This window comes from Felis catus, chromosome B3 (genome assembly GCF_018350175.1).
Source record: "Felis catus isolate Fca126 chromosome B3, F.catus_Fca126_mat1.0, whole genome shotgun sequence".
Classification (NCBI taxonomy): domain Eukaryota; kingdom Metazoa; phylum Chordata; class Mammalia; order Carnivora; family Felidae; genus Felis; species Felis catus.
The window spans coordinates 44,884,321-45,028,499 of NC_058373.1; the positions used below are offsets into that span (position 1 = coordinate 44,884,321).

At 41.0% G+C, this 144,179-nt stretch overlaps 3 long non-coding RNA genes across 3 annotated transcripts in view; 2 read left to right on the plus strand and 1 right to left on the minus strand.

Moving 5' to 3' along the window:
- The first annotated feature begins 1,246 nt into the window (after nt 1-1,246).
- On the plus strand, nt 1,247-30,813 carry LOC123385914. Its single transcript, XR_006599181.1, has 3 exons — nt 1,247-1,464; nt 30,016-30,179; nt 30,622-30,813. It is a non-coding gene; the product is annotated as an uncharacterized LOC123385914 (long non-coding RNA).
- Nucleotides 30,814-35,993: 5,180 nt separating this feature from the next.
- Nucleotides 35,994-105,881, plus strand: LOC123385913. The gene is made up of 3 exons (XR_006599179.1): nt 35,994-36,277; nt 50,507-50,805; nt 104,316-105,881. It is a non-coding gene; the product is annotated as an uncharacterized LOC123385913 (long non-coding RNA).
- Nucleotides 105,882-122,632: 16,751 nt separating this feature from the next.
- LOC123385915 overlaps nt 122,633-144,179 on the minus strand; it is a 25,044-nt gene continuing 3,497 nt past the window's right edge. The window contains exons 2-4 of the long non-coding RNA XR_006599182.1: nt 137,342-137,483; nt 123,774-123,836; nt 122,633-123,193 (exon numbers count right to left, since the gene is read on the minus strand). This is a non-coding gene — a long non-coding RNA (uncharacterized LOC123385915). The remainder of the gene's footprint in view (nt 123,194-123,773; nt 123,837-137,341; nt 137,484-144,179) is intronic.

Genomic DNA, 144,179 nt, shown 5'->3' on the forward strand with positions numbered 1-144,179 from the left:
TTTAATTTAATAACTTACCTAATGTGCCTCTGTTGAAACCACACCCAGATGATTGGGGTCTTTATATATGACTGCCTGAAACAATGTCCTCAGCCCTGTCCTCCCTCCTGTTATTGCTAACTGGTAAGTGAAATTTCCAGGCCACATTCCTTCAGGTTCTACCACCATATGAGATGATACTCAATAACGCGTGCAGACCTCTGGAACAAGCCCAGGGCCGTGGTCAGTGCTGTGACTGGGCATTCCCACTCCCCTCCATCATGCAGCAAGCAGCCCTCGTGGTGTATGGCATTTCATGCAGAATATACATTTCTGCATGTTTCCTCCTGTAGTGTAACTGTCCCCACTAAATGTGAGTCATTCTAGTTCTCCGAACAGAGGGCACCACGTGAGGCCCAAGAAGCTGCCGTGACTTGCCAAAGGGCACCCCCGCAGTGAGGCTCAAGGCCAGATTCTGAACCCTGACTTTTAGATTCTCAGTTCACTGGGATTTCTATTGTAATGTGATGCTGTGAGGAGAAAAAGGAAGGGAAGGAGGAAAGGAGGAAGGAAGAGCAAAACAGAAAAGCTTAAAAAAAATAGAGGCTAAAAAAGATAGGCCCCGGTGTTCTGAGGGCATCCCCAGTCCATCCTGCATGCACCTCTCTTCCTGTCTCCCACCAGGATAACAGGAACAGAGATGAGCAGCTTTCTTGACATGGGCTTCAGACTCAAGGTCTCAAAAGACAAAGCCGTTTCTCCGCCTGCTTTTCCGGTCACCGAATAATCAACTGCAGCTGCTCATGGCGTCCTCCTTTGGCCTCCCTGCCCTGTCCTCGTCCTGTAGGGCAGGGAAGCGCCCTCTACAGGGGGACACCTGGCTCTGGGATAACAGCTGAAGACATTTGGCCTGAGGAGGGTGGACCCGAGCTCTGTCTTCACACATCAGAGGGGCCTGGCCTGAGCAAGAGACGTTACACCTGAGCTCCGAGGCCTCCTAGGGCCGACACATGGCCACAGGTGAAAGGTGTAAGGGCAGCAATTTCACCCATACTGTGGAGCCATTAGACTCGGCCCCTTGGCAAGCAGAAAGCGGGAAGCGCTCTGAGTTGGGAGTTCGTTTTCTTTTCTTTTCTTTTTTTTAATGTTTATTTATTTTTGAGAAGAAGAGAGAGAGAGAGAGAGAGAGAGAGAGAGAGAGAGAGAGAGAGAGAAAGCATGAGTGGGGGAAGGGCAGAGAGAGAAGGAGACACAGAATCTGAAGCAGGCTCCAGGCTCTGAGCTGTCAGCACAGAGCCTGACACCCAGCTCAGGAACCATGAGATACGACCTGAGCTGAAGTCGGATGCTTAACAGACTGAGTCACCCAGGCACCCCTGACTAGGGAGTTCGTACCCTCGCTCTCTTGTTAGCTGTGGGGCCTGTGAAAGTCACATGTGGTGTCTGACTTGTTTCCTCATCTGTAGAAAGGAGAGGGAAACCGAGGTAAGTCGTTATAGGGATACAAAATAATATGAACAGTGTGTATAGATGCATAAAATGCCAGGCGTTTATCAGAAAGTCCATAAATGTTGGCTTTCGTGTTCCCTGCAACTGGAGGTTCCATCAGAAGGTGTAGGAAAATCACACGGGTGGTCTGTTCACCTAAAACTGAGAGTCTGAGATACTGTGTGATTTTGTCTGCGATGACATTGCTTACGTGTGTGGGGTGGGGGAGATATGGTAATGAGGTAAACAGAGTCCCGAGGAAAATGCAGATACTTGGGATGATTTCTCTAAATCTCTTTGGCATGTGACTGTGGTAGATTGAGTGTCCCTAAAGCAGTGGCCACATGTTGGCTGGGAAGGCCTTACCGGCCCCTCCAGAGTCCCTTCGGTGTCTGCCAAGACAACCCAGATAAATACACGGTCTAAGCGCGAATTGTTTGCTTGTGGTGGAAATTCAGCATCAACACAAGTCACTTGCCTGCCCCTCACCTCAACCTCTCAGCTGCTCTCTGCTGGAAAAGTGGGAGCTGTTTTGCCCTATAATGTGGTGAATTCGTTTCATGTGGTAATACCTTAAAGATAAAAATGCGTGCTCTGTTCTTGTCTTGCCACTGGTTAATGATTCCTTGGCCAAGAGTCACAGGTTAAAAAACTATATAGAATCAGCTCACCTGCCACATCTCCTAATGTTGGATGTCCACAAGGAGAAGCAGGTACTTAGAACACATATCGTGGAGTAGCATGAGGAGAACCCAAAGCAAAGCATCCTTCCCATGAAATAATTTTTTGAAATGTTTATTTATTTAGAGAGAGACAGAGCAGGAGCAGGGGAGGGGCAGGGAGAAAGAGGGAGACAGAGAATCCCAAGCAGGCTTCATATTGTCAGCACAGAGCCCGAAGCAGAGCTTGAATTCATGAACTGTGAGATCAGGACCTGAACTGAAACTAAGAGTCAGATGCTTAACCGACTGAGCCACCCGGGCGCCCCTCCACCCCATGAAATTATTTTTGACCCTAGCGCAAGGGTTGGTAGTCCCTGCAAAACAATGAACTGTCAAACTACTTTTGTTTGGCATTTAACAAAATTTTATTTGCTCTTAAATGCTCTTAAATCCGTTTGCTCTTAAATCCGTTCAATTAATTGATACGTATTTGTTGAGCAGCTTGCTAGGCCCTGGAAATACAACATTGATTCACAGGGTTCCTGCCCTTAAGAAGTTTGGGGTTTAGTTAAAGAGTTGCTCTGAAGCTCAGGGACACAGGCTGTGGTCTGCCCAGCCATGGTGGGCTGTCACATCACTGTCACCAGACTGAGGTAAAAGTCTGGCTCTCTTGGGCATGGTGCTGTAGCGCCCTGGACCCCTGCTGAGCCAGGGGCCCACTGAGAAGGTAGGAAGATAGGGTCACACAGTGCATCAAAGATTAGAGAAGAGCAGGTGGTAAATCATTTCCAAGGCTTTATAAACTTCTGTAGGGTAATTCTGAAATAAGCCAAATGATACAGAACTTACTGATGACCTGAAACATTCATTTTTCTACTGCCTGTGCTTTCGTGCTAGTTTTGAAGCGTATACTCCCTACCCATTACCCTGAGTTAAAATATTTTGATCTTCTCTCGCCACTCCATCCTGAACAGTTTCTCATTTAAATTTTCCGTTTTATCCTGTTTTCTTTCAGTTATCTCACTCTCCTCTAAGCTCTGTCTATCCCCACGTTTGGTCCAAAACTTCAGGGTCTCTCTTGGGAGAGACTGTTACAGTCCTCAGGAATAAGACAGTGGGGAAAGAAGGGAGACAAGTTACAATCACGAAAGCGTCTATAACGTCAAGGGCAAGGTCATGATGACTGTGATGGCAAAATCACCACAACCCCAAATCTCTATTCCTAAAAAATTCAAAAGTCTGACAAACCAAGATGTTTCTGAAATTTGTAGCAAACTCCCTGGGTGGTAAAACTGTGCCTGAACTGACATGAGTCTATTTATAGCCTTGTATTTATCTTACTTAGTATGAATATTCATACATTTCATTAAAGAAATATTAATGTGTTTAATTATGAGATGCTGCCACACACCCTGTTGGGGGTGTTATGTAATTTATGGAAAATGCCCCATATTACCTTTCTAAAATTCAAAAGATTCTGAATTCTTAAACACATTGATCTCATGGATTTCTTTTAAGGGGTTGTAGAACTATATATTTTCTTCAGTCTGCCTTATGATCTACTTTTTATCTTTTGAGACAATTTTTCTGTAATTTTCTTGAGAGTACAAAGCAGAATCTTTTCTAAAACACTTTTTGCTTCCTAGTCACATATACTTTCTCCTTGCCACCCCCCTCCCCATTAGGTTAGCACCTTGGGCTTTTTTTGTAATTAAAGGAAATTAAATCCCTATGTATTTTTGTATTGTCTTTAAAAAAAACAGCTTTATTGAGGCATAATTTACATATTACAAAATTCACTTGTTTTGAACGTACAATTCAATGACTTTTAGTCAATTTACAGGGTGGTTGGATCATCACAGTCCAGTCCTGGAACATTTCCATCACCCCCAAAAGAAACCTCCCGTCCATGTGTAGTCCCTTCCATTCTGACCCACAGGCAAATACTAATCTACTTTCTGTTTGTATTGGGAGACCATGCTATACTCCAGCCACAGTGCAAACAGTCTTTTTGAGGAAACTGAGGCTCAAGTAACTAGTAAAGGATGAAGTTAGGATTTGATGCAGATCCTCCCGACTCTAGAGTCCATGATCTTTCCCAGGGCTGTCAGAGGACGTGAAGAGTGACAGAGGACGTGAAGAGTGACCGTTTGGTGGACAGGATCAGAAACAATGGTGGCCCAGGCATGGATGTCGGAGAGAGAAGTGACCACCAGCAGGTGGTGAACTGGATGACCTTTGGGTTCCAGTCAGTCCTGAGCTTCTGTGATCCTATAAATCCATAAAATGCTTCCAACTAAGCCAGGGACTTATTTTAATGAATAGATAAGAATGATGTGTCATGAACAGACTAATTGCATATAAAAGGAACGCTTCTGAAGTGCACAGTGTGTTCCCTTAAGCACTTTAAACGCCCCCCAGAGATGCTGTTTGCAGTGACAATTTGCATTATCAATGAAGAGGCAGTTTGCCAAGCAAAGGGGAGCATCAGCCCCACCATGATTCAAGTCACCACACATTCCAACATATTGATGTCCAAATTAATGAAACCTTTTGATTGATTTATTTTCCCAGCTTTTAAAATTTAAAAGTGGTACTTCTGATGTAATTGTAGTGGCATGGTGCTGTTGGAGGTCCATAAGACGAGTTGATACATGAAATACTTGGTAGTGTAATTGAGGAAACATCTATCACGTTGTTGTTGTTGTTACCACTACTATTATTATTAAGAATTAACTTCCTCTTTCCATTAATAGAAGTCCATTCTCAAAGCCAGCCAGCTCCAGCCCTCCTGGCCCACCTTTCCACACCATACCCCCTCCGTGATCCAGACTGTTACCTGCTCCTCCCACATCCCCCAGATTTCAGAGACTATGTGTTCTTTCTATACCTTCTACCTGATCAAAGCCTATGCCTAGGAAAACACTGATGATCCATTACGTATGCCTTGGTATGATATTTGGATCACTAAAATCTCCAAATAGAGATTCCAGGCCCATTGGTTTTAAACCCTGTGGCAGTTTTGGAGTAAAAGATAATTTGATCTCTGATAAAGATATTTCAGTGCACAGACAAGAATTTTGTAATCCATCAACTTTTCTGGGTACTTCTGAAACGTTACTGCACATTGTTGAAAGATAAACTTGTGGCATATTGAAATTGTTAAGGGTTTATTTGAGTAAAAATCAATTGGAATTGGACAGCATCCAATCTAGAAGATAGAAAAGAAGCTCTAAGGAACTATACTAAAAGACGCTTTGAGGCAGAAGGGAGTAGGAATAAGAAAGTATTAATGGGCCAAAAAAGCAGGTTGGTTATTGGAACCTTTGCTTTAGAGGATGGCAGAGGTCTATCAGGTAGATGACCTCACTAGTATTCAGTGATGGACTGGTTTAAGATTTCATTTCCGGGAGAGCTGAAACTGTAATTAAGTCAAGTCTTGGTTTGGTGACATGGGGCTTAGCATAAGCAACTCCACTCTGGGCCTGTTGTCTTGTTTTTAACAATTCTCTCTTTTGATTAGATTTTTAGCCTGAGAGATGTGATCAAAATTTAAGGCATTAGCACTACTCCCTGTTACCTCCCTGGAGCTCTTGCAGTGTTTTGCTTAATCTCTGTGTGATATTCACAGGACATGATGTCTTTTTGCTGAATCTCTTTGCAGCATTCACAGATGACGGCACCATGTTCACATTCTTTAAGTTGGTCATTCTCCTTGTTCCTTTTCTGATGTTCTAGTCTTAGGAAGACCATTTGCTTGGTGGTTAGTGGCTGCAACCATGCATTTGAAGCTTTTGAAGAGAATATAGTGTGCCAAGGAGACTACTATAATTATTATAAGCAGGATAATTCCCAATGTTTGGAGAGCACTTCAGAACCATGGCCCCCAAGACTCAATACAATCAGAATCAAATAAGTCAAAGAAAGACCCCATTGACAGAGTCACTTTCTTAAGCCAACTGGCTTATTTAGTGATCTAATATAAGTGGAGTCTCAACTTCCCCAGAAGTGTCAATCCAAGTGCAGCAAATGGTGTTGGCCATAGCGCGCACGCACACACACACACACACACACACACACACACACACACCACTCCGCTTAGGTAAAAAGTTGTCAAAGACTATACTATTATCAAAAACAACTCTGCCCTGAGAGTCAGGATTTTCGTCGGGCAGCTGTTACTTTAGCAGCAGCTTCTGCAGTACCTTCAAGAGTTAAGAAGAGGTTCCTGATCACAGCCTCATTTGTACATACTCCTATCCAGGGCAGTCGGGATCTGCCAAGGGAAGCAGATTTTGAATCATGAATGACTCCTGGTAATTCCCATTTGAGTCTGTGGCTCAGGAATGGAAAGGTGATAGGCAGGGAGGCCAGTAAAATTCAAGGGTCTTTAGACTGCATAGGTGGTTTTTATTCTGGTTATCCTTGCATTATGTCCCTTTCTTTGTGCAGAGTCTAGATACAAGGTTGTTAACCAGAGACAGGATTTTGAGTCCTCACACAATAGAAGGCTGAGTTTGGTCCAGAGACACTGCGGTATTAGAAATCAGGGAGACGTTTATGAAAGGAATAACTACAGGTTACCTAGCATGATAGCAAATCCAACAGTTGTTTGTAGGTTGGATTACTATGCCCCTTGCCATGGACTGAGATATGTGAACATTGGCATTATCTGTCCAGGCCAGAGCAAGACAAAAGATGAACAAAAGAATCATAAAGACTTTCATGGTATAAGAATGAAAAGGATGATCAGAGAGGGAAGGAGGAATGGAAAGAAATGTTCTTAATCTGACATTTTTGGAGGAAGCAGTCTACCTTGGTGTCAGATACTTTTGTTCCTAGTCAATTTGGTTTTAAGACCTCTCAAGCATTTGCATGGGACAGATGTTAAGTGGAGTCTTCTTTAGTAGTGAAATATACACCCAAGTTTTAGTGCCTTGTGATTTGGCCACTATGTCAGTGGTCAGGAGTACTTAATAGCATCCCTTCCATAAATCTCACTTTTGGCAAAAGCATTAGAGTAAAACAGTAACTGTCTGCAAAATGGCAAAGAGTTTTAAAAATGCCGGTAAAGACCTGCTGAGAGTTCGTTATAATAGAATTGACAAGGAAATTTGGTTATTCCTATGGCATACAACATTTTAAGATAATAAGAGGAATTATGACTGATAACATTATACCAAGACAGATTTTTAATAATTTCATGCAATTTTTAGAACACTAATATTAGTAACATGCATTCATACAAACCTAAGAAGGTTTATCATCACTTATTCACTAGGCTTCTCATAGAATTTAACATGCCAAATACACGTAATTAGTTTAATATCAGTCTTTTACAAGGTGAGAGACAAATCCTTTGCGATTTTCCAGGGACCCTCTGAGAAATCTCAGAGTTAGTTTGCAGTCAAAGAAACTCCATTGAGAATGTGTGGAGAAAATGTCAAAAGGTTTGAACATTTGACAGATGGGATCACAGATCATTATGAAATAATACTTTTATCTATTTAACCAAGGTGACAATAGAAGATGTTAAAGGCAGATACAGAAAATTACAGAGTTGTGAGCAAAACTTGACTCTTAAGATTGAGAAGACCAGGTTTTCTTGAGTAATGAAAGACCTGATAAAAACAACATGAAGAACAGTAAAGGGGCACCTGGGTGGCTCAGTTGGTTAAGCATCCAACTTCAGCTCTGGCATGATCTCAGGGCTTGTGAGTTCGAGCCCTGCATCGGGCTCTGGGGTGATAGCTCAGAGCCTGGAGCCTGTTTCGGATTCTGTGTCTCCCTTTCTCTGCCCCTCACCTGTTCACACTCTGTCTGTCTCTCTCTCAAAAATAAATGAACATTAAAAAAATTTTTAAAAAAACCAGTAAATTATTTTGGTAAGTTTTGGACACAAAATCTTTGCTGTCCAACCAAAGAAAAACTTTTGGTTACAATTTTGTATTAAGAGCAGACCAATAACTTAATTAAACTTTGTCTTTTTAAATTTTTTTTTTTCAACGTTTATTTATTTTGGGGACAGAGAGAGACAGAGCATGAACGGGGGAGGGGCAGAGAGAGAGGGAGACACAGAATCGGAAACAGGCTCCAGGCTCTGAGCCATCACCCCAGAGCCTGATGTGGGGCTCGAACTCACGGACCGTGAGATCGTGACCTGGTTGAAGTCGGACGCTTAACCGACTGCGCCACCCAGGTGCCCCTAAACTTTGTCTTTTTAATAGAAAACAAAATTCTAATTTTCTATCAATGTACTTCTGATATTAAACTCATTTTTTAAAAATGTAAATAAATTCATTCCAATCTTAGCCTGACCACACAAAATACTCTTTGCCCGAGATTCCTTTTCCACAAATATTCTATAACTTTTTAACCTTCATTCAGATTTTGTCCTATGTTTTCTTCTTTCTCATTCTGGAACAAGGAATCATTTTACTGTTCTTATCTACTTTTCATACGTAACTCTTTCCCTTCACTATTATTATACCTAGGTGGTTTAATTACATATATTGATTATAATTTTTTGCCATTAGATTCTTTAATTTCTAGTGAAAACTAAGAAGTAATGGGGGACTGTTACATTAGCATTCTGTGGATTGGCAAATTTATAAAACGAGTTTATAATTTCTAGAAGCATATTCTTCCTCATAGTAAATTTTACAGTGTGGTATAAATATGTTTATTAATAGGCCCAAGTACCTTTATTTCCTCTGTAAAAGAAAGCCAAAAGTGGATAGACCTATGTTCAGTAACTAATGTTCCAATATTTTATATTATTTGGAAATGACCTAGATACTCAATGAATATCCATCATTGAACTTATATCAGTATAACTTTAAGATTCAAGTTACCAAAAAGATTTTGGAAACTATTTGTCTGTAGACATCAAGTATAATTATTGTTGAAATGTTTACTTATAAACCTTTATCTTACATCTGTTTAAATCATTTTTTCTTAACAATTATTTTTACATGAGCATTTCTTAAGATATTAAACAACTAATCATCATCTCAAGTTATCTTTTTTTGATGACAGATTCTATAACAGAGGTAACATGAGCTTATTTGAATTTTAGTAAACCTAAGTAGAATAAAAATAAATTTATATTTAATGCTGATAATTATAAAGATGTGTGTTTTAATTAAACTAACAAACTTAAACTTGCTTTTATTTACCAAAGATTATCCTAAATGATGTGAACTTGAAAAACATTTGGATTAGTTTCTATATTTCGGAGAGTATACTTTATATAAACACTTGGTAGTCTTTAAATAGAGCTCTTTACAAATTAATTTTGACAATACTGACCAGTGTTAGAAAAATTCCACATTTATAACCTACAGATGTAGACATATATAAACATATGGACAGTTACAGATATAAAGAGAGATCTTATAGCTTTCATTTAAAATTTTAAGCTGCAAGACAGGCGTTATAATGCAAAACTCACTAGTTTCTAAAGAACAGTTGTATTCATGTGCGGCAGATGGCATAAGTTAAGGGGTTACCTTTTTAAACTTTTTACCTGTATTTGTGGAAGAAACTTTTAAGAGTTTTTGTAGGCTGAGTTTTTAAATAGCCTTTCCTCCCCCACCCCTCCCCAATAACAATTACTTGTTTCCTCGGGAAGACCAAGTAGAATACTTAACATCTCAAAAGGCACAGAGGAGGAATGCAAAATTTCCAAGAAGGACTTTTGTTTCCTAAATTCAGATATTTTGCAGTATCTGCAAGCCTTTTGAGATGAATAGAGAAGGTTGGGGATTGGTTAAAAGGATAGGTGGGCTTTGAATTATTTCTAGAGCCACATTTCTATTCTTATAAAGACTAAATTTGCAAGACAAGTACAATTGTCTTTAATTCCTCAAAGAGTTGGGTTGCAACCTGAATGTTATCAAGAGGCTGTCACAACCATCCAATTACATTATCTTCAATTTCCTTTTTATATCAGAGGGGAAATCTTTAATCAGAAGTTTGCTGTGTTCTAGATTTAAGGTTGTGTTTCTTTGGGGTGTTTCGTAAATCCCTCCACTAAAGGCTTCAGATGTTTTTCTTTCCTGCTAGATACATAGCTTAATTTTAGCTTAGGGGAGAAGGACTGAAAAAAAAAGTTCCTATCAGGCTCCTAATAACAGCTTCGAATTTGACCAACTTTGGACCATAGAGCTACTTAAAAAATAATAATAATCCTTTCAAATATCATCTCAGGTTAAAAAAGCAAAACAAAAGAAACATCTTGTCAGGTTACAGCCAGTACAAATAGTAAATAGTCCTGGCAGTAGTGAATGAACTTGTGGATTGAAGAGGTGTCCCCAAATAGGGTACAAAAGATACTGTCCTCCCAAGATCCAGAGTGACTCCCTAAGGCAGCCAAAAGAAAGACTTGGATAATTTCCCTGACAGCTGGCAAAAGTCAGTAGAATCCCAGCTGCAAGTGGAGTACAACCCACATTTCTCCCCCGCCATATTTTGGGGGCCCCAACCTGACACTTGCCAAACCAAGTTCTCAGGACACAAGAAGAGATGAACAAGAAAGCAATAACTGTCCCTAGGAGAGAAAGGATCAACCCAATGGGTAAAATGGCTTTTTAAATGACTTTTTTCCGATGGCATTTTTTAAAAAATTTAAATTCCAATTCCAAAATTGGAATTGTATATTCCAATTAATATACAGTGTAGTATTAGTTTTAGGTGTACAATATGGTGATTCAGTACTTCCATACATTGCTTAGTGCTCATTACAAGTGCTCTCCTTAAGCCACATCATCTATTTCACCCATCCTCCCACCCACCTCCCTTCTGGTAGCCATCATTGTGTTCTCTATAGTTAAGAGTTGGTCTCTTGGTTTGCCTTTTCCTTTTTTTCCCTTTTGCTCATTTGCTTTGTTTCTTCAGTTCCACCTAGGAGTGAAATCATACTGTATTTGTCTTTCTGTCAGTAACTTATTACACTTAGCATTATACTCTCTAGCTCCATCCATGTTGTTGCAAATGGCAAGATTTCATTATTTTTTATGGCTGAATAATATTCCACATCTTCTTTACCTGTTAAACAATGGATGCTTGGGCTGCTTCTGTATCTTGGCTATGGTAAATAATGCTGCCATAAACATAGGGATGGATGTATCACTTTGAATTGGTGTTGTTGTATTTATTTGGGCAAATACCCAGTAGTGCTATTGCTGGATCTTAAGGTGGTTCTATTTTTAACTTTTTGAGAAACCTCCATACTGTTCTTCAGAGTCACTGCACCAGTTTGCATTCCCACCAACAATGCAAAAGAGTTCCCCTTTCTCCCCATCCTCATCAACACTTGTTATTTCTTGTCTTTCTGATTTTAGCCTTTCTGACAGGTGTGAGATGATATGTCATTGTAGTTTTGATTTTCATTTCTCTGATGATAAGTAATGTTGAGTATTCAAAGATCTAAATCTTACAGGCATTTTTGCCTGCCAGTCTGAATTTGGAAAGGAAGAGATAGCATGAAATTTTATCTTTCTCTCTCAACCAAGCACTACAGATAGAGATCTGAGAGAACTGACTTTGGTAAGAATTCTTACCCTTTGCTGGCTCCTGCCAGTTTTCCCAGGATTTTGTCTGCAGGCTCTGGATCAAGTGGGGTATCCCAGTGGGTCTCTTCCTGGTCACCAGAAACTATAGAGGAGGAAGAATAGTTCTTCCTCTATCCTTTATGGTGAGTGGTTGGCTGAGACCCTTTTTCTCTAGGATACCTCATAAATGGGTAACTATATTTAGGTTAAAAGTTCTCCATTGTGGCCAGAGTTTTTCAACATTATCTTTGGCTAAGGTTAACCTGTTTGTTCAGCCTTAAAATAACATTTTATTCACCTGAGGCCTCACACTGGACTCCAGCTTAAGCCAGACCCATTCCAACTCCAGACCTGGTTCAGTTTCTTAGTCAGAACCAGTCTAACCCTGGAGCTAATCCTACTCCAGCTGGTTTCTGGACCCAGTCTGGAAAAAGAAATGCTCAGGTAAAGTCCCAAAGCTCATACTGCAAAAGCTGTGAAGCTAGGATCCTAGAGGGACTTGCAGGTGACCTCCAGAGACAGCAGAAAACAGTGGGCTCAAGGAGCCCATGTCTGTTGCTTGTTGTGCCTAGGGACCCCTAACGGTTTCCTTTGGTTCCCTTTTCTGATACTAGAACTATTAAAAGATAAACTGAGTCATGTTAAAAATTTTAAGTTTATTTGAGCAAAAACTGATTGGAATCAGGCAGCATCCAATCTCACAGATGAAAGGGGCCCCAAAGGAGCTATACAAAATGCAAGAGGTTTATAGGGAGACAGGAGTGGGAACGAGGAAGTTATACTAGGCCAAAGAGCAGGTAGGTTATTGCAGAATTCCTTTAGAGGATGGCAAGAGTCTGTTGGACAGATTACGTCACTCGTGCAGATATCAGGCGATTCCAGATTAACTAAGATTTCATTTCTGGGAGAGCTGAAACTGTGATTAAGTCTCCATTTGGTGACATGGGGCTGGGCTTAGCATAAGTGACTCCATTTGCAGTCTATTAAAAAAATTAAATTTTTTTAATGTTTATTTTTGAAGGAGAGAGAGACAGAGTGTGAGTGGGGGAAGGCCAGAGAGGTAGAGAGACAGAATCCAAAGCAGACTCCAGGCTCTGAGCTGTCAACACAGAGCCCGATGTGGGGCTTGAAGTCACAAACTGCGAGATCATGACGTGAGCCAAAGTTGGATGCTCAACCGATGAGCCACCCAGGCGCCCCAACAATATGCTATAATTAACATCTATGTATATCTTCTTGGTTGGCAAAGAGCTTTAGCCTATACTCTATCACTTAATCATGATGCTCCTGTGAAGATGGCATTGTCAGTTGTTATTAATTAACGTCGCAAATTATCAATGTTATCATTGTTAATGTAGATAAAATAGATAAAATAGATAATAAGTGAGATGAGGTTTATAACATATTTGGTATTGAGCTTTCTGACTAGCACATTGAATAAGTTGGCTTACAATGATCTTTAACGTCTTCACCCTTACTTTTAGAGACAAGGAAAATGAGGCCAAGAGATATTAAGGAACTTGGCCAAGGTTCACCCAGTTAGTTAAGAGTGGGGTGGGGATTGAAATTTTATGTCCGTTTTCTCTGGGACACACCCTCCATAACAGTTTAAGTAGCATAGTCTTGCCCAAGATAAGCTGTGTTATCCAACTATGGCACTACCAGTGAAATCCCAGACCTCAGAATCAAGGACCTGAGCTGAGCCCAAGATACGCTGTGTTATCCAACTATGGCACTACCAGTGAAATCCCAGACCTCAGAATCAAGGACCTGAGCTGAAGGCTTGGACTTGATAACAAATTTCCCAGACCATTGAATTCTTCGCCTCTTCCTGGTGAACCAGGGAGAAGACAGAGCTTCCTTTCACAAATGGTGGTAGAGTGGTTTCATTTAGTGGGTAGAGTGGGTATTTTACTGCTAGAATTTAATTTGTTGTATGGTAGTACCCAAAGATATTTAAAATATTAACAGCAGGGGGCGCCTGGATGGCTCAGTTGGTTAAGTGTCCAACTCTTGATTTTGGCTCATATCATGATCTCATGGTTGGTTGGATCAAGGCCTGCATCAGGCTTTGTGCTGACCCTGCAGAGCCTGCTTGGGATTCTCTCTCTCCCTCGCTCTCTCTGCCCCTTCTCGTGCACTCTCTCAAAAATAAATAAACTTTTAAAACAAATAAATAAAACATTAATGACAAACTAGTAACATAGGATTTTCCCAAATGTTAACTTGCATCTGTGATCTCATTGCAATTCATCCCCTCCAGTTCTCCACACAGCACTATGAGATGTCCCTACATCTGTATGTCTACGCAAGCAAAAAGTGCATTCAGACACTTCCATCTGGGCATATTTTTGTATAAGAGTGTTCATCCTGCTGGATAGTAGGGTTGTCTGAAGATGCACTTTGGGGTGCCTGAGCCATAATCCAGTGGTCAGGAGCACCAGATTGTTTCCCTTTCAACTCCCTCATTTGCAAGAGGAAGATTTTAGTAGTAAAATGCAGCTGAAATTGGTCTATGTCTGAATCAGTACCCTGAGAAACCAGGTGGTGATGAGGTGGAAAGGAAAGAGGTAGGGGAAAGGATGTGTGGTGGAAATGTGCTCCCTCTGAAAAACACAGTTTTCCAGGAAACCCTGTGATGAGTGTCTTGTTGGCAGTTGGAATGCGACTCCTGTTAAGCATTTCTTTGATGTGTCCTTTCTTTGTAGTTTTTCTGTTTTGCTAAACTGTAAAATCCTTCTCACCTCTTGCCCACTTTATTGACCATTGGTTTTGAAATTTATACATATTGTACAGAGAATTTGTGATGATTGTTTCCTTTTTCCAAATAATAATGTTAAAATGACAAACACTGCCTAAAATGAACAGTGCGTTCCTTCCCTGTGTGGTGGAAGCAGTTAAGCTGAGTCCGTTACCTGTGTCAGGCCTGCCCTGAAATCCCTCATATCTTATCATCTGTAGCACAGGTATATTATCTAGACCACAAGGTGCAAAGCAAAGGCAAGACCAGATAGATATGTTTTATTTGGTTCATACAACTGAAAAAAAAAATGTTTTAAATAGTTGCCAGTTTTAAAACAAATTGGGGGCGCCTGGGTGACTCAGTCGGTTGAGCGTCCAACTTCAGCTCAGGTCATCATCTCACACTCTGTGAGTTCGAGCCCCGCGTCAGGCTTCGTGCTGACAGTTCAGAGCCTGGAGCCCGCTTCAAATTCTGTGACTTCCCGTCTCTCTGCTCCTCCCCTGCTCATGCTCTGTCTCTCTCTGTCTCAAAAATAAATAAAAACATTTAAAAACAATCGGGATTGCTCACATAAAAATCCTTATTTCTGGCATTTTTAGAAAAACTCAGAGCTCTACATACTAGGTCCACAACTGCCCATAGTAAAATGAGGTACTGGTCATGTAGCTCTGTCCTTTTAGAAGATACATACGCCTTCTAGGGGGCTGTGGTCCTCATCTCTTCCTGATGTCTTAAAAAAAAAAAAAAAAGCTTGGCCCCTGTAGGCATTTGAAATTAGAATCCTAGAAAATTGGTCAATGGCTGCCACCCCCAACCCCCCCCCCCGAAAACCAACTACCAAACATGACCAGTTTCTCATGTTTGTTATAAGAGCAAACAATGATATGTTGATATTTGGAAGAAGGTGTGCACGATCAGTCCACATTTGCGCCTGTGCATATTAATTTCTGTGCTGTGTATCCACATTGTGCTACGGGGCCGTGCACTCTCCCGTCACCCTGCCCCCACAAATCCAGGGTGGGCAGAGCATAAGCTCTGATGTGAGGCCGACCAACCTTCGGATTCTGGTTGTGCCATTCACTCTTCACATGATGCTGGACAAATGATTTGACCTGTTCTAGTCCCAGGATCATCTTCTACAAGATAAGGATACTGTGAGGGTAAAATGAACCAATGTCTATTTGCACAGACCTGACCCACTTTAACACCAAACACATGTTCCGTGTTTCTGTTCTCCCCCTTAGAGCCAATCACTAGATTGTTGGCAAGCTCACTCACTGAATCGGCAGCCAAATGGGTCAAAACAATTGCTGGAAAACACAGAACCCTCCGTGTGGGCAAATGGTGTGATGTGGGATGCCATGTAATAGAGAAAGTCTCTTCTGGAGAAGCCTGGGCATTCTGAAGGTTCAGGTACCCCCAAGTCTGGAGGATATCTCAAGGTTGTATCTTCCGTCAGAATGGACTAGAAGAGTCCTTTGTCATAGTTGTTGATGAACTGCAACTGCTTCAAAAGGAAGTATGGTGAATTTGAGATCAGATTTTAGAGTGGAGCCCAAAGGCTTCCGGTTAAGTGTGAAGGCGTATGAGAAAGAACAAAAGGGAGTGAGATATGCCAAAAGTGTGATTCATGAATTTACATTCAATAAAAAACCCTTCCAGCCATAATTATCACATTTTTGCTAATATTGAGTTTCTAGATGTCAGACTTAATATTTGAGTAAACTAATTAAAGAATTTTTTTTTCGAGCCTTGACAAACAATCATTTTTATTGAAAGTTTTCAAATGTACTCCCCCCCCCCAAACTGACTGATCTACAGGGTCAGCACTTGGAGATAGAACCCCAGGAACCTGTCACTGCTGTTTTTCCTTTTCCCCATCCCTCCCCCCCACCCCCATTCCCAGCTCTGTTTTGTGTTCTTTTGTTAAGGGCACTGTTTTTCAAGACAGTGTTAATGTGACTTTTTTATGCATTTGCCAAATAGTTCTAGGTGGAATTGCCTCTTAAGATTTCCTCTTTGGCTGTGGCACATTCACACTCAAATTGTTGTACTCAATAGGGCCATTGTCACATTATAACAGGGAAAATGCTTCATCATGTGTTATAGAGCAAGATGGAATCTTTGCTAAGGAGCTCAGGGATCAAAGCGGAGGGAAAAGATTAATTTTTATGCATCAAGTCATTATAGAGGGAGAAGGAGACATTAAGATTGCCAGAGAGGAGATTTTCTCATCTAATATCGACATAGAGAATGTGTTGGGAGGACCGTTGGCTCTGTTCTCAGATTTGTTTTTACTTTTAAAGTGCTCAGATCTAGGTCATAAGCTTGTTTACACATATTTCAGCTTTTATAAAGGGCCTCCATTAAAAATAGAGATCATTTTCCCAGGATTTAGGTACATCTAAAAATATGGTGATTGTTTTTACCCCATTAAAATGCATAGCTACATTTCAGACAATTTTGAAAATAAAAGACAGGGAAAAAAAAGACAAAGAAATCACTCTTTACCCTACTATCCTAATCTGGCAACTCCGGCAAAGTGTTTCGTGTTCGTCTTGTAAACGATGCTACTGTTTAACATGCTTGCAGACACACACGCATGATTTTACGTTCTGCTTCTTTTGTTCTCCTAATATTCTCGTATACATGACTTTCCACATCCTCACAGGGATTCGCTCAAGCACAAGTGCCCAGCCTGTTAGGCTCTTCTTTTATTAGACAGTTGGGTAACCTCCTTTCTTGGTTCTACTCCAAAAAAATACATATTTGCACACCAGGATATTGTCATACTTTGATTTATATTCTTAGAGTGAATTCTCAAAGTGGAATATCTGGATAAAGGTTATAAATATTAAGATTTTGATGCCAACTGCAAAATTGCTTTTAAAAGAATGATGCCAGTGGAGTGCCCTTTTACCACATCAAATGTACCTTTTGAATTTTCAGAAAAAGATTCTTGTTTTTATTTTTTGCTTAAATTTTTTGGTAAATCACAAAGCATCATATATGGTAGCAGTAGTTATCGTTACTAATAATTACTCTCAATGAAGAAACACTGCAACATTTAGTGACAAAACATTGCTATGGCAGCGTGTTTAAGAGCAGTACACAGTGGTGAAGAGTATGGGCTGGGGGATCAGGACACCTGGGCTCAAAGCTGGACTCTGTCTTACTGGCTAAGTGATCTTGGTCAGGATTTCTCAGCCCTCAGCAGTATTGACATTTGGGGCTGATGGTTTTTGGCTGTGGGTGCTGTCTTGTGCAACGTAGGATGTTTAACAACATCCTTGACCTCTGCCTCCCCCGTCCCCAGGGTGACAACCAAAAATGTCTCACAACATTGCCAAATGTTCCTGGGGGTCCTTGCCTTCCCCACTTAAGAATCATTGCTTTGGGTGGATTACCAAACCTCTCAGTGCTCCATTTCTGTGAGTGTAAATAATACCTCAAGAGATTAGTGGGAGGGCTAAGTAGACTTGCTCCTGGAGAACATGAAGAGGGGCTGTCACATGCCAGGTGTATAACCAATGCTAGCCGTTACTGATATCAAATACCTGATGACTATACTTCAGCAAAACTTCTTGCTTGTTATTTTTACTATAAAAATTATATAATTTGAAAATTTTAGAAGAATATTAGAAACTAATAAGGATTTCCTAGAACTCTAGCAGCCAGGGGCCACCTTATTAACATTCAGGTGTATTTCCTTTTTTTAATGCAGGTAGAAGAGTTTGTGGCACATTATAGTTGCTCATTAAGTATGTTCAATGTCTATAAAAAGTGAGATCAAGCCATATACCACATATAAAGTCTTGCCTCCTGTCTATCTCCCTTACTACTGCACTGGAACTATTTGCCTATGTGTTTAGAAATTCTTTGAAAAGGTATTTGATAAGTGTATAATATCAACCGTATGGATGTACCCTAATTTCATTAACATCATAATTTTGAGTTGTATGATGAGTCCTGTAGCTCAGTTTTGAGTTGTATGATAATATGCAATTTTGAGTTGTATATGATGCCATTTTTTACGATGTTTTTTCTAATTTTTTGTTACAAAAATTTTCAAACATATAAAAGTAGAAAGAATAGTACAATGCATACCCATATTTTAAATGGTTTTTAAATATTGTGCCATATTTTCTGTGTGTGTGTGTGTGTGTGTGTGTGTGTGTGTGTCTGTCTGTCTGTCTGTCTACAGGATACAGATATATGTAGGGAATTGTTTTAATTATTTTGTGGGACTGCTTAAAAGTAAATTGCAAACACCATAGGATTGCATTCTTTTTTTTTGAATTTTTTTTTCAACGTTTTTATTTATTTTTGGGACAGAGAGAGACAGAGCATGAACGGGGGAGGGGCAGAGAGAGAGGGAGACACAGAGTCGGAAACAGGCTCCAGGCTCCGAGCCATCAGCCCAGAGCCTGACGCGGGGCTCAAACTCACGGACCGCGAGATCGTGACCTGGCTGAAGTTGGACACTTAACCGACTGTGCCACCCAGGTGCCCCAGGATTGCATTCTTAAAGACAAGCATGCCTCTCCTGAAAAGAGGGACCTTGTCCTACATAATCACAGTACACTCGTCACACCTAAGAAAATTAGCAGTAGTTCCCTCATATGATGTAATATCTAGTCCGTATTCAGATTTTCCCAATTGTCCCTGATGTGTTTGCATAGCTCCCTTTTTCCTGCCAGAATCCCATGAAGGATTCCACACTGCATTTGGTTTTGATTCTTTAGTCTCTTTTAGTCTAGAATAGGGCACCCACTTTTTTTTTTAGTTTTATTTTATTAATGACTTTTTGAAGATACCAGACCAGTTGTTTTATAGAACATTCTGCCTTCTGAATTTGTCGGACTGTTCCCTTGTAATGTCATTTAACGTGTTCTTCCAGCCTCTAGGTTTCCTGTAAACTGGAAGTTAGGACTAAAGTCTTAATTAGATTTGGGTAGACAGTTTTGGCAAGGATGCTTCACAGGTGACTTCATCATCAGAAGGATACAACATAAGGTTGTCCCATGATCAATGGAGTGACGTTTGACTGCTTGATTAAGGTGATGAACACTAGATTTCTTTGCTTAGAGGTGTGTTCTTCCCTTTGCAATTAGTCCATAGTCTATGGGGTGCTTCTTTGGTATCATGACTATACTATTCCCTAACAATTCTTCACCTAATAGTTTTTTGCATCCTTAGTGATTCTTGCCCAGACTAGTTATTTTAGTGGGAGCTTCACATGGTGATTTTTCTAATTCTTCTCTTTCACCTACATTTAATAGCTGCTGGTCTTCTGGAAAGAAGAGTTTTCCCTCTTCAAAGGCAGGATGAATACTTCTCATGTTCTAAGTTTTAATTTAATGAGTAAGATAAAGGAGTTGTGTTTTTCTCTCTCTGTTTTATTTTACTATTCTTTTAGTATTGCCATGGACTCATGGATTTGTCTTGGTGTTTTGCAGTCAACTATAATAATGTTCTGATATTCAAATTTGAAGGACACCCCTTCAAGCTGACTTCCCTGTCTTTTGGCATCTCTCCATTAGTTTGTGTGTTTCCTTGCTTTTTGGCTCAGTGTGTTCCAGGCTTACGTCTACATTTTCTGCCTGTGCTCTGGAACCAGGTCTTTCTTCAAGGAGCCTTGGTTCCTTTTAGTCATGAGCAATATAAATAATCTGTTGATGAATACCTTTGTATATAAGATTGTCACCAAAATTGCTAGATTTGAAATTATTTTGACAAAGATTGTGAACTTTTTCATGCCTTTAATATACTTGCCGAATTGCTGTACAGAACGGTGGTAATAATAATATACATTCCTGCTGATATATGAGAATGTCTATCTTAATACATTCACACTGACATTGACCTTTTTATATAAGTAACTCTCCTTAATACAGTTTTATGGATGTTGATAGGTTTATTAGTTCTCATGCATTTTACCTTTATCCTACTGTGATATTTATTTGAAAGTTTAAAAATATATAAAGACTTGACTCCTCTGTCTACTGTACTTGTTGCAAATAATTTTTCTAGAGTGCTCTTGGTGTTTTATGACTGTTAAATGTCTATTTCTAAGTTTAAGATGGTTTAATATATTTACCTTTTCCTTGATGATTTCATACATTTTTCTAGTACTTAGGCATTCCTTGCCTGATCTAAGAAAAGTTAAATATTTCTCTGTATTTTCTTCCCTTATTTAAAAAGCTTAAATAAGACTAAGTTTTCAATATTTACACTTAGTTTTCAAACCACATAGGATATACTTATAGCCATAGTTTGAGATGAGGATCTAACTAATGTTTTTCCCAAAAGCCAACATTCCTCATAGTACAGGAGGGATAACTCATCACTTTTTCACTAATATGTGACTGTACCTTCATCATATGTGTAGTTCAGTATAGACATAGATATAGACAATTGTCTATCAATTCATATCTATCTGTCAGTTTTTGCACCAGTACCATACTGTTTTTACTGTTAAAGCTTTTTTAAGTACATTAAAAAAATTTTTTTAATGTTTGTTTATTTTTGAGAGAGAGAGAGAGAGAGAGACAGAATGTGAGTGGGGGAGGCACAGAGAGAGAGGGAGACACAGAATCCAAAGCAGGGTCCAGGCTCTGAGCTGTCAGCATAGAGCCTGATGCAGGGCTCGAACCCACGAACCATGAGATCATTACCTGAGCCGAAGTCGGACGCTTAACCAACTGAGCCACCCAGGCACCCCTTGAGTACACTTTAAAGTATAGGGCCTACTTTTGTTTCACATTTTTTTCCTCCAAGATGAACTTTGGAATAATTTTGACATTTTCAGAGAAGGGCCCATTGCACTTGAAACAGTTTCTCATTTTCCAGATAGAACTTGGGGATTTTGCAACAACACTAAACATTACTTGGGGATGAGTTAATATACAGTAACATGAAAACATTTGACGTGATGCGCCTCTGAGATGGAGCATGGTCAACGTCGGTTGAGCTTTGTAGCATTTAGGTCTTAAAAGACTCTCAAGGTAAAGACAAATGTCTCCTTTTCATGGCTTAAGACCAGTGTGGTTAGCCCAACCATAGTTTTCTAATGCAACAATTGAGACCTCTGGTATAATAATTGAGATGCTTTTTATGGGAATACAGGGAAACGATGCTATGAATTTGAGCTATCCTAGAAACTTTGAGATCTGTATGACTATTGGTCATGCAGTCACTAGATTGAGACATGTCATTTAGGGCTATGTGTTTCAATGCAAGTCCTGTTTCCTTTTAATATAGATTAAACTGTCCAAGATATATTCTACACAGAGAAAGCCATCATGGGTTAAGCTTATGAATACCAAGCTATGTAGTAGCTCAGATCCTCACAGTACAATAGAGTGGTGAAAAGCATGTTCTTTGGCATCAAACGTACTTTGGTTTGGATTTTCACTTTGCCTCTTCCTAGCAGAGTGACCTTGGATAACGATGGTATACCTGCCTTGTAGAGTTGAGAAGACCAAATGAGATCCAGCGTGTAAAGTACTCAGCAGTACCTGGCGCACATAGTCAATGCTTGATCATATCAGCTATATTATCCCTAAGGCCAATACAGTCGCTCCTGCTGCAGTTATTATTATTGTCGGATTGGTTATCGTGCAGGATGGAGATGCCTGAAAGTTCCTTGTGGACCCTTGCTCTTGGATTTCTATACAGAATCTATTATATCAGATAAAAGATTTTACCGACTGCCTTATCCCCCAATAGGCGGTGTGTTTCTGTAACAAAGAGTTGATACCAACCACCGGTGCCCTCTATGGGAAGAAGTGCAATGCCAGTATCTTCATAAAAAAGCCAAAGAAGGGAAAATGGCGTCACGTCAGAGTTCTAAAACTAAAGCAGTTAAAAACAAGAGTAAGAACAAGCATCCTCCTTCATTCTTAAACTCTTCTGAGAAGGCACTTTCAACCTAGGACTAAGGGTAACTGAAGTGAAAGCATTGACCTACGTATTTGCCTATTTTAAGTAGTACACTTTCTTGGCATTAAAAGATAATATTTCTATTCTTTCTCCTAAAAGGAAATTAGGTCTGATGACCATCCTGATAATATAGCCTTTACAACAGAGGACAGCCTTTTAAAGATTCAGCCTGTAATTTAAGTGTGACATTATAGAGATGTCTGGGCATTGGGATAATTCCTTCAGACATCTCAAAGTGGAACATAAAGGGTCATTAGTCAGCAGTTCCAATATTTTATTCATATACTGGCTGGGAAAAAACAGGAGCAAGACTGGGATTCAAGATGAGGAAGGAATCATTAGTAACATCATGCATAAAAATAATCAGGTTTTTAAGTGAACGAGGGAAGTTAAACCAAGAGTTAGTGTGGCCAAGACCTTAGGCTTTCTAAGAAAAACAAATTACAGGTCTAATTGGTGAAAAACACTAAGCTGTAATCCAAGTTACAGAGAGTTTCCTATTTCTAAATCAGGTTAAATCCACAAACCAATAACAGTAAGGTAGTTAGAGTCTCTATAATTCACCACAGGTAGCTCAAGACACCAAGTAGATTCTTCTTGAATGTCTCTGTTGCCTCCTTTCCCTACCCATTGCCAATACCTTTGTTCAAGTTGTAATCATTTCTTATTTCACTCCTAACAAACACCTCAACACTAGTCTTCCTTCATCTTGGCTTATTCACACCATTCCCCTTTCGTTAGCTGTAGGGACTTTCTTTCCAAAACTCAGGCCCTGCTTTCCAAAAAAGCAGGCCCTGTCATGGTCTTCTGTGCTTTTTCATTGTTTAGGATTTGTTAGTTTTTCTATACTTATGTTATACCTCAATGTACGAGAAGGAAGTAACCATGTTGAGAGGGTCTAGGGAGCATCCAAGTGGCCAGAACTGCAATCTCTAAGATTCTGAGAACTCGTGTGATTATGTTGAGGGGCAGGAAAAGACCATTGTTGTTGACCATAATGCATGAGAAGGACAGAGAAAAGAGCACAGAAGTAGGCAGGGTACGTGTGAGAGAGTTTGTACCTTATTCTAAGTGAAATGGAACCTCTTTGGATTAAGGCAGGGGGAAGAACTACAGGAGAACTGAGGCAGAAAGACTTTTCGGGGCTAGCATTGGAGCAGCAGAAATTGTACACATTCATTACAGTGTCTTTATCCATTGAATGACTGGTGGTCATTATGTTGTTCCCAGTTGGGAGTTATTGAAAGTCCTGCTCCTATACATGTTCTTGTACCTGCCATTTGGGGCACAGATATATGCATTTTTGTTGCATATATACCTCAGAGTGGAATTACTGGGTCAAAGGCTGTAGCAGACACTGACATTAACATTAACTTTGTACCTTTGTTAACTTCACACACTGGAAGTTGATTACTGAAAACACACTTCTCTCTACTGGGAGAGTTTTGTTTAGCTGTCGTTGCGTATGTGTCCCACATGAACCTTACGTGACAGAAAATTAATGCCCCCTGCTGTGGACTTACTGTTTGTATTTCCCCCAGACTTTGTATGTTGAAACCTACCCCTCAATGTGATGGTATTTGGAGGTGTGGCCTTTGGGAGGTAATTAGGTCTGAGGGTGGAGCTCCTGTGACTGGGATTACTGCCCTTATGAAAAACACACACACACACATGAGAGAAATGATCTCTTTCCTCTCAACCATGTTAGGATATGTGAGAAGGTGTCTGCTATAAACCAGGAAGAGGGCCCTCATCAGAATCCAGCCATGCTGGCATGCTGGTCTCAGGCTTCTAGCCTCTAGCACTGTGAGAAATAAATGCTTGGGATTTAAGCCACCCAGTCTGTGGTACCTTGTCATAGCAGTCCAACTAAGACACTCGTAAAAGCAGCTCTCAATAGATAGATGATGGACTCCTTGCTCCTTATTTGGGAAAACTCTAGGCTTGTTCTGCATGGGTCTGTCAAAGTTCCCCAGCAAAACTGATATCTAGCTAACCACTGTAGTAACTGATATAAGTCACCTTATTGACTTTATTACCTTCCCTGTTACCACTTTCAAATTCCCTGCTGGCTTTTCCATGTCCCTTCTAGTCCTGGCTGCCTTGGTTGCTCTTGATACTTTAAAATAACTGGTTTTGTTAGTTTCTCATTTTATCCAGCCTTCCTAAGGTACAAGGGTTGGTCTGGTGCACACTACTCAGGTAGGACCCCTGAACATTTCTTGTTAGCTGTTGGTATTATGTAATTCAGTTCGCTTGGGAATCTTCAGTCAACAACCTGGATTGTCTATTCCATCTAGAATTGTCAACAGTGAAGGCTGAGACAAGCTGGAAATGTAAGACAAGAATTTGTCATGGTGTACACCCAAAGGAAATTGATGAAGGCCAGCCCACTAAATATTCTATTAACACTTAAATGTGTGGACCTAGGGGCTACAGTGGCAAGCAATTAGACAACTTTTACCATAAGATGGAGTACTTTTTTCTCTACATTTTCTCTGAAGCATTGATAGGCTTTTATACCTAGTGCCTTGCATAAGTAAAAACACTGAATTTCAACATGCTGAAACCAGTTTGATTATATACATATCTTAGCTGGACAACACCGTTTTTTAAAGAATACTCTTCCAGATCCAAGTTTTTCCCCCGATACTCTATTTTCTTTCCATTGATCTTAAAGATTATATTTAATACACCATCACACTTACTTTAAACATGTCTTTCTTTCTTTCCTTTTACCTCCCTTTTCCTTCTCTTGAAATACTGGGAAACCAAACTGGGTAATTTATTATATTTCAATTTGAAATTTGGCCAAAAACAGACTGTAGTACAAAAAGAGGATCTTAAGAAGATGGTGATATTTCTTCATTTACTTGGTTCTTAAAAATAATTTTTACAAAATATATTAAAAAGATATTTATTTTTAAAGTTTATTTATTTATTTATTTTGAGAGAGACAGCATGAGCGGGGGAAGGGCAAGAGAGAGAATCTCAAGTATGCTGCACAGCATAAGCACAGAGCCCGATGCGGGGCTGGAAACCATGAAACCGTGAGATCCTGACCTGAGCCGAAACCAATAGTCAGACGCTCAACCAACTGAGCCACCCAGGCGCCCCTAAAAAGATACTTATTAAGCATCTCTGTGTTGGCAATTGGGAGCACAGTAGAGAACAAAGCAGACAAAAAAAATCCTACCCTCATGAGACTTCTATTTCAGTAGGAGGGGACAGAAAAGACAAGTAAAATCTATAGTATGTCAAATGAGTGTAAGTAGTTTCTTTCCACTAATCAGGCCAAGTCTTGCCGTAAGAGGTAGATCATCCCAGTGGGGTCAATTCCAGGAGAGTTCCAGTACCCAGACCAGGTGGGGTGTTGCTCCAAGGGGCCTTCAGTTATAGAGCTGAGGAGCCCTAGAATCATCTTTGGGTGGAGTTACAAAGAGTAAAGAGAGAATAAAACCAGGGAATGGGGAGCTGAGTTAGGAGCTGAGGACCCAGAGGCAGGACAGAGTCCGGTGTAAGGAATAAGTCTTGAGGGTGGATCTGAGCCACATTCAGGAAGGATGAGCGTGGGAACAGTGAGTTCCATGGTGCAAGCATAGGGCACTCCTGGTAGGCCAAACAAGTCATGTAGGCCTGGCGAGATTGATGACCAGTACTCGCTCCTAGACCATTGACTAAGAAAGACACTTGCTAGGAGTCCTCTTCACGACACATACTTCATCTCCTAACCTCACTTGCTACTATTTCCTCTCATGGGCGATGCCACAGAAATGACTTTAAAATGTCATTTGGATTTACATTTGAACATACAGTGGGTCTACTGCCCCAGAAGCCCAAGGACTATAGCAGGATGATAATCTGAAGCCCCGACTGAGGGCCCATTGAGTCTCCTGAGTCCCTCTGTGCCTGTTTAGCTCTTTCTACTCCATGCTGGGGCAGACAGCATCACTTCTGCCAACTTACAGGAACTCCCCTCTTTCAGACAAGCAGAGGAAGCCACAGAAGGATGTAATCTCAGGCAGAACCCTGCAGAATGTAGCTTCTGCCTGGCTCTGCTGGAGACATCTGGACCGTCTGTTGTCCCAGTCTGAGTCTGGGGAGAGGAAGTTTTCATACTCCTCTGTCTGTTAGTAGCTAAAAGGTCGCCTGAAACGGCCTCAATAACTGAACAGTGCTGGCTGTCAGATAAGAAGCAAAGCAGGCTGAGGGCGGTCTCCCCCAACTAGCTGAAGGTGCTGGCTATTGGAAGTGAAAACCTAACACCCAAAAAGGTGTAGGGGTGTGTGTGTGTGTGTGTGTGTGTGTGTGTGTGTGTGTGTGTGTGTGTGTATGTGTGTGTGTGTGTCTCATACATAGACACAGACTCACAGTAAAAAGGATTAGAGGCATTCTGGTCAGAGCTCCAGCATTTTCTACTTACATTAAGTTTCTGCTTAATAATTTGATTCAGGAAGTTCTGCTAAAACAAACACACAGTTGTTTTGGTTTAAATACTTCCCTGTCATCCTCTGCAAGGGAACATGTCATGTCTTTGAGTAGAGGGGGTGATCCTATTAATGGACAACTGGGATAAACAGGTTGGTCCCGGACAAGGAAAGGTTATTGTGGTATCATCCTCTGGAGATGGTTAAGCATTGGCAGTATAAATTAACAGATGAACCTGTATAAATTACCCCCAAAGTTATCCCCTCACCTTGTTTGGTAGCAGGGAAGCCCCACTTTGATTATTTCTAGTGGTACTTTTCACATATGCCTCTTTCCTTATCTCTTTCTGTTGGATTGAGGGAACAGAAGGTACTAGCAGAAATAAGTTATTTCTTCATAGATCAGGCAGGCTTTACCTTGGTGATAAACTCCCTGAATGTGAGGATAAGGGAACATTCCAAGTTCATTCTTTTTTTTTTAATTTCAGAGAGAGAGAGAGAGAGAGAGAGAGCGAGCGAGCAAGCAAGCACAGGGGAGAGGGGTAGAGGGAGAGAGAGAATGTTAAGCAAACTCCACGTTCAGCATGGAGCCCAACGCGGGGCTCGATCCCACAACCCTGGGATCAAGACCTGAGCTGAAATCAAGAGTCAGACGTTGAACAGATTGAGCCACCCAGGCATCCCAGTATTCCTAGTTCATTCTTGTTCCCATTATCTGCTATGTTAGATAGTTTCTACTAGTCATGAGTGTGCAAGCAAAAACAGAAACAACCCTATAGCTTACAAATATACATTTAACAAATGCACATAGTGAGGTCCAGCACATGCATAGCCAAAACTTTGCCCTGCAGACATTGACTCTAAAAAATTCTCCCCAGGAACATGTCTGTCTACATTAGCATCTGCTCTGCTCTGTTGGGTATTTGGATTTCATTTTGAACAGTGCCCATAAGTACCACTGCATTAGGTACTTTGTGATGGACAGAACAAGCACCCAGAGCTGGACAGTGCCAGTTGGCCGGACCTGAATACCTGAATAGCAGTCTCCACTCTTAGAATCCTAGTTCAGCTCTCACAGACCTCTTCCTTTGTTTTCATTTCCAACTAAGTTGCCTTTTTTTTTTTAACATCTGTAGAGTGATGGCCCTGCTATACAGACCTGTCCTTTAAACATGCACTATGAAATAGTGAATATCCATTTTATTTACAGATTTCCTGCTGAAATGTCTCTGTGGGGGCCAGGTGATTTAGCTGGCTGATGCATTCAGATCCTTTGCTAGAAGTGATTAGCAAACTGGATCTATGCTTTGACTGAGATTTCTCTTACTAGTAATTTGACATCAAAGCTAATTTTTACTTCCAATTCCTGAGCACACTGAACCTAATTTTGTAAAGGTGACCAGATACATCTGGGTGTCATGAGTTTAACCGGGAAGAGAAAATCACTTTATATGGGGATGTCAAAGTTTCCAAAAACAAGGAGAGAGGGAGATTAATTGAGATTCACATCTTGGAATGACAAAATGCAGCTGTTGTTGACATCTGCGGAGACAGCTGTTGGCACTCAACTAGACAACATCCCTTACTATGCATGGAGAGCCGTGTCTGTTCACTTCTGATGAAATAAGGGCACAGTCAGCATATGTGCTCCGTGAGCACTAAAGCATTGATTTGAGAGCCAGAGAAAAGTGACTAAACAATGTGCAAGTCCTCTTTTTCTCTCAAAACAAGACACAACTTAATGTATGCTATGACTGACCTACATCCAAAAGTATTTTGGAATCCTGCCTCATTTGCTCTTAAGATTACCCCTTACATGAAACAACCTCTCCTTCCCTCCCACCCCACCCCCGCTGTGTACTTTTGACAGATTCGTGCCCATGGCTGCAAACTCAAAGAGCATTTAATCCTTCATGAATCTGAGGATGACACCAGCTCTGGTGACCAGAGTGCTTTTTTTGTTTACAGTGTACCTTCACATGGATTTTCACATTGGACTCTCATAGTACCTCATGAGGCTCCTTGTGTTGTCATCCCCTCATGCAGATGAGGAAACTGAGACTCGGGGTGGGTATGACAAGTTAGGTGACTTGTCCTCAATCCCTGAGGAAGGTGGCAGAGCTGAGGTGAGGACTCAGGGCCCCAACAACCCAGACTGCCCTTTCCCCTAACACCTAAGTATTGCCTTTGCTTTTCTTACCTGGTATATCAGTATGTTGGTTTGTAATTGCCCCATGGACCTGTATGAACACATGGGAGTGATGAAATAAAAACAGGATATCTTGATACTTGCTTTACTCAGCACTACCTTATCATGTGGAGGATTGGTCTTGTAGTTCTGCCCAGAAGTGACTCCACTTATGCAAATTGGTGCAGCCACTCTGGAAAACAGTGTGGAGGTTCCTCAGAAAATTAAAAATAGACCTACCCTATGACCCAGCAATAGCACTGCTAGGAATTTACCCAAGGGATACCGGAGTGCTGATGCGTAGGGGCACTTGTACCCCAATGTTCATAGCAGCACTCTCAACAACAGCCAAATTATGGAAAGAGCCTAAATGTCCATCAACTGATGAATGGATAAAGAAATTGTGGTTTATATACACAATGGAATACTACGTGGCAATGAGAAAGAATGAAATATGGCCCTTTGTAGCAACGTGGATGGAACTGGAGAGTGTGATGCTAAGTGAAATAAGCCATACAGAGAAAGACAGATACCATATGGTTTCACTCTTATGTGGATCCTAAGAAACTTAACAGAAACCCATGGGGGAAGGGAAGGAAAAAAAAAAAGAGGTTAGAGTGGGAGAGAGCCAAAACATAAGAGACTGTTAAAAACTGAGAACAAACTGAGGGTTGATGGGGGGTGGGAGGGAGGGGAGGGTGGGTGATGGGTATTGAGGAGGGCACCTTTTGGGATGAGCACTGGGTGTTGTATGGAAACCAATTTGACAATAAATTTCATATATTTAAAAAAAAAGTGACTCCACTTAACATGGCAGAGAGACAGTTGCCTACATGGAAAGGTTTTACCCAGGCATCGGAAGGACCCCCCTGCTTGAAACTATCTCCCATCCACCACGCATTGCTTGGAAGTCCACCATTCTTTTGGGTGCCTCACTCTCCAGGTCTCTTCTAAAATGTGTGTGTCCCTGGGCAACGTGACACATTGGTTTAATTTGTGGTAAGGTGTTACTGATTCACTCAATTCCTAGGCAGAGAGACCTAGGACAGCCTGGGGAGACGTGAGCACTAACGTGCATGAAGGGGGACAGTGAAGAAGAGGAAATACGACTGTTTCTGAAAAGATTCCATTTGGCAGTTTTGGGAGCTGAGAACCCAAGAGCCTGCACTCTAGCACCTCTCCATGCTGAGAGTGGTGAGAACCTGGCCCTGCCTCTGAGGCTACTAGGAAGGGGGAGAGGGTGGGGCCACTGACAGGAGGTGACCTGGGATCCCTAGGGTTTGAGCTCCGCAGTCCCCTGGAGGCTGGCCTTGGGCTGCATAGCACGGGGCCAGGAGCAGGTGGACGGGACCAGAACAGTTCTGTATGCTAACCAGCACATGGAGGGTGACTTGCAGAGCCTTCAGCTGGAAGCCAGAGGCGGCAACATCCTTTTGCTGTCTGGCAAATCCCTGGGCTGCTCTTAGTACAATGACTGACAGGATCACTCTCAGTGATCAGGTGACTGAGTGTGAAAACAGGAACTTTCAGGGAACTTATCTTTCTTGTGCTAGGAAAGAAAAGGTCCTGGTAATCAGGAAGCATCTGAATTAAGGTTTAAATTGGGAATGGAGTCTTACCTTGCCTTTTTTTGTAGATTACCGCCCTGAGGTGGAGGAATCTGGAATGCCCTGCTTTAGGATTAAAGCTATGAAGCCTAGCAATGAGATGGTTCTTCTGGTTATTCTACATATGAAGTGACATATTCTGTATCTTCCATTTTTCCTTGAATTTTTTTTATTCACTGGCCAAGCCAGTAATGTTGTCTTGTGATGTTTCCAGTTGTAAAACAGAATAATTTTATTTTTTATTTATTTTTTTTTTCTGAAGGCATTAAAAAAATTTTTTTTTCAATATATGAAGTTTATTGTCAAATTGGTTTCCATACAACACCCAGTGCTCATCCCAAAAGGTGCCCTCCTCAATACCCATCACCCACCCTCCCCTCCCTCCCACCCCCCATCAACCCTCAGTTTGTTCTCAGTTTTTAACAGTCTCTTATGCTTTGGCTCTCTCCCACTCTAACCTCTTTTTTTTTTCCTTCCCCTCCCCCATGGGTTTCTGTTAAGTTTCTCAGGATCCACATAAGAGTGAAAAACATATGGTATCTGTCTTTCTCTGTATGGCTTATTTCACTTAGCATCACACTCTCCAGTTCCATCCACGTTGCTACAAAAGGCCATATTTCATTCTTTCTCATTCCCACGTAGTACTCCATTGTGTACATAAACCACAATTTTTTTATCCATTCATCATTTGATGGACATTTAGGCTCTTTCCATAATTTGGCTGTTGTTGAGAGTGCTGCTATAAACATTGGGGTACAAGTACCCCTATGCATCAGCACTCCTGTATCCCTTGGGTAAATTCCTAGCAGTGCTATTGCTGGGTCATAGGGTAGGTCTATTTTTAATTTTCTGAAGAACCTCCACACTGTTTTCCAGAGTGGCTGCACCAGTTTGCATCCCCACCAACAGTGCGAGAGGGTTCCCGTTTCTCCACATCCTCTGCAGCATCTACAGTCTCCTGATTTGTTCATTTTGGCCACTCTGGCTGGCGTGAGGTGATATCTGAGTGTGGTTTTGATTTGTATTTCCCCGATGAGGAGCGACGTTGAGCATCTTTTCATGTGCCTTAAAACAGAGTAATTTTAGTGCAAGGCAGTGTGTGTTAGAAGCAAATGGCTCCAAAATAAAAGGCGGGAGCCCCTGGGAACTTGCCTTTCATACTTGACATCCCACAGTGAGAGTGTTTCTGGCCTCCTGTCACCTGCAGTCAAGCTTGTACAGGTCAGTTCAGTTGACCTAACTTGCAGGCCTCGAGCAGTCCACTGGGTGGCCTATACGTTTCTGGCTGCCTTCCTTTTCTGCTATGAGTTTGCAGAGAGCCCTAGCTGTGCCTCCCTGGTGTTGATTTAGAAATTCTTCCCTCTGATGTTACATTCATTAGAGAGGGAGGGAAATCTTCCTGCATAAACAGCTGCTGACACTCTAGAAACAATGTAGCATCATTGTAGAGATACCAAACCTTCCTCCTCCAAACTGTAATTGCTCCTAACTGACCTACTTATCTTTGGTTTCCAAGTTAGAGAATGTCAAGCGTTCCAAGGCAATCGTCTCAATCCCCAAGCCCCAAACTATTCTGTTAAGAAAGTTGATCACAGAGGTAGGATCAGTAGTTTGGGCTCATTGTCATGGATATTTGAAAGTATATGCCTTGTGAAAATCCATACCTGTGGAATGTGATTCAGTGTGTGTGTGTGTGTGTGTGTGTGTGTGTGTGTGTGTGCGCGCGCGCGTGTGTGTAAATGTGTGTGTGTGTGCGTGCGCATACACTCAGTATCCATAGAGTTCAATGTACTAATCATCCTTTGAAATGCATTCTACGGATGTAATTCCATCCGTGATAATAGAACTTAACATGAAAAACAAATCTATTTTAGTCTGAGTTTGCAGTTTTGAAGTCTCTCATCCAAACCACCACGTCCACTCCAGTAGAAGGGAGAAGTTGGATGATAATGAAGGTATTAATAATAAACAGCTACTGTTGGTTGACTGTTTTCTGTGTGCTGGGGACTGTGCTCTGAGCTTTTCATGTATCATTTAGTCTTCAGAACAACCCTATATGTCTTAATTGTGAAAGATATCGAAGTGGGTTCATGGGTGAGGAAAATGGAGCTCGGGGACAGTAAAAAACTTACACATAGTGTCACAGCTAGTACATGGCAGCACCAGGATTCACTTGGGTCTCTCTAGATTGAGTCAAGCTGTCCAACCGCTAAACTCGGCCCTCTCAAAAAGAGCTTCTGGTGCAGTAAATAGGACAGAAGAAATGTATTTATCCCTTATGGGATGGGGCCCAAGGAGGGTGATGGTCTCCCGGTAGAATTTGACCAAGAATTTCATGGCCAGTATTAAAACAATGGCTGTGAAATTTGTTCAGTATTCCAACAGCTGGACTCCCAGTGACGTCATTGTTCAAATATCTTCTTCCAAATTAATTGAAAGCTCTCTGGAAGAAAGCCTTTTTGCTCCTACTGTTTCTTCTGACACAGCCCCAGGAGCATTGGCCAAGTGGATAGCCCATTGAGGAAACTGCACGGGACTGAGAACAGAATGTTTCTAGGATTCTCAAGGATGCCTATCTTGAATTAGGCAAAAATTATTTCACAGCTCAGCTTTATTTTTCTTAACATTCATTTTTGAGAGACAGACAAAGTGTGAGTGGGGGAAGGGCAGAGAAAGAGGGAGACCCAGAATCTGAAGCAGGTTCCAGGCTCTAACTCATGAACCAAGAGATCATGACCTGAGCCGAAGTCAGACACTCAACCAGCTGAGCCATACAGGGGCCCCCACAGCTCAGCTTTAAAACTGGCAAGTCTGAGGGAAGGCGGCCCCGCTAGGACTGACCGGAGCCCAAGGTTGGGCTGCCTGGAGGCAGCTGGGTAATGACATCTTTGTTAATCCCTGTCCTTTCTGGCCACGTCCCATGCCTGTTATCCTAGAGTGTATCATGAGCAAAACACTGAGTGAATTAATTTATCTCAGTGAATTAATTTGTCACTTATCCTGGCTAATGATGCACTTGGATGATGGGTGGGGTGCTCAGTGGAGTCTCCTTGGGTAGATTCCTGAATTTCTGCCTCCCTTCATTCTTGCAGAGTCAAACAGAGACCATCTCTAACCATCTCTCTCTCCTTTCCAATTTCCCCCCCCTGCTTTCCCTGCACACGTCTGCTGCTCATTGTTTTCACTGGATGAGAGAAAATTTTAATTTGAAATGTACAACGGAACGGATTTTACAGTTGATGCAAGGCTCATGGCTCCATGCCCAAAAGTGACCTGGGTGAGACTGTTGCATGTTCCAGCCAGAGATACTTGAATTTCTTTAGAAATGCCTTTGCGGACCACTGGGGCACCTGTTCGGGGATTTTTTCCGAGCTGTGCCTGAGGTGACTTGAAAGAAAGAATTCCTGTGTAACTCATGGGCTCAGTGTGAAGGTCAAATGACCTCATGCAGGCACAGATGAGGACAGTGCCAGGCACATAAGTGATCAGTCACTGTTAGCTGTCATCAATGTCACTGACCCTATTGTGTTGAGTTTACTGATAGAGAAACTGAGACCCAGAAATATAAAGTGACCTTCTCAAAAATCACGTAGAAAGCCAGTAGCAGGATTGGAACTGGAATCCCAGACTTACGGTTCCATTTACATGTTTTTCATAAATTCAACAACTGCTTATTACGTTCTTATTCTGTGCTAGACCCTGGTTAAAGATACAAAGTGTGAAAGAAACGAAAAGACAGTGGAAAAACCCAGCAGGAGCTTCTTGTTTATGCAAAAGGAAAATATGACCCACATATGTCATATAGGTGACAACCAGCTGGGGTCTAAAGGTGACTTTCAAGTTATCTAGGTAGTTTTGAAATTTCCACTGAGTAAAGTCAATAGTAGTGGCTCCTGATACCAACTTTTAAAAATTTATTTTTAAATATTAAAGATTTTCAATTATTTAAACTCTTGTTGCGTATTTACGTAATTCTCCTCATAGTCAAGTGCTGTTTTTTTTTTTAAGGGAGATTGCACATACTGGCAACATTCTGCCTGCCCACTCGTCACAGCAATGGTCTTTGTGGGAACTTCCCATATGTTCACCACAGCTCCCCTCATATGATCGATTTCCTTTCTCAAGATGCCCCCTGAGAGAACACTGGTGGCCAGCTTTGTGTTCTTAAAAATTTTTTTTTCAACATTTTTTATTTATTTTTGGGACAGAGAGAGACAGAGCATGAACGGGGGAGGGGCAGAGAGAGAGGGAGACACAGAATCGGAAACAGGCTCCAGGCTCCGAGCCATCAGCCCAGAGCCTGACGCGGGGCTCGAACTCACGGACCGCGAGATCGTGACCTGGTTGAAGTCGGACGCTTAACCGACTGCGCCACCCAGGCGCCCCCAGCTTTGTGTTCTTGAGTAAGCATTCTTTCCTCCATTCCTTCCTCCTTCTGTCCGTCCTTCCTTCCTGCCCTTCTTACCTTTTTTCTTTTCTTTCCTCCCTCTCCCCCTCCTTTCTCTCCTCCCTCCCTCTGTATCTCTGTTCCTCCCTTCCTTCCTTCCTTCCTTCCTTTCTTTCTTTCTGTGACTAAGAGCCCCATTTAATGAACCAGGACTTTGATTAATCAGAATCACCTTTGAAACAGGATTATACATTCCATCGAGCAAAACTAGCCAGATGTGGAACCAGAAATCTAAGTTTCCCTAAAATAGTAACCAGGGAACTTGGTGAGATACTGGAGAGCTTGGGGAGTTTGAATTCCACTGTCCTTTCTTTGGAGAGTGGCAGAAGTTTCCTGGCATGGGTCTCCTGTGGGGGCACCCTGTAGACAACTAGGAACGGTACCGTCTTGACATTTAGAATCTGAAATTAACATGAGAAAAACATTCCAGCCACAGATGGGGGAGGGAGACTGAATTTTATAGAGAGGGAGGCGGTTGCTAGGACAGGTTGTGCCTGACTACATTCAACGTGTTTCTCTGGCTTCCTTCATTCTCTGCTGCAAGCCTGCACAGGGCTTTAGCTCTGCCTGGATTTGGAAATCCTTTTCTCCAGAGTTTGTATCCATCAGGCTGTGCTGGGATAACTAGTTTTTTTTTTTATTTATTTTTGGGACAGAGAGAGACAGAGCATGAATGGGGGAGGGGCAGAGAGAGAGGGAGACACAGAATCAGAATCAGGCTCCAGGCTCCGAGCCATCAGCCCAGAGCCTGACGCGGGGCTCGAACTCACGGACCGTGAGATCGTGACCTGGCTGAAGTCGGACGCTTAACCGAGTGCGCCACCCAGGCGCCCCTGGGATAACTAGTTTAATGAGAAAGTATTTAAAGGGAGACCAGACTTCCTTCAGTCGTTCATTTGTATGTTAAGTACTTATTGGGTGTCATGAGTCAGCAGGTGTTAGAAGCAGCCCATGGCTCTCTTCAAGGGACTTCCTGAGAAGGGAACACAGGTGAAAGGGAGGCCATAACCCCACCAGCCTGTCTGACCAAGGGGGGGGGGGGTATTACATTGCTTACCTGTGACATCACAAGGACATCCAGCCACCCTTGGTCCTTGCTGCTAACAACCTGATCCACCCTCCTGAAACTTGCTTACCCTTACAGTGTTTTGGGTGACAGTCACATGAGCTGACATATGTGGAAGGTGCTTTGTAAGCTGGGAAGAGGCCTGTGCGTACAGGAAAGCATGCTCCGTTGTGTGAGTGATGGCGTCTCCCGGGTGGGAAATGGAGGGTATGATAATGACAACCTAAGGCATCCAAGCTCATTTCAGCTTCACCTGTTTATATATTTCAGGTGAAAGTGATAGATGGGTGGCTGTGTGCACTTGTGGGCAGAGTTCGCGAGAGTGCAGGGAACGGGAGCTTTCAACACGGCTGTGAAGAGAGTGCTCGCTCTCTTCCCCGGCCCCTCAACCGTGTCAGGTTGAACCCGTAAAAATCGCCTCCAGTTCTTGGAAGGAGTGGCGTTTGCTTCTTTCTATTCCTCTTGTATTTTTTAAATGGAATCTGTGTTTTTAGGAGTAGGTGTGTCTGTTTCTGCCGATCTGCCTGTCACTATTGAGAAAAGCTTGATGAGGAGAGGAAGGAGCTGGCAGTCCCCAGAACATGACACCTGCTCCCCCGGTTCCTCTGGCCCAGGTTCTCCTTCTGACAGAGGCTCTTCATGCCAGGGCACAAATGGCAGGAAAGGACTAGCGGCTCAGGGCCTGGAGACCTTTTAGTTCCCCCAACAGGCACTGAGTGCCGACTCTGTATCACCCATTGTGCTAAAGGCTGAGGGTACCAAGAAGCAGCTCTGAGGACAGACCCGGGGAGGTAAGGCACCTAAACTAACAATTTCAAAATAATGCAGAATCACTGGATTCCCTGGATCCTTCATGGGGTGTGGTTTCCTAAAAAGGTGACACCGGAACTGACTGTTAAGGGACAACCGGAGGAGCTGGTTGAAAGGAGCAGATGGTTAGTTTGGGTGGAGGTTCTGTGTGAACAAAGACACTAGGGAGGAAATGGGGGGTGGGGAGAGCAGAGGAAACCTACCTGGTTTGACATTTCTGCCAGCTTAAATTCAAAGCCTGGGGTGGTTGGTGAGAGACCAGGAAAGCTACCTAGAAGGGCAGGAGGAAAGTTGCAGACGCTAAGGGCTTTTAGCAAAAGGAAACGTTCACGTTGTGAACATCTAGGTGAGCGGGTTCCAGTGTCCAAGACAGCAGAAAGTTTGCAAGGGCAGCAGCATGGTAAGTGTTGTTGCCACTGACCAGCACGGTAAATGGCAAATGCTGTTGCTTTGTGCCCTTTTGTTTAATTTATTTTTTAAAAAATGTTTGTTTATTTATTTTGAGCCAGAGATCGTATGCAAGAGGGGTGGAGGCAGAGAGAGAGAAAGAGAGAGCGGAGAGAGGAGAGAGAGAGAATCCCAAGCAGGCTCCACACTGTCAGCAGAGAGCCAGATGTGGGGCTCAAACCCAAGAACTGTGAGATCATGACCTGAGGCAAAATCAAGAGTCGGATGCTTAACTGACAGAGCCACCCAGGCATCCCACTTTGTGCCCTTTTTACGTTACATGTGTAGCGTGGAATATACACAAGCAGCCTGAGAGTGAATGGTAGGGCCAGAGATTCTGGGCTAATCAGGCTCAAGACTGCTTGGCATGTCCTCCAGAACACTGCCCTTTAGAGATGAATGAATGTCCCTAAGCCCCTTTCAACCTTATGTGTATATTTGCATACTAATGAGTTTCATGTTTACTAACAGAATTCAGTAAAACTGTAATGAGTGAGAATCTTTTAAGGTAATCTTTTCTCCAGATAAAAATAAGATATATGATTACCTACAGAAAATTCAGATAATGCAGACAGGTCTGAAAAATAAATTTTAATTGTGTTATTAAATGGTAATCATTGGTAATATTTTACATAGAGCGTATATTTTTAGTTCCCATTTTTAAACTTGTCATTGTAGAGTGAATGTCTCCCACACGGAGAAGGTGGGTGTGCCAGTTGCCAACCCGTTACCTCTCAGCTTTGAATACACCTTTCTTTTCTGCTTGATGAACCTGAGAGCTAGACCCCGTGGACATTTCTCCTTTGCCAGCTGGCTGGGTGTTAGGCTCTGTGAATACAAGGTGCTGGTGTGCCACTTTGAAGCCGAAAAGGGGTAGGTATTTCCCTTCCTGGTGCTGGGGCCAGCAGGTCTGTGTGGAAGGACTGCGTGGTGTTCATCTCAGCATCCTGCGTGGATCAGCTCCACTAGCCTGCAGCCTCCGGCAGGTTTTCCCATTACCCAGAGACCGTTGCTATGGACCAGCTCCCCTCTGCAGCCTCTGGCAAGTTTCTCCACCACGTGACTGGCTGCTCCTACAGGCTGTTTCCAGCCCACACTTTTGGCAAGGATCTTTGCCATGAGCAGACCCATTCTTACCCTTACAGAGGATGAGTTATTAGTTCCTTCCTCTCACTGCTCTCTGGAAGTGCTACTTCTGAACTCCTTAAAGTTATCTTTTACCCCTTTTTAGAAATTAATCACCTTTACTAGTTAGGACGTCTTTACATTAAATGTTTCTGTCCAAGCTCTTGTTACTGTTTTTACTTACTGACTGGCCCCTAACTGATGCAGAGTGGGAAGAAGAGAGGTGTAATAAGTAATTGGGGAGAAAAGAATGGTTCCCTTTCTTTTGCCTGCAAAATTATAACACACACACACACACACACACACACACACACACACACACACCCTTACCCAAAAGCCATTGAGAATCACTAGTTTTGTAAAATTTTTTTGTGGGCCAGGTTTTCCAGAAAGCAGACTTGAGTTGGTCTTGTGCTGTTCTTTATTAATAAGTGCAATCATAGGGAGCAAGAGTAAGGGCAGAGTGGGTAACGTACGGAAGAAGAGAAACCCAATATGAAGACACATTAGGAAACTGGCCGCCTCTAAGTACAGCTGATGGCTCAGCCCTGCCACATTTCCAGGAAGTGCCATAGACTGCTTTCTGCTCTCCACCAGCTTCAGGTGCACACAAGGGGCTTGGTGCGCTTTTAAGTCATTCACTGTGCATAGATGTCTTTCCTACGATACGTAATGTGGCAGTCTCTGTGTACCTCTGGTTATTTTTCTTAGAGCAAATTATTTAAAATCTATTTATTGTGTCAAGATATAGAGAATGACGATTTTTAACCAGAATTTTCTTGGAAATTTCAGGCAACTAGAACTCCTTACTTCCTCAGTACTCTGCTTGGTAGAATTTTGTGTTTACTATATTTTCAATAGTCAGACCTCCTTGTTGTGACATAGATGGGCCATTCATGTAATAGCATGGTTTTTTGTGCATTGGGGGGGAGGGGTGAGACGAGGTGGAACCACCAAAGATATGCATTCAAACAGAATCTTTTGCAAATTAATATACATTGAATTACAAAATTATTTTTCAGTATCAAAGTTAGAGTCTATTTACCTTTGAATTCTCAAGGTTCTTCTGAATCACTGTTGGCTATGGAGATTATGCAAATTATGCCCTCTGAGCACCCCAACTTCACCAGATGGAATAGCCAGAAGAGAGCAGCTCAGTACCACTGTCCTTAAGCAAGTGCACACACTCGAAGTTGGTTAAAACTGGACCATGGGGCGCCTGGGTGGCTTAGTGGTTGAGCGGCCGACTTCGGCTCAGGTCATGATTTCAGGTCCGTGAGTTTGAGCCCCGAGTCGGGCTCTGTGCTGACAGCTCAGAGCCTGGAGCCTGTTTCAGATTCTGTGTTTCCCTCTCTCTGACCCTCCCCTGTTCATGCTCTGTCTCTCTCTGTCTCAAAAATAAATAAATGTTAAAAAAAAAAATTAAAACTGGACCAGCCAAATTAGTCCTCCTCTGTAAGAGGCAAGAGTGGAACCAGGAATGGGAAATGAAGCCCAAAGCTCAGAGCCGGGTAGGCCCAGGAAGTGAGGGATGAAGGCAGTGCAAGAGAGAGCCAGGCAGGAAGACTGGTGCTTTTCAGAGAAGGATAACACCTCAGTCTCCTTGTTAACAGTTTCTACAACCAATGTGGGCAGAAGACCCTGTCTTAAGGGCCTGGGGCAGGCAGACAGCTGACTGTGAACCACGCCCGTATTTTTTGTCTGCCAACTTTACCCCCACCTTGGGGGGTCCAAATTTCCTTCTGGAAAACTCTCCTAACCTTTAAGAGAAAATTAGAGTGTCTATCATATGGGGTATTGTATGGGGTATTTTTTCATCAAAAAATTGCCATGAATTTCTTTCCTTGATGCATAATTTATAAAAGAGGAGACGAGAGTACACCATAACTTGGATGATTCTCTTGACTCTGGAAACTGCTGAGGCAGCACAGCATGAGATGCAGGAACCCTAGAGGCCAGAGCCCTCTGTGTGCATGTGCTTTGGGTCAAGTATGCAAGACCACCCCACACAGACCTCAGTGGCCATTATTCTTTTAGGGTAGACACGCTTGCCTCCACTTCACTTGCTCAATATTGGATCCAACAATGTGGATCCAATATCTACATCAAGTTCAGCTGTTTGCTTGGCTGGCCCAGGTTTTTAGTTGATGGTACTTCACCCAAATGGATCATAAAAACTGGTAAGAAGGAGCTCTGAGCACTCCAGTTTTATTCCTAGTCAAAAGTTGGGTTTTCCCCCTCATAACTGAATGAGTATGAGAAATTGGCATTTGCTTGCTTTCTTGGCTTTTCAGCTCACTTGATGAATTTGAATTTTTGTACATTCAGCTTGACTGCTCTGTTGGAGAAGTGAATGGAGATTCTTGGAATCAAGGCAGTTCTTCCCAGGGTTTCTAGCAGCCAATGAGCTGAGAGTTTGTGTGTTGGAGTTACAGATCCCTTTGGAAATCTGTTGAAAGCGACAAACCCTCTCTCAGAAAAATGCTCATACACATAAAACTTTGCACATAATCCTCAATACTGGTGGCCCCCTTTTGGAAACCTGTCTCTGGACCCATGTTTTAAAAGTCTCAAACTTAGGTGAGACAGATAGAAAAACAGCACAAGGCAATGTTACGATTAGGAGATAAAATTGAATGGTATGTATATGACTGTGTCTAAACTGTGAATGTGAGAAGGACTTCCAAGAAAGTGGCAAACACTGCAAATAGGATCTAAAAATAGGGTCCAGGAGCTGGGTGGTCCAGATGGACATGTCCTTGATCTTTGATTATCAAGGGCTCCAAGAAATGGCTGTCTTGGTACGTGCTTCCTTCCCAAACTAACATTACACATTAGGTGTCTCAATAGGCATCCGGTAAATACTTACTTTGAGATGAATTGACCTGAATTCTTCATATGGGCACCGTGTCTTTACTGCCCTACAAAGCCTTACTGCCTGTGTGGCCATCATCTGGTTTGGTGAGAAACACACCAGGAAGCCAGTGAGTCAGCTTGGAGGTAGATACGGAGTTTTGTTTGTGAAATGACTCACAAGCTTCCAGAATGTACAGAAGAGCATCTATCTGAGTCCTGGATAGAGGAAAATTAAAAAAAAAACTTGAAACAATTGGGTATAGTTTTGTTTGTAACAGCAAATACAAGTTCAAAGTCCACTTGAACAATGCCATCGATTTAAAACCTAGAATCACAGCATTCTTAACAAACCCACTTAACAAATAGTCACGGAGAACCTGCTGTATTCTAGATATGTACTAGATCCTGCAGATCTAGATCTTTACAAAAGGGGGCACCACAGATCTGAGCTCTGTCCTTACAGAATTTAATCTAGAAGATGCAGAAACTACCACTCTAGTCATTCTGTAGATGAAGAGAGCAAGTCCCAGTAAGAGGGGGAATGATCTGTCCAGGATCACACAGCTAATTAGGAACTGAATTATGACCAGAGGCCAGGGCTTCTGGCTTTCCAAGAACATAATCCTGTAAGTAAGAATTCGATGGTGAAATTGAAGGGATTGTAATATTTTACAGTCAAGCATTTATTAAACTTCTGTATGCTGTACTGGTCCTTGGTTAAGGGCCAGAGACTCTGAAATGTATAATGAATAGTTTGACCTTCTGAGATATCGTTGCTAAAGTAAATTTGCTTGTAAAAGCCAATGATTTTAATAGGATGGATTTTTATATGGGCAAGGTACAAACAAACAAGAGCTTAGTTTAGGGGATCGCAGCCAATTCTTGGAAGGAAAAATAGGAAAAAGGAAAGCAGAAGAGGGAGGAGACAAATGGCAGCGATAGAAATGACAAGCAGAAATTGAAACATGTTCTGGTGATGGAAGTATTTTACTCAGAGGAGACTGAATTCCCCTTTGTAATGTTATAAACCACACTGGCAAAAAACCACCAGCACCCTGAGGACCCACACATGTGCACAGACAGAGCCGTCAGCATTGGAAGCTGGGAGAAACAGCATCAGGCAGTTCTGCTACTTGGAGAGGAAAGAATCCCTGACCATAAATACTTTGGTGAGATAGAATTTCTAGCACACACTGTGCCCGGGGCTTGCAGGTGGGCCTTTGAAGTCATTCCTGGGGTTTGGCAACAGTGTGGTGCCTCTCGGCAGCCTTTATTGATGTAACCATTAGAAAGTGACATGATTTGCTTACTAAGTTTCTGTGTAATTTGCATCTTAATGTCCTATCATTAGGATATAAGTACAGGCAAAGGGAATTGAGTAATTTAGAAATTCCCTCTGGGGATTTGGTCCCTCAGCACTGAACCGGGAAGGCTGCAGCCTGGAAGAGCAGGTATCTGAGCAGATTCACGCCTGGAGAAGTGCTTTGAGATGAACCCACTGCTGCATTGAATCTGCAAGTCTGAGGTGCGGGAGTGGGTCGTTAGTGGCACGTGTGACGTCTGAAGTTGGCGCTCACTGAGTTCTGTTCTCAGTGTCTCCAGGAGGCCCCTGGTGCTTTTAGTTTGGTTTTTGTCTTCCCTGTGTTTTGTGCCTGCCAATGACTGTAGACAGCGCACACCTATTGCCTCCTGGCATACGCAATTCTGCTTCGGAACCATCTATCTTTGTTTTGGCTCCTTAGCAGTGGAATAGTACAAGTAAAACCCTGGGAGTCAAACAGCCCTGAATTAATTTAAATCCTTTCCCGGGTTGGGTTAACATGTCTGAATCTCAGGGAGCTTTCATCTGGAGGGTGGGTAAATTGTTAATTTGAATAATTGTTGTGCGACCTAATTGAGAGAATATACTTAAAGTATCCAACAAAGTGCACGAGTCAGCAAGTGCCTAAAAACAACACTGTCCCCTGCTTTTCTGTGAGTGCCTCATTTGGTTTCTGCACCTCTCTGACTCTCAGATGAAGCGCTGTGACTACCTAAACATTGCATTTTCCTCTGGCTCACTCTCTAGAATGCAATTTGATTGCCTCGATTGGCTGCTTCTTGTAAATGGGCAAAAGCATCAAATGATTTGTCTGAATCTGTTCAGGAAAGAATTTGATCCAGCCCTCCTCTTTCCTCTTGCCAGAGCTGAAAGCCCCAGCTGTGTGTACATAACATGAGGGCTGAAAGCACCGCTCGAGAGCATCTAGTCCAACCCTCTCGGATTTAAGATGAAGAGATCAAGGGTGAGGGTGAAGGGATGTGCCCAAAGCTGTGTGGCCACTTAGCTGCAGAATAAGAACAACTGATGTCCCCCTGTTTTTATGGAGATTTCATCATTTTTCAAAATACTTTCAGGTATTTTGTTTGACCCTCTCTACAACTTTCAGAAGACAAGGTATTCTCCCCATTTTACAGATGTGCAAACTGAGAGTCAAAGAGCAAGCAGTTCAAAGTCTCAAACCCAGATCTCTGAATTCTTAGTCTGGTTATCTTTTACAGGCCCCCACCCAGCTGCTAACACTCCTCTGATTAGCTCTAAAGAGTGTTTACATTGTCCAAAGCTGGGATACTTTACGTGTCACTGGTCTCCCCTTTGTCAGAGAGGAAAATTCTCAGATAAATGCTTAAAGGCAAAGGGGCTCAAGGACAGAACATATAGAGAACACTGACCTCCCCCACCCCCACACACAGATATTTGCTCATTCATTCATATAGCAAGTATTTACTAAGCAGCCCGGTATTCAGGGAAACGTACTAGACAATACAGGAACATGGAACTGAATCAGATACCATCTCTGCCCTCCAGGAGCTTACAGTCTAGCTAAGCAGTTTACTGTCCTTGAGCATTTATCTAACCAAGAGCCCTTCTATTTTAAATAACAAAATAAAAATAAATAAAACTTCACTGTTTGAAATGTTTGGGCCCATTTTCCAGACTTAATAACTATAGTCTAGTGATCTTAAAAATTGATAACTGAGGGTCTTCCAAGTCCCAGGGCTGAAATTCAATCACTTATCACTAAGACGTAAGATTGCAGGTCAAGAAAAGCTGGGGAATTGCATTCAATGTGGACTGAAACCCTGAAGGTTAGTTTCTAAATATATATAGGTTTCATTGTTGTTCCACTTTCTGACTTGATTCTGGAAATGGGTAATCCATTTGGAGATTGTAATTAATTGAATGTTGGCTAATAGAGCTTCTGTTGCGTATCTTTCACAAAGCGAAATGTAGAACCCATATTCATTCATTCAATAATCATGAAGTTCTATTTGCCAAATGCAGTGTGGGGTATGAATCAGGTGTTTAACCTCAGGGGAGTTTAATCTAATTGATCACAGATGGCAAATATACAACGTGAATGTTCCCGTTTCTGTTTCTGGTGCTCATGACTGACAATACCAGCTGATCACAGAACTCCTTTGATGCGTGGAGATCTGGTCTCAGAGTCTTTGTCATTACAAAGCTTCAGGTCACTACTAGTGATTCAAAGCTGCTCACTTGTTGAAACCTACTTGCCACCCTCAGTGCTAAATGAACACTTTCTAACTCCTCAGAGCTGGACAGAACATAGTGGTATATCCAGTAAGGCCAGAGCAAAGGGCCAGACCAAGATAAGTATAAATCCACTTTGATTTACTCTTTTAGCCCTTCCATGTATTTCAATTATATGGAAGAGCATCTTTTGTTAAAATACTTGAAGCTTGGTTTTGATCAGTTGTATCCAAATTCAGTAATAGGGCAAATAAAAAATTTAATCTCATTAACAGGTATTAACTACATAAAAACTATTGGGTGGTCACCTTAAAAACTAGAGGTATACATTTAGGGCTGCTTATGATCTATGAGAATTTTAGTTTTATGAGTCAGTCTCTATAAATGTCGGGCTAAATCACCTTTAGTTGTAAACATTCTGACTAAAGTGTACCAACTGGTGTGGGTGGCAGACAGAATGGATTCAAGTAAGAGTTCATGTTCCCTTTGCATCCAGAAGTTGCATTCTGGAGATCTTTTTTGTTGGGTTTTAGCATTTGTCTCTCAAAGTGGGCAGTGTTGGTCATATCCGAGGAAATAGTTCAGACCAACCTTGACAATTAAGAATATTTTTCCACTAACTGAAAATTCTACTAGTCAAGGCAACAGAGGATGAAAAAAAGCCGGTGTTTCACACAGACCACAGAAGAAGCAAACCAACCATGTGGTGCATGTCTGCGACTAACCCCATCACCTCCCTGGCCTGTAGTAATGGAACCAGAGGCACCAGAACAAGGCAGTGAGACCCTCTCCAACTCTACCTGCCAGATCATCACTGTAGCATTTTGTCCAGCTGTAGGTTTCCACCTTTAAAAAGCTGGAGGCTGCTCTGGATAATAAAATACCTGCAAACCATGTCCTAAGAAAGCCTGATAAGGGACGAGAGAGGCTCCTTATGGTAGCAGATCCAGATTGGGGGGGGGGGGGCGCTAAGTTTGTACAATTTTGAGAGGAGGAGGTCTTTAAGAAAAAGCATACAGGGGTGCCTGAGTGGCTCAGTCAGTTAAGTGTCCGACTCTTGGTTTTGGCTCATGTCATAATCTCACAGTTTGTGGGATTGAGCCCCAGGTAGGGCTCTGTGCTCAACTGCGTGGAGCCTGCCTGGGATTCTCTCTCTGTCCCTCTCTCTCTCTCTGCTCTTCCCCCACTCATGCTATCTCTGTCTCTCTCAAAATAAATCAACTTAAAGACTACAAAATTACAAATACATAATTAGATATGAATTGGAATATTTATTTTGAATGAGAATCACAACAAATTACTGGAGCTTGGAGATTCAGGTCCCTTTTTTCTGAGAGCTCCAGAAATATTTAAGTAGAAATGCTTTCTGGTGGAACCCTGGCTTCCCCTTCCCTCCTAGGACCCTCTTGTAACTCTCAGTGCTTGCCGCATCTTGTGCTGGTGAGGGGCCCTGATGTCTGAATTTTGGGAGCTTCACAGTTAATCCACCTCTAATTGTACGTGGGGGGGGGGGGTGAGCCAGTGGATTCCTACTTTTCTAAAGCTGGTTTGAATTGGACACAAGGCAGTGATTCATTAAGACCTAAAACCCATTCCAGAGACTGAACCTCCCTAACCTTTTTTTGGATAAACACCTCCTAACTCTATATGCATGCAGGTTGGGGAGGAAGCCTTTGAAGACTGATGGGGAAGATGCCACTAGCTGTGTCCACCACTTCAGGGACCATGGAGTTGCTCCTCTTGTGGTCCTGGAGACAGAAATTGGGCCCAAGTGAGAAAGTGCAGCAAGGAGAATTTGGGCAGCAGTGTAAGAACGCTGACAACCAGAACTGTTCATCCATGGAATTAGCTTCCCTGCCATGAGAGGAGGGAAAGCAGAAACGGAATCATTACCTTTCAGAGTCCTGTAGCCTGCGTCCCTTCATCAGGGGTAGAGTTTGGTCTGGAATTTGATCCCTAAGGTCCTTTAAACTCCCAGGTTCCGTGTCATTCCATTGTGGTCATCCGTTCTTTTTTCCTTGCCCTATTTTTATTTATCCTTTTTCTCGGGCCCCCCTTTCCACTGTCCGCCAACGCGGTTTGCCCCACTGTGGGCTCATGCTGTCCTCCTCTCCAGCCCCAGGGTAGACCTGGGTTCTAATTCTGACCACCGTAACTAATCCATAGTGGTACCTGACTCGAGTTAGTTTGATGAGAGGGTTCTCGGGACTTTGGTGGTTCTATTAGGAATAGAAGAGCTCTGTTTCGCGGAGTTGTTGAGCCAGAAGATACAGGCCTGGGACTGCGGGTGGCCATCTTGCCCTCTTGAGAGAGATGCCCTGAAAAGGAAGCCGGGAGATGTCAAGAGGAGTATTTGCTGGCACTGTTTGGGAACCCGAACTGAGCCAGGCCTGAGGTTAGACCCCCGGCCTTTGAGCCAGCGGTTTCCCACTTTTCTCAGGCTGGTTTGAATTCAGCATGACTCAGAGATTAAGACCTAAAATCCATTCCACAGACCTAAAACTTCCCTAACCTTTTTAGATAAACACCTCCTAGCTCTTGATTTTTCCAAGGAGATTATGGCTGGTCTCATTTATACTGCTTTAGGTAGTATAAACACTTCATAGAAGGGTTGTGTTATGTGGTTTGTTAGCATTTTGAATTTTTGGCCCATTTTTGGCATTACAGTACTATTATAAATTAGGCTTCTGGTGTGCAGCTTTCACTCACATGACATCCATAATAGAGTCTCATATTTTTGGATGTAGGTGATCACACTTTCCCACCTAGAAGGCTAAGGTGATGTATATGTTTACCTTTGGGAAGAAGGTGGAGAATTTTGCTATGGCAGGTATGCCTAGGCTTTTTCATCTTGGTCCCTGATACGAGATTTATGTTCCCACTCACAGAATATGACAAGCTAATAAATTAGACTTGCTGACAACCCTTCAATGAAGAAACTATTTTTCTGCAGTTAACAGTCCTTTTTAGATCTTAATAAGCTTACTTAGTGTTAATCATCTTGTCATTGGCAAAACGGTCTCCCAAAGAACGGGAACTCTAAGGAAGACGAGCCGTATTAAAAATGCTTTTCTTCTCAGGCACAAGTCTTTAAGTGAAACACATACATGAAATCAGCACACCATACAGGCAGTCCTTACTTTGCATGGTAGTGCCGAAGTGTAAAAATGACTGAGCAAGTCACCCTGAATAACGGTGACAAAAAATGACAGTTGTTTTCGTGACCTTTAAACATTTTTGTCAAAACATTTAAAATCTGTCTTACTGTTGACTGCAAATGTATAAGGAGAATTTAGAAGCAGTAAAACTAATACTTAGTGCGTTGTGATTTAAAACATTAGACACACTGCGCATCAAGCTGTTTACTTGGTAACGAACTAATCAGAAGTAGTTCAAACAGGGGCGCCTGGGGGACTCAGTTGGTTAAGCGTCTGACCGGCTCAGGTTATGATCTCAAAGTTTGTGGGTTTGAGCCCCATGTCAGGCTCTGTGCTGACAGCTCGGAGCCTGGAGCCTGCTTCAGATTCTGTGTCTCCCTTTCTCTCTGCCCCTCCCCTGCTCATACTCTGTCTGTCTCTCTCTCTCTCTCTCAAAGATAGATAAACATAATTTTTGTTTTTAAGGTGAGTTCAAACAGTGCTTGCTTGCTTTTCATCATCTAATTCATGATGGAGAACAAGCATCTGTTCTGTGCCCTGGTGAGTAGTTATACTTCCTTCTAAGTTTGGGTCAGCTTCCAACATTTTATCCTTTGCACTTTCAATGGTGTGGAAAATCTCTAAGGGTCCCTTTAATGTAAAACTTTTGCTGGCATCACTTCCTCTGGGACTTCATCCTTTTCATCATAAACAAAATGGGTGGGGTGTCCGTCGAAATCCTGCCTATAAATCAAGTCTAGGATTCTGTCAGCATTGAATAAACAGACCTACTTAGGCTCCATGGACCTAAGTCCCATGAAACCTGGGTCCTGGACCCAACTCAGTGTTAGAAATGATAGCGCTTTCCTGTATTTTCAATATCTCTTATTTAGATCATGCTTTCATTTTTTTAATGCTCTCATGTTCCTCATTATTCTCTGAGTTAGGGCTCGGCAGAAACAATTATCCCCACTTTAGAGAGAAAGGAAATGAGGCCCCAAATAATGAGACAGTGGCAGCAATTAGGATGTTCAGCAGCCCCATTTCCTCTTCTTGGGCACAGAGCTAAACTACGTTTCCCAGCTCCTTATAAGTAGGTGGAGCCACGTGACTAGTTCTCACCAAATGAATGTGAGGGGAGGAATGTGTCATTTATGGGTTGGAACAATTAAGAGAGGGTGAGACTTCTCCATGCCTTCCTTCCTCCCTCTTCTACAGTGACCTTGGAGACCATTTGTGAGGATAGTAGAACTACAGCAGAAAGAGCCTGGGTCCCCGAGTCACCTGTTGGAGGAAATCTGTCCATCCTGCTTTGAACTTTGGCATATGTGACAAGGCCTTGTTTGTCATGTTAAGCCACGGAGATGCTATACTTTTTATCGTAACAGTTTGCCCTGACTAATGCGGAAGCTATTGAGTGCCCCGCTCAAAGTCACACGGCTTGTCATTAACAAAGGCGGGTCATGAAAACAAGCCTCCCAGATCATGTATGTATAAAGGTTTGATTATGCTAGTGGTCTAAGGAGTGGACAGACTTTGTGAAGAGGTGCTTCGAAGTTAGCGAGCGAAATAAATACAGGCCCTTCTTTTCTAAACCCACCCATCTAGGGCTCCTCATTGTGACTATTCTTGGTGGGTGGTGAATGTATCCTTTGTATTTGCTCCACATCAAGAGATCACTACAACTACATTGTAAATTAGCAAAGATACTTAAGGTCTGTTGGGTTTTCTCTGTCCATAGGAAGAAAGTCAGGTCTTAAAAACAAACAAACACAGAAAATGCAATACAAAGCCCAACATAATAAACTTTGTTATTATAGCCAGCCTGGCACAGTCTTCTAGATGGCGTCTCAGGGCTACTTTTAGAAAGCACTTCTACGTGGATCTTGTTCTGTTTCGTAGGGATGAAGTATGGACTCTCTGTCCTTCAGTGCAGTAGAGGAAGGAAAAGAAAGATGCCATTTCAGAAAGGAAGAGTCTGGTCATGAGAGTACTGCTCCTCATCGTTTTTATTTTTCAACATCAGCTCTTGGTTTATACTGGGCCTTATAAAACTAGGGAAATGAGAGAACTGATTCAACCAGGATATTAATTCCTCACAGAAGAAAAATGAGAAATTTGGAGACGCTACATTATTTAGCATGCCATAAATAGCATTAAGTAAGTGATAGGTTCAGTGCAGTCAGAGGCAGCTTTCGAAAAATATCTATCAAGGACCATGGCAGGCTGCACGATGGGAAATTCAAAATTCCATTGTTTCACATCCTTTTCACATCCATGCCAGCATCTCAACATTTTTCATGTTTGCTAATCCTGTGGGTATAAAGTGGATTTCATTGTGGTTTTTATTTATATTTCTAATTCCTCATGAGATTACGCATCTACTCATATTGTTGTTTCATTTGCCATTCTCGTGTCTGTTTTTCTAAAGGACTTTAAAAAACTTTTTCCTAATTTTCTGTCAGCTTAGCGTTTTCTTCTTGATTTCCAGGACAGATTTCTCATGTTGGTCAGAGATGGGATGGAAGAGATGGCAGAAGAGGTGAGGCATGAGGAGGACTCCCGCCACCATTGCTGGCTTTGAAGATGAAGAGGCCCACAAGCCAAAGTGTGGTGTGGCTTTTAGAAGCTGAGGACAACACTAGCCCAACAGCCAGCAAGGAAATGGGGGCCTCAGTCCTGTAAATGCATGGACCTAAATTCTGCCGACAGCCTGCATGAGCCAGCGATTACATTCTCCCCCAGAGCCTTCAGGAAGGAAAGCAGTCCTGCCACCGTGGTTTTAGCCTGGTAAGACCCATGTGTACTCTGAACCTATAAAAGTGTGAGTTATTAAATTGTGTTGTTGTAAGCTGCTAAGTTTAGTTTGTGTTAATTTGTTATGACAGCAATGGAAAACGAATACAAAAAGAATGGGAGCTTTCCAGTTGGGTACAGTGTTTCATATTTACCCACCAGGTGAAGTTTCTTAATGATGCTTAGATCTACTGCACTCTTGCCAATTATCTGTCTTATGAAAAACAGAGAAAGGTACAGGTGGGATTTTTTTCAGTTTCTCTATGTAGCTCCGTCAGTTTTTGCTTTCCACATTTTAAAGCTATGTTACTATATGTTATATTATTGTTATAGCTCTATAAATTGTTACAGTTATTCATAATTGTTACATTTTTAATCCTTTCTGAAAATCTTTGTCCTTTAACTGGATAGTCTTATAAATTTATCGAGATTAGTGAGATGTTTGGGTTCATTTGTCCTCCCTAATTTTGTGTTTTTCATTTGTCCTTCATATTGTGTTTATCTTTTTTCTCCTTTCTTGCCTTTCTTTTAGGTTTGATCATGTCTATCTTTCCGTCATTCTCTTTTTACTGTCACCAAAGTTGGGAATTTTATGCTCTGTTGCTATACTTTTACTGATTTCCTTAAACATATAAGTAGGTAATGTTTTCAAATACAAAGCTAATATTTTACCCTTCTCAAAACAGTATAAGGAACTTAGAACATTTCTTTTCTTTTTTTTTTTTTTTTACTTATTTGAGTGTTTGTTTATTTATTTATTTATGAAGGTGTGCGTGCACAGGGTAGGGGCAGAGACAGGGAGACAGAGGATCCAAAGCAGGCTCTGCCCTGACAGCACAGAGCCTGATGTGGGGCTTCAGCTAGTGAACTGAGATCCTGACCTGAGCCAAAGGCAGACACTTAACCGAATGAGCCCCTCAGGCACCCTGGAACGTAGAACATTTTAAAGTGATCATTCCCATCCTAACTTATTGGCTGTTTTCTTCCTATAAGTTAAATCTCATTTTTTAGGAGTCTCACAAATTGGGTAATTGTTGTTTTAGAAAGAAAATTTTCATTTACTTTTATCTATGTATTTATCAGTTTCTTTGCTTACATTTTCTCCTTGAATATCAAATTTTCATTTGGCGATCATTTTTCCTCTGCCTGAGGAATATCACTTAGAATTTCCTTTCATGCTGGTACTTTGGTAGCAAACTGATTTTGTTCCTCTGACAGTATCTTTACTCTGCTCCCAGAAGATAATTTTATTGGGTACAGCATTCTGTTTTAACAGTTCTCTTTTTCCTCTCAGAACAATAGGTCATTTCCTTGCCTCATGGATTGTGTTGTGGCTGTTGAAAAATCAGCTGCAAGCCAAGCGACATTCCTTTGAGGATGAACTCTTTTTTCCATGGCTGGTTTTAGTATCATCTCCTTTTCCTGGGTGTTTTGAGATTTTATTTTCTTGTCCACAGGTGAATTTCTCCTTATTTATCCTGCTTGAGATGTTTTGGGTCTTGGAGTTGAAGGTTGGAGTTTTTTGTCATTTCTGGAAATTTTTCATCCATTGTCTTCTAAATCTGTCTTACGTTTTCTCTCACTTCTTTCTTTAACTCTGATGACGCATATGTATTCCGTATAACTTGCCTTCTCCGTAGTATTTTCATGTCATCTCAATTATTTTTGATCCACATGGCATTGTGGATAATTTCTTACCTCTGTCATTTGGCTAGTTTTCTCTTTAGCGTTATCTGTTCTGTCTACTGAGTGTTTTTATTCTAGTTATTCAGTACTTTATTTCTAGATATTCCCTTTGGTTCTTTTTCACATCTGCTATATCATTTTTAAAGTTCCATGTCCTTTATTCATGTTAAATATATTAAAATATAATTATTTTTATTTTGCATCTAAAATTCCAGTATTCTCCTGATTGACATTTTTGTTAGCTGTCATCTGTAGTATCTTGCTTCTTTACTGATGATGATGATGATGATGATGATATCATTATTTTACTGTGAACTGAGATTTCATGGATATTTTGAAAGCCTTGGTTCCAAGCATGTACTTCTATAGAGGGTTTAACATTTGCTTCATCCAGTTTCCTTATCCCATGTTAAACTAAATTTTTGGCCTGATCCTTATCAGAATATTCTGAAAGTGTGATTTGGGTTGCAAATCCTTGTGTGGGCTTATTTGTGGTTATAAAAAGTTTTGTTCCCCCTCTTCCCATTGCCAAGGTCAGGAAACGTAATTTTCTTTTTAGTCCCCCTTTGCAGGTTTACTGTTCTAGTTCATCGTCTCTCTTATGCTATAACTCTTAAGGATCCCAGATTTATGCAGGGCTTTCCTATTAGACTGTTGATCTTGGGTAGGCTATATGTTTTATCTTCTGTCTCCCTTTTCCTATACAATAGTCAAAATGGAAGCTCAAAGTCACCAGATTCCATCAGAAGCTCTCCAGAATGAAAGCTGACATCATTGCTATACAAACTCCCACTTCACTATATTTTTGTCATCTGAGGATTCCTCACTTTATTTCCAGCTCAACAGTGCATTTCTAAAGGAGGTTTTCTATAATTTATACAGGGAGATCTATTTGGGGTTTCTAGTCTACCATATCGTTGGTGGGAAATTTCCTCAAAAAAAACCCCACTATATTCATTTACCTACTGAAGATTTATTGCTAAGCACCCGGCATCTAAAGAATAATAAAAGCGAGTCCCTGCTTTGAAAGAGATGGCAGTCTTGGGGGCTGGCTTCTCTGGGATTTCTTCTGAGAATTAATAACGTTTTTTGCATTTGATTTATGTGAGAACACATAACCAGTTTCTTCTCAAAAGAGAGTCTAATAGCTACATAATATGAATGCATAAATGTTAGTTGAACAAATGCACAAATTAAATATTAATTGATTACTGAAACAAGTTAGTGTTAGTTGTGTCACACGAAAAGTCTTTTTTCCTGAGCCTAATGCAGCACAGGAAAGACAGAGGAGAAGCCTTGCCCAAGAGACTGTAGGGGGGCCGTGCTTGCAACCCCTGCAGCATTTCTGCTTTGTTTTGTTTCTCTCCGATAGGTTTTGCTAGTTGTCTGTGGCATAGTCCTAATGAGAACTGAGAGGCATCAGTACATAACATATGTTGGACTGTTCCAGTTGGATCTAATCCATCATGTTCAGTAACAGCTCCTTCAGCCTCCTAATCGCTCCCCGACTCTTCACTTCTCCACCAAGTGAAGATAACATCTCATGACAGGCAGGCAACACTGTGGCAGGGGGCTGAGGGGAAGATAAACCTTAGCGTTTCTGACTCCCGCATAGAAGTACAGGTGGCAGTTAATTTCCATACAATTTCTTCTCCTGTGGAAACATTTTAAATTTAAGCCTTGATGATTCTGATAGATAGGAGTTGTTGGGAGGGCGTGATGAATAATTAATCTAATACAATGGTAACCAGCAAAATTAATATTTTATAGCACTGTAAAGCCATGTAGAACCATCCTGTGGCTGATGGGTAACTTGGGTTGGGCACAACTTGAAACCCTTCCTCACGGAAACAAGAGACTCTTCCTTTATCTCAAACATAATTATCCATTTAAATGTCATGGGTCAATTTATTAACACTCTATTCATTGGGGTATAACCTTTATTAGGCTTTATTGCTACCAGAAATTATATCCTACACAAATACAATAGAGATTTAAATGTTCTGGAGAATGAGCTGATGGTTCCTGCCTTTATGGTGTCGCTCAGTAATGGACCTTGACCAGCAGAAGATTTGATAAGTATAAAATATTACTGCTTGATGCTAATTTGGTTCCTTTTTAATGACTGATAATCCTTGTCGATTTAGTGTGATGGTCACAATCCAGTACTGTTTCCCACCCTGGATGCGATTGTAACGGGAGCCATTAAGTGTGTGTCTGCATAATAAAATTAGTCAGGGAACTACGTACATTGTTTCCAGGCCTTTGGATTTTCCATTATAGTAGTGAGGCTTGTTGGAGTGAAAAGTCTGCCATCAGCTCCACCAAGTCCCTGGCTCTGTGGACGATATGCAAAGGACTGATGATGATGATTTCTGTTAAGAAGTCCTCGAAGATTCATCATATATAAATAGGAGCTGTAGACTTTGAGCTAGGAGAGATGGTCTGGTCACTGATTTGCCTAACAAAGCTTTACACAGCTCCAAAGCTTAAATACATAATCAGTCTTTCCCAGCTAAAATTTTAAAGGGAGAAGCCTGTCTCCGGTTTGGAGATTTATCGTTCCTTTGGAAGGTTGCTGTATTAGAGAAGTTGGAATTGCTTGACATCTTTGAAAATAATTTAAATGTATGATCTGATCCTACTGCCCCCTTGTAAGGATTTCTGAGGCTTGAGGGGAAGGCAGAAATAAGGACCTCATCACTATGTAAAGGCGCTGAAATAAATAAGTGCATCTGCCCCATTCCCCTTCCTGGTCCCCCAGCTTATTTGGGATCAAGTTCAGATTCCTTTCTTCTAAAGCTGCTCTGAGGTAAGTGCCTGGGAACTACCTCCCTACGCCTGGAGGCAGCCAGAGAAAAAGTAGAGACTTTGTACCAGAGAAGGACCTGTTTTGCTTCTAAATTAAGTAGCCCTCATTTTAACCAGCAAGAAATTTCTATTCTGAATGTTCGGAAAGTCTGGACTGAGAGCTAGAAGGTAATCGAATGTAAAGGCAACATCAGGACCTTCCTAGCAGTGGACTTGTTGATGATATTATTATGTGGCATTAGCGAAAGGTTTTTTTGTTTACTAAGCCCTCTGGAGTCATTAAAACTTGGGTTATTAGAAATGAGAATGCTTGTTCAGCATTAGAATATAGAGCAAGCCACCATTCATTTTTTAACACTAAGTGTTAGAGTAAACCAACAGTTCATGGTTTAAAAAAGAAAAAAATAAATTAAAAACAAACAGAAAAGATAATGTCTGTATAGTAAGTATCTATTATCATCTCTCCTCTGCAGGGCTGCTTTTTGATTACAGAATATTAAGCAGATCAGAAAATGAGGTTTGTTCCATGAAAGATTGGAGCGCCTTGGCCCTGGCCATGGCCTTTGTCCGTCTGGAAGCTCCGTTCTTCCCAGCTGTATTCCAGCCTCTTGCTCTCCCCTTTGACCAGCGTTGTCTCCCTAGACGGAGCTATGAGCTTCTGCCCCCAGCCAACGGCCTCTAGAAAGTAGCAATACTGCATGGGCTTTTGAAGAGTACTGTAGGAGGTAACCCAAGAGCAGCCTGTCCCTTCTCTGTCCCATCCAGAGACAGGTGGTGGCAGACCCATGGGGACGATGGGCATTTCTGTGGGGCTTGAAGAGTATACATTTTCCCAAAGCCAGAGCAAATTGCAAGGGTGGCCTTAGTTTCCAAAGACCATGTCATGTCTCTTAGATTTCTTGTGTTGGTGATAACAAAGGCTAGATTTTTTTTCTTTTGAAACATAGCTCATCATTTGCCACCTTGATGTCTGCCACTATTGTTTTTTGTTTGCCTGTCTCTAGATTACAGACCCCTTCAGAAGGATGTCTTACTTTCTTCTGTGTCTTCAGCTTCTAGTACAGTACCTAATCATGGTTAAACATGCAGTAAGTATTTGTTGACTGATCAGTTGCTTTCTCCAACCTCTCTAACTGTGAAACCTGCCATCCTTAGAATCCCAGATCAAGTCCTCCGTAAAGTCTTCTCAGATAATTTCATACTGTAGCAATCCCTCAGAATGCACAGCACTTAATGTATACTGCGCTCTTTAGAAAGTTGGTCAGGAAATTACGTACAGATTCACAGTATTGGTGTTTTATATTGCAACTTAAAGTTTTGTGGAGGTAGATGTCTCATCTCTAACTAGCTTTCAAAATTTTTGAGAAGTCCATTAGCATTTTGTGGTGTCCCACAGTATAGTGCTCTCTTACACCAGTGCTCAGAGCATTATAAATGCCTAGCCCACTACCTCTTATATTATAAATATGCACTCATTATGTACTGATTGATGAATGAATTGATGCTGGGAAATCTTATGAAGACACCATTCAGTATATGGCAACCATTCATTGCCCATTATGTGTATACGCACACACACATACGCATACCCTTCCTTCTAGGGGATCTGCCCCACCTTCCGTCCTCAGTGCTTCATTAGTCATTTTTCAGTGTGACTGTACCCTTCTGGGCATGGCTGACTAGGCCAGAGCAGTCACATAATTCTAGGTTAGCCCATCACTGGGCAAGTCCATGATCAAAAGGATGAGTCAGAATAATCAGTTCTCTGACCATCAGTATGGGAAATGAGAGTCCAAAGTGGGTGTCAGTGGGTGTTAAATCTGAAGATGTTTTCAAGAAATCACAGCATGTAGAGAGAAGGTAGGTGGGGGGCTGGGTTAAATGGGTGATGCGCATTAAGGAGGGCACTTTTCGGGATGAGCACTGGGTGTCATGTGTCAGATGTGAATCCCTGGGTTCTACTCCTGAAGCCGAGACTACACTGTATGTTAACTAACTTGAATTTAAATAAAATTTAAAAAGAAGAAGTCACAGAGTGTAGAGTGGACTAGAAGAGCCATGACAGGCCGCATGCAGGCCAAAGTGATGAGAGGGCAGAAAACCCTAAGTAAGCAGCAAAAGCCAGTCAGTATGATAAGAAAAAAACGAAGCAGGGCTGTGGAAAGAAGCAGAGATGCTAAGGCAGCTACAAACAGATCCTTCAGAATCCTGTCAGTTTCGGTTTTAGTTCCAACTTAGTCCATGCATCTCTTTACTAGCACTTCCTTTGACCACCTCACCCTCATTGGTATGGCTGCCATCTAAACAAAAAACAAAAACCAAAACCAGAAACTAGGAGATGTTGGTGAGAATAGAGGAAAATTGGGACCTTGATGGCAATTCAAAATGGTACAGCCACTATGTCAGTTCCCCCCAAGTTAAATATAGAATTACTATATGATTCATCAGTTCCACTTTTGGATTTGTATGTAAAAGAGGTGAGAGCAGAGAAAAAATATTCATACACCTGTGTTCATAGCAGCATTATTCACAATAGCCAAAGGTAGAAGCAGTCCAACTGTCCATCTACAGATGAATGGATCAGCAAAACGTGGCATATACGTACAATGAACGTTACTCAGTTAAAAGAGAAGGAAACTGACGCAGGCTACAACCTTGAAGACATTCTGCGAGGTCACAAAAGGATGAATGCTATGTGATTCTACCTCTATGAGGTACCTAAAGTAGTCAAATTTATAGAGATGGAAAGTAGATTAGTGGTTGCTAGGGGCCAGGGGAGTGATTGCTTAATGGGTATAGAGTCTTAGTTGGGAAAGAGGAGAAAATTCTGGAGATGGGTGGTGGTGATGGTTGTACAACAATGTCACTGTGCTTACTGCCACTGAACTGTATGCTTAAGGGGGTGAAGATGATAAACCTTATGGTATGTGTATTTTACCACAATTTTTTAAAGTCTTGATTTTAACTAAAAGTACCGTTTTATAAACATGGATCATTCGTTTTCAAGACAAGGACAGAGACACACTCAAGCAAGTAATGTTGATGGCATGGGGGGATGGAGGGAGGGGATGTAGTAAGTGTCCAAGAGGAGGAGTCCAGGCCAGAAATGGTGGAGACAGGAGATGAACTCGAGGCAGCCTTAGCAGTGAAAGGTCGATGATCTTCCTTCTGGTGTCTTGCCATTGCCTTCCCTCTCCTGTCCTTGGTCTCCACCTAGATGTGTTCGCTTGCCTCTTTTCTGTTGGCTTTTATTCCATCTCAAAGCTCAGCTCATTCATGGCTTCGGTTTGCTCGTAATTTTGGCCCTTCATGGTCCAGAACGGCCACTGGTCTTTCCCTCCCCTAGACTGTAGAAATCGAGCATTAGAAGCATCAAGTATTTTAATTCCACCTTGGTTAAAATTATAGTAGAATTCACTTGCCTTTGCTTTTAATGATCCTTAATAAAGTACTTTAAGTGAGGAACTGGTTGACAAGAGATTCTGAGGATGCAAAGTACTGGGATACCCAATATCTTATGTTTAAAAATACAAGGACGAAGATTGGTCAGTATTTACATATCAATGCTTGTAAAATTTAAGCTAAATCCATACTGATTTTTAGGTTTTTTTGTCATTTTGGAAGTTTCAGTCTATATTTGTTTTAACTGAGAAGACCAAAGGACCTTCTTATAATGTTCAGAGGTTTGCTTTAGTAGTTCTGAGGAACACTGACTTGTAACCTTGAGGCTATAAATATTTGTTAGGAAAAACCACATTTATTAGAATGTTTGCTGTACAGAATTGAATTTGTTCACTTGAAGTTACAAACTATGTTTGCTCACCAAACCTGTGTAATTAACCACTGAATAAGACCTCATTCATTTAACTGTAATTAATTCAAAAAATATACATGGCTTTGCAAATTTCTCTAGAGTTAGGAACATTTTTAAAAGCATTTGCCCTTGCAAAAGTTATTTTGTGAGAAAACAAGTAACTGTAGTAGATAGCCTTATGAAATGTTGTTCCCAGTGATCTTGGCTTCCCCTGTGTAGTACCCTTCCTTTGACTATGTTCTGGACCCTGTGACTTGCTTCTAATGAATACAATGTGGCAAAAGTGAAAAGCTGTTATAATGGAATTTTTTCATATTCCAGTCTCCAGTTATTGAATCAGATACTAATCTAGGTGTTGCTGTGAAAGTATTAAATGTGATTAAAGTCCATCAGAAGTTGACTTCAAGTATAATCTGGGTAGATGAGATTCAATCAGTTGAAAGACCTTCAGCAGAGCTGCTACTTCCCTGAAGAAGGACAAATTCAGCCTGTGGATTGCATCTCAGCCCACACCCAAGAGTCCAGACTGTCCAGCCTGACGTCCTGCCCTACGCCTCTTGCATAGCCAGCTCTCACAACCACATAGCCACTTGCTTGTGACGAATCTCTTAACATGTATCTTCTACTGGTTCTGCTTGTCTGGTTGAACCCTGACGGACACAGATGCCACTTCAGAGATTAACTTATAAAGACTGACTTTCACCTTGCTCACATTCTGTCCATGGCCCCTCGCACATGCTTGCTCTGATGGAAAGGGCCAACGGCAAGAAACAGAGAGAGGTCTTCAGCCAAGAACCAGCAAGAAACTGAGGCCCTCAGTCCAACAGCCAGTGAAATGAATCCTGCCAACATTGAGTGAGCTGAGAAGTGGATCCTGCCCCAGATGAGCCTTGAGATGACTGTGGCCTCAGCCAACACCTTGACTGTAACCACACACTAGGCCCCAGCTAAGCCATGCCTGGGAGCTGTGAGATAAAGTTGTTTATTGTTGTTTAAAGCCACTCAATTTGGGGTAATTTGTTATGCTACAATAGATAACTAAGACAGATTGACTCCAACAAATTGATTTTAAAACACAGTGAAAAATCTCATACTTCTGGATGAATTTTAGCCACTGATGCCTTCTGATTTATTCCACATTTCCCAATTCATTATTCTATGATGGAAAAATCTAATGGGCCTAACGCACTCAAAGAGGGACCTAATAACAGACTACCTAATAGACCCAAACATAATTATTAGCTGTCTTTGGGTCAGGTGCCCATTGCTGGTCCAATTAGCTGTGGCCACGATGGAAAGTGTGGTTGGGACGTGGAGCTTTATAATTCAACCGAAGGCTGATGTTCTGTCAAAGCCGTGGGCAAGACAGTTTCTCTGGAAGAATTGATGAGCAGATCCAAAGTCATAATTTATGTGCCTAAGAGCCAGAATCACAGACTGTAAATATAACCAGTCACTGGTGATATTCAAAATATTTCATTAAGTGTATGGTAAGGGCACCAACCTTCCCAAATGATCGTTCAGCTGCTCAGAGTGGATGCCAGCCATGTGCCATCCTGGTGTTACAAATGAATATCAAGCCTAATATAACCCTCAAGTGCTTTCGCATACATTTATTTTCTGGAAGTATTTAGACACCAGAAGTGCTGAAAGAGCAGAACACAGGTCTGTTGAGCAAATGAAATTTACAACATCAAAAGAAGAGACAAATATTAAATACCTGCACACACCTTGCAGGTCAGCTTTCAAACCATGACATAGTTCACGAAGACTTGAAGAGTCAGGACCAAGCTCTGAAAATTGTCTGGTGAGTCTTTGTGACAGGTCATAGAGATGACCACTTTATCATGGTCAAGATTATGTGGCTACTCATCCTTTCGTAGTGTCTGTGGCATCTTCCAAAAATGGAACCCACACTGATGGACTCGATAATTCCATTGTTTAGCAAATAGCTGTGCTCTATTCATTTTATAGACAGGGACAGGGCTTTAGATTAGATTATTGTTTGGCAAATATTTACCTCCCCTTCACCTTCAGTTTCCTGGGAAGAATATATTACCCTGACTCTTTGATGCTAAGCTTGGCTCTATGACTTGTTTTGGTTTCATAGCAGGATGTACTGCCCTGTCTCTTGACTTGGGCTTGGCCACCCATGTGATTTGTCAATGGGAAATGAGCTGGAGATACAAGACTTGAAACAAGTTGCATTTCACCATAGAAAGAAGGTGCCTTGGGTAACCTCTTGTTTAAGGACAGTGAGACACATGGAACAGAACTTGATCCAGCCTACAACTTCGTGATTGTCAATTTTATATAACTTGACTGGGCTAAGAGATGCTCAGACAGCTGGTATAACATTATTTCTGGGTGTGTCTTTGAGGATGTTTCTGGAAGATATTAGCGTTTGAATCACTAAACTGAGTAAAGAATATCCACCATCACCAATGTGGGCAGGTGTCCTCCAGTCCTCTGAGGACCCAAATAGAGCGAAACAGTGGAGGAAGGGTGAATTCAAACTCTCTCTTCTTGATCCAGAATGTCCACCTTCTCCTGCCCTCAATCATCAGAGCACCAGGTTCTCGGTCTGAAGACCTGAGCTGAATTATACCACTGGCTTTCCTGGTTCTCCAGTTCGCAGACCACATATTATGGGACTTCTCAGCTCTTATAACCTGATGAGCCAATTCCCATAATAATTCTCTCATGAATCTACATATTTTCTGTCATTTCTGTTTCTCTGGAGGACCCTAATACAAGCTTAGAGCTAGATCAGTCAACGCCCAAATGACCCACAGACATAGGAGAAATAAATGTTTTTTAATCAGTGCTTCTCCAGAAAAGATTTCTGTTCGGCCTTTGCTAAGTGTATTCCTTCTGGCTGTCACAAGGTTATTATCATCTTTTTGGCCAGGATGATGTATTCAGCTGTGGCCTTGCCGTGTCACAGAGAAACTCCTCACAGATAAACAGGAGACAGTCACAAAGAAACCCCGCACCAGGCCCACCACGCACAGCAAGCTTCAAGTAACTGCTCCACAGATGTGCCCACAGAAGTTGAAGAGGCAGCTTACCAGATGTACAAAGCTGCAGATCAGAGGGGATATAAAACAGTTAAACTTGCTTAAAGGCACAGTGTGTCACCATCTAACAGTTACGTGCATCCTAAGCCCCACCGAGGGGGAACACGCGCTGGCCTGTGCTCCTGGCTGTCGGCATGCCAGGAAGATTATAAAAATGCCACGCTGTGATATGTTGCCCTCCTGCCTGAGACGCTACTATTAAGCTGAGTATTTACTGCACCTATTCAGACAGGAGCAGCATTGCAGAGTGCTACCTGTCTGCTGGTTGGATAAATTAGGCGTGGGTGTCACAAGATTATAGCCGCCTATTGTTCTGTCTGCTGAAGGTGGGAAGAGATGAAAGTCCCTGGTCTGCCCTTGTAATGTTTCCTGTGAAATGCAGGAGGCAGCCTCTTTTCTTCCCAAGTTAATGGCCAAACAAGATCTGGGCTGACTATATTAGAGTTTGGGGCATAATTAAAAAGACAACACATGGCAAAGAGGAGGGAAAAGGCATTTATTTATAGCGGGAGCGCATAAGTGGAAGGAAAGGGAGGGCAAAGCAAAGGGACCTGGGAAAATCAAATGTGCGTGCCACAGAAGGTGAGCTCCCATACTGCTGTGAGATCGGTGCTGTAATCGGAACAGAAACGCTTGGCAGTCAGTGCACAGATGATCCTCAATTTGTTCAACTCCTCTCAAAATATTTTTTAGACAAATTGTTTTGCCCTCGCATTTCCATGCTTATATGGAGTTATGAACTCTAAATTAGTGTTAACAGAAATTGACAAGCTCTGCTTTCAAAAATATCAGCCAGCCAGCCCTACAGGCTTAATTATGGAGGGAGAGAATGGTGGGTGCAAAAATCCGGTTTCAAAATTTTACCACATGCAATATAAATAAAAGATGATCTCATCCCCTAGTAACCTTACAGATCAAAAAGAAAATAGGAAAGCGACGGTGCTGGCACTTAGACTTATTTACCTTGCCTGAACAGTTTTGCTGTATTTTGACAAATCCAAAATTTGCAAGTTTTGGTTGTGGTGCAGAAGGGGTAGGAGCACTACTTTGTGCATCTTAGACATACGTTTAGGAAATCCCAAGAGTTAAAATAACACATACAGACGGTTTACATAGAGATGGTTTCTTCACATGTCACATCAGACTGTGGAGATTTATTCTTCAGCAGACATCTGTTGAGTACCTACTATGTGCGAGCAATGTGTGTAAGTGCTTTTGTAAAAAGTGTCCTTTATAATGCCTTCTAGCAGGATGTCCTGCGTTTTATGCCTATTTTTTCCTTTCTAATACCAAACCCTATGGTAGTGGGAATGGTATTATACTGGCTCTTTTTGAATGTCATGGTCTTATCAACACACAAACCAGGAACGTTCTTAGACCTCTGCCTCAATGCCTAGTTTCAGGGCCCAAACACCATTCGCCCAACTGGCTGCCATTAGAAGTTCCTCTGTGGCTCATTTATCATTTTGGACGTTGCATACTGCCACCGGATTAAGGTGACCACGTGATCTGATTTACCAAGAACATTCTCGACTTACTCCTGTTGTCCAGTGTAATTAATAAACAACCCTCCATAGTGTCCCAGTTTGGACAATATTTTTTACCCTACATATGATGTGCTTTTATTCCTAATTAAGCTAGGAAGTGCTGGGGGCATCTGGGTGGCTCAGTTGGTTAAGGGGCTGACGATGGCTCAGGTCATGGTCTTGTAGCCCGGGGGTTCAAGTCCCGCATCAGGCTCTGTGCTGACAGCTCAAGGCCTGGAGCCTGCTTCCAATTCTGTTTTCCTCTGTCACTGCCCCTCCCGTGCTTACACTCTATCTTTATCTAATGTCTTATAATAAATAGACATTTAAAAAATTTTTTTAAGCTAGGAAATGTTGAATGAATGTATGAATAAATGAATCTATGTAGGCATGTAGACAGAGACTTTGAGAATTGAGGCCAGCTCTTTGAAATTTGCAGGCTCAGTTTACCTCCTAAAGGATGCTGCCAAAGGGAAAATGGATTTGAACCAAAAATGACGTCTCTTTCAGGGTAGCACACAGTTTCTTAAACTTCTTGACATTTTGATTCAGATAATTCCGTGCATCGTAGGATATTTACAAGTATCCCCAGCCCAGCCTCCACCTCCTAAATGCCAGTAGCACTCCTTCTCCATCTGTGACAACCAAAAGCATCTCCAGACATTGTCAACTGTCCTCCAGGAGAGGACAAAATTACCCCCAGTTGAGAACCACTGGGTTAGAGATGGATACAAAAGATTTCAAATATTACTAAAGACAGCGAAGGAAAGAAAGACACACTACAGCATATGAAGCAGCATGGCATTCTGTGTACACTCAATATCATGCACTTTCAAAGCCTGGAGTGCAAATCCTTATTTTAAACTCTAAAATGCACAAAAGATATGATATCAGTGAGAACTCAAAGACAGTTCAAGTTCTGGGTTTAATATCTACTCATTTATTTTGGGGGCTCATATTTAGTAATTACTTCATTTACTTGCAGATAATAGACATGAAGTCAATCAAATCACGTTGTTTTGTTGCCTTTTACATGTCTTGCCAACTTTATAATATGGCATGATTTAGGTCCCTTCTAGACCGGACTGGAATGAGAACGGATGAATCTTTAGAATTGATCCTTTTCCCCTCCCTATTCCTCCCTCCTTTCTTCCTTCATTTCTTATTTTCTTCCATTCTTTCCTGTCTTTTCTTCCTTCCTTCTTTCTTTGATATTTATACTTTTTGTTTATTGAAATCACTTATATTTTCCATAAAATAAATGAGTGTATGAAAAAAGTAAAGCCTGTATCCTTCCAAATGGGAAAAATGCTAAATTTATGACATCAAGTTGGATGCGGCTCATTTACTTCAAATGGTATAAAAAATGAAATTAGCAGTAGGTTGTTTCTCTTAAAGAACTTAATCTGTAAAAAGAAAAAAAAATCTGTTGTTTCAAATAATACTGCAAATACTGTTTTATTCATTAATCTTTTTTCAAGTTCATACTAACCCAAGACAGATGTATATGGAAATTTAAGTAGGTTTCTTCTTTTTACTCTTGAAAATATTTTTAGATATACATGAGACTTTAGATTTTTAGCTGTCAGGATTATCTTTCATCAAGTCATATATGGTAACGATGATTCACATTGAGAATGGCCAAACGCTCCTCCCTAATTTCTTTTTTTTTTTAATTTTTTAAATGTTTTATTTTTGAGAGCCAGACAGAGACAGCACTAGCAGGGGAGGGGCAGAGAGAGAGGGAGACACAGAATCTGAAACAGGCTCCAGGCTCTGAGCCATCAGCACAGAGCCTGATGCGGGGCTCGAACTCACGGACCATGTGATCATGACCAGAGCGGAAGTCAAATGCTTACCTGACTGAGCCACCCAGGCACCCCTGTATTCCTCCGTAATTTCTATATGCTAACCCTTAAGGCAATTTTGAAAACACTTAATTGTAGTGCATAGAGGCAGCCTAATCTTTGAATAGAGTGTGGAGTAAATAACCTCACAGTGGATATTTTCACTCTATTTCCTTCTGTGATGTTTCTGAGAAATATCTTAAGCGATATCTTTACCCACGTACTGTGCCCACACAGTCCCTAATGATGTGAAAGAATTAGTAGCTTACTTCTTAACAAAATGTATTTAGCGTCCGCAGAATTTTATTGAGCTCTATTGTAGTGTTGTGTAATGGACACAGGGTATGGTTTAGAGCATGACCTCTCTTCTCCCTAAGTTCACTTGTCCAACAAAAATACCAGGCATGCCACCTATGCCATTTTAAAATTTCTAGTAGCTACCTTAAAAGAGTCAAAATAAATAAGTAAAGTTAATTTTAATAATACATTTTATTTAAACCAATATATCCCAAACTCTTTATTGACATAAAAATTATTGAGATATTATTGCATTTTCTTCTTGTTCTGCATCTTCAACATCCAGTGTATATTTTACACTTTCAGCATATCTCAATTTGGATTAGTACATTTCACATGCTCAGTAAACCACATGTGGGTAGTGGCTATGGTATCGAACAGGGCGGACCTGGAGCAGTAGTCCCCAGAGTTCAGTGCCCTTAGCAGCTCAGTGGGGCTTGGGAAGAAAATCTTAAAATGCCTATATGTATGTATTTTTATCCCATCGTTAAAAAAATCTTTTCAGAAATATTTTATGCACATACAAGTAAATAGTTGTATTTTTGTCCCTCCTTATGTTCTAAGGCTACCATAATACATGTACAAAATCTGTGCCTTACTTTTCTACTTCATGTAATTGGGAGATCATTTCCAAATATGCATTGGATGTACCGAAACTTACTTAACCAGTCTGCTGCTGGTGGACTTTTGGATTGTTTCTGTCCTTTGCTAATACAAAGCAGATACAAAGGTATTGAAATGCCGTAGGTCGTGTCACCTGTGTATGAGTAACTCTGTTTTAAAAAAATTAGAAATAGAATTGCTGGGTATATGGATTTTGATGGAATTTACCACATGTCTCACAGTAGAGATTATATGCATGCTAGGGAGGTAAGAGAATGCCTCTTTCCCTTCAACTTTGTCAACTCAGTCTGTTACTGAGCTTTCTGATCTTTGCCAAATTATAGGAAAAAAAATATTTCAATGTAATTTTGTTTTATATTGCTCTTAAGAATGATGTCTTGCTCCCTGCAAACCCAAATGTATATCAATTTCGGGACCTTCAATTCTGTGCCATTTCTATTTATATGATACATTATTTAAATCATTAGAATATTATGAGAGATTTTCTTATTCCTTTGGGCTAGTTCCTTCTTCTTATACTATTTTTTTTAGATTTCCCCTAGCTAACCTTGCTAATTAATATATTTTCTAGAAAAGATAAACTCAATTATTGTATTTACTGGGATCAGGTTAAATGTGTAGGCTAACAAAATAAGAAACCCATTTTGGGGGGTTATTTAATGCTCTTTGTCCTGTACTCAAAACTCAAAAATTTTTAGAATTATTTTTTAATGTTTATTTATCTTTGAGAGAGACGGAGCATGAGTGGAGCAGGGGCAGAGAAAGAGGGAGACACAGATGCCAAAGCAGGCTCCAGGTCTGAGCTGTCAGCACAGAGCAGGCTCCAGGCTCTGAGCTCTCAGCACAGGGCCCAACTCTGGGCTACAACTCACAAAGCATGAGATCATGACCTGAGCCCAAGTCAGACCCTTAACTGACCAAGCCACCCAGGCACCCCTGTCCTGTATTCAGTCTTGTCTAACATTAAGATGATTAACGTGTGTGTGTGTGTGTGTGTGTGTGTGTGTGTGTGTGTACATTTGCCTGGTATATTTTACTCATCTTTTGTTTTCAACCTTTCTGAATCCCTTTGCTTTGGGGACATCTCTTATGTATGACATAAAGTTTAGATTTGCTTTGTGACCCATTCTCAAAGTCACTTTCTTTTACTAGGTGAAGTGAATCCATTTATATTTACTGGTATGACAGATAAGTTTCATGTCCTATTTGTTATATTGTGTTCTCTATTTTATAGTTTTGTGAAAATCTTCCGACATATGTTTTATTTCCTTACCTATTTTTGCATGATAAATAGGGAAGTTTTATATTTTTACAAGCGGTTACCCTTAAATTTTACATTTATATGGTAATGAGCCCTCAGAGTTCTTTAGGCATTATAACTTATTCAGAGCATAAAAAATTACATGTATTCCTTTCTTCCCATTTCTCTTTTCTACCACCCATCTTTTAAGAATTATTTCATCTTTCTTAGTGTTCTTCCTTTTTGTACAATATAGGCAAGTTGTACTCTTGCCTATATTAACTGATTTGTTAATGTTAAAATCTGTTAACTACAAGTTTTTGTGTATGAATTTGCTTAGCCTTTATTTTCCAGCTTCTTCTGCCCTTACTCTCCCAACTTATGTTACTTATATCGTGTCTGCATTTTTAGGGCTCAGAATATTTACATTCTGCTCTGTAATCGGAACCACCCATTTATTTTAGTGCTAATACATTCAGTGCTCGTGTTGATCCCTTTTCTATTTTATCTCAATTGGCTGAAGTTTGTCCTCTAAGCTACTGAATCCTTGCCTGTTCAAAAGTATTTGCCTATTGTCCTTCTACCCAGATAACATCTTTAGGTTACACATTCTTTTCTTGAGGCTGCCGTAGGTGTTATTCCCCTGACTTAGAAGTCAGTCTAGCATTGACTGCTTCTATGAAGTCATAGGCCAGCACACGCTTTTTCCTTTTAGAGACGACTCCTTGGAGCATTTTGGTGGCTCAGTCAGTTAGGCATCCAACTTTGGCTCATGTCATGATCTCATGGTCTGTGGGTTTGAGCCCCATGTCGGGCTCTGTGGTGATAGCTCAGAATCGGGAGCCTTCTTCAGATTCTGTGTTTCCCTCTCTTGCTCTGCCCCTCTCCTGCTTGTGCTCTATCTATCTCTCAAGAATAAGTAAACGTTAAAAAATTTTTAATTAAAAAAATAATAAATGACTCTTTGCCCAGCTGTCCAAGGAATGTTGTTGCTATTGTGTTGTCTTGAGGTCCAATGACTTTACTAGGATATGTCTCAGTGTTGGCTGTTCTGAGTCCATTTTCCCCAGAATATGGTGTGTCCTTTCTGGTGTGGATACAAATTTCTTTTATTTCAGGTTAATTTTCTCAAATTATGTTAAGTATTTTGATAACAATGCTTTGTTCTTCAGCAACCCCAATTATACATATGTGGACTCTCCTTTGCCTACCTTCTCCGTGTCTTCCTTTTTATCCTTAAACTCTTTCTTCACTTATACTCATTTGTCTTCCTTCCTTCCTTCCTTCCTTCCTTCCTTCCTTCCTTCCTTCCTTCCTGTGCCTCCACCTTCCTTTTCTATCCCACGGTGTTTTTAGCAGTGTCCAGTCTCCCTGGTGCTTCTTCCAATTCCCCTTTTATTTCTGTGGAGTTTTAATTTCCTTTGATTCTAATTGCCTTCAACCTTTTTCCTAAGCTCTGCCAGATCCCATTTCACCTTCCCCTCTGTTGCCTCTTGCTCTCTTCTCTGACTTTTACGTCACTGATTTGTGTTCTTCCTTCATAGAATCAGTTGTTTCACCAAGCTTCTGAGATTTTTTGGCAAGAACTTTGGTCATACTTTTCATCCACCCTGTGGCAGTATCTTCTGGTGCTTATCTGCGACTTGTTTCATTGTTTTCCTCGCCTCCATTAATCCTCTGATTGTTTCTTTTTGACTTTTCATCTCTGCAGTGTGGGTATTTCCTCAAGTAGGTACTTGTAAAAGTTCACATTGGGGAAGGGCCAAAGCCAACTGGAACATTCTTTATGTTGCAGAGTTTTGTGTGTAAGTTCGTTTTCTTGAGTCAGTGGAGTTTAGCACCTATGAAGTTTTTCCAAAGCGATGTTACTTTTCTCCCCCTCTGGCAGGGATAAACTGCTTCCTACAAGTATAACTTGTCTCTGTGATTTCTCTCGTGGCCTCATTTTTTTCTTCTTCTGGAATAAAACCAAGTATAAGGGTGCTCCTCCTGCCAGCATATACACTCACTTTTTGCTGTTTCATATAAGATAATAGGTTTTCCATCTCAGGGTAAACCTCCACCTTTCAAAAGTGTGGGTTTACTTTTTCTTTTTCCAAGATCTGTGCTGCAGTGTCCTCTTTCTTAATGTATTCCTAAATAATCTCCACTACCCTTCCACTTATTTTGTAGTTTGAGGTTCTAGCTATTTCTTAGTTTTGTTAGAAATGGAGTATATCTTTTTCCTCTTCATTTTCCTTCTTGCTTTTGAATAATTTACAGACAGACACCCAAAGTCTCTTCCATCCTTTCAAAATTACTCTTATTTGTATATAACTTTTAAGGCCCACAGTATATAAAACATGTATAGCATACAAATGTATTAGGTTGCATGCTTCCTGCATATTTTTACTGATGAGATAACTGACCAACAAAGCTTAGAGAATACTGAAGTCAAGAAAATCCTGTGTGTAACAAATGCTATTATAAAGGTAGATATGTATAGCTGTTGGTCCAGAGAAGTAACATTTTCCTCTTCTGTAAGTCTGCATAAATATCACACACTATGTGGGCAGTATGTGTTGAGGACTAATATCTCCTAGAAACATAATAATGGTAACACACTGGTGATAGATGTACAGTTTGATAGTATGATATTTTGTAAAGCATTTTCACATACATTGTTTCATTGGATCCTCCAAATAACACACTGGATGTGATATTATTATTGCCTATTTATAAATTTGGAACCTGAAGCCCATGGGGTTTAAGTGACTGGTTTAAGGTCACATAGCAGAATGTCAAACCCTGGTCACTGGAATACTTAACTGCAGCCTGAGATTTAGGGAGTGATAATGTCCCCTTGGTAGGATATGGGCCCATGTTTAAAACAAGTCCCATCGGGGGCACCTGGGTGGCTCAGTAGGTTAAGCGTCCAACTTCATCCCAGGTCATGATCCCATGGTCTGTGGGTTCAAGCCCTCCATCAAGCTTGGTGCGAACAGCTCAGAGCCTGGAGCCTGCTTTGGATTCTGCACCTCCTTCTCTCTCTGCCCCTCCTCCACTCACACTCTGTCTCTCCCTCTCTCAAAAGTAAATAAACATTAAAAAATAAAAATGTCCATTAAAAAAAACCAAGTCCCGTTGTTTAATAAGCTGCCATGTTACAAAACTCTCCTAATCAAAATACGTTAATCCTGAATTCCTTTTTATTTAATGAGGTAAAAGTAGATGAAGATGTCAGTTTCTTCAAGTGCTTGAGGGAATCATTCCAAAATCTGTTAGATTGGCTCCATAACACAAAAAGAAGAGGAGCTATATTCAATCTTCGGTTTATTGGATCGTTGCACCCATTCAAGGCAGGTAACTGAAACCAAAAAGGATTTCAGACCGAGAGCTGGAAAACAGTGGAATACTCTTTGTAAACTTACACATTTTATTTTCAACTTATTCAGGTTTCAGATGACCAGGGACTTGGTATCAGGTCAATTACTATTTGAGAGTACATCAAATAATCATCAGTTAAAATGTCGTAATAGCTTCATTCTTTGGAAATAAACTGCCTCTTCCATAATTTATTCTGATGCTTTATAGCCAGATGAATGCAATCAAATAATTGAAACTTTTATCACTTCTAAATGTAGCTTAGGCATAGCCAAGTGTATGGTATTTTATTGATTTATTAGTGTAGTCAGTGTGTGTGTGTGTGTAGATTAGCAATGCTCAAAGATCTCACAAGATGTATAAACAATATTTTGAGTTTGTCATCATCTGCCAACCACAACCAATTTTTTTTCACAGATTTATGAGCTCATAACTATTTGATAAGATTGTTTTTAACATAATGAAAAAAACTCATGTCACAGATAGCTGAGAGATTTTTCCCATAGACATTTAAAAAATAATACTGAAAGTTGGGGAATGGTAAAATTTAGTCTTTGGAAGAACTGGCAGTTCCTCCTTGACAAATATTCTTGTCTAGAAGTGTTCACATTTTACTGTTAAAACATGAGTTGCAAAGCTACAAAAAGAAAGGAAGGAATAAAGGAAGGAAGGTAGGGAAGAATGGAGGAAAGGAATCATATTTCACTCAAAAGTATATATTTATGTATTTAGAATTTCATGTGAATCTTAAAGTTGAGAAGAGGCGCTTTTTTTATATGAAATCATCATACTGCTTTCTGCACCTAATTCTACAGGCCTTAAAAATGGCTAATTAAAACCTAACTGTATTTTGTAGTTAATTCAGTTGACAGTTAACCCTAGGGAATATTTTGACAGTTAATTATATACATTGACAATTTTTATATGGTGGATATAAATTTATAGTGATACAGCTATAAAATCCCACCCCAGCAACCAAATTTTTGTTCATACAAAGGTCCAGATTAATCTTAATCAGTAGTAAGAAATGTAATTGAGCTAGTTTGATAAGTAATTATTTCCATAGTGCTTCAAAGAGCTTGTCACTTTTATGAATTGTTTTTCTGCTGCAGTGCAATCTGCAAAAGGATGTATATTTCTAAGGAGTACACATTGGTGAATGAATAAGATCTCTCCCTCTTTTGTACACACACGCATACACGATTTGAAGTTAAATTTGTACTCTCTTGCAAATGTTACTCCATTGCAGACGCTTAATAAACAACTACTCTGAGCCCAAGAACTTGCTACGTTAAAAGTCTGATCGAAACTCATACCAAAAGAATTTACAGCCTAATTGGGAGACAAAGCTTTGAAGATACAAACTAATCAGCGAAGTAAGAACTGAATCAGGAACTAAAATACTAGGGCTTTGGGGCAGAGCATCTGAGTTCTCACAGTCCAAGGAGGAAGTGGGTCTGTGGGGTTAGAGGAAGTAGATGCGTGAGTGGTGGCCCTGTGGTGTGCTGAGACCTGCAGTGGCTTTAAGTGTCTTGTGGAAGCCAAGGAAGGATTACATTAGAGACAGGGAGATGACTTCAGAGGTGTCTCCCACCCAGGACCTGAACTGAAGGAGTTGCAGGGGAGGGGTTAGCAGATCACCATGATGCTGCATATTCAGAGACAAAGGAATTAAAAAAAAAACCCAAAACTGGTATTGAGTGGGGTGCCTGGGTGACTCGGTTAAGCTTCTGCCTCTTGGTTTCAGCTCAGGTCATGATCTCCCAGTTCAGTGGGGTTTGAGGCTGGCATCGGGCTCTACACTGACAGTGTGGAGCCTGCTTGGGATTCTCTCTCTCTGCCCCTCCCTCACTCGTGGTGTCTCTGTCTCTCTCAAAATAAATAAATAAACTTTAAACTGGTGTTGAACAATTGTATTTGGAAGGCACCATCAGAGATTCTAAGTGGTTGCTTTCTTAAAAGTCATAGAAAGTTACTCTCTGCCACCACCTACTCTGTAGGGTCTGTGGTCGCGAAGCCAAATTGATAAATATTTACGGAGCAAGACTCTGTGCTCAGCCCTGTGAAGATTCCATTTCTGTGCCACACACACTGTACCCTTGCCACGTGGAATGGAGATCAGAAGCTCCCTGCACCAGTAAGCACCCTGCGATATGCAAAGCAGTCATTTTTTGTAGACAGTGTGGGAGAGCAGAAAAAAATTACTGTGTTTTCCATTACCCGCTGGATTCCCATCCATCCACCCCTTACCAGTGAATTAAGTGTAAATAAATAAATACAACCAAGTTCACTGGTAACCTTTAGTGCCTTCCATTAATCAGAGTAATAAGGGTCTTTTCTGGGGTCTTCACTGATGCTGTAGAAAGAAAAATGGTGACATGAGGTCAGTTTAACCCCAGCCCTGTGACACTTTGTCAATACTGTATTGGCAATTCAGTTACGGTGAAAAATAAGGGCATTATTTAGTTGTTAGGAGTTAGTAAATAGATTATTTATTATGTTGTCTGTCATCAATCAGAACCCCAAGCCAACAAGATACCAGCTGCCTGAATAATTTTCCTGCAAAGGCCTGAAACAGTCGGCTTGGGCTCCCTCCCTCTCTTTTCCCTCTCCCATTCCCTCCCTCCCTCTCTCCCTCTGAGTGTGTGTGTGTGTTAGAAAATGTTATAATATTTGAGGTTGATGGATGTGGGAATTTATTAACAGGAAATGAAAACTGACAGGTATTTAACTTTTAATGTGAAATAATCTACTATAACATAAAAAACTCAAAATAATACTAACTGTTTTAATTGTCCATGGTAATTAAACTGTCACTGTGGTAATTAAAAAGATAGGTGGATACTAAGTTATTGACACAAGCTCTTCAAATAAAGTGGGTTAATTTTAAAACTAAATTTAACTTAAATTGAATGATTGCCTGGGTCTCTCTTACTGTGTGTGTGTGTGTGTGTGTGTGTGTCAGCATCAAAATCTGTTTTTATCAGGGTTTACCAGGAATAAACCCCAAGTAACTGAGTCAGCATGTGTTAAAATGCCTACTAATAAAAATTCCTGGTAATAAAGTCTCACTTTTTCTGAAGAGATTATCTAGTGAGAGAACTACAGGTTAGCTCTTTGGGAAATAGGTATATATATGTGTGTGTTCATGTCACATATTTAAGTAAATTCTAGATGAATTCAAGTGAAAAATCTTTAATTAAACAGTCTTAAAGATATTTCTATATGAGGGGCGCCTGGGTGGCTCAGTCAGTTAAGCGTCCAACTTCGGCTCAGGTCATGATTTCACGGTTTGCGGGTTGGAGCCCCACATAGGGCTCTGTGGTGACAGCTCAGAGCCTGGAGCCTGCTTCGGATTCAGTCTCCCTCTCTCTCTGCCCCACCCCTGCTTGCACTCTGTCTCTCTCCTTCTCTCAAAAATGAATAAACATTTAAAGAAATTTTATATATCAAATCTCTTGAAGAAAACGAAAATGTCTGTACTTGAAATTCCATAAAAATCCTATAATCTTCCATTCTCAGTCTCTCCTTGTCTGGTTTTGGTACAAAGATATATAAGCTTTGGGTGGCTCAATTGGTTAAGCACCCACCTTTGGCTTGGGTCATGATCTCACGGTTTGTAAGTTCGAGCCCCTCATTGGGCTCTGTGCTGACAGCGTGAAGCCTGGAGCCTGCTTTGGACTCTGTGTTTCCTTCTCTCTCTACCCCTCCCCTGCTCACGCTCTGTCTCTCTCTCTCTTCTCTGTTTCTCAAAAATAAATAAACATTAAAAAAGGAAGAGCAAGTTTCTCTATTCTTGTGAGAAAAATAAGTCTTATGTTGGGAAGTATCTCCTCTTTCTGTATTTCTAGAACAGTTGGTTGAATATTAGTTTGGTCTATTAGAACTTAACTAGTGTTTTCTTTATGGGAAGATTTTTAATGATTGTTTTCATTTCTTTTATTATTAAGGGACAATTGAAGCTATTTCTTCCTGAATCGGTTTTTCTAAGTTGTATTTTTCTGGGAGTTTGTCCATTACGTCTAGTTGTTTAATTCAACTGGCATAAAATTATTTGTAGTATTCCTTAATTATGTTTAAAATTTCACCTGTATATATTTTTATCTTTCCCTTTTCTTCCATAAAGTGATTATTTGTATTTTCTTTTCTTGATCAGTGTTACCGAAAATGTCTTTGATTTGTTTTTTAAGAGAGCAACTTTTGGTTCTTTTATGCTATCATTTGGTTTTTTCACTGGTTACTGCTTTGACCTTTGCTATGTCCTTCTCTTTACATTTTTTGGTTTATTCTGTTCTACCTTTTAAACCTTTTTAATTAGACATCATTTGTTAAATTCTTTTCCACCACAGTCACTTAAATGTATAAAATACCTCTTTCACTGTATCCTAGTGAAAGTTTTGACATGTATAATTTTCATAGTGCATGTAATAGACACTTTTTTTAAAAGCCACCAACCTGACCACTTCAGACCCCTTGAAAATGTAGGCAAGTCTTCCCCTGATGTGTTTGGCGGCTTGGGAAAGGGTAAAACTGGGATGTCTATATTTTCATATCTAAATGCGTAAAAACTATAAATCAAGTCTACACACTATGCATAAAACATGTTCTATCCCCCGACTTTGAAAAATAGACATCCACCCAACAAAGTAGAAGATTTTGTGTAGAATTACAGTTTTTATGTCACTTAAAGTTGACAAAATTGTCATAACGACTGAAGGTAATTATTTTTTAAATGTTTATTTTGAGAGAGAAAGAGCGTGAGAGAGCACATGCAAGTGGGGGAGGGAAAGAAGGAAAGGGAGAGAGAGAATCCCAAGCAGGCTCCATGACCAGCACAGAGCCTGGGGTCGATCTCATGACTGTGAGGTCATGACCTGAGCTGAAATCCAGAGTCAGACACCCAGTCGACTGAGCCCCCCAGGCGCCCCTGAAGTTAACTATCATTGCATCTCTCCAGGTGTTCTTTTGATAAGGTAGTGGATGTTGACTGAGGAATGAAATAAAAACCACCATAATTCATAACTGATTATATACTTATTTGATTAGATTTACTTTTTTTCCTTCATTTCTGAAAAGTCATTTATTCTTTTAAATTTCTTGATCAGTTTATTTTTTTAAGTTTTTATTTAAAAAAAAAAAGGGGGGGGCGTCTGGGTGGCGCAGTCGGTTAAGCGTCCGACTTCAGCCAGGTCACGATCTCGCGGTCCGTGAGTTCGAGCCCCGCGTCGGGCTCTGGACTGATGGCTCAGAGCCTGGAGCCTGTTTCCGATTCTGTGTCTCCCTCTCTCTCTGCCCCTCCCCCGTTCACGCTCTGTCTCTCTCTGTCCCAAAAATAAATAAACGTTGAAAAAAAAATAAAATAAATTCCAGTTAAGTAGCCTGCAGTGCAGTAGTAGTTTCTGGTGCACAGTATAGTGATTCAGCACTTCCATAAATCACCCAGAGCTCATCACAGGTGTTCTCCTTAATCTCCATCACCTATTTCACCCATCCCCCTACCTACCTCCATTCTGATAACCATCAGGTTATTCTGTATGGTTAAGAGTCTGTTTCTTGGTTTGTCTCTCTCTATCCCTGTCTGTTTTTTCCCCATTGCTCATTTGCTTTGTTTCTTAAATTCCACATGAGTGAAATCATTTGAAATTTGTCTTTCAGAAAAATCACTTATTATATTATAATCAAGACACTTACATAATTTGTTTTCCACTAACATTAATGATCTAAAAAATTTAAAAGTGAGGGTTCCTGGGTGCTTCAGTCGGTTGAGCATCTGACCCTTGATCTCGGGGTTGGTGAGTTGGAGCCCCATGTTGGGATTCTCTTTTCCTCTGCCCCTCCCCTGCTCTCTCTGTCCCTCAAAATAAATTTTAAAACCTTAATAAATAAGTAAGTAAATAAATAGGTTGCAGTTGCACTCAAAGTATACATGTAAATATTTGCCCACCAAAATATACAGTTCAGAAATATTTCAGGAAACTGAAACTTTATAGTGTAAATTTTAGAATTTTTAGTTATTGTTATATGTGTGTGTAAGATCATTTGAAACCTAGTCCTTGATGTCTCGCTAGTTTTTAATATAACGAATCAGTAGGTATCACACATTGCATGTGCTATATTAAGCCTCCAAATCTGTGAATGAAAGAGTAATATGATTTGTTTAATACTGGAAATTTTTCTGTACCGTCATGTGCGGCTGTTGCAAATACTGCTTTAATCTGTGAGTCCCTCTACAACCACACACTGGACACAAAGACAAAAAATGGACACTTGAGACTACGGAGCAATATTTATTGTGTGAGGACCTTTTGCACTCACTCAAAAGGAAAGGATTTAACAAGCAGATTAACTTACTTTTTCTTTTACCTAAAGTCTTCTGTCCCCTCGAATCCTCCCTGCCTTCTAAAGCAGTATCCATCTCCAACAACCCAAACCTCACCACAGTTAGACTTTATCACCCTTTGTTTAGATGCTATCCTGAACAAGTCTGGAGCCTTAATGGAGTCAGTCATGAGAGTGGTTGTATAGCGTACGATGATGCTGTGTCGGCACTTGGTGTGTGTGTTTTTATGATGTGAGAACCTTCTCTAACACATGGGCCCACAGGAGGTCCTCTCTTGCCCAGCTCTCAGGGTAGTGCCAGGTCGGCTTTCCCATCCTGGCTGGCCCAAGGCTGCATAACCATCTACAACACAGTTGTGGTCAGGTAACCATCCTCCTTCTTGTTGCTAGCCACTTTGGCCCTATCCTACCCTTTTTCTATTTGAAAAGGAGGGATCTTTAGAGTCTTCCTGTACCTCTTGTAAAACTAGCAATATGTCCAAGAGTGTGTCCTTTCTAGGATATAATTCTAGAACCCCTGTACTGTTCAGTAGCCAAAGGTTTCCTTTGAGTGCCAAGCTGGCCATCATTCCAGAATGGAAGTCTCCCCAGTCCAATATGGTGAGATTTTCTATGCCATCATATCCTCCTATAATGATTGCAAGTTCTTGGAGGCCAGGGCACACACGATGCCTGGCACACTATACACTCTTAATAAATATTTATTGAAATACCATTGCCAAGAAGTCAGAAAAGAAAGGGGCTCCATGGATGGGTTTTATTTGATAAAAGCAAAATTTTCTGTATGTGAAGAAAATTCCCAGTAGCCTTAGGACAATAATTACAGCAAATATTACAGAAAGCTGGCATCTTTAGTTTGAACAGAGTTCACACAAATCGACGAGAGAAAAATGAAAACTGATATGGTAAATGGGCAAAATACCTCAAAGACAATTCTCAAAGGAGAAAATATAGCTAGAATTAAACTGTAATGAACACAATACCTTGGAACCAATTTGGCTCTCAAAAGCCTCAAAGTATTCACTTTATTTGACCTAATAATTCCACTGCTAAACATCTAAGAGAATTGTAAATTTTGGAAGAGAAAGTTTTATTTATCTAACTCAAGCATAGTAGGGCCTTTCTTTTTTCCTCACAAGATGTTCTTTGGCCCCTTTGCTGGGGCTAGAGTGGGAGGAGAGTCAGGACCCAGAATCCAGGCATTCAGAGTCAACAGCAAGGTTACTAGAGCATTCCAGAACACTAGATGTTTGCCCACGATTGAGTTTCATGCTGCCTGCTGGCAGTGAGTAACACTGCGTCCCCGTGGCAGCCATCAACACCAGAGCCTGATGGAAGCACAAAAAGAGATTTTCAAATAATCACAGGGCTGGAGTGCAAAAGGCTTTCATTCTGACTATATACAAATGGGAAGTTTTGCTCACAATCAGTCGCATTTCAATTCAGAAATAGCTACTCCTGTAGAATGTTATCTCCAAGTGGCCTTGAGTACCTTGGGAATGTGGGGCTTCAATTCAAGTGGAACGGCTTCAAAAGTGTATTAGCAGAAGGAGGGGAACATCTCAGTTTACCCAGCCAGCTGCCCAGGCCTCTTTATGGACCAGAAGCTCTCTGCCCAGGTAGCCCCTCGTTGGTGTTAATTAATACAAATGATTTTCCTTGGAACCATGGTGGCACAGAACATAGAAACTGACAGTGGTCCCTAGCTGTCCATCAAGAAGCACTAATGCGCCTTGCTGCCACCTGCCATTAGGAGAGCTTTTTACCACCACCAGGCTCCTTGTTGTTTCTCTGCAGAATGCACTCAGCTGGATCAGCCTGTAATACACTAACGTGATTTCAACTAAACAACAGAGCAAAATACCAGAGGAGGAGGGTACTTGGAGCTGAAAAGAAAGGGAATGAAATCACTATCATTACCTCCCTAAACTTCAACAGCTATGAAAGAGCCCTCTTCCTGACAAGTCCAGATCCCTAATTTCAGACAGTGTAATGGCAGCTAGCTTTGCAGACCAGAAGCAGAAACACTTGTCTGCTGATGAGATCTCTTTCCTCTCCCAATAAATGGTGGAGATGAGCCCCGGATCAGTCCCAGCCCAAGGGTTGAGCCTCTGACCTCATAGTCAGTTCAATCCTTAAGCAGTGGTTTGTAGACTCCATTTAGAATCATACTGAAAATTCATAATAACTCTGGACTCACATTCTGGACTATCATTGGAGCACAAGGACCCCAGAAACCCAACCATGGAGCCCCTTAAACCGTGAGCTAGTCCTCTCTGCACTCTTGCCCCCCCCTCCCCATTTCTGGGTCTGTAACATGCTCCTTGATGAAGCCTGGGGCTCTCGTCTGCTGACCTAGGAAGCAGCATTTCAACCTTTCCCAGCAGAGTTCTGGGGGGCCCGTGGGGAGAGTATCCTTGTCACTCTGTCTGTAGTCATTCGTGGTAAAGAATCTGCTCCACAGAGACCCTTCCCAGTCTGACTTCCCTCTCTGCGGAGTTATGTATATAGTTCTCTAATGATGTCAAAAAACCGTTGGGTGCTAAGGAAAAACAAAAACAATTATGGTAAGAAATTAGGAGCAAAATTACATAAGGCTTTTTTAAAAAAAAAAATTGGTATTCTAGCTGCATTTTTCAACTAAGAGTCATAAAATCATTTCCCAAGCCAGAAGTATCATTATCCTCATTTCACAGGTGGAAAACCGAGAATTACAGAGAGGTTAATGGCTGTGTCTAAAAGCACACAGCACGCCCTCGTCAGAAGGAACTGGAATTACAGGTATCGTCAAGGGTTCATACTGTTCTGCGATAACCCAAACTTTATGAACAAGTTTGGCTTGGCCCTAATTGGCATTCAATTTTAAAAAATGTCTTTCATTAAAAAATATAATTTGAGGAACTGGGTAATTGACTCACATTTGATTAAGGCAGAGTCTATTGGATTAACATGATTAATAGATAAAATTATAATCAAACAGAAAGCAGTACAAAAGGTGACTAAGTCATGGATCACATTAAGATACTAAATTTTTAAAAGATGGATATGCTGGGGGTTTTTTTACATTAGTAATATTCATTTCACAGTGGATCTCACACTGTTCAGCTATGGTCGGTAGTGTAATTAGAAGGAAGTTTGTGTTGAGGATTAAAAGAAGAAGTACTTGGGAGGTGTTTTGATTTCACAGTAAGGAAAACCCCAGCTGCCCTCTTTCTGACTCTCCCCAAATCATGTGGTACAGTAGCCATTTCTCAAACTGATAGTGAAGTAGGCCACCCCAGTGGTTATCTCTGCTCAGAACTAAATATAGTTCATGCCACATCAAACTCCAAAGCCCCTTTTAGGAACTGTAACATTCACCAGCCTATACTGGGATAACATATTCTACGGGTTTTTTTTTTTTCTATAAATGCAAAATTATTTCCCATAGAAGCTAAGTTCATTGATACGAAAGTATTCTAGCATTAGCCACTTCCAGGTGGCCAGGCGAGGAAGTCAAATAAAAACCAGACTGCTCGGGCATTTTATGTCCATCTTAATTTTTTTTTTTTTTGCCCCAGAGATGCAAATTGCTGTGGTATAAGTGGAAGTGAATGTGAATATAACATTCTTTTCACCACCAAGAATTTGTCTGTTTCAGACGGACTGGGTGGTGGCAGGCTCCTTCCCAACACTTCCACGTCTGCCTCAGCTGGGAGGGGAGAAATTTCAGCCATTCCATAATCTTCATCGGTGTCTCAAAAGCCAAGTCATATCACATACAATATCAAGAAAAAGTGGCCTCTGAGGCAAGCACAGCTCCCGAGCAGTCTCCTGGCCGCCACCCCACTGGCTTCCGGATTTTCCTGGAGAAAAAAATCTGGAAGCACCACCACTGGACCTGTTCTTACCATGGTGTTGCTTCTAGGAAGCATGCTCTGGTCAGGCAAATGTCTAAGAATACGGGACCGAAAGGGGGCAGTTGAACAATCCAAAGTCGGCTTTCTTTGCTTCCAAGAATGACAAAACGTTTAAGGATCAAATCACATTTTCTGTTGATAAGGATTTGGAGAAACAAGTAATCTCATATACAACTTGTCAGAGTATATAACAGAAGTAAGTTTGCTAGCACCTGTAAAGTATTACTATCCCCTTTGACCAAGTCCTTCCATAGACACCTGTGCACAGTGATACGGATTCAGGGCTGTTTACTATAGCATTTTTTGCATAGCAAAATATTGGAAACAACCTAATCATTTATAGGTAGGAAAATGGTTAAATAAATGACGGTTTAGTTATACTTCGAATACATCTCTTTTTTAACAAGTAGATTAAACCATAATGTCAAGGAAAGATTTTCATGATGTATGCTTGTAATGTTTATTTATTTTTGCGAGAGAGAAAGAGACAGACAGAGTGTGAGTGGGGGAAGGGCAGAGAGAATGGGAGACAAAGAATCCAAAGCAGGCTCCAGGTTCTGAGCTTTCAGCACAGAGCCCAATGCAGGGCTCAAACTCACACCGTGAGATCATGACCTGGGTTGAAATCAAGAACCGGATGTTTAACTGAGCCACCCGGGCACCCCCCCCCCAACTCCCATGACATATTTCTAAGTGAAAAAAGCAAGTGGTAGAAATGTTTACTCATATAATATGATCCTATTTACGTGTTTTTAAACAGTTGGTGTGTATTCCATGGTTTTAAATGGATAGAAAATGATCGGAATGGACACATCTCCAACTGTTAACAGGTGCCCTCTGGAGAGAAGAAATGAGCTAGGAGAGGGAGAGAGGTGAGGGGATGGAGGAGGTATTTCATTTTCCACTCAATATACTTCAGTAATCTGTCCTGATAAGTACATGGTGTTTTATCATTAACAACAAAAAAAGCTTGTCATTGGCATCTCCTCACGAGGTACTAGGTAGCTTTCCACCACAGTTACCGCTCTGCAGTTCCCTGACTCACATGCACGGATGATCTGCTTCCTACTTCTGATCGGGTTCTCTGTCAATCTGCCTGAAATACAAAGATAAAGAGAGAATTCTGAAAGCAGCTAGATACAAACAGGACTTAACCTAAAAAGGTAGACGCATAAGGGTAATAGCAGACCTGTCCACTGAAACCTGGCAGGCCAGAAGGGAGTGGCAGGAAATATTCAATGTGCTGAATAGGAAAAACAGCCAGCCAAGAATCCTTTATCCGGCGAGGCTGTCATTCAGGACAGAAGGAGAGAGAAAAGTTTCCCCAGACCAACAAAAACTGAAGGAGGTCATGACCCCTAAATCAGCCCTGCAAGAGATCCTAAGGGGGACTCTGCGAGTGGAATATTGCAAAGACTACAAAGGACCGGAGACATCACCACAAGCATGAAACCTACAGATGACACAGTAACACTAAATCCATATATTTCACTGATAATGCTGAACGTAAATGGACTAGATGCTCTGTCAAATTGCCTGCGTTGTCTCAATATGTATATTCTGTCAAGGCACATGCTGTCTGATTGAACACAGGTATCCTTTTGATGGTCTTCCAACTTGTATCCATTCTGCCTACACCACAGAGGGTGGTACTTATCTCTAAGGACCATAACCCCAAGGATGGTGGCATAGTCAATGGAGAGGTTGTGCAGTATGCAGACTGCTTCTCTGAGGCCAGACTTTTACTTTTTTTATATATGTTTTTTATTTTTTAGAGAGAGTGAGCACAAGCAGGGAAGAGGGGCAGAGAGAGAGAGAGAGAGAGAGAGAGAGAGAGAACAGTAAGCAGTCTCCATGCTCAGTGAAGAGGCTGATGTGGGGCTCATTCCCTTGGGTCATGACCTGAGCCCAAAGAGTGGGATGCTCAACCAACTGAACCACCCAGGCGCCCCTCTGAGGGCCAGACTTTTAGAGATACATGTATTAATTTAAATAGAAGATGTCTTGCAAGACATACGAGCAGAACCTGGTCAGGCTGAATGGTAAGATGTGGGAAAAACGTAGGGAGAATGTTGTCCATGTTTTTACTCTGGAGTCCAGAATCGTAGATTATATCATAGAGTCTTTGGGATTATTTTCAGACACTGCCTTAAATCCTCTCCGGAACCATGGTAGGGACATATACAAACAAATAAATAAACAAATAGCACTTATTGAATACTTATTATGTGCCAAGTAATGCTCTGAGTGTTTTTCACACAACGTTTTCCTTTAAGCCACCCAAAAACATATTCATTAGAAATCGTGTCTGCAGTGATTTATCATATACTTTCCAGATAGGAGCCATGTGGGCCTTTTCATTAAGCTTCTGCAACAGGCGAGACAAAGGGAAGTAGCAGGAGAGAAAGAATAACCCTCTAAGAACCTCTAAAACCGGGTGGAGGATGTGCTTACAAACGCTCAGGACACTCCAGCTTGAGAGTCAACCTTGATGTTCTTAACTGCCAGAAATACTAAAGAAATGGCTTTGTTTCTACTTTCTTTCAGGTGGCTTTTTCTGTCCAGGCTGTAATTGGAAGACCTCACTGAAGGGATAACTGGTCGAACAGGGCAAATAAAGAACAAAACGTTCACTTCTCTCTCTCTCTCTCTCTCTCTCTCTCTCTCTCTCTCTCTCTCTCTCTCTCTTTTTTTTGCTTGTAGACCAGGTCCTCATGGGTACTGTTTTCTACAATTCCCTTAAAAGCCTGGAAGAATAAAAACAAAAATTTATAACATCTTTCAATTGCATAATTAGGTTTCACTGCTATAGGAAGCCCATCTTTATTTGTGACACAGTCAAGTCTAAAATGCATCCCAGGTGTCTGACCTTGCCCACGGAGCATGTCAGAAGGTTGGGGCTCCAGGGTGCTTGGGTGGCTCAGTCAGTTAAGTGTCCAACTTTGGTTCAGGTCATGATCTCACAGTTCATGAGTTCGAGCCCCACGTCGGGCTCTGTGCTGACAGCTCAGAGCCTGGAGCCTGCTTCGAAACCTGTGTGTCCCTCTTTCTCTGCCCCTCCCCCACTCACGCTCTGTCTCTGTCTCTGTCTCTCTCTCAAAAATAAATAAACATTAAAAAATTAAAAAAAAAAAGGTTGGGGTTCTGATTTGGTCAAGGGTTCTGAGACCATGAGCTGGTAGTGGGTGAGAAGCGTACTTCTGAGAGACAATGTCCAAATGTAAGTGTCATTCATGTACCAAACACATAGTGCAAACAAAGTATAGGTCTAAAGGAGGTGGGTGGAAAGGCATCAAGAGACACTCAGAACCAGCCCAAGAGACTTAAGAGCAGTTCATCTCCCCTCTAGAGAGATTCAGATTCATATGTTTCTGAAGATGGGTGCTGAGGGCTTGTTGTAGAGCCTGTTGGGTGGGATGGAAGCTGTTAGAAGCACTAACAACTGTTTCACCTGTGGGGAACCAGGTCTCACTATGCACCGGGAAGGAACTCCATGAATACTTAGGCAAATGGTTTAACTTTTGTTCAAGAAAAATGACCTCTCTTAAATGGTTATTGAAGCAATTTGCAGCTGACTGTTTCAGATACAAGCTGTCAGGAAAGCTAGATGTCAGACTGCTTCTGTTGTCATTTAGGCTGAGAGAGAGTTTACCTTGCCTGTCATGCATGCGCGTGTGCGCGCGCGCGCGCACACACACACACACACACACACACACACACACACACACACAAGCATATTGTTCTAATAAAGAACACACAGTAGGGAAACAGGAAAGGAATCGGCATGGTCCCAAAACACCCAGTTCCCTCTGTTTGTTCACTGAATTCACTGGACAAAAATAGCAACATCGTATTTGCTACTAATCCAGATAGAAAATTAATTTCAACCTAACAGTTTACAGTGCTTGGCACTGTAGTGTGGACAGCAGGAATGCATAAGTTGTCTTTAATGTTGGGAGATTCACAGTCTTGTGTGAAACATGACATCTAGACATATCAATCAGGTAACTTCTCAAGACAGGAATAAACTTTGCTAAATACCAAATTACTTTGCCATAACTTATATTTCCATTGTTCCCTCAAGCGGCCAATTTCATAGCCTAAGAGATGTCAGAGGTCTTAACTGCTACTCTTTGGAAGAGTTTGGCACTCAGTATCAAGCCCTTATTGATTCAATTGATACGGTTCTAGACCACCAGAGCCCATTAGGGCAGACATGGAGGAAGGAGTAGAATAGACAAAAAGGTTCTATGTAAATGCAAGGATCTTCACAGCATAAGGAGAAGCCTGATGTGAGAAGCTGGTTACAAGAAAGAGATTTATTCCGCAAAAGTGCTTATCTTCATTTAATGTTGACTACCCAGGAGGTATGGTCGTCCTCACATCTGCTCTAGGGTGTAAAAGGAAAGACATTTCTATTTATTAGGTTTGAGAAGGTTTTAAGGGGCTGGGCAGGTTGGTTATTGTTTTAAAGGAATGAAGTCAAGTGTAGACAACTTTAAAACATCGCTGCTACATCCATGCGTCTAATTGAGACACTTGTAGGTCGTCAGGCTCTAGAGTATAACAATTTGTCAGCATAGGACACAGAGTGGACCAATTTAATAATTGCTGCAGGGGTTAGAATTTCTACAGCCTTTGATCAGATTTTTTTTTTAGGTCAGTAACATTTAGAGGTAGATAAAAATATCAAGTAATTGGTAAGAAACTAGATGGTTTGTGGCTAATTTGCAAAAGGAGAGATTACGTTATTTGAATTTTACCCACTTAATGAAAAAGTCTTGAGATTTTTAGGAAGAGCACATTAATGTTGATAACCTGGTGTGCAGCCCAGTCTCCAGTGGGCAAACATCTGCCATCTTTCCTGACACTCCCTCTTGCTTGCTCACTGGGGCCTCTACATCCGCTATGACTTTTGTGTCCTACCTGATAATAAGATTATGTGTGACACCATTGCTCCTTTACTAGCTCCTTTTACGAAAATGGAAAATGAAGCCATCTTTTCTTTCTTTAGAATGGGGCAGGATAAAGAAAATTGAAGTCTAAGGGAGCCTGGGTGGCTCAGTTGGTCGAGCATCCAACTCTTGATTTTAACTCAGGTTGGGATCGAGCCCGGTGTTGGACTCCGTGCTGAGCACGGAGCCCACTTGGGATTCTCTCCCTCTCTTCCTCTGCCCCTTTCCCCTGCTCTCACACACGCTCACTCTCTCTCGGAAGGAAGGAAGGAAGGAAGGAAGGAAGGAAGGAAGGAAGGAAGGAAAGAAAGAAAGAAATAAAGAAAGAAAGACAGAAAGAGAGAGAGAGAGAGAGAAAGAAAGAAAAAGAAAATTGAGGTCTGATATATAATCACTAAAATGCCTATCTGTTATTTTAAGAGAGTTGCTATGCAAATCTGAGAGGTAGAAGGGAACAGCAAAGGTGTTAGGTGTTATTACTTGAGGGCACTGTTCCCTCTCCAGCCTAGACAGTGTTTCTGGAAGAGCCTTCACAGATGTAGTTAATCTCTTCTGAATGTGTTTCTGGGCCTATGACCTTTAAAAATCAGGCACCAGCCCCGAAGGCAATAGTTCAGCAGAAGGGCAGCCGCACCGTGGTGGCCTACCTTGAGTTTGTGCTTCTCCAGAAGCATTCAGACTTGTTCCAGTGACCCCCAATTCATCACCAGATAACCTGCTCTCTTCCTGTTGTGTTTAGAAACTGGAGAGGGAGGTATTCCAGCACCAATACTCCAATACTCTTTGGAGCATTTCCTTCCACTTTAAAAAGACTGATTTCTTTTTTGACCTAGTGTATGAGTCTGCTTCAACAACAGACATTTATTTCTCACAGTTCTGGAAACTCCAAGTCCAAGATCAAGATTCAGTTTCTGGTGAAACCTTTTCTTGGCTGTGTTCTTGTCGTGTCATTTCCTCAGCATGCGCTCGGGGAGAGGGAGAGAACGAGATTTCTGCAGTGTTTTCTTGTAAGGACACTAATCCTATCCTAAGAGCCCCCACCTCTGTGACCTCATTTAACCTTAAGTCCTTCCAGAGAGTCCCCATCTCCAAATACAGCCATGCTGGGGGTCAGGACTTCGCAAGCATTCAGTCCATAACACGGAAGGTGCCTCTTATTTTGTCTTCTTTTTCCCACTCATCACACATAATCTTGCTGCAGCACACTCTTCAGAAACACCTTTTCACCTGTTTCAGCCGTATCATTCTCATCTATGCTCCTTGCTAAAAGTTTGGGTCACTTCAGGGAAGTAGAGTGAAGAAAATGTAAAATCACTGAGGTAGAATCCTATTAAGTTTTAGTGCATTCTCTCTCAGTATTTTTCAGTGCATTTCTTTATTTTACGTATAGAATCTATATTTACAGAATGGATTACATAAATTTAATACCAGCTTCTATCTCTTAACGTTGTATCCTAAGTATTTCTCCACTGTTGTTAAAAATTATTTGACCACGTGTCTTAACAACTGCCTAATATTTTATGAGAGGACAGTACCAGGATTTATTTAATCAACTCATAGTGTTAAATTAAAAAAAAAAATCAACTCATAGTGTTGAACATTGGGTTTGTCTCCAGGTTTTCACTATTGTAAATAATATTTTAAGTAACATGGCTTGCAAACATTTGTCTGTGTTTCATATTTATTTTAGGCTGGGTTGCTGGTAGATCAAATAACAGAAATATTTAATGCCCTTATACGTATTGCCAAATTGTTTTACAGAATCTCAACAATGATTATTCATCATTTTAACAAATACTATTTGAAAAATAAATAAAAAATAAAAATACTATTTGAAAATAGAAATAAGCACAGATCAAAGAACTTTATTCAGTCACCTAAAATAGCTATTGTTAAAATTTCAAAAAATGAATAGAATTATATTGTTTTAAATCTTATTTTTTTCATTATAGTAGTTTTGATTTTGTTCATGACACTGTTACTCTTCCATACTATTTTTTTTAATGTTTATTTATTTTTGAGAGACACAAACCGAGTGTGAGTGGGGGAGAGGCAGAGAGAGAGGGAGACAGAATCTGAAGCAGGCTCCAGGCTCTAAGCTGTCAGCAAGAGCCCAACACAGGGCTTGAACCCACGAACCGTGAGATCATGACCTGAGCCAAAGTCAGATGCCCAACCTATTGAGCCACCCAGGTGCCCCTCTGATGTAGTGGGTTTTTTTTTAATTTTTTTTAATGTTTATTTTTGAGAGAGACAGAGACAGAATGCGAGTGGGTTGGGGCAGAGAGAGAGGGAGACACAGAATCCGAAGCAGGCTCCAGGCTGTAAGCTGTCAGCACAGAATCTAACGCAGGGCTTGAACTCACAAGCTGTGAGATTATAACCTGAGCCGAAGCCGGACACTCAACCAACCGAGCCACCCAGGCACCCCTCTTCCAGAGTGTTTTAAAGGCTGTCTTGTGTTCTGTTGTGTGCACACATCATAAGTTAATTAGCCAGTTCCCCATTTTCTAATTTTTGTTTATTAGAAATAAGACAGAACTAAACATTCTTAGGTAAGACTTTAAGTACATCCCAGGTGCAGAGTTTTGTAGCAAAATGTTAGTGCTTAACGATAAATTGTACTCTCAAAGTTTGTGCTGACACATATTTTCATCAACCATGTAAGAGCAGTACCTTCATTGGTAGGGAGCATAACATGTAATCATTTTACATTTAATAAGTGGAAAATCAGATTTCAGTTAAATGTCTATCTCTGTTTAGAAGTAAGGTTGAATATTTTCCATCTGCTTATTGGCCAGTTTTAATTTTTTATTAATTACCTGTTAGTGTTCTTTGACCATTTGCTATTGGAAATAACCATCATTCTCTTGTTGGTTTGTAGTATCTTACTATATTTTCAAGCAGCGTTTCTTAAACTATGTTCCACAGAGAATTCGTGTTCCATGAAATGATAATAAATGTTCTGCTAAAATTGAAAAAGAAAATTGATACTGGAGATACTGTTTATGAAACAATGTTTTTTTTAATTTTAATTAAACAATTATTTTTAGGTGTGTATGTAAGAAAACTATTGAACAAATAAAATAGTGGTTATTATTTGATATCTGTTTTTGGGATATAATCAGTTATACCTGAGAATGTCAGGAAGTGGCACGAGAAAATACCTAGTATATATATATATATACATCCAGTGTTGTCACTGATCATTCCATGGTCATGAGAACATCATGTATCTTAAAATATCATTGTATATTTGTGATATATTTAATGTTATATAGCAATTATGGATCAAATTTTAACTCGTTTTGCATCAATTAATTTGCCTTTGAGACCATCTGTTCTTTTTCTTTTTAAATTTTTAAAGGTTTTTTTTAAAGTTTATTTCTGTATTTTGAGAGAGACAGAGACCATGTGAGTGGGGGAGAGTCAGAGAGAGAGAATCCCAAGCAGACTCTGCACTCGTAGACCCTGAACTCACACCCACAAAACTGTGAAATCATGGCTTGAACTGAAAGCAAGAGTCGGACGCTTAACCAGCCAGTCCACCCAGGTGCCCCAAGAGACTACTTGTTCTTGTGTGCTTCTTACTGTCATTTGTCAAAATAGCCTTTGCTGGTCTCATTTATACTTACAGCTAAAGTTTAGAAATAAGATTGTTGAGATTGCCTCCCAAAATTCCCTTAGTTTTTTTTTTGTTTGTTTGTTTTGTTTTGTTTTTACTGTAATTGCAGTAATTTCATTGATTTATTTGGAAAGAGCTTACCTTTGTACAAAGTGAAACTTTCCCATTCAGGAACCTGAATTTTTTCTCCCAATTTTTCAAGTCTTACACTTTTCTTTTTCTTTTTTTATAACTAGGAGGTTCTCAGCTAATATAGTTGGGCTTTCTTGTACCATCTTGTCTTATTCTTTTGTGTTTCTTTGACATTGCATGTAATAATGGTGTTTTTTCTGTATGCTTGTCTCTGTAACTACATTGTTGAATTTTCTAAAAATTGTTTGAGCCTGTTTCTTTGTCAGTATCAATCATCAAAATATGTTTACTTCTTCCTATAAAATTTGTATAATTTCCCATACTATTACCTCCTTTCTCTCCTTCTGTCTTACTTCTTTTCCTGGTATGAGCAGAGATTTTTATATCCAGGCTGGTTTTTACTACATTTACATTGTGATGCTTTTGAAGACTGCTTTTTAACATTTGCATTGTCTCTGTTTTTCTACCATTTCTTTTATACTGAGCCTTATCTATTCTTGAGTTCTTTATTTTGATTCACTTATTTACTTGTATTTTTTTATTTTTTGTTCAAGTTTATTTATTTATTTTTGAGAGTGAGGGAGAGTGTAAGCAGGGAAGGGGCAGCGCAAAAGGGAGAGAGAGAATCCCAAGCAGGCTCTGTGCTGTCAGTGTGGAGCCTGATGTGGGGCTCAATCCCATGAACCATGAGGTCATGACCTCAGCGGAAATCAAGACTCGTGCACCTAACTGACTGAGCCACCCAGGCATCCTGACATATTTTTACTTTTAAAAGAAAGATATGCTTTTGGTAGTTTCAACATATCTGCATTTCTGATTATATCTTTCTGAGGCTTCTACACTTGATATCAGATTTTCAGGTCCCATTCCTTTCTTTTCAACCCTCTGGTAGCTTTTGCTCTATTGTCTTCTCAAATTTAGTGTTGCAGTAAAGCAATTTGACATTTCATTTTACTTTGTAAATACTTAGAGGAATCCTTTCCCCGCCCCCCCCCCCCCCCACAATACAATAAAACCTGTCTAGGTGTGAGTTTTCTCACTAATTTGCCAGCCACTCACTTAACCCTTTGGCTCTGAATATTCAAGCCTTTCATCAGCTGGTAGAACTTTTGATTATTACTTCTCTTCTGTCTGCTTGGTCTTCTCCTTCTAGATTTTCTAGTATACGTATTTTGAATTTTTGCTGCCTGTCTTCAAAGTTGGTCTCTTCTCTTATAAATCTTCTCTAAGTCAGGAGAGAACATCAATAGCGATCAATTTCCTATAATTACCTGTAGTTTGCTTCTTCTGCTTCAGTGCTTGTATTTTTCATCTCTACAACATCTTTTTTGAGCTGCATTTTCTGCACAGTGCTCTATTCATCTCTTCTCTAGCTTTGTACGTTCAGATTCCTCCTGCATCTTGATGAGAACACTTATTTGAAAGCTTACACAGTTTTATCTGTTGGTTCAGTAATAAGAGACAATTTGATTGCTGAGATTTGTCCCCTTCTCTTGAATTGCTCTGTCTTTTCAAAGGTTTTCCACAAGATATGTGCTGGTCTGCTTGTATGAGTTCAGATGAGTCTGAAAATTGTTGAGACCCTATTCAAACATTTTAGTCCAAAGAAGTGGAGAAAGGAAAAGTTTAAATGTGCTGTCATTTTCTTATGTGTAGAAGCCAATGGAAAATAATGAACGAGCTATTATAGCAGAAGTAGTTACAGCAGAGAGCGTCACCTCTGTGCTTGTGAGTTTTGTTCACATCTTCGTTATGAAAGCCCAGATGACTCCAGGCAGTGTACCAAGTCCAAGATTGTTCTCATAAAGAAAAGCTGTAGCAAGTGCCCTATATGAACTTAGCTTATCTAGTCACATCAAATGTAATAATAACGACAAAAGCTAGCGTTTTCTAGTGCTTATAATATGCCAGCCACTGCTGTGATCTATCTAAGTATAAATTGAGTGTAAATACTGCAGAAAGATTCTAATTATTCGTGGTCTCCTCTTCTAGGAGGTTTCCCAGAAAAATTGCCAAGAATGAGATTTGATCCTGCAGCCAACCCATGATAGTTAAAGTGACCATAAAATTTATCATCTAAACTGAGACACTTTTGAAAGCAAAAAGGGAGATTAATAACCGCACAACAAGGGCAAACTGGTACTGTCCCAAGTAAGCTGGAATATGTGGTTACTGAAATCATAGCATGCACTTGCTTCCGGATTTTGTTGTTCTCGGATTCAATACGTGCTCAAATTGCCCTCTTAAGCAGGAGGTCCCCAACCACCATTTTTAGTAACTGCTTAATAATCCATGTGTTTACCATTGTTTATTCATTTCCTTATTGATGGGCAATTAGACTGCTTCCAATTTGCATCTATTAAATATAATACTGAAATGAACATCTTTATGCATAAACTGTATTTTTTATTTAGATTTTTTCCTTTGGATTAAGGGTCTGAATTAAAATTATGTAGTAAGTGCTTTTTTCTTTCTCTTCCTCTATATCTTTCTCTTTTTTCCCCCCTTTCCTTTCTCTTTCCTTTTTCTAAAAGTCCTTAGAGAAACGGGTTATAATATGTTACTGGTTCCCTCATTAGTTAATAAGTTAACTGAAATCTTTGGTACATATTCACTTGGTATTTGTATCAGAGGCATGACTGTATTTCTTTTTAATTATCCTTTAACAGTTTGGAATTCAGCCACCAGGACGGAATCCTCTGTCCCTGTCAGAGTCAAGTAAACTGCATTGCCACAGAGCTACACCTATTAGGAGGAGCTGGAGGGTAGGGGTGAGGGGTGGATTAAGACCCGGCACATCTTTTCTTGGCTGCCAGAGATAAATCTCAGGTGGTAATAGAACTTGAACTTTTCTGCCTCTGTGTTTCTATAGAGTTTCCCCCCTTCTCTCTCCCCACTGATTTTATATTTTCGTTTTGTTTCTGGTTCACACATGAGGAATAAGTTATGATGGCCGCAATAATTAGTGAAATTTGGTTTCCTTATCTGACTATTTGGTAAAAGAGGTAAATGGATTAATGGACTATAGAGGTCTGTTCTCTAATGGGTGAAAAAATAGAAAATATAGGTGTTAGTCTTTTTTGTTTGCTCGTTTGTCTATTTTGAGCTCAAACCAATTAGAATTTCATGCTCATCAGGACAGTGAACAGTTCTTTGATATTTGGACCTGTGAGTTTTTGTGTGGCTATCTTACTATTAACCTTTGAATAAAATTGTAGAACTGAAGATGTACACTCTCCACATGTATGTGTGTCTATGTGTCTACAATTCAGAAAGTTTTTTACCTTTCATAAAGTGAATACAAAACGTTTTCCTATCTCTGTAATAATCTAGATTATAAAGTCTCTTGAAGAGAACTTAAGAGAACTCTGTTCTGATTGGCTATTATTATTTATTAGAGATAAATAAGATCCTACAAATCAAATATTCCTAAAATTTCCTGAAAAATCAGTAAATTGAACTCCAAATATATTAAGTCTGCTAAACATAAAAGCTATTACATGGAGCAAAGCATAGTAGGTGGGATGAGGGAAACCCTGGAGGCTGAGAGAGGGACAGTAAAGGTGTCCTGTGGGGATGAAGGGTAGCAGCGGTGACTGGCAATTACTTACACACAAGTGGGTTAACCAGATAAGTAAATATACTGACAATAATGTATTGACAGTTTCCCATTGTCAAAGAAGGGAGTTACTGAAAAGAAGAAAACTACAAGAAACCATGTGGTGTCAGATTCAAATTGAAAGTATCAGTTTGTATTCATGGTTGAATATGTAGCTATAAATATCTCTCTCCATATCCTATTTATTTCTAGATATATATATATATATATAGATATCCATCCTCTAGCTTTGGATACTGAAGAGGCCTGGGTGTCATGGCTCCCAGTGTCACTATGCAATGAACACATCTAGCTTCCAGATTTTCGTTTCTAAATATGATTCTCCGCTAAAGGGAGAGTCTTGGAAAAATAGAAGATTCCTGTGCTGGTGCAGGCAAAGTATGATGAGCGTAAAACATCCTGTCCCAGAAAGAGAAAAAGTCCTCAGAGAATAATAGGGACATGTCAAAACAATATAAAAACCAACTTGAAGGAGTTCCCACTAGCTAAATCTTGGACAACTTGAGCAGCAAAACAAATAATGAGGTAACAGATGAAAACCCATTGAATAAAAGAGGAATAAATACATACTAACCTAAACAAACACATGATATAAATAAATAAATAGTGAGGTAAAGATGTTTATATCATTTCCAAGTAACTTCTTATCTAACAGATATTAGTTGCAAAGGGAAAAAGAATTTACAGTAGAGAAATTTGGTAAATAACACATCAATGAAGTGATTGCAGGTAATATAACCAGTAATGAGACTAATCAAAATTATGTGCCACCTGAGAGGATTCAATGAGAAGAACACGCCATCACTTCTCTGATATTCTTACCAAAGTCATATAACCTGAATCAAATTATAAAGGAACATCAGACTAACCCAAACTAATAACAAGTCTGTAGTCTTAAAAAGTGGCATGACCATGAAAAACAAGGGCAGAAGGAGGAACTGTTTCTTACTGAAGGAAACTAAAGAGCCACGACAGCCGAAAGCAACACATAATTCCGAATTGGATATTTTTACTGTAAAGACATTATTGAAACAATGGGCAAAAGTTGAATAGAGTGTGAAGACAAGAGAAGAGGATAGTGATGTATCCATGTTAATTTCCTAATTTTTAGGTTGTATTCTGGTTATGGAGGAGAATGTATTCATTTGTAGGAAATTCACTCTGAAATACTCAAGGATGACAAGGGTATCTTAGCAGCAGCTTACTCTCAAACGGTATAGGAGAAGTTCTTCGTACTCCAGTTCCAATTTTTGAAAGTTTGATATTGTTTCAAACTAACAGAAAAAAGAAGAAATATTTTACATGATGAAAAGGTGTGAGCATTTTAATGATTCTTGATACACGTTGCTAAGTTGCTTTTCAAAGGGGTTGTACCTCATCTAATATCTCTGCCATTCCATTTTTTCCTATTAGATTTTTGTCAGGTAAGCGAGGCGCTAACGGCATTCAAAGACCTTATTTTCAGTCCTACCTGTCACACTTTCATAACAGAAGTGCTGATTTTCACGAACTCACTTATTATCTCCATGTGGGAGTAATCACTCATTGTATCATTAGCTGATAATGACTAGATGAGTTGATTGAGCTGTAAATGACTATGGTTAGCGATTGCAGCTCTAGCTGATTAGATAAATATGCCACATATTTCATTTTGATCATATCAATTTCAGTATCATTTGACTGAAATGTCTTCCTTCAACCTAAAGTTCTCATTAAGGCATGGTAATTTCTCTGAAATATGACTATATGCATGACTTCTATCAGCCAAAACCAATAGTTACAAAAAAGGAAGGTTATTTTACATTTTAGCGACTGCCTAGCTATATGATTTTATGCAACTCCCAAAATCTAAAGATCCTTGTTAGAAAGTGAATAATGTCTTTATTGCATTCAGAGTAGTATACGTGTGTGGTAGGGCAGGGAGACCTGGGCTTCGTTAATTGAGGACCTTGTCTAGTTTAAGAATCTTGGTGAAGAGATTTGAGGGTTTCCTCCCAGTAATTCCTACATAATGGCTCTCTTTGGCACCTGGTGTCAGGCATTATTTAGACTTTGTAGCCAAGTGCTTCACAAACTGCAAAGGGCACACAAACCTCGTTAACTTGTAGATCGGGATAGTGGGTCTGAGGTGGGGCCTGAGGGTCTGCATTTCTAACAAGATCTCGGGAGATACCGATGCTACTGTGCAAACCACACTCACGGCAAATGCAGGGGACTGGCAGACAGCTTGCTCACACCATTTTGTCAAGAACGGACGTCAGCAGTTGTGTGTGAGGAGTGGCACGGCACACTGGCAGATCTGCTCCTCTCTGGACCATGACAGATGACCACAGCAAGCCATTGTATTGGGCCAAGATTGTGTCCTTCAGAAAACAGACAAAAATTTGACTGTGGTGCCCATGTGGTGCCATGGTCTTTATTGGAATGTGGCCCAGATCTCTCTCTCTCTTTTTTCTCTCTCCTAACATTCCTTGTACGACCCCAGGGAAAACAAGTCCTTGTCACTCCCCGGAAAGGAAAGAGAAAGGGAAGATGATGAGTTCTCATGAGCTGCCTTGGATCCCTCCAGGTGAACAGGAATCTTGTCTGGTCTGGTGAGTCACAGATTCAGGTTGACAAGAGGTTTAATTTCAAATTCATTCAGTCATTTCTCTATGTTGAGACAAGGGAAGAGGCCCCTGTACAAGTTTCTGAGTCTTAGCGAGCCTTTTCCACGAATGGCATGAGTTCAGAATTTTTAGGGATGGACTTTGCTCTGTGATAAACAGATATGTTAACATTTCAGAGGCATAATTAGTCAGCATTTTCTACTTCAGGTAGTCTCTTAACCCTGGGAAACGAGGTAATACCATCCCCATCATATTGATCTGGAAATTGAGGCTCTAAGAGGTTAATTAACATGCCAAGTCACCTGTCTAATAAGTGGTAGAAGTGGGATTTGAACTCTGCCTATATGATTTCGAAGTTCAATCCCCTTCTAGTATGCCAGCCTTCCCTAAGAGTATTTATATAAAATAAGTACATTATTCTAGTTTAAATCAGTGGCAAATTGGTATATGCTGGGATTTTATTGCTTGACCAAGATTATGCAGCTATTAATTGAAGAAATTGAACTATTGAAATTGAACTATTAATTGAAGAAAGAATTCAAACCCAGGTCTAATCAACTGCACAGGCTTTGCATGACATCCACTTCCTCTAATGATCCAAGAGCCATGCTGCTAACAGCAGTAACCTGAATATCACATCATATTCTACAGCACTTTAAAATTCTCATATTTTTTGGGTCCCCCAGTATTCTTGAGAGATGAGTAGGGCAGACTTTCCTTGCAGTTCACAAGTTAGGAAACCAACCTGATGAAAGTTAAACCCAAGGACTCACAACCAGGATGTAGTAGCTCTAAAATCTAGGTCTTGGGCAGCAAATTTCATAAGTCCACAGCCTTCACTGTCATCAAAAGACTTCAGTATGTTTCTGGAGCATTTTTAAATGGATATATCCCCAGCTCTGCACAGAGATTTATTTCCATTTTCAAGCAGTTATTTAGAAGCTAGTCAAGGCTGTGAGCTGGTTTTAGACTCCTAAAATAGTGGTAGCTGTCTTAATAGGAATTTATTGACTATCTACAATGCAAAATACAGTACAATAAAAATAAAAATGATATGAACCTTGCCTTCAAGGAGCTTACAGTATGGTAGATATGCATGGACGCAGACATAACTGACTTTAATAAGGCAAAAAAATTCATTTGAGTCTATATACAAAGAAGTAACTGCAAAGTGAGGCAAGAATATAAGGAATATAAATATCCCTTCTGACGTAAACAGAGATTTTTCCAAAGACATACAGATGCCTAACAAATACATGAGAAGATGCTCAACATTACTCACCATCAGGGAAATCAAATCAAAACCACAATGAGATACCACCTCACACCTGTCAGAATGGCTAAAATTAACAACACAGGAAACAACAGATGTGGGCAAGGATATGGAGAAAGGGAACTCTCTTACACTGTTGGTGGGAATGCTGCACTCTAATGGTACAGCCACTCTGAAAAACAGAATGGAGTTTCCTCAAATAGTTAAAAATAGAGGGGTGCCTGGGTGGCTCAGTCGGTTGAGTGTCTGACTTTGGCTCAGGTCATGATCTCACAGTTCGTGAGCTCGAGCCCCACGTCAGGCTTCTTTGCTGACAGCTCAGAGCCTGCTTCTGATTCTGTGTCTCCCTCTCTCTGCCCCTCCTCCGCTCAATCTCTCTCTCTCTTTCTCTCTCTCTCTCAAAAATAAAAAGAAACATTAAAAAAATTAAAAAAAAATAGAATTACCCTATGACCTAGCAATTGCTCTAGTGGGTATTTACTCAAGGGACACAAAAATACTGATTCAAAGGGGCACACACACCCCAATGTTTACAGCAGCATTATCAACAATAGCCAAATCATGAAAAGATCCCAAATGTCCATTGACTGATGAATGGATAAAGAAGATGTGGTGTGTGTACACACCACACACACACACACACACACACACACACACACACACACACACACTGGAATACTACTCAGCCATCAAAAAGAATGAAATCTTGCCATTTGCAACAGCATGGATAGAGCTAGTGTGTATTATGCTAAGCGAAATAAGTCAGTCAGAGAAAGGTAAATACCATATGATTTCATTCATACGTGGAATTTAAGAAGCAAAACAGATGAACATAGGGAAAGGGAAAAAAAGAGAGAGGGAAATAAACCATAAGAGACTCTTAACTATAGAGAACAAACGGAGGGTTGATGGAGAGAGGTTGGCAGGGGATGGGTTATATGGGTAATACGAATTAAGGAGGGCACTTGTTGTAATGAGCACTGGGTGTTATCTCTAAGTGATGAATCACTAATTCTACACCTGAAGTCAATTTACCACGTATATTAACTAACTAGAATTTAAATTTTAAAAATTTAAATTAAAAAAGTACCCCTTCTGGAAAGAGGAGACCTTTGCTGGTGAATTTTCCATAAAGGACAAGTTCCATTATTTTGGCTTACAGTAATTTGGTTCTTTATTTCTTCATTCTGTGTCCAAGAGTCCACATAAACCAGTTAGAAACCCTTTGGAATAATATCCTTGATAAGTAATTAGTATTACCTCTGCTCGGCATAGTCTCCATAGCTCTGTTGGACTGCTCTACTCTATTGTATTTTGAAAAATAAGAAAAAAAACTCTTCCCCAAACATGCTGAATTCTCATCCTGCTCCCAGGCTTTGCATGTACTTTTACCTCTAGAACACTGTTCCCTTCAATTCTTTACCTGGACAACTCTTACTCATTCTTTGGGTCTCAGCTTAGCCTTGTGCACACTGAGAAACTTCTAGTTCTCCAAGTCTGGAGTAAAGCATATCGTAGTCAGTAGAGGCTAGCTTGTGCTGCAATAACAAACATCCTCCAAATCTCAGTGGCTTAAACAAATAAAGGTTTATTTCTGATGCACACTGTATGTCTGTTGCACATTAACCAGGGGCTCTGCTCCATATCATCCTCCTTTGGGGTTCCAGCCCAGTGGATCCTCTACCATCTGGAATACTTACTGCTGGTCATGATGGAGGAAAAAGCCTTTCCACCTAGATGTGACTTGCATTGCTTCCACTCATATTTCATTAGCCACAGTAAGCCATGCCTAACTTTAAAGAAGTGAAGAAATGCAATCTTAGCATGTGTCAGAAAGAAGCCCCAGGATCTCAGTCAGTATCACTGATAGCCAGGACACAACTCTTCCAGCTTGTTCCCAAAATCCCAGTACTTAACCACAATCGCAGTACCTATTACACTACACTGCAATTAGCAGATTATAGTCAGTATGCCCTCACTAGACTCTGAGCTTCTTAAGGACAGGCACTCAACCTTATTCTTATATGCAATCCCTGCCGGTATGTGACACATACATACATTCACTGCAAAAGCTTGAATGAAGAAGACAGTGTCATCTTTAAAAAAAAAAAATTGCATGTCTGTATCTTTAAATTTATAATTTCAAAACAATTACAATTCAAAATGCTATTTATGTCTTATGTTCCTAAGGAAAGATATACATATAGCCTTGAGCTACAATTCTGACTTTGCTTTTGAATGCAAATATTTTAACAAGTATAACACACAGAAGCTTGAACTATCAATTATTCCTAGCAGCGTATGTAAAACATCTTGTTTATCCCAGAGATCCTAAATTAGACTGAAGAAGAAAAAACCCTACCTTTAAAAATACATCTCTTAGAGTTTGTATTTGTATTTAACTTGTCTTAGAATCAGAAGTTAGAGCTCTTTAATTTTTAAAAAAGAAAAGTAATATTTATTTAGTTTTCTTAGTTATGCATGGATTTTGATGAATAAACATGACAAGTAAATGCAAAAGATAAATTATCCATCATGAGTTTCTATGTTTATAGTTAGATATTAATTTTGCTATATACTTCGGGGCTTTAAAAGAGATCTATTAAATTTCTACCCAAACAAATTGGTTTAGGAAATAACCCACCGATTTGTTGTTGACTTCAACCACAGTGGTAAAATCTTTAAAACATCTGGCTACTAACAAGCAGCTTGAATAAATTAAATGTTTCCAGAAAGCCAGTGTGTATATCAACATAACCATAAGGTGCTTTTGGAGAAAACCCACAATGTGTAAACTTGTAATAAAAACTGCGGCCCACTGAAATGTCACATTTCCTTATCTACAAATTTGTTTTCAGAGGAATCCTATCATTTCTTAACTGCAAGAACTGGGTTTAGCAGTTACTAGATTTAGCATGAAGCGTGTGCTTCCCGAGTGTAGCTTCTTTAATTTTGAAAGCTTTCTCTCACATTAGCCCTAAGGAAAATCTATAGGGTGTTTTATGTTGGTCTAGTATGTTTATATCATTATCACATTTTTGTGTTGACCATTGTCCTTTTCTGAGGTAGATGGCTCTCAGATACTCTCAGCCCCACATAACATGGCTGTTTTCCTACTGCAGTTCCTCCTTCCGCTGGTTTCTTTCTTCTCGGCTCACTTTCCAGTAGTCACGTTGTACTAGGGAAATTTTCATTTCTTAGCAACTGGGATTGAGTCCGCTCTCCTCTGGTTTGAGCGAGGACATCCATCTTCTCCAACAAGGCCTTCTATCTGTGGAATGCTTTCCTTTTCCCGATGACAAAAACCCAACTTGGTAACTTGTGGAATATATCTGGATGTCTATTTAGGAGAGAGAGGAGTTTCAGTAAGCAGATGTTTATTTTTAAGGTTGTATCACCTTGCTTCTTAAGTTAAAAACAACTATGGGACTTGTTTGATGACATTAAAAAGTAACCAAATTGGACATTCTTCTTTAAGACCCCTGAAGTGGGATATGGATAATATTAGCTCTCCGTGAAAATCTATAGTGTGACTGGAACCAGGTGAAATAGTGAAATAGATGTTGATCTTGCTATTCCTTTCTCAGTATTCCGTCTCTTAACAAATATTTACTGAGCACTTATTATATGTCAGGCCCTATGCTTGTAGTTAGTATTAAAATGGCGAGCCAAGGGGCGCCTGGGTGGCGCAGTCAGTTAAGCGTCTGACTTCAGCCAGGTCACGATCTCACGGTCCGTGAGTTCGAGCCCCGCGTCAGGCTCTGGGCAGATGGCTCAGAGCCTGGAGCCTGTTTCCGATTCTGTGTCTCCCTCTCTCTCTGCCCCTCCCCCGTTCGTGCTCTGTCTCTCTCTGTCCCAAGAATAAATAAACGTTGAAAAAAAAAATTTAAAATAAAATGGCGAGCCAAGCCAAGCCTAGACTGTAATAGGAAAGGTATACATTAATCAAATAATCATGTCAAGGAATGCATAGTGACAAACTGAGATGAGCACATTGAAGGCTGGTAACCATTCTTTGAAGGTGGGTAATGTCAAAGGTACTTGACTTGGGAGAGAGGAAGGGGTTAGGGGAGCCTTGCCTGAGAAGATAACCCTTGATCTGAGATCTGCTAGATGAAAAGATATGGGTGGGGGCCTTGGAGCAAGAAACAATACAGTTAAAGTACATAGGACAAGTTTAGGTTGGGGACAGGGGCTGAAGGTGTAAGATGAGGCTAGAAAGGTAGCAAGGCCCAAACCACACCTTGTAAAACATGCTAACGATTTTGGTCCTCATCACAAGGGCAATTGAGAGTCACTGACGTATTTTGAAACAAATGATGACCAGATTCATGTTCTGAAAAAATTACCCTGATTTCGTTGTGGAGATTAATAAGAAACCAGAGTGTATAGGGAGAAGGGTGGGAAGTGTGGACAAGAGGTGGTGGTGGCTTAGGTTTTGTATAGCTGCAGTGGCAAAGATGGAAAGTGGGCACATTTAGATAAAACCGAGAAGATATGGTGATGGATGGCTGTAGGGGGGGAAGAAAGAGAAAAGGGCCAAGGACCAATTGAAGGTTTCTGGCTTAGCCAGCATTTTCAGACGCTGGCATAAATCACCTAATTAGGAAATATGAGAGGACCCAGTTTGAGTGTGGGACAGAACATGCTGAATTCGAGATGTCTTTGAGATAGCCACGTAAAGGTGCTGAGTAGGTTTGGGGCTCACAGGAGAGGTCACGGCTGGAGACTTAAATTAGAAAGTCACTAGCAATTACCACAGTGGAAATGTATGGAGTGAGGTAAGGGGAAAGGACAGAAGAACTAGGAGAGACCAGGAGGAGCTTGTCTATGGTGACTGGGTAGAGACAAATAAGCCTGCATAGGAGACTTGAAATGGGAGAGCCAGAAGCTAGGAGGAAAACCAGGGAAGTATCTCAGCTTTAAGGGGGAAAAGTGTTTTAAGAAGGAGAGAATGATCAATAGCGTCAGTTTCTGCTTAGAGGTCAAGAGAACCTAGACTCAAGCGTACACATTGGATTTCACAGCAGAGCAAAGGATGGCAAAGGTTGGAGTATGTTTAAATATCAATGGGAAGGAGCTGCCGGAGAGGGAAGGGCCACATGACTCCCATTGTGACTCTCTCCAGCATCATCCCAGTGACCTAACTGTTCTGGGATTATTCTGCACAGTGTTAGACAATCCAGAGCATCTCCCGAACTGCATTTTGTATGGAATCTGGGAATGGTGATATTGCTGCCTCATGCAGGATTGTTAGGAATATTAAATAATAGGTGAACAGAGGCTGTATCCTATAAAATCAAATTAAGAGGTTACCAATGATGATTTCCCCTCAATTTCTGGTTCAGCCAAAGTTTATCTTTTCTACGTCCTTTTCCTTCGGGTCCCTGCTAGATAATTAACACCCCCAGTTTTCTTATCTGTTTCTGATAATGACTTACTGGGCTACTGCTGACCAGCAGGCAGAAATCATTGTGAACAAGGGGCTTTTTCTATGGTATACCTGAAATCATATCCAGGAGGCAACTGCCTTTTCGACCCACTCAACACTGATGATTAAATAATAGAAAGAATGTCATGTTTCCCCTCTCCACCCCTTCCGCCAAAGCTAGCCACCCAACCTGGTGAGGATTTCAGACAGTTTTTTTTTTTTTTAAACCAAAGGAGTCATTTAGAAAAATAAGGCAAGAATGCCATCTTGGGGTTTCTGCTGACAGCACAGGCTACCTAAGCAGCAGATGGGGAAAAAGTATATTCCTAGAGGTTGTTCAATGCCACTACAGCAATGTACTTTGATCCTTCAGGGCTTTTTCTGGTTGACTAAATTTAACGATTGGACTCCTATAATTAAACAATGTAAAAATTTAAAATCAGACTAATTCATGACCTTTGGGTTTGGGGCTTCCCCTATTTGGCTTCTAGCAAGACCATGCTGAGCTTTTGTCTACCTATCAGTGGTCTTATCTATTTATGATCTGCTTGACAGGATGACTGAGAGTTTGAGGGCATCATTTGATAGCTTTCTTTCTCACCCATCTTTTCTCCTTCTCGCAGGATATATGAAAAGAAAGTGGTAACAGAATTTTTCAGACTTTTGTTTATTATTTTATTTGGGGAGGCATAGGGCTTATGGCTTATAGAACTAACTCCTAAGGTTCAATACATGTGACTATAAAATAATAGGATTCCTTGTTGAAGATGAACTTTATTCCTTCATAGAACACCTTTATAATCTTTTATTTGCATGATATTGCCCTCATAGTTTTATTTTTTTTAAGTTAGTGTAGAAGGCAATATACTATGGTCGGCATCCTTCATTAATCTTTCTACATCTCACCCTAATTTACTAAAGAGAATTCAATGCGATCAAAGTTGCAAAGAAAATCCACTAGCAAATCATTTGGAAACCAATTTTGTATGCTCCCTTGCTTTCCAAGTTCTTCCTGTTTAAAGGGAAATTTTACTTTTAAATAAGGTTGTCTATGGAATTCTATGCATAAGAGATGCAATACAGGGTGACAGAGGGACCTTTATGAGACATAAACACTTGTTTTCATTCTGTCTTCTGCCATAGTTGCTTATATGACTTTCTCCGCCGCCCCCCCCCCCCGCCCCCACCCCAGGAGGTTTTTTAACAGTTCCTTAAAATAAGGGTTCATGCAATCATCTGTCTGGCATGGGGCTAGAGATCAGCAGACATTGGTTGAATCCAGGAATGTGTTTCTAAAAGGTATGATTTACCCTTTGCCCTCCCTTTCCCTTCAGGTTTCAGTAAATACTCCCCCACACGTTTGGAAGTGGATTTTGTAATGAGCCTGTGAGACGTGGAGGTGAGGATGCAAAAGAAGTTGAGCATCAGTCAAGGCAAGTGCTAATTGCTTGTTCCTTGGTCTCTCCTACTACAGAGAACACTATGACAGTTATTTAAAAACAAAGGAAGAAAGAGAAATTATGAGGGTTTTTTTTTTAACCAAATATGAAAGGGCCAAAGGATGTAGAGAAGTAAGGGGGGAGGAAACTTGTTCAAATTCACCCGGTGAGTGCCCAGTAGTGGGGTGGGACTGCATGTTGACTTTGGGCTCTTGTGAGCTGTGGCCTTGGGTAAGTAACTCCAACTTTGTAAGCCTCTGATTCCTCATCTGTAAAATAGGATTAATAACAGGAGTCTCTTCATGAGTTTATGACCAGGGTTAAACGAGCTAATGAGTGTGAAGTGCCTGACCAATGACCACTGTTCCATTAAAGTAGCAGCCGCGGCTAGTAAATTCTAAAGGCCAAAAGGCCAGTCACCTCAGCTCTGGGGCTCTTTTCCTTGGGCATCAACCACTACAAGCCCATACTGCCTTGGAAGGAGTGCACCCCCTTCCGAACATGTATGTATGTTACTCCTGGATGGGGAAAGAATGACAACATGTAAATACAGTTGTTGAGATATACAGGTGACCCTTGAACAATGTGGGGATGAGGGGCACTGACCCCCTGCACAGTCGAAAATATATATAGCTTTTGACTTCCCCAAAATTCAACTAGTAATAGCCTACTGTTGACCGGAAGCCTTAATGATAACATAAATAGTCAATTAGCACTTATTTTGTATGTTACATGTATTATCTACTGAATTTTACAGCAAATTAAGCTAGAAAAAAATGTTGAGAAAATCCATCTGCAGTTGTATACTATATTTATCAAAAAACAAAAATCCACATGTAAGTGGACCCACACCGTTCAAACCCGTGTTGTTCAAGAGTCAGCTATACTGAAATCTCTATTAAGCAAGAACTGCTAGGTTGACTTGCAAAATTCAACATGAGATAAATGATGTAAGCAAAGGCTAGACCCCTTTAGCACAATAGGGAATGTAGGTTAAGGCAGTTTCAAGAGTCTACTAATTATGAGAAGAAAAATCAATGAGAAAGAATTGAAAAGGGGACTGGTCACTGATAGGCGTGTGCCCGGGTAAGAGACAAAGTCCCAGGAGAAAGAAATAAGTTCAAGGAGAGAGAGAAAGAGCTCATTGCATATGATATCATCACAACCTGTTGTGATGTGCAACAGAGAGAACCACCCTTCCTGGCAGTCAGGAGAGCTGAGAAACCCACTTAACTGATCCACAAAGGAAGAGAAAAGAGAGATCAGAAGCTTGAGCATTTCAGTCTTTGGAAATAAAACCTCTAAACCCACGAGTGATAGGAATAGAAATTTAACCTCAGGGTTTATGTCATAAAATGTTCTCTGTAGACTTTTTTAAAAAAATTTTTTAAAGTTTATTTTTGAAAGAGTGAGACAGAGCATGAGTGGGGGAGGAACAGAGAGAGAGGGAAACAAAGAATCCAAAGCAGGCTCCAAGCTCTGAGCTGTCAGCACAGAACCCAACGTGGGGCTCAAACCCACAAACTGTGAGATCATGACCTGAGCTGAAGTTGGATGCTTAACCTGCTGAGCCCCCCAGGCACTCCTCTATAGACTTCTGTTTTGGAGTGATGTTGATTCCAATTTCTCTTTCTTGAAAATATGTTTCAAGTAGATACAGCTTGATCTCACTTGCTTAACCCTCATTAAAAAATATCTGAAGTTATTTATTAATATTTAAAAAGTTAAAAAAATATTTAGTGATAAAAAATTATCAGTCACTCTGATACATTGTGGATGGTGCTCCAAGGCCAATGGAGGGCAGGGTGTCAATGTATATCAAAACTACAAATGCATGTGATTTCTGATGCCACATTTCCTCTTGCAGAAAATTTATTCTATAGATATACTTGCCCGCATAAATGTGACACTCGTATAAAATTGTTTATTGCGATATACATACAATGGAATTCTATACAACTATAAAAATGAATGATAAATTTATATATATGTTGGAAGGAAAAGATCTCAAAGATATATTGAGAGAAAAGAGCAAGATGCATAAGATATACATAGTATGCTATCATGTAAAAATATTATTAAAACAGGAAGAAAAATATGTGCATGTGTATTGGCCTGAATATACATAAAAATTGGAAGAATAAATAAGAAACCAGTAACTGGTCATTCATGAGGAGACTCAGCTGTGGGACAAGAGACAGAAGCTTGAATTGTGTGACTATATTTCATATCAAAAAAATCAAATTACAAAAGTCATATTTTATGAAAAACTTAATAACATCCACTTAATGCCAAAGAAAAACTTCCACACCAACGATTTAGTATCAAATAGCAGTGTATTGGGAAATACCCTCAAAAAAGTGTATAAAGAATTTAAGACAAGTCGCCAAGTTCACATCAGACCCTTTGCGTTGAAAAGGATTCTAGAAAACATTCTCTATTTAAGTCATATTCCATACCAAATAAATACAGGCTTCAACAAGTTGGCTTGCTTCCCTGTGACCCAGGGTCTCTGATGTTGAACTATCAGTGGCCATACTAGTTTGTAATTAAAATTTGAACCAAGATGTGGGGCGCCTGGGTGGCGCAGTCGGTTAAGCGTCCGACTTCAGCCAGGTCACGATCTCGCGGTCCGTGAGTTTGAGCCCCGCGTCAGGCTCTGGGCTGATGGCTCAGAGCCTGGAGCCTGCTTCCGATTCTGTGTCTCCCTCTCTCTCTGCCCCTCCCCCGTTCATGCTCTGTCTCTCTCTGTCCCAAAAAATAAATAAATGTTGAAAAAAAAATTTTTTTAAAAATAAAATTTGAACCAAGATGAATGTCTCCGGGGGACGTTATGAATAGTAAAATGGCAGGCTGCAGAAACCTGGGCACCACAGCCAAGGCCGCATGGCAGGCGAGTCCGAGAACACCTGAAGTGAAGTACAAGAGGTGTTCAGTACACGGGACGTCACGCCATAGGAGCTCAATAAACATTTGTTCACTGAGAAGACCCCAGGTGACCAGATCACAGCATCGCAGAGGCGGAGGAGGACTTGGAAGTGAAGTCAGCCCGTCTGACCTCCCTCCTGTTGCAGGCTTTCTTTCCAAAGGAGCCTGGCAGATGCTTCCTGAAAGGGGGAGTGAGCTCACCGCTTGTAGGGAGTCCTTTTCATGTTTTAAGTATTTCCACCTACTGGGACGTTTTCCTCACAAGAACAGAAGTCTGTCCTGCTGGGACTTCTACCCCCAGTTCCAGTGTGGCCCTCAGCGGTATAACGCAGCCACTTCCTTGGCCACATAGCACCTGTGCGTGAGGTCGTGGGTGAAGGCAGTGTTGAAACAGGAAGATGAGAGCCTTTGTTTTCGCATCCTCCAACTTCGCTCTGGGGTAGCCGGCAGCATGCCCCGAGGTTGGGCTTAACCTACCCACTGCCCCAACCTACCCCATGCATAAGTTCCCACGATCTGTCCCTTTAAGGAGGGAATTGACTTCCGTCCGGCTGGATGGAGAAGCCTTATCCTCTCAGAAAAGCAACTCTTGACGTATGTCAGAAGGGACGCCTTCTGTCCGTCATCCTGTGACGAGCACCCTGTTCCAGGATAATCACCCCAATTACCCCTCCTGACTGGCACATCCTTGAGAAGCTGAAGACAGCCGGAAGCAGCAACCCCACACCGTCTCTCAGGTGTTTGAAGACAGTGACCAGGTATCTTCCGAAACATTCCAGCTCCTCCTATCATTTCCCCGTAACAAGATGGCACTTTGCCATTCTGGCTGCTTTCTTCTCGAGACTTCCCAGGTTATCAAATATAAACTTGAACTCTCTTCAAAAGCTGAGTCCACCCTGAAAACAGTACTCCCTGTGGGGCCTGACCAGCTCTGGGCCCTGTGAGGCTCTGATTCACACCTGTCTATGAACATTTGCTCATGTGAAATGAACAGGGAGGGGAAATCCTACATGTGGTTAATTTTGGAAAACTTAAAAGAATGAAAGAAATTGTAGAGAGAAGCAAGCAAACATGTTATTTATTAATACAAACAAGTTCCTTAAACAATTGTGTGTTAACATTTAATTAAAAAGGGCGGGGGGTGGGGAAACATGGTCTACTTCATGGAGGTTGGGGTTTCTTATTCTCACGTTACATCCTCAGATTTCCCTGGTTGGGGGTTGGAGAAAGCCATCCAAACTGCTGAGTCGCTGCCCTTCAAGTTTATGATCAATCCCCTAGAGGGACGCTTAGTTCACCTGGAAGTCCTAGCAGTCCATTCACTTTCCTGATCTCATCAACTGTTTCCTAGATCCTATATTCTATCTCCTCCACCTTCTAAAACCTTCTCCCCATGCCCACTCCCAGCCGATGCCTTGCTTACCATTTCAATAAAAACAAAGAAGTGCTTAGAAGAGAACATCTACCGATTCCCCCCTCACCACATCTGTGCCCGCATCTGCCGACTTCCTTCCTGTTACTATATGTAGTGGTTTAAAAATATATTCACAAATTCATTGACGTTCAAAGAATTTTCAAAAAGTTGAGTCTAAATTTTTCCTGTTGACTGGGACTTTATGACTCATTTCTAATGAACAGAATGTGGAGACACTGAGGGTGTATAGCCTCCGAACTAGATTATAAAATCATTGAGGCTTCTACCCTGTTCTTTCTTGGATCACTGCCATGTTGTGAGTCTACTCAAGCAGCCAACCCAATGGAGAGGTCCATCTGGTGAAGAACTGAGGCTTCCTGTCCACAACCGACATGAACTTGCCAGTCATATGAGTAAGTCATCTTGGAAGCGGCTCTTCAGCCCCCAGTGAAAGCTTCCCATGGCTACAGTCTTGGTCAACATCTTGACTGCAACCTCATGAGACACCTTGAGCCTGAACCATCCAGCCTAGATGCTATTAAGTGCCTAACCAGAGGAAACTGTGTGAGATAATAAATGTGGGTTTATTCATGTTTTTTAAGCCACTAAATTTTGGGACAGTTTGTTATACAGCAGTAGATAACTCACACACTATGGATGCACTGTCCATCCTGCTGTCCTAGGTCAACTCTTCCTTTGTGCACTAAGTCCCATCCCTTCTCACTAACTCAAAAATATTGTGCAGGCAAAGTGTCACCTTTCACTCCTGCATCACCAATACTTTCTTCTTTTTTTCTAATTTTAAATTATTATTTATTTTTGAGAGAAAGACACAGAGTTTGAGCAGGGGATTGGCAGACAGAGAAGGAGACACAGAATCTGAGGCAGGCTCCAGGCTCTGAGCTGTCAGCACAGAGCCTGACGCAGGACTTGAACCCACAAACCGTGAGATCATGACCTGAGCCAAAGTTGGATGCTTAACCAACTGAGCCACCCAGGTCCCCACTGATATTTCCTTCTGTAGTGGAGCATTCTCATCAGCATGCCAACATGTTGTAAGATCTCCCATCTAACTGCAAACACACACACCTCTTGGTCTCACAACCCCTTCTAGCTACAGCCCAATTTCTTGGTTTGCCTTTATACCAAAATTCCTCAAAAGAGAGTGTATAGTCTCTGTCTCTGTTTTCTTTCTTTTCATCCTGTGCTGAATCCCCTCAGATCACTTCTTCCACTCCACAGAACAAGCTCTTGTCAGGGTATCCCATGATCTCAGTACTAATATCCACTGGTTCCATTGGGTTGACCTCTCAGCAGCCTTAAACACTATTAAAACACGTGTTTCAGTTTCTCTCTGGTGCTCTTCTCTATTTTGGTCCTCCTCCTAGTCTTCAGATCTGATCAATCCTCCTAAGGTTTCTCAGGTGGTTCTTCCTTACCTTCCTGACCCCATGGGTGGAGTGCTCCAGGGCTCAGTCCTTGGGTCAGTTTTCTTTTTCAAGAAATATGTCCTTATTATCTCTACCCCCTCTGATTACTGCTTGGGACACCTGGGTGGCTCAGTCAGTCAAGCATCCGACTTAGTTTCAGCTCACGTCATGATCTCATGGTTCGTGAGTTTGAGCCCCGAGTCTGGCTCTGTGCTGACAGTGCAGGGCCTGCTTGGGATTCTGTCTCCCTCTCTCTCTGCCCCTCTCCTGCACTCACTCTCTCTCTCAAATAAATAAACTTAAAAATATTTCTTATCCCCACCCCCTCTGATCGCTGCTTGCTTCTGTATTGCCACGACCCCTGCTTGATGTGAGGCTCAGGATTCTGGGAACACTCAACATCTGCTGTAACCAACTGGCAGCACTTTGTGCTATGACTCCACCAATTCAGGTGAAAGTAATTCACTAATTTAAAAAAATCAGTGAAACCAGTTATTTTGATATACTAAGACCAAAGTCACAATAGGTGTGGACTTGATTTTATTACTCTTCAACTGGTTGAGTTGAAGTTAGATGACTACTTTAGACCAGGACTTCAGGGGAGGTGTGGGGAGGCTGTGCTATGCAGTGTGAGTTGTCTAGCAGCATCCCTGACCTCTCCCCACTAGATGCCAGTAGCCAGCCCCACCCCAGCTATGATAGTAAAAATGTTTCCAGACATTGCCAAATGTCCCCTCGGGTACTAAACTCACTTTCTTGGATGTATGATATGCTCTGCGTGCACGTAGGCAGAGAGGTTGAGGAATTTATTCAGCATTGATCTAGGGGGGAAAAGGCTAACATAGACAGAGCCTTCCTAGGCTATGGTGAATTAAGGCTTGTAATTTCCATGTTTATGTTGGGGAGGGGGCACTGCTGCAAAGATCAATCAACTGGCAGGTATTCAGAAAGACTACTGGAAATGGGGGACTAAAGAAAGACAAAACTAATAAGGCCCCATCCAGATCAGCAGTACCTTATACATATCTGTATTATTATACTAGGATACTGTTGTGAATTTGTTTATTCCCATTTCCCTAAAATGCTAGGAGCAAATTGAGGGCAAAGACCAGCCTGTAGCACAGTCCCTAGTGCCTCGTTGGTGTTCAGTAATTTTTAATTAAAACTACTTGAGGCCCAACATACAGGGTTAAGATCACCCACTCTTTCTTCCACTCATGGAGCTTCCACTCCCACTCTCTGACTGCATGGGGCTCCACTCTTTAAAATTGCCTTCTGCTTTCATTTTAGCCAGATTCATGTCTTAAATATATCCTAAGTATGCCCCAAGTTAGCTGGACAAGGGGTCATCCATAACCCTCCAAGGAACTTGGCTCTTGAGACAGTGACCTTCTACAGGGGGAGATACTAGCAAACCCCTTTCACCCACCATCAGCACTCATGACAGTTGATAGAGAAACCTACTGGCTTACCAAACAGTTTCTAAAGGATGGCTGGTGGGTGAGGCAGGGGTTCTGTTGCTGAGCGCGAAAGGGGCAACTAACATGTCTCTCCATTCAGCTTACCCAAAAGAATTATAGCCCATTAGGGCCAGAAAGAACTGTGGAGAGTGTGTTGTCTAGCCCTTCTTCCTACAGAGAACAGCTTCCAGTGCCCAGGAAGAAGTGACTAGTTCAAGGCCAAACAGAATTTTAGCAACACATCTCTGACCCCAGCACTAGCTTCCCGATTCCCAGTTCTGTGCGGTTGCCACCTCACTGTGCTGTTCTAGTGTTCTGGTGGCAAACACAGAAAGTTTAAGAGACACCCCTTCCCCCCCGCCCCGTCACTGAAGGACAGACTCAACAGGGCAGCAGAACTCTGCTCCACCTCAGCCACCCCAGCCCCACCCCCCAACCTTGACTCACAGTGTGGAGGCTCTTTGCATCCTTGGACAGTTTCTACTTGCATCCGCATCAATTAAACCTTGATCTCATTTATTATCTCAGGAAATGGTCTCAAGGTCACAGGGCTGGAAATTTAATTATGGTAGCAGTATATTAAGTGGCACATTTAAAGATGCTGAATTGTAGTAATTAATTTTTTGGATGGTGGTCTCGGAGGAATGGGTTTTCTCCACACTGGGTGTTCGGCATCCATCATGGCCATTGAGCTTGGCAGCTGTCTTTTAGCTTTAAACTGCCTCGTTATTCATCTTTTATGACTAGCCTTTAAAAACACTAGGCACCGATATCCCCTTTTATTGTAATATATGTGTGCAGTGGGAACGGAGCCATACTTCACCTTTGCTATAAAACATGAACCAAGGGTGCCAGCAGCTACCTGAGCTGGCCTCTAAATTGAGACAACAATTACCCTTCGCTGACATCTAGTGTCAAGGCATGAGATATAGCCAGAGCGCTGAATCCATTGGCCTGGAAAACTTATGCTTCCCCAGTGATAAAGCCTGTCTCGCCCACGAGGCTCCAGCCTCAGCTGTAAGATGGGAAACAGAGGGATGAACTTGGCACTGGCTATTGACTTTGCCAGGGCGCTAGGTTATCAAATGGGGCACCTGTCTGCCGAGGCCTTAAAGAGCTTGTAATGTTTAATGAAGGGACGGCCATTAAATGTGTTTGGTTCCAATATTAGGCTCGATGAGCCTGGGTGGTACTTAAAAGAGAGGTGGGGAAATATGAATTAAATTAGAGAGATTCATTAAAGAAATTGGCCTGGAGCCCAAGAATGACTGGTTGTCAGACACAGCTGCCAGTAGCTAGCTGCCCATCCAGTGAGGAAAACTCAAACTAGTTTTAGGTTTTAAATTCTGGAATACCAGCTTGTTTAAACACTGGCCTGCCGGTGCTTATGGAGAAAGAGATAGCCACAAAATAAAATACTTTATAGACTAGAGTATGGATAGGATGCTTATAGATAGGTATATTTTTCCCTTCTGGAAGATCTGTGGCCTTTGCCTCCTTCAGTGGAAGAGCACAGTATTTGTAAATATTTAAAGCTGAGATCCCAATTTCTCTATCCTCTTTTCAAGGGTTTCTCAGTCTGGGCACTATTCAAATTTTGGACTGGATAATTCTTCCTTGTGCATAATGGGTGGGGGTGCCCTGTATAGTGTGGGATGTGTAGCAGCATCTCTGGCCTCTACTTGCCCGCCCCTCCCCCCCCATGACAGTAGTCCTCCCTTGCTGTAATTGTGACAACTAAAAATGTCTCCAGACATTGCTGGCTATCCCCAGAAAGCAAAACAGCCCTGGTTGGGAACCACAAGTCTATTCTCACCTCAGGAAGTTGGCTCAAACCCCTAAACTGATCTGTCTAATGGCTTTTCAAAGACTGGACTATGCACTGGTGGCCCGGAACATCTGAGTTGCCCTTGGAGCTGGCCTGATGACCATTCATGCCTGATTTTGACCACGACTTTGTTTTTTGGCTTGGATGTTGGACCTCGGCCTGGTGAACTCTAACCTGACTTTGGCCACAGTCTTGAGTCTTTACTATGAGCATCACTTGATCTCCTGACCTTATTTTGGTAATACTCGTCCCACAACAGAGTCCTAATATCACCTGAAGTATCTCTACCTCGGTCTGTCAAACCACATATATTTCCTGGGGAATCCACGAGAAGCTGGACAATGAAAAGAACTGCCACCACAGGATCTATATTCTAGTGGTGAGAAATAGCTAATAAGTACATTAATAAATAAGCTATATCCAGATGATGACAAGCGCAATGAAGAAAATGAACCAGGTAATTGGATAGAGTGGAGGGGAGAGGACGGGCTGTTCTGGAGATGGTCAGTGAAGACCTTGCTGAAGAAGTGAAGACAGCCAAGATGTAAACAGTGAGAGGAAGGTGGCCCTGAATGCAGTGTTCTTTCCATTACAGCAGGCTATATTTTAATAACAAAATTAATAAGACTGTAGCATATGCAGAGTAAAGTGCATAAATCTTAAGTGTACATCTCAATGAATTCTCCCTCTCTCTCTCTGTCACACACACACACACGCACACACACCACACACATACACATATGCGCACTTGTGTGACCACAACCCAGATCAAGAACCAAAATCTTTCCATCATTCCAGGTTTATTCCTGCCTTTCCCTGTTAATAAACCTCTCCAGAGAAAACTCTTCTTTGATCACCCTCGATTCATTTTCGCCAGCAGGCTGCATTTTATTTTATTTTATTTTATTTTATTTTATTTTGCCTTTTTCTAAGAGAGCCAATCAGTAACTTCTCACAAATTTTTGTAAGCCTCCAGTTACTTGTAAAACTGAAGGAGGCCACTGTAATTCCTCCAGGAAACTATAGGGACCAGTGGTAATGGGACCCATACCCTCAAGCCCCTGTCATATTAATCCAGCCCTGGCGGATTCTGTGATACCCAGAAGGGAAGAGAGACATGAGGGGAAGCAGAGTCTCTGAGCTGGCATGCCTACCCCCATCCTTGTTGTTTGCTGAGCAAACATTCTTGCCAGAGAGAACAGCAGGGAAACACTGGGCTCTGTCAGCCCCCCGTTAATCAATGAGGCCATAACAAATCACAGGATGAAGTCCATGACACGTCAATTACACTAAAATCCGAGGGCATCTACGGGAATTGGTAATCAGGCGCAGGACTTTCGGGGTCACCTCCATCCAGCCCGGGGAGACTTGGATGCTCTGATATTTACTGATCCAGCTATGGGGTGCCATGGCTTGGAGGCAGCCAAGTGGCCACAGTGTAAGAAATGCTTCCCGTGGGCGGTGGTCTGCGTGGAGATTCTAAGGTCTAAATGGGCTGTGCCTGCTATATGCTTCTCCAAGCCAGGTCTAGATGAAGGTTTTTTCACAGAACTTCATTATCATGAAGAGAAATGATTGAGTAACTAGAGATTTAGGCAACGGAGTTGACCACTAGATGTCTCAGTTTCTTCTGCTGTCTAGATTATACCGCCTCGTGAAAACATTGTCTTTTGAGAGTAGTGTGTGTGTGTGTGTGTGTGTGTGTGTGTGTGTGTGTGTGAATAGCCAGGAAAGGGGTATATTTATGGGTGATTATATGTGTATACGTTGGTATTGATTCAACCTTCACTCCATAACATTAAATGTGCCCACTATGCATCAGGGCTTCATTTCTCTCAAGGAGATTAACAGTGAAGAAAAGACAGGTTCAGATGGAAGTGAGAAACCCACATGGAAGCATCCAACAAAAGCTACCTACATTGTAGTCCACCAATCTGTGAGTGCTCCAAAGAGAAGGCTGGCCTTGCATCATTCTTCAAATCCTGTGAGGCAGCTGGCAACTGAGAAGTGGGGCAGTCAGATTTCTTAGGCTTGTTTGGGCCAGCCTTGTGTGGGGTGGAGTGGAGTGCCTCAGTCCTTCTCCCCTCCTATTCGCCTTCCCCTTTCCCGTTGCCCACTGCTCCCTGAATGTGAAAATGGCTCAGAGGAAAAGGACATAAATGGGAAGAGTCGTGGAAATGGCGGGGGGAAAGTTAAAAATTGGCTGAATTCAGAACCAGTGGGACTGGTTTTGTCAGAGCCACACACAAGACTAAGCACTTGCTCAAAGTGACACATCCCATTAATGAGCCAATACTAGCTTTCTGGTCTTCCAGTTCCAAGCTATTGCTTACTAATAGGAGGTGGCTTACTAAGTCAGAATTCTCAGTTATAAGCAACAGAGACTAATTTCGTCTGGTAAAGGAGAAAAGGAGTTTTTAGAAAAGGTATTGCCAGGGGTTCCTGGCTGGCTCAGTCAGCAGAGCACACAACTCTTGATCTCGGGGTTGTAAGTTTGAGCCCCATGTTGAGAGTAGAGATTACTTAAAAATAAAATCTTGAAGAAAAAGCATCTTGTCAGGCAAACATTATCAAATAGATAACTAAAATCATAAGATGAAAAGTTTTTCAAGAAGAAGATATTCACAGGAGATAAAGTAGGTTTCTTATTACCAGATTATTTGCAAAAGGAAAAGACATACATTTACAATGGGGAGATCTGGCAGTGATCACCCTAACCAAAGTGATCACAGATAGTGGAACACCCTATCAGTGATACACACAGCCCTGCCGGTGAAACACACTTGCCAAAAAATGTCAACTTGAATTCAGTCAGGACTCTAACTCTTAACTCTGGATTTATAGGCAATACAAGAGGAGAGGAATAAAATAAACACCACAAAGAGGAAACTGTTTGACGAATCAGGACCGTAGGAAGGTCCATGACACAACTGATGTCACCCTTCAAAAAAGTCAACATCATGGATACATTTTTAAAAGTTAGAAGTACTTTAGACCAAAAGAGACTAAAGACATATAATCACCAATTACAATACTGAACCTAGATTGGATCCTGTTTTGGAAAAACAATCATTATAAAAGATATTCTTAGGCTGGAGGAATTTGAATATAGACTGTATTCCAGATGGCATTATGAAATTAGTATGAATTTTCTTAGGTTTGATAACAGTATTGTGGTTCTGTGGGAACTTAGGCTTTGGAGATGTGCTCCGCAAGTGTTTAGGAGCAAAGTGTCAGAAGGTCAACAACTTTGAAGTGGACAACTTTCAAGTGGTCCAGCAAAAGTGAGAGCAAAAGATATATACATACACGGAGAAAGGGATAAAGCAAATATAGTTAAAGGTGACTGGTTGTTGAAGCTAGGTGGAAGTAATTCAGTTCTCCAGAGAGGGCTGGGGAAGGATACCAGTGGTGGGAGGTGGGGGGCGGCAGTGTAAGGCTAAGCTTCCCAAAGTCCCAAATCACCTACCACAGCTGGCCAGGTGAGGGCTCACCATTGCTGATGGCGCCTCCCTCACCACCAGAGGGCCCCGTTTGTTTCTGCCCCCAGTGCTCCCTCTGTGCCAGGAATTTACCCTGAAAAGCCCCTTGGGTAAATCCCCTGTTGCCTCTGCCAAGCCAAAAGCCGATCACCTGTGCCACCCACCACACCAGCAGCTATGGAAATTCTACCCACAGGAGTTTTCTCAGGTGGCTCAGATGAGTCCGTCCTACAGGTGCATCTGATTGCTGGGGCCTCGTTCTCAGGCCTGCATCCTTGTTGCAAGGTAAGCTGGGAACCGCCAGATTGATGCTTCTCTTGGTGAGGCTAACCAAAGATGATGGGCAGCCTTCCATCTGATAGGTGTTGTCTGCACAGAGGGATAATGCACATAAAATAGCTGAAGGTCCAGGCTGTATCCTAGTACTTAGCTTGCATGGCTGCAGCATACTTCCAGGTAAGAATAATTTCGACTTACCTTTTTAATCTTTGCCAGTTTCGTATATAGCATTTCTTTAACGTTGAGTCCTGGGTATAGGAGTTTATTTATGGGCCACATCTGGGGTTTATTTATTTGGGCACATTGCCTTGTTTGATCATAAGTTACTCTGTTGGTTGTTTTCTGTTAAAATGCCGAGAGGCCTTCAGCCATGGATTGTCCATTAATTATAATGTATTATGATGATTATTGTTCACAATGGATCAAAAATATACTCTCTCACCAGAATGCATAATCAAGACACTGCATACAGGAAATTTTTAAAAGCCTTTGTGTTTCATCCATTGAAGATCTAAAGAAATGACAGTGAGGCTACTCTGGCAGTTGGTGATAGATTCAAATACAACTGAATTCCTATTTACCATGACCTAATATTAATATCCATTAACGCATTTTATGTTGATAAATTCAGAAAGGGGATTCACGGTGCTCTCTCAGAGACTGCTGGGAAGTAGCTTCAACCCCTTCATTTGTCATCATTATAGGGAATAGCCCTGGTCCACAGCTTATCATTTGTTTATGGTAGTAAGGACAGCAAAGAAGGCATACCGGGTGGCACATTAAGGCTGCCGGTGCTCTCCCCCACTCCCTGTCTCAGGGGTTGGCAATGTCATACATCCAAATCCTCAAGCCACAAACCTACAAGGTATCCCTGATACCTTCCTGCCTTTCCACACCCCAACACCCAATCCATCCCCAACCCTGGTAATTTTAACTTTTAAATATCTCTTGGGGAGCCTGGGTTGCTCAGTCGGTTAAGCGTCCCTTCGGCTCAGGTCGTGATCTCATGGTTCATGAGTTCAAGCCTGGCGTCGTTGGGCTGTGTGCTGACAGCTCAGAGCCTGGGGCCTGCTTCAGATTCTGTGTCTCCCTCTCTCCCTCCCCCTCCCCCACTCTTGCTCTGTCTCTCTCAAAAATAAATAAACATTTAAAAAAACCGTTTAAGTATCTCTCAAATCCACTCACTAGTCTCCAGTCCCTTCCATATCAATCCTTCCTGAGCTACCATTTTTCCCCCTGCAGTGCAACAACAGCCTTCAAACTGGCCTCCGTCCTCTGCTCTTCCTCTGTGCTCTGAGGGACCTTTTAAAATGCAAATCAGGGTGTGTATTTCTCTGCTCTCATCTCCCCACCCCCTAAAACCTAAGAATTGTTTCGGTGGTCTCCAATTGCCTGTCCAATACAAACCAAAATCTTGAGCGCTTTGCCAGCTGTAGCCCCTCCCTACCTCCTCGGCGTCCCACCGTCATCTGGCACACCTCTCTTCCTCGTGCCCTGGGCTCCAGCTACACCAGCCTCATCCCAGTATTTCTTACGCTGCAAGCTCCTTCTCCCCTCCAGACCTGCACATGTGGTGTTCCCTCTGCTTGATATTTGTCCCTTCCGTACCCGAAGCCACTCCTGGATCATGCTGTCCACAGACCAGATCTGCTCTGCATTCCCATAGCACCCTCTGTCCTCCCTCTTTTGCATCCACCGTTGAAATGACACATACGTTGGTGATTGTTCGATGACTTTTATTGTCCCCGCTACACTGGCGGCACCTTGAAGTCTGGGACAATGCTTCCGTCTCTTTGGACCCACACCTCACGGCCCAAAGCCTAAGCATTTAAGGCGCTGAGTATGTATGTCTTGAGTAAGAGACTCTATGAACAAATGAATGAGTGTGAGTGACCACATTCTGGTCAGAGAGGAGTGGGAAAGCCCAGAAAACATTTAGATGGCACTGTGGGTTGAACATTGTCTTTGAACCAGGATTTAGAAATAAGGCCATGGATGCTGGCTGGTCTCATGTCTTCCCCCCAGGTGCGAGGCGGGGCTGGTCCATTCAGATACAGATAATTCCAGAGATTTGGAAGGTATTTGAAAGCAATAAAAGCTGACTCACAGGCCTGGGTGAGATCTCGATCCAAACTCAGGTTCCCCTGATTGAAATTCCCATGGCCATCTCCCCTGAATTGCATTCAACTTTCCTAAATGAGATTTTATGGGAACTGATTGTGATTAGATAAATGGGTGACTCCACTAATGTATAATACAATTTTCCATTACAGCGTATGTACAATAATTTACATTTCTTGTTTCATGGTGTGATATTTATGTGACATATTCTGGATGAGACCCGCCTGCTGTTTACATAATGATCTTGATTTTCTCTTAGAGAAGATCTGGCTTTCAATTTTCTTTTTGTGCTGCAAGGTATTGTCATCCAAGATAAACATTGTATATAATAGGATGTGCAGGTGAGAAACATCAATAAAGTAATAATCTAGATGGGTTTTAATAATTCTTATTTATGCCACTGGATTAGGTAATAGAATGGTTCACCTTTCATAAAAGGTTGGAATAAAAATGTCCCTAAAATTACAGTAAATTTTTTGTGATCTGCTTACTGTGATCTGTTCTGTGGCCAAGTGCCACTGAATAGCAAAAATGAATGTTTCGTCGAATATATTTGACCATCAATAACATAACATTCATCGCCAGAACATTTTCCGATGTTGAAGCAATATCAAGGGAAAATATCTTTTTTTCCGACCTCTAAGTCTGCATGAAACAAATGCTTCTATGCATTTAACCCCAATTATTATTCTTCCCCTCCTAGTTAGACGTGGTTGACAGACAAGGGAGAAAATAACTCGAAATCAAATGACTTTTCATAAAAACTCTTCATAAAATAGAGGAGGACAGAACAAAGGAGACCCCTGAAATGAGCCTAATGTAGGGTTCAAGATCCAAGCAAGTATCGGGATATATGGTCTTTTTTTTACAATGTTTATTTATTTTTGAAAGAGAGAGAGACAGAGTGTGAGAGGGGAGGGGCAGAGAGAGAGGGAAGCAGGCTCCAGGCTCCAAGCCATCAGCACAGAACCCAACACAGGGCTCAAACCCATGAACTGCAAGATCATGACCTGAATCAAAGTCAGATGCTTACCTGACTGAGCCACCCAGGCGCCCCTGGATATATCGTCTTGAACCCACAGGGCCACATGTGGGGACAAAGAGAAGGCCAAGCAGGTACCCTGCACCCCTCCCCCTGCTTCAGCGAGAGCAGCTCTCCTTTTGCCCATGTTATGTATTGGTGCTCCCAGTAAGAGTTCATGCAGAAAGGAGAACTGGCTATTTTTAAAACTTAAAAATGAAAAGAACAAAGACACTTCATAGTTAAAAGAACACTGTTCTAGAAGCCAGCTCTCTCAGCCCCATTTCCTCGTTTACAAAATGAAGAGTTTGTATGTAATGGTTTCTAGCATTCCCCTATTCCATGGTATGTGCTGTTTTATATTCCAGGCCAAAACGCTAGTGTAGATGTGGCTATTATTTGGTATAACAATCTAATTATGCCATGTTATCAAACAGCATGCTTACCTCCCTTTTAACATAACAAGGAAGTAAAACATTCAGGCGTGGAACCAGCAGTATATCAACTGAGAGCTGGTCTCAGATATAAAATGCTCACTTTAACATGGGTCACTGGAAAGTAGTCAAATAGCCCTCACAGATTCTAGACTACAAGGTAAAATGCTGCACATTCCTCGAGACTTGTCTGCGTTCAGATGAGCCCAACACTAGCTTGAGATGCAAATAAACCTATAAGTTTACTGTAATTTAAAAACATCTTTATGTTTTAGTGTTTTTTTAATTTTTTTAATGTTTATATTTTTGAGAGAGAGAGAGAGCACTAACGGGGGAGGGACAGAGAGAGAGGGAGACACAGAATCTGAAGCAGGCTCCAGGGTCTGAGCTGTTAGCACAGAGCCCGACACAGGGCTCGAACCCAGAACCGCGAGATCACAACCTGAGTAGAGTTAGGCACTCAACCGACTGAGCCACCCAGGCGCCCCTGGATAGTGTGTTTTTAGTTACAACTTATTCTAGCACTGAGCACTTTGTTGAGTTTCTCCTCCTTGCTGCCAAAAGAAAAAAAAATAATAAATGAATATGGCAAAATATAAAATCAAATACTATACAGCCATTAAAATGACATGAATGTGTACTTATTGGCATGAAAAAATGTCCAAAATATAGTAAGTGAAAAAGGCAAAATACAAATCAACATATATAATATTATTTCATTGTGGGGGAAAAAATCGCATGTATTCATATACACACAGGAAAAAGTTTTGAAGGATGGCCTTAGTTATCCCTGGATCACAGGATGATAAGCCATCATTACCTTCTTCTTTGTTACCCTCCTGTGTTCTGAAGTATTTTTTAACATTGAAATGGGAGGGGGTGGTAAGTTTGGAAAAAAGAAAACCTCACTAATTTCTTACCCCATATGTTATTCAGAAAAATGTACGAATGACAGCTCTTAAGAAGTAGTGGGTGATCAGGGTGCCTGGGTGGCTCATTCGGTTAAGCATCCAATTCTTGATTTGTGCTCAGCTCATGATCTCATGGTTCATGGGATAGAGCTCCACATCAGGCTCTATGCTGGCAGCATGGAGCCTGCTTAGGATTCTCTCTCTCTCTCTCTCTCTCTCTCTCTCTCTCTCTCTCTCTCTTTCTTTCTCTCTCTCTCTCTCTCATTCCCTCTCTCTTTCTCCTTCTCTTTATTAAAAAAAAAAAAAAAGAAAAGAAAGAAATGGTGGATGATTGACAATCAGCAGACTTTCTCTATAAAGAGCCAGATAGTAAATACTTTAAGCTCATGGGCCATGCGTAGATTTTATAATCATTTGACTTTGTCATGCTAGTACAAAAGCATCCATAGATAGTAGGTAAATGAGTACACTTGACACGGTCACAGTAAAACTTTACAGAAACAGGAGGCAGGCTGTGAGTCTACAACCCCCAGTGTAGTAGAAGCATTAGTGAAGCAGATAGATGAAGGTTTAAGCCCTCACTCCCCTGCCTAGAGCTGTGTAACCCTGTAAGACTTGCTTTCCTTGTACGTAAAAAGGAAATAATAATACCTCCCTTGAAGATTTGTGTAAGAAATCTCACCCAACAGTACACATAGTTAAGTGGTTGTTTCCTGCCTGCCTTCTTTTTATAGCACAACTGGGGGAAAAATTAAGCACATTAAATAAAGTGAGATTTTTTTTAGTAAACTAATTCTTTTTAAAATTTGTTTAAGGTTTATTTATTTTGAGAGAGACAGAGACAGCATGAGTGGGGGGGGTGGCAAAGGGGAGAGGGGGAGGGAGAGGAAGAGAGAGAGAGAGAGAGAGAGGGAATCCTAAGCAGGCTCAGCCCCGTCAGCACGAAGCCTGACACAGGGCTCGAACTCACGAAACCATGAGATCATGACGTGAGCTGAAATCAGGAGTCAGATGCTTAACAGGCACCCCTCATAAACTAATCCTAACACCAGCATTTACCCACAACAGAACTATTTTACAGCTAAAAGCAAAATTCGCAGGGCAAGCTGTGAAATAGGGTAAAGAGTGGCAAAGTGACCTGTTTGGAGGCCTTTACTTTCCACTTCACTGGCAATGACTACAGAATGCTTGGAGCACACACCCCACATGTAACTTAAAATAAACACAATATATCTCGTAAGGTTCATGTTGGGGAAGAGTCGTGCAGAATCAGAGGCATCGAACGCTGGCTCCCATCTGTTCACACAGGTTGACCCACACACCTCGTCGTCTATGAAAAACATGTAAGGGCATCATCATGTATTCATGCTAACAGTCATTGAATCTTCTTTGAGTCTTTGAGTCATTGAGTCTTCTTTTCTCTCCTTGATGTTCGTAACGATGCCTATTGTCCTGCACCTCATTCCTAGTAATGGAAAGCGGGAGGTATGATCAGAACATATCAACGCCTCATTTATTTACCTTCCAAAGAAATAGTTCTTACTTGTGAGTTTTCAAAACTTTTTGACCACCCAGAGTACTTCCATTAGTTTCTGTCTCTGTGTCTAAGAAACATGGCTTCTGGTACTTTTTTTTGTTGTTTGTTTTTCTACTCAGGGTCTCTGCTGATTGAAGACGGTTGATTGGATTTAAAATGTTTCAGAAACTCAAAAGAAAAAGAAACGAGAAGTCTTAGTGGTACTTTACATCCTCGTGACCCCACTGGGCCAAAATTGCATTTCATGAAAGCCAGAGAAATAAAACTATGGGACTGAAAAGAAATCTCCCTTCAGAACTGGATTTTAGTCCCAACAAGGGGGTCGTGATTAGCAGTTTCCTCCTAGCAAAACCTTTAAAACATGAAACAAAAATGTGATGTTGATACCAAAACACATATTCCATACAGCGTAACACAATGGTGGCTGTTAGTCTGAGAGAGAAGCGCGTTGTGACTCTGGTGCTTAGTGATTACGCAAGAGAACAGTGATGCTTGTTTCATCACTCACCTCACACAGAGCTGTGGTAAAGGAGGAACTCGCACAGCACTTGCCTCAGAGTGTTCCCTTTCCCTAAGACAAAGGGAAGGAATCAGAGAGAGGTGGTGATTAATATAGGTGTCAGGGACAGTTCTCGTGCTCTGTATTTAGATACATTGCTTCAATCGAATATTCCAATCCAAAATACAGTCATCTGTGCTTATTCCTTTTCGTTTGCAGAGAAATGAAGTCTATAATAGGCTGCTTCCAGGAGCCAAAGTACAGTGGCCTGAATGCTGCACAAGTTCCGGGCTGGGGGGCGGAGTGGTGGGGGGAAGGCTGGAATCCAGCACGGGCTCCTAATTACCAAGAATGAGCTGTGAGAGCTGGCTGCGGCTGTGGGAGCCTGTCAAGTTCACATGATCCCAGATAGAGACTTGACTAGAAAACCTGGGTTTCTCCGGAAATCAAAACCCAGAATGGGAATAGTTGAAGATGAAAGCATTGCACTGAAAGGCAATATTGTATAGTAACCCACCATACCATAAATATTTACCAGATGTTTGGGGAACCAGATGACCTCTAGAAATTTGTACTCTAGAGCAACAGCTAATATGATGGATGACACATAGTTTCAATGAGAGGATGGAGGTGATAGAAAATAACTCATTGGGCAGGGGGTGGTGATGCTAGGAGAGGAGGGACAGGCAAAGAGAAATGGTGAAGGAAGGCTTTTTAAAGGAGGAAATGGGGGCGCCTGGGTGGCTCAGTCAGTTAAGTGGCCAACTCTTCAGCTCAGGTCATGATCTCACGGTTTGTGGGATCAAGCCCTGTGTTGGGCTCTGTGCTGACAGCATGGAGTCTGCTTGGGATTCTCTCTCTCCCTCTGTCTCTGCCCCTGCCCCCCCCCCCAAAATAAACAAACATTTAAAAAGAACTATTTAAAGGAGGAATTGTTTGAGCTGGTCTTAGCAGAGTTCACCAACTAGACAAAGAGAAATGAGCATTTCATGTAGAAGGACCAGCATGAGCAAAGTTTGGAGACATGGAACTTGCCGGATTTGGGGAAGAGCAAATAATTTCGTGTATCTGGAATGCACAGGCTGACTGGAGATAAGACTGAGGAACTGAAGGAGTAGAAAGAAGGCATTGTAAGAGGTCTCTGTACTTGGCCAAGGAGTTTGAATGCAGTCCAGTAGGCGGTGAGGTTGACCAAAGCTCACTTGTAGTTTTAAAAGATAACTTCACACAGGTTGGGTCAGGAGGTGGTCTTCATTGTATGCAAACTTTGAGGGAATTGGAGAAGACTATAGTAAATCTGTATTTATTTTTTTTTAATAAATAAATTGTACCAAATACGGTTCTAAGTGTGTTTGTACACATCAACTCATTTTTTTTTCAACGTTTATTTATTTTTGGGACAGAGAGAGACAGAGCATGAACGGGGGAGGGGCAGAGAGAGAGGGAGACACAGAATCGGAAACAGGCTCCAGGCTCCGAGCCATCAGCCCAGAGCCCGACACGGGGCTCGAACTCACGGACCGCGAGATCGTGACCTGGCTGAAGTCGGATGCTTAACCGACTGTGCCACTCAGGCGCCCCATATACATCAACTCATTTAATGCTTGTAACAACCCTGTGAAGTAGGTACTAATATTCTCCTTATTTTACAGATGAGGGAACTGAGGCACAGAGAGGTTAAGTAACCCGCCTGAGGTCACACAGCAATAAGTGTCAGAGGCACTTAGAAAAACCCCAAGAGGAAGGCTGGCTCCAGTGTTTGTGCTCCATTCAGCTAAGTTACCTGTCTTGTGCGCTGGGCTCTGTATGCAGCTCGTGGTAAGTCTTCCGTGGATGTCGCCACTGACCTAACCTCCCACTGCTCTCGCATCTCTTATTAATGGGCTGCCTTTTTAGTATCGTTCCATCATCTATCCACCTTGGAGCACCTGCCAGAGGTCATGGAGGGGAATAAGGACCCCCACTTTGCATTTTTTCTCTTCCGTGGGTATTCACCTCCCATTTACGCTGTGTGAAATGGTCTCAACAAGGCAGATCCAGGGGCTTAGTGAAGAAATTTATATATACACGTTTTTGTATTTATCTCTGGGTTTTAGTCATGGATATATTTTTTTAATTTTGCGAGCTACCCTTTGAAAACCCTTTCAACTACTATTAACACTTTTGACACGAGTCTGTAAAATTGATTCAGACAGTTTGCCAAAGCTGCCGGTCTTAATTAATGACTTACTATAACCTCCTGTTTTATTAGATCTATATTTCTAGTATATTGGCACATATATTAATGACTGACCCGTGAATAAACTGACAGTTTTAAAATGATATGGGATAACTTGTTTTCTTATGGAGAATTCACTTTTGCCTTGAACTTATAGTAAAATGATTATTAGTTCAGTAAATTATGACTTTAGTGTTGTTATGATCACCTTAGCAGTAGAAAGACTGCCTGGATTTCATTTCTTGATGAAATTCTACTTTGGATGAGTCTCTGGTTGATCTCATGCTCTAGCACATAGAACTGCTAGCTTCATAGTCGTAAACTTTTCAAGCAGAAAAGCGTTCACTGGGGGTCTGCTAGTATGTATACATACATGTGCAAAATTATTTTGAATTTTCTTTAATTTGTGCTAAAATACATAAAGAACATTTTAGAGTCAGATAGTTATTAAAGTAAACAATGTGAATCTCACAACAAGAACAACAACAAGGAGCTGGTTGTCTGTGTAATTTGAAACAATTTGTTTTGTGCCCACAAAAGGGGGCACCAGATACGCCAGGTTTTATATTTGTGTATTTCGCAAAGTCTGTTTGATATGTGGTAGTAGAAGCAAAAAGTACTGAGTTGCTGCAGAATTACAATGTGTTCTTCCCCAACACACTGCCTTTTTTGAAAGATAATCTTTGAAACGAATGTGACAACTCAAATACTAATGAGCATACTATATAGAGCTGAAAGTTTTTCACTTGAAATTAACGCAGACACTGTGATCCAGGCCTATAGTACATAAGTCAAATTCATAGGGATTACATTGTATTTGAGGGTTATTCCCAAAGACCTAGCTTAATTCCAGGCTGATTTTCTCCAGAGCTGACAAAGGATAGCTGGATTGTTTCCTAGTCAGAGTGGCGCCACCACGTGGTAATAGCATAAACACTTTTACCAGTCAGTCAACCAGGAGGCTTCAAAATTACGAGATATTTGACACTTTTTAAATTTAGGAATATTGCATGATTCAAAACTGCATAAGGAGAGAGGCAGCTTATATTTCTATATTATGTGATTTCAAACTAGCATATTGCAAATTCACATAAAATGGTCATGTTGTGTTTTTGTACCGTCCGATGCAGAGTGATTAAGAGAATGCACTTTGGAGCTAATTAGTCAGGATTGCATTCCAGCGCTGCTACTTACTCTCTGCATACCTTGGGCAGGTTACTCAGTCCTCCAAAGTCCCAGCTTTCTCACCTGTAAAATGGGGACAGTACTAGTGTCTATCCTAACGGGTCATTTTGCACATTGAGTTATCTTAAAACACTTAGAACAATGCCTGGCAAAGACTAAGTCATCTAGAAGGGTTTTTTGTGGTTGTTGTTGTTATTGCTTTTCTATTAGTATGATTAAGCATAAAGAGCCTTTGATAAGTGGTCTGATGCACCTTTCTGAGTCTATTCAGGGTGCAGCCTAAACCGACTCATGAGAGATCTGACATCAGTGACCATGGTAAGGGAATAGATCGCAGCTACTCTTTGCGGTTTAAAGATTAACATCACACGGTGAGGGGATTGTTTTCAAACAAATCAAAATAACATCAAGGTCTTGTGTCAGATTACACTATTTAAATGCATGGTTATAAATGACTGAACTTCAACATTTTAACAAAATGTATTCCTCTAGACAGGTGCTTCTTAAACTTTAATGTACATGCAAAGAACCAGAACTCTTGTCCAAATGCAGATTCTAGTTTAGTAGATCTGAGCAATTTCTTTTTTTTTTTCTTTTTTTAGTTTTACTTATTTATTTTGAGAGAGAGAGAGGGAGAGCAAGGGACACAGAGAGAGAGAGAGAGAGAGAGAGAGAGAGAGAGAGAGAGAGAATCCCAAGCAGGCTTCACGTGCCAGCAAGGGCCTGATGCAGGACTCGAACTCACGAACCCTGAGATCATGACCTGAGCTGAAATCAAGATTCAGACGCTTAACCGACTGAGCCACCCAGTGCCCCATCTGAGTAGTTTCTGAGATTTTTGCATTTTTTTTGCAAGCTCCCGGATGATACTGATGCTGTTGCCTTGCAAAGCACACTTGGAGTAACAATGCTCAAAATCACCGAAAGCCATTTCCACTGCTGCTTTATTATCTTCCCTTGTTACTCAGGAAAACATGGTAATTTAATTATAAGTCAGAGAAGAGCCATAGGAACCAAGATAATATCTTACTGTAGTCTTCACTTTCTCTAGACCACTTAACTGTCTTTCGCGGTAGCAATGAGTGCAAATGTAAGGGAAGGATGAGTACTAAAAAGAACTGGGGTAAGGGCGTAAAGACCAAGTTTTCTCCCAGGTAGTGAGCTCTACCATGCCAGAAGTACCAGTGAATTGCAAATGGTGAAGCTCGCATGTGTATAGAGCTTCCTCCTGTGTGAAAAGCAGAAGGGGCAGTACAGCCTCGGCTGAAGGGTGAAGCAGGCCACACAGGCGAAAGCCTCACGAGACATCTGTAATCCATCTGTAATCGGCCTCTCTACCTCCTCAAAAGGAAGCTAAGGGTTTTATTGTTTGCAAAACAATGCCAAAAACGTTGGAAACTTTAAAAGATCTTTGAAAATCTGCATAAGCGTATACCAAATCAATTAGCTACGACCCAGGCAAACCAGATACACTTTTATTGTCAGAATCAGAGAGTCGAAAATTACAGTTCAAAAAACACAGTATCGCGAAAAAGACTTGAGAATCTGAGCGCTTCGTGGGAAACCCACCCTGAGGATGTGACAACATCAACTCACACCGAATCCAGCTTAAATAATTTCAGGAAGCTCAAAAAATATCTGGAAGAGCATCTGTGTGCTTAGTTTTTACAGATGCGATATTTCACATTCAGTAAAACTCACATCTTAGCCAAAGAAAATACTATAAATAGATGTACGTGGAAAAAACTAGGAAGATGTATGACAAAATGGTGAAAATAGTTAACTGATGGGTGATTTTTCTTTTCTTTTTGCTTACCGGTACTTTGCTCATATTCTATAACCCGTGCATATCATTTTCGTACAATGGGGGAAAAAACAAAATTTACTTTAAAAAAGAAAACCACCTCCTGAATGTGGATAAAGTACGGTAAAAGTTGGCTATTTAGCAATTGAAACCTTCATACGATCCAGGTATCCCCTGCTTTTCAAAAATCCACACCACACCACTTCACGTTTTTGCAGGACCTACATTAGGACCTGCGTTCACTAATGAAAAGGAATCCAGACAGGATTTCACTTTTCCGAAACAAGGAGGAAAGCGAAAATAGCCTTCTGTGCTTGTTTTGCCCCCAGCCTTTACGGGTGCACTCGAAGCAGCAAGAGTGGTGCCACCCAGCGCCTTTCTTGGGAACTACACTCAGCGTCTCTGCATTAGGCCGCCATGATTTTCACCCGTGTCAAAACCATGTGCTTTATCTCGATTTATTTTGTGCATCTGTTAGCAAGAGGTGTCCTAACATATCAGAAAAACCTAGAAGAGGTCATTTGGGGGATCTGACAATGCTTAAAAGTTTTTCCATGTAAGTTAATGCTAATTGCCTCTTTATGCCATTTTGGCTTACAAAAGGTTTCATAGGACCGTTCTACTTTCATATAGCAAGGGAAACCTGTATAACTACAGCTTGTGACACACATTCCTGCCTTTATTGCTAATGGATGAATTTCTGAAACGTAATTTGGATCATTTTTAGAAAACAAATACCAATATCCAAAATAGGGCCATAGCATATTGAGAATTTCCCCTGCTAATAATTAATTCCGTGTGTTGTTTGGGTTCTAAATTACTCTGGGGAAAATCTGAAGTTAGAGAAAAATCCCATTTTTGTTAATGTCAGGGTTCTTGTGGCACCTGACGATGGTACCATTTCAAGTGCACCTGGACCTTCAAAACTGAATTTCATAACTTTTTTTACTGTAGAAACATTTCCAAGGAGCACTTGTGAGAAAACTGCTTTAAATTGGAATCCTTCCGCTCTGGTACAATCATGCAAACAGCCAGCAGAATTTATTTAACCTTCAGCCAACTGCTCAACCAACTTGAAATTATTGATAGCCCATCAGCAATGATCAAGATGGAGAGGCTAAATGAAGAGGTGCTTTTTTTTTTTTTGCTTTTTTTTTTTTTTTTTTTTTTTTTTTTTTTTTTTTACAAGAGAACCATTGAGCTGGTAACAGGACTTGAAATGCCGTGTCAGCTCAGCTCGCATGGTCAGGGAGCTCAGCTGCTGGAGGGAAATAAAACTGTTCAGTTACGGCCGCCCTCCAATCAGTCACAGGGGTAATGGTGTTTGGCTTCAGTCAGGTTGTATGTCAGCAAATATACATCTCTTAGACAGCCCCTAAGAGTGCCTTAAGATCATGCTTATTGTTTTATATAGATAGGGGTCGGATGCTGATAGATGGTGGTCATAGGCCACCGAAATAAATTTTACCATGTTTAGCAGGTAAAGTTAATCTCAATACTGGAGAATGAGAGGGCCATTTTGATAGAATATTCATCCCATTGACAGTGATGGGACATTTTTCCTCTGTTAATGCATGGCGCAGATCATATGAAAGTAGATATCCTCTGCTCCCTGCTCCTCAGCCCCCCCTGTGTGAAGTCCACGTGCAGAAAAGGGACCTCAGGTACAATCTGGGAGATTTACTAAGGTTGAACTTTAAAGACCGAGTTTATTTGAAGGAGCTCTCTGGGGAACCGAATGTACGTACCATAGCACTACCCTACTGTGGTCAGAGTGACACAGGAATAAGATACAGATTTAAAGAAACACTGGCTGTTATAGTGAGTTATTTATGCCCTATCCTTAGTCCAAAAAAGGGTCAGAGGCAGCATCACGTGGCACAAGGGTAGCCACCCCCTTCCAAACCTATCAAACATTAGCAGTCAGTCAGAGTACTGTTTTACCACTGAGCCCAGATGAATCTCAGAATCTTAACCCAGTGTTTGAGACACTCAGGTTAACACGGGTTTGCCACCCTCTCACCAACTCTTTAAAATCTGGCAGTCTGCCTCCCAACATTGAAAGAAATACAGTGAGTCTTCTAAGAGTCTCCTGAAGGGCAATCAATCAGAGGGCAGCTCCCGTACGAGAGCCTGTGCTAAACAGAATATGATGGGGTCCTTCAGAGACAGTCTGTTTGTCTGCAAAAGATTTTCTTGGGAATGATAAATGAGGCCCAGCAGAAACGGGACACTGTGCTATTTGCTGGAGAAATGAGAAAACTTTTTCAAAGGATTGGGTCGTCTTACCCCAGGGCCAAGAGTCAGTGAGACTCCTAGATCCGAGTCAGCGTGCCTGCGAGAGCCCGTCAGAGCCCATCTTCTTTAGAAACTCTTAGAAAGTTTGAAGGCAGAGAAGGGAAAGAAGTATTAGGATGTTAACCTCGGACGGACTCCATGCTTGTGTGGTGGCAGATACACAACCCACTCACAGTGACTTCCGCCCTGTAGGATCTGCTGCAGATGAGGGACTTGCCTCAGCTCCCCGGCCTACCACGTTGTTTATCACACTGCCTTCCTCAGACGTTATGACTGAGAGCTTGCTTGGAAATGAAAAAAAATGAATGAAATTCTCATTTTCTTAATTTCCTGAGAGTAGGTCTTTGTTAACTTTCTTGTTGTCCACTTTCTTTATTATTATTATTATTATTATTATTATTATTATTATTGTTTTAACATTTATTTATTTTGGGGAGACAGAGATAGAGCACGAGTGGGGGAGGTTGTCAGCACAGAGCCTGACACGGGGCTCGAACTCATGAACTGTGAGATCATAACCTGAGCCAAAGTCACATGCTTAACTGACTGAGCCACCCAGGTGCCCCAGTGTTCTCTGTTTTCTTGAGGGTAGGGTGTTGCTCATGTAGCTCAAGGTCTCAGGAGACACAGTCGCCCAGTTTAGTAAAACCCATGAACTCATCCTTTAGTACCTGCCTTTCAAAGAAAAGCCCTAAATAAGGCTGCCATCTGGATTTCTAAGCATAGTCTACCTTAAAAAGGCCAGTCTCTGCATCTAGGCCAAAGTATGTATTTATACTAAGTTTGTGTTCCCTAAAAAAAAAAAAGAAAAGAAAAGAAAAGAAAGTGACTAGACTGTTCCAGAATTTGAAAAAAAAATCAATTTTTAATATTTTGATTCACAAGTATTCTGCAAGCCCAAGTTCTTTTGAATAACAAAAATGTGCTGTATGGTGTTCCAGTAAAAATGTACCATAGGATATAAAGGAAAGGCCATTCTGAATTAGTCTCAACTATAGACTTTTTTTAAAATGCCCTTTAAAAATATTTTTTAAATAATGGAAATTAATCCTTAATGAAGTCCTGCCAAACAGAAGTCCTAGAGGGCCTTCCTTTGATGAATAAATTAAGGATTTTTAATTCATTAATTTAATGGCTTCCTTGAGGAAGGAATTGGCATCTAACGCAACCTTATGTCACTTGCAGTGCTCGGCAGGCTGTCTTGAACAAGGGTGACAGTCAGGAACTAGCTGCTGAGTAGATGAATGTGCATGTAAGGGATTGGAAAATGATTTGCTCTCTTGAGTAAATATCTCTTTCTGTATTTTTTCATTTTACAGGGTAATTGCCACTTTAGCCAGTGCAAAGTTCAGTTTTAGTCCAATCCATGAAAGAGTGATTATAAATCCCATACAAGTGGGATCCAAATTCATATAGTTTTATTTGACTTTAAAATGAGGCACTAAAGGGGCACCTGGGTGGCTCTTGATTTCGGTTCAGGTCATGAGCTCACAGTTCATGGGATCGAGCCCCACATTCATTGTGGAGCCTGCTTGGGATTCTCTCTCTCCCTCTTTCTCTGGCCCTCCCCAACTTGTTCTCTTTCTCTCTCTCAGTCTCTCCCGTCCCCCAAAAATAAATATTTTTAAAAATACAATAGAATGTGGCACTAAAAATTAAGAGTCTTAAAAATACTCTTGCCTTTCACCCAGTATGCCCTTCTAGGAATAGTAAATAATAATGAATTGTGTAAAATTCTGATAAAAGAATTTGGAAGCAACCTAAATGTCCACATATACGTTTGGTGGAGTAATATTTAGCTTTTAAAAATAGCCTTATATGGACGCCTGGGTGGCTAAGTTGGTTAAGTGTCCCTCTCTTGAGCTTAGCTCAGGTCATGATCTCACGGTGTGTGTTTGAGCCCCACATTGGGCTCTGTGCTGATAGAGTGCAGAGCCTGCTTGGGATTCTCTGTCTCCCTCTCTCTGCCCCTGACCTGCTTATGCTTTCTCCCTCTGAAAACAAATAAATAAACATTTTTTTAAAAAAGTGTTATAGATAACTATTTGTGTCTTGGAAAGATAATAATTATATATTATTTCGTTTTCTTTTCTTTTTTAACCCAAGGGTGACCTAGCAGGGGTTGAGAGATTGGCTACATAGAGGCAGTTTAAGCAATGGATTAAAGGAACCAGGTTTCTTGCTGTCAGAGAAGAGAGTTACAAATATAAAAAGAGAGAAGGTTAGAATTAACCCTGCAGTGTTATACTGAAATTGGAGATTCTGATGTAGACACATGGTATTCTGTACGCATAAATATAAAATCAAATATATATGTATTATATATGTATATATGTATATTTACTGACTTTGTCCACTCTTAAAAAAAAAGGGGGGGGGGGCCTGGGCACATCAACATTCTAGTAAAAGAGTATCAACATTCTGGTTACAGTAAGCACACAACTGCTGAGATCTTGGTGTCTATACTACTCTCCATTAAAAAGAACCAGGGCTCCTTGGAGAAATGGCTAATCCCAAGGCTGGAGGAAGGAAAATACACAAGAAGCCTGGAATATCTTGTTCCAGAAAGGAAGACAGTGCTCAAAGAACAATGGGAACATGTTAGGACATGTAAGTTAGCTTGTAGGAGCTCCCACTGGCTAAATTTGGGATAATATAATTGTCAGAATGATTAATAATACAAATAGATTATACCCCCACTGAAAACAGTAGAAATCCTGGGGTGCCTGAGTAGCTCAGTCGGTTAAGCTTTGGACTTTGGCTCAGGTCATTATCTTGCAGTTTGTGAGTCTGAGCCCCCATCAGGCTCTCGGCTGTCAGTACAGAGCCCTCTTATGATCCTCTGTCCCCTCTCTCTCTCTGCCCCTGCCCCACTGGTGTTCTCTCTCTCTCTCTCTCTCTCTCTCTCTCTCTCTCTCTCTCTCTCTCTCTCAAAATAAATAAATAAACTTTACTTTAAAAGAAATAAAACAGTAGAAATCCATGGATCCACTCTGATATAAATAAATGAATGAACACACAAAAGAAGAAAAGTCTCTTCCTTACAGTAGAATGTCAACTAACAAATGTAGAAAAAATAACAGACTTAGAAAATCACCATTTGGTAACTATCATAGTAATAATACATTTAATTAAGAAACTAATAAAAGAGAATTAGTTGATGAATGGGATACATACACCCATTCTCAGAGTATCTCCACCTAAAATATTTATGAATTACAAAGGAAAAATAAGAATTCCCTAGTGGAAAAACCTGGCAAATACCATCTTACTCAAGTAACAAAAGTCAACACCACCACTAGTTGACAACTCGTGTGCCGTCTTATAAGATGCTAAAGAGCCCAACAGCCCTTTGAGATATGCCTGCCAAAGACTCATAAGCTGAATCTAAATCATGAGGAAACATCAGACGAAGCCAAATCAAGGGACAGTTGACAAAACAGCTAATAATCATAACTAATAATAAGGTTAACAGGGTGCCTGGATGCCTCAATCAGTTAGGCATCCAACTTCGGCTCAGGTCATGGTTTCATGGTTTGTGAGTTTGATCCCTGCATCGGGCTCTGTGCTGACAGCCCAGACCCAGGAGCTTGCTTCAGATTCTATGTCTCCTTCTCTCTCTGCCCCTACCCCCACTTGTTCTCTGTCTCTCTTAAAAATAAATATGTTTAAAAAAAATTTTTAATAATAATAAGATTAACAACTGTAATCTTCAAATGCATCAAGATCATCAAAGTCAAGTTAGGACTGGAGTTGTCTCAGAATGGAGACTACAAAGACATGAAAAGAGCAACATCTGTCTCTGGATGGGATCTTTTTGTGTAAAGAATATTTATTGGTACTTAAGTGGGATCCTTGGATGATGGGTTTAGGGAGTTCTTTGTTCTGTAGTTCCAAAATTTCCCTATGTTGTAAAGCATTTCAAAATAAAAAAATGTGGGTATAAAACAATAACTATGATTCTATTTTGTAGAAGCTGTGTATCATAATATACATGATACATAGAAAGGTCAGAGAATATACATCAAAATGTACAAAAAAATATGGTTATCTCTTGAGTAATGGGACTTGTTTGCTTAAATTTTTTTTGTTGATGTTTTTGTTCATCTATATTTTCTAATTGTTAATTAATATGTATTCTCTTTGCAATGCAAAAATTTATTTTTGTTTTTTTAATTTGTATTCATGCACTTCGGTAGTTTCCAGCCTTAAACAGGAAAGATTACATTACAAGGCATAATTGCTTCATCTATAATTCAATTAACCTCTACAATATAAAATATACTTGCAAGTCATTGCAAGATTGCCTTCCATTTCTAAAATGTGGAAAATAGTCATATTTTGGACACGTTATTTATCTTTTCTCTTTATTACTTGTTGCTCATTGATCATAGTCCTGAAAAATAATCTTACTGTAATTGAATCATTGCTTTTCTCATTATTACAATACAAATTTAAAAATCAATTAGCTCTGCTAATTACTACTTATCTGGATATAAAAAATACTGAAGTAACTGTCTTTAGCTGTTGTGAGTTTCAACATCTTTTTATTGCTTTTCTTAATTCACTTGGGATCATGTTATGATTATAAACTTCATTTTAAAGGATAATTAGAAATACTAACTAGACTGAATAATTAGTAGTGTTGCCATAGTACACAATATCTGTTATTTAGCAAACTCACACTAAAACAATTTGTGATTCTTGTTAAATTATACTAATTGAAATGAAATGTATTCAGCATTCTTATCACTTGCAAAGGCAAAACACTTATATATTGGCCTGGACTCTCAGAACAAGAACCTTCAAAATGAATTTCAAATTCTGTCCATAAAATTAGATTCTTTATTAGATTCCAGTGGGTAAATTTGTACTTATGGACATTGTTCACTTAATTTATAGAACACAGCATTGAAAATGTACAGTGTGTACTTTTTTGCACGAAAACTTTGAAAAACATCCCCTGGGTCAGTTTAACTGAAAAGAAAATGAATAGTGGGCCTTTGTGGTCTGTTCACACCTGGATGCACACGTACATCTCCAATTAACTGAAACAAGAATTCCCAGATGTTTCCAGAAAAAAGGATATTTTTAATCATGTCATAGTGTTTTGGCAGGTATTTTCATTTATTTTATTTTATTTTATTTTATTTTATTTTATTTTATTTTATTTTATTTTATTTTATTTTTGGGGGGGAGTGAAGATGATTTTTTTTACGAATATAATTTATTGTCAAGTTGGATTCCAAACAACACCCAGTGCTCATCCCAACAAGTCCCCTCCTCAATGCCCATCACCCACTTTCCCCTCTCCCTCACTCCCTCCCACCCACCCTCAGTTTGTTCTCTGTGTTTAAGAGTTTCTTGTGGTTTGGCAGGTATTTTTAACTATGCCAGTCAGAATGTTATATCACGAATCCAGACATGTTAACGGCAAACCCAAGTCAGAGACACAGAATTCTAATATTAACTTTAACACCCCTCCTGCATAGGTCTCTACACGACACACTACCTTACTTACCACATCTATAATTCAGAGTCAATATTACTTTGTGCAGTGGCAGAACCATTTGAGCTTGGCCTATAAAAATTAAATTAGGGACACCTGGGTGGCTCAGTTGGTTAAACATCTGACTCTTGATTTCAGCTCAGGTCATGATCCCCAGGTTGTGTGATCAAACCCTGTTTCAGGCTCTGTGCTGAACGTGGAGCCTGCTTGGGATTCTCTCTATCTCTCTCTCTCCCTCTGCCTCTCTCTATCTCTAAAATTAAAAAAATAATAAATCATATAACATATATAACCTCATACCCCACCAAACTGCAGCTACTTTTACTTTTACTGTAGCTACTCCTCAAACCAAAGTCTCAATCAGAGAAAGACGCAAGGCGAATAAAACTGTCCTTACAAACACCCAGGATAGTAACAAATGAGATAGTTAATTTAAAGATTGCATTTAAGTTTAGGATTATTTTAGCTACACATACAGAAAACCTAACTGAAAATGGCACAAACAAAGATCATTTACTAAGGTAGTAACTTTAGAGGGGCTGCAGGCAAGGTTAATTCCATACCTCAACAGTGACATCAATGACCCAGGTTCTTTCTGTCTTAATGCTCATTGATCTTCAGTGTATTAGCTGTCATCCTCAGGCTTATCCCCTCATTGTAGCAAGGTGGCTGCTGCCGCCCCACACGTCAAGTTGGCAACTATGTCTGAAAGCAGAAAGGGCAGTGTTGTTCTTTTCATCAGGGAAAAACACTTCACAGAACTTCACCAGCAGACTTTCCGCTTGGGTCCCTTGACCAAGACTTATTGGATCACGTGCCAATGCCCTAGCCAGAGGAACCTGGAAAGTACCTTTTGGACATTTCAGCCTCTGAAATGAGAATCAGCTTTCCCAGCAAGAAAGAAATACAAGAAGATGGAAAGGCTGTTGAGTGGACAACTGATAGGGTCTACTATCCTGAGTGTCCTGGCCAAAGTCTTGCTTTTTCTTTTCTTTACTTTTTAAAAAATATTTGGACATTTTATATAGCTTCAAGTATAAGTAAACTTGTCAGTTGCAATTCATGTGCTTCTGAATATGGTGCATTTATGAGACCTTGTTTTTACTTAACTTCACAGTTTCCAAGGGCTGACCAGAGATAGGTGTATTCCAGTACTTCTGTGCTGATAACATCCTGCATTTATACCTGGCTCCTATTTTTTATGATGATAACTAGCACTTGTATAACACTTAGAGTTAGAAAAGCCACTTATTCATATATCTTTCAAGCCTTACTCTCCATATAAAGACTGTGTCCATTTACTTAAAATGAGCACAGACAGTGGGGAGGCCCTAGATCTGGCACTCCAGAAAGCCAGAGACTAGACAGGTAAGCATTCAGTCTCTGGAAACACTGTCAACAAATAGCTGGGCCTCAGCCACTGACCTACAGCTCAGAACAGAGCGCCAGTCTCTGAGGGGAGGAAGCCCAAGGACAGGATGAGGCTTCAGTCCAAAGGGGAACTTCTCTAATAGGAGGTTAATAGATGAGGACTTGTGAATCAGGACCAAGGCAGAAATCTACAAATGAGACCTAAGCCTCAGGGGTAATACTATAAACCCAGCAGGTTCTAAGTAAATTTTGAGATAAATGAATGGATGAAATTTGATGACTGAATGAATGAGATAGATACCAGACTTGTAGCAGAGGTGATTTGATACTAAGCCATTGCATGTTGATCTGGAACCTAGTATTATTCTTAGGAACTGGGGACCGATTGCATCTATAATTAGGGATCAGATGCACCATTTGGGAATGAAAGAAGAAATGAGGCCAATTGGGGTTTTCATTAATTCAAAGTTTGCTGAGAATATAAGTTATCTGGGGAGCTTATGAAGATTTTATGCAGATTTTCAGCCACCTCCTTAGAAATTCTGATTCAGGAGGTCTTCTGTCAGGCGACATTTTTAACAAGAATCCTAAAGTGGCTCTAATGCTGTGGTCAATGGAATCATCTTGTATTCCTAATTAAGCAGTAAGCCCCTTAAGGACCAACAGCATGCCTTAGATTCCTTCTTTGCCCCCATAGATTTTAACTGTATGATGTGAATGTTCGCTATGCATGTCGATTGAAATCTCTGCCAGTCTAAATTAGGTCACTGGAATTGACCAGTTAGGATGATCGTAGAGAGTCACCTGCTGAAGAAGTTAAGAATACTCACTAGCTTAATGCTAATTGATTACTCCCATCTGCAATGTGCTAGACATTGTAGGGGAGCCAGAGGTGAGCAGGACACAGGGTCTGCATGTGAGGTAATTACAAGCAGTGGGGTACAGATCTAGTTTAATACAAAGAAGAATTTGATGCATGTTATGACATGAATAAAAGTACAGGGAAAGACGAACAATTAGAGAAGGTCAGCTATGCCTTGAAGAACAAGTCTGATTTCAGTACATGATGGAAAAAAGGAATGGTCATCCCACAGAAAGGTGTTCACTCATTCATTCATTCATCCGTTCACCCAACAAATGTTTACTGAGTTCCTGTCATGTGCCGAGCCCGGTACTAGGGGTTAGAGATACAGAAATGTGCAATACCAAGTCCATGCTGATGTTCTAGGGAGGATAGGAGATCGTCAATAAACAAATTAATTAGTAATGACCTATTATGCTGCACTTGATAAAAACTGACATTCTCTCCCCTGTGTCTGGAAGCTGTGTAAAAACTGAATTGAAAGGGAGGAGAGATGGGAGCAGGAAGGCCAGTTAAGAGACCAGGATAACAACAGAGGAAGACATGACAAGAATCCAGCTTGTCACATGGACAGGAAAGAAATCAACTCAATAGAAAAACGGTGACATTACCAGGATAACAAGAAAAACAAATATGAGCAAGTTACAGTTTTCATGACCTCAAGACCTACATCCTCACCCCTTCTGCTGTCCGTGTCCATCATCCCTAGAATGGTGTCCCCAGGACTTCCCTTGACTTCCACATGGCCCTTGAGATGATATGAAAGGATAACCGTAGATGCTCCCTTCTCTCCAGGGAATGATCTGCTTCTGTGGGGCTGGTTCCCTTTGAAGGACACTTCTTTATCACTTCCCAATTATTTTTCTATAAGGTAACTGGTAGAGTGTAGCCTCAGGTCACTGACTTCAAGAACTCCTGTCATATCAGGAGAACCAGTTATAAAACACAATGGCTGGGCACTGTGGAAGCTAAATAATTGATTAAATTTTTCAGTTTTCAATCCACAGTATAGGTTTTTGGAAGAAGTATTGAATCAAGTTGTTTTAATTGAACTACACATAACTATCACCTTTGTTTTCACTCTAATGTCCTAGATACTAACCATATATGAATGGAAAGATGAAAGAAGAAAGGAGGAAAGGAAAGGAAATACCTTTTATTTATTTATTTATTTATTTATTTATTTATTTATTTATCATTTTTTTAAGAGAGAGAGAGAGTGCGCACAAGCAGGACAGGGACAGAGGGAGAGGGGGAGAGAGAATCTTAAGCAAGCTCCACACCCCAGCATGGAATCCAACATGGGGATCAGCCTCATGACAGTAAGGTCATAACTCTTAAGCAGCTGAGTCACCCAGGTGCCCCAGAAATAGCTTTTACTAATTAAAGTAATTAAGAAGCCGAAGTTTTGTAAATGGAATCGACTTGAATACTCTAAGGGTGGTTTGATGTAAACCTGTCTGGTATAAAATAATGAACAAGCTCTAAAAAGACCAGAAATGGTCCTTTCCTGCAATTATAAAATAAATGCTATTTCACATCTTACAGATTATAACATACTTTCACATGCATCTCATACGTCCTGACATTTAGACTCTAAGCAGCAACGTTGTAATATAGGGCTTGTTACTACCCCAATTTTGCTGATCAAGAAGCAATTCCATGAGGTCAAGTGACTTGCCCAAGGTAAAGGTGCTAGGAGGTGACAAACTCTAGGTTTTGTATTTCAGTCTTCTAATGAGCCCCTCTTCCCTCCCTATTTATATGAATAATAGATCTAAATTTATACACATTGAGTTTGTCTAAAGCTAGATACAACTAATTTTTTTATATAATTATCACCTCACAAGTATCAAGGGGCTTTCTTTTTCTTTTCTTTTTTTTTAAATGTTTACTTTTATTTTTGAGAGAGAGTGTGTGTGTGTGTGTGCTAGCAGGAGAGAGGCGGAGAGGAAGACAGAGGATCCAAAGGGGCTCTGCACTCACAACAGAGAGCCTGATGTGGGGTTTGAACTCAAGAACTGTGAGATCATGATCTCAGCAGAAGTGAGATGTCTAACCGACTGAGCCACCCAGGCGCCCCCTCTTTTCTTTTCTTTTTTTTAAGTAGGCTTTACCTGCAGCATGGAGCCCAACGTGGGCCTTGAACTCACAACCATGGGATCAAGACCTGAGCTGAGATCGAGTCAGACGCTTAACTGACTGAGCCACCCAGACACCCCTCAGAGGGCCTTCTTGACAAATCTACAGCTTTCTATGTTAATAAGTTGCCAAAAGATTATTGACAAGCTAGCCAGTAAACAATTCTTAAATTATTCAGGTGTACCTTACTTGATCCATGATTTTCTAAAATGCATGAGAGAATTTGTTATGTAAAGCAATCCTTTTTTCCCTTCTTTCGTAAATGATTTCTTTACCTAAAAAAATAATCATGGATCAGGCTTACCATTACCATTGCATTCATGACGGTTTTCAGTTGCGAGCAATCAAGACCAATTCTGGCTATCTTAACCAAAGAGAGACCATTTTGCAAGGATCTTGGGAGCCCACTAAATAAATGGAAGGCTAGAGAATCATGCTTGAGATCTAGGATACAAGGGGGCCAGATAAACCAAGGTCACCCCACAGGAGCAGTGGCCCTTCACCACCCGTCCCATAAGAATGACCTTGACCTCCAAGATTCCTTTTGTGCCTCCATTGTCGTGGGATCCAAAGCCCTGGGAGCAAATGTCTGATCGGTTGAGCAGACCGCGACACTACCACAAAGTGAGCTGAGGAATAACCAGGTCCCCTTATTTTCTATTCATGTGCAGAAATAGGGGAGAAGGGGAGTGAGTACTGGGCATTGCCACTTTGCAAAGACTAACTACAATGTTGAATTCTCCCAAAAGGGTGATCCAGAGGCTGAAAGGGACTGAAGGAGGGCTAGAGTGCTGCCCTAGTGCAATAGATTGCAAAAAATAAAATAAAATAAAATCCAGTCCAAACATGTTCCTCACAGTATTGCGTATCATACTTAAAGTGGGGAGAGGCATGAGAACATTTTCTGACAATAAGGGATTTAGTTAAATTATGGTTCATTTTATATAATAGAAAACACTGAAGCTATGAAAATGATGTTAAGGCAAAATATTTAATGATCTGAGAAGCTAATTATTAAATATTAATAAGAGAAAAAATAGATTATAAAGCAATATTTAAAATAGGGTCCTATTTTGTAAATAAGAACAATGGAAGGATATGTACCCCCAAATTAATAGTTTATCTCTGGGTAATAGAATTAGGAATGTTCATTTTCTTTTCAATGCTTCTCGCTATAATACCACTGTATTATTTTTAAATGATTAAAAACTAGTTTAATGTGCGTATATTCTCATTAAATAGATAATTTGTTTTGTTTAAATATTCATATCCATTGTCTTAATTTTTTTAATATTTATTTTTGTGAGGGTGCAGGTAGGGGAGGGGTAGAGAGAGGGGGACAGAGGATCTGAAAGCGGGATCTGAGCTGACAGACTGACAGCAACAAGTCTGAGCCTAATGTGGGGCTTGAACTCATGAACCACGAGATCATGACCTGAGCTGAAGTTGGATGCTCAACTGATTGAGCCACCCAGGTGCCCCTCTATTGTTTGTCTTTAAATTATATATGTGTGTGAATCCTATTTCAGTGTTTAATAACTGCGTGTCCTTGGGTGAGTCACTCCACTTCTCTGAGCCCTTGTGTGTAAAATGGTGCCATGATCAGAAATACCCTATACATACATATACTCTTTGACCCAGGTCCTCCAGTTCTCAGAATTTATCCTACAGGTAAAGTTGCATTTAAAAAAAAAATGTTTTAATGTTTATTTATTTTTATTTTATTTTATTTTTTTTTCAACGTTTTTTATTTATTTTTGGGACAGAGAGAGACAGAGCATGAACAGGGGAGGGGCAGAGAGAGAGGGAGACACAGAATCGGAAACAGGCTCCAGGCTCCGAGCCATCAGCCCAGAGCCCGACGCGGGGCTCGAACTCACGGACCGCGAGATCGTGACCTGGCTGAAGTCGGAGGCTTAACCGACTGCGCCACCCAGGCGCCCCTAGTGTTTATTTATTTTTGAGAGAGACTAGGGGAGGGGGCCGAGAGGGAAGGGGACAGAGGATCCAAAGCAGGCTCTGTGCTGACAGCAAAGAGCCTGACATGGGGCTCAAACTCACGAACCATAAGGTCATGATCCGAGCTGAAGTCGGATGCTTAACCAACTGAGCCACCTGGATGCCCCTGCAAACTTGCATTCTTAAGAAGTAATGTTTTTATAGGCTTAGTCATTGTAGGATTGTTGGAATCACAGAAGTTTTTAAATAACCTAACTGTCCCCCAGTAAGGAACTGATAGGGTAAATTACAGTACATGTGTACAATGACATCATTAAAAGGATTGGAGAAGATCTTTTTTTGCATTCATAGGCAACAATCTCTAAGATACTAAATGCAGAACTGTGCGTATAGTACACTAGAATCTTTAAAAGGGTAGGAAAGAAAGTATTCATTTACATTTATATGTATAACTTAGCTCTAAACAAACTGATAGCATTAAATACCTGTGAAATGACACATCACAAAAAAGCTGGTAACATTAGTTGCATGTGGGAGGGTAGCTGAGAGGCTGGGGCACAAATGTAGCAGGGAGAGTTTTCACTGTATACTTTTGTACTGTAGAAATTTTGAAACTTATGACTATATTTTTTATTTAAAAATAAATAATGTAATTTAAACTGAAGGGATTAAAAATAACAAAATAATGCTATGAAAGCGTAGCATGTGGCTAGCACTTAGATATCAGCCTCTGATAGAAAAGCTATCTACCACCTTTGTGAGTAGTAAGGGTGTAAGGCTTAAGGCTACTTCCTTTTTTTTCTCCAAACATTAACCGTGCTCCCTCTGGTGGAGATACCCAGGAATTGCAACAAATGGGAGAAGAAAAATTGAACCGAGCCCCTCCCTGATTAAATAAGTGGATTGATTGATTGATTGATTTTATAATTTATTGCCAAATTGGTTTCCATACAACATCCAGTGCTCACCTCAACCGGTACCCTCCTCAATGTCAGTCACCCACTTTCCCCTCTTCCCCACCTCCCATCAACCCTCAGTTCTCAGTATCCAAGAGTCTCATGGTTTGC